The sequence below is a fragment of the Dromiciops gliroides genome, chromosome 3 (assembly GCF_019393635.1).
Source record: "Dromiciops gliroides isolate mDroGli1 chromosome 3, mDroGli1.pri, whole genome shotgun sequence".
NCBI lineage: Eukaryota > Metazoa > Chordata > Mammalia > Microbiotheria > Microbiotheriidae > Dromiciops > Dromiciops gliroides.
The window spans coordinates 23,080,318-23,224,496 of record NC_057863.1 but is presented as its reverse complement, the minus strand read 5'-3'; the positions used below and the strand labels follow the sequence as shown (position 1 = coordinate 23,224,496).

At 37.1% G+C, this 144,179-nt stretch overlaps 1 protein-coding gene across 1 annotated transcript; it reads right to left on the bottom strand.

The window, feature by feature from the left end:
* Positions 1–56,939: 56,939 nt before the first annotated feature.
* Positions 56,940–129,457, bottom strand: LOC122747093 (bax inhibitor 1-like). The gene is made up of 4 exons (XM_043993317.1): positions 129,361–129,457; positions 120,510–120,589; positions 119,882–119,983; positions 56,940–57,695 (listed from the first exon to the last, which is right to left on the bottom strand). The coding sequence occupies exons 1-4, from the start codon at positions 129,455–129,457 to the stop codon at positions 56,940–56,942; spliced, it is 1,035 nt and encodes a 344-aa protein (XP_043849252.1).
* Positions 129,458–144,179: the final 14,722 nt, after the last annotated feature.

Below are 144,179 nucleotides of genomic sequence, written 5' to 3'. Positions count from 1 at the left end.
AAAACTCTTCGATGAAAGATGAAATTCTCAATGGTAATTATAGCAACAGTGGGGCAAAAAGGCAAAATTATTAACGCAATTTTATTGTTCAGTTTTTTCAGAGGTGTCCAACTTTTCATGACCCCATTTGGTTTTCTTGGCAAATGTAGTAGACTGGTTTACCATTTCCTTCTCCAGCTCATTTTACAGATAATGAACTAGGGCAAATAGGGATAAGTGACTTGCCTGGGGTCACAAAGCTAATAAGTGTTTGAAGACAGATTTGAACTCAAGAAGAACCATCTTTCTGACTCCAGGCCAAGTACTCTATCCACTTCGCCACTTAACTGGCCCATAATGAATGGGGCATAATGAAAACTAATACATATAGTGAAGATTTATTTTAAAATCCCTCTGCTATTTCATCTAGGTTTATATTATATCTGCTTTGTAACATTTAATTATCCTTCTTTCTGATTTTGTGGACTTATTGGCATATTGATAGCCAAAATATCTCTTTTCAGGTTTGTGTTGGGAAGTGTTAAGATAATGCATAGTGTTTACGGTTTGGTTTTATCTACCATTGAAATTCTTGTGTGTGTGTGTGTGTGTGTGTGTGTGTGTGTGTGTGTGAGAGAGAGAGAGAGAGAGAGAGAGAGAGAGAGAGAGAGAGAGAGAGAGAGAGAGAGAGAGAGATATTTAAGAAAAAATAAGCAAGGAATGATGCACCCATGCTTTGTTTGCAGGCGTATTTCACTTACAGGTTGAGTGCTGAGAAAAATGTGTTTGCAATTGTCAGTCTTGTTATCCATGAAGTACAAGCTGAAGGGCTCTTTGGGGGAGTGAAGTGAACAGATGGCAATGCTTTGATTGCACGAGGGAGGAAATGGGCTAATTTCAAAACTTGGGGCTGGTTTTCTCAAAGCTGCTCAGTGCTGTTTGTATTGTTCAGTTCAAGTGCAAAATCGCTACTACACCTACCATATTCTCATGGGTTAGGAACTAAAAGGACACTTACATCATAAAGACTGTATGTGTGTGTATGTGTGTGTGTGTGTGTGTGTGTGTGTGTGTGTGTGTGCGTGCTTCAATTTCCACAGAGGAAATGATTATTTTCCCAGAGAACAGCATGGCATATAGTATAAAGAACAGTGAATTTGGAATGAGAAAAACTCAGGTGGTGTTGAATCTTTGCTTTTGAAGATCGTAAGATTATAAGATCACAGAACTGGAGTTGGAAGGGTCCTCAAAGACTATAATTTTCCACGTGAGAAAATGATATGTATCAGAAGTGGGGTTTGAACCTCAATTCTTTCTCATCAAAGCTAGTGTCCTCTGTACTTTAGACAAAATTTAGAGAAAAATTAAAATTAAAAAAAAAAAAAGATAAAGTCTGCCCTCTAGGAACCTATGATCTAATTGTGAAACACACTGCATAGAAGATGGCTATGGTATACAATAGAATATGCATAAGAGAATTACAAAAGAAGGGCTATGGAAGGTCTAAAATTGAAGGCTGTTGCCGACTGGGAGAAGCAGAACAGACTTGTGTAGACTTAAGTTCTAACCTCTCTGAGCCTCAGGTTCTTCCCTATAATTCAAAGAGAAATAGTCTCCAAATCACTTTTAGTTCCAAATCTTCTGATCTGTAAACCATAAAATCTACAGTGAAAATCAAAAGGTCAGCCAGGAAACAATCCAAAGTCAGTGTTTCTATTTATTTTGAACAGAAGATGCTGTCGCTGCATAATTCTTAATAGATTGTTTATTGGTGTTTTTCCACAATATAGACTGTAAGCTTCTTGAGGGCAGGGATTGTCTTCTGTCTGATTTGTATTTCCAGTTTAACGTAGTGCTTGACACATAACAGAAACTTGATCAATGACTGATTAACATGCAGAGGAAGAAAACAAATGCTCTTTTCTGCCCTCTTTTCCCAAATTTTTTCTTCAATTTGTATTACATTCAATAAAAATAAAAACAAACACCTGTGGGTAGTATTGTGAGAAATGGATTTGGACTCCTATTATCTCTGTACAAATTCTTCTCCATTGCTTACCAGCCATGTAATCCAGTGGTTAGAGCATTGTACACAGAGTCAAAATGACTGAAGTTGATAATTGGACTCAGGCACTTTTATTTGCTGTATATCCCTGGACACTTATTTTTTTACTCCCCCAGTATACTCCTCTTGTAAAGTGAGGCTACTAATAGCACCTCCCTCTTAGGGTTCTTACAAGATTAAAATGAGCTAACTCTTCAATGAAGTGTTTTGTAAAGCTAAAAGAACTATATAAAAGCTAGCTATTCCCAACTTTCTGGCCCTAGCTCTTTTGCTTTATCATCCTAAGCCTTAGCTTCTTCTTTTAGAAAATACATGACTGGAACTGCATTCTCTCTAAGGGTCTTACCTCTTCAAAATATTAGTATCAGAATGATAGAACATTAGTGCTAGAAGCGATAAATTTTAGGCTTAGTTCTTGAATGCCACCATCTTGGAAAAGAATGAAATCTTCATTATTCCTGCCAAGTGGCTGTGCAGTTTCTGCTTGAAGCCCTTCACCCCTTCTTTAGACAGACCATTCCACTTGTGGAATGTCAGGAAGTTGCTCCTCACCTCCAGTAAAAATCTGTCTCTTTACAAGTTTTGCCCCTTCCTCTTGATACTGTCTTTTGCAGTCAGATAAAACAAGTTTAATCCCTGCTCTATAGTATACTTGAAGACAACAATCATGTTACCTCTACAGTTTCTCCTTCCTTGGCTAAATGTCCACTTCAAGTGATCATCATATAACATGAAATTGTCACATTTCTCTGGATACTCTCAGGTTATCATCATTCTTTCCAATATGTGAGACCCAGAATTAGAGAACTCTGCTGAGATAAGACTAGTACAGTGTAGGGGGACTATAAAACTCATTACTAGAAGCTCGGCCTCTCTTAATTGTACTTATATAATATTGACTATGATTATATGTCTATTATATGTATAGTGAGATGAAGGTGTCCTTTTCTAATCCCTCAGAGCATGGACAGGTTCAATTTCATTGGCAGTATAGGAATTTGTGGGGGATTAGATGAACCATGGATGACTATCAAATTAAAATCTCCTAATAGTGAAGAGCTTGAAGAAATGATGTATCAGGAGTTGCTGACGCAGAACTGAGTGTATATTCCAAAGAGAAAGACTTTTCCCTTTGGTACTGTCATTTTACTTTCTAGCCTATGATTTGAGAAGATAGAGGACACTTGCAATTGTACCTATGACACAAAAAAGAGATGACTATCGAATTAGGGGAAGTGAGAGAAATTGGTGGTCATGTAAGTTGAGAAGAATAAACTGTTTTTAAATTAGTTAGTATTGATATTCTCCATGAGCTTGTTATTAATTTATTCAATATTATATACCAGTACAGGATGGATCACACGTATCTCTCATTTTTCATGATCTCAAGCCACATGGTAGAGAAAGTAGGGAGTGAGCTTCAGCATGGCCATCAGTGAAAGCAGGAAAAAAGCCACTAAATATGCATGCTCTCTCCCAGAGAGACATCATGTGGTCTCAAGGAAACCCCAAAGAGTTCAGAAGACCTTCAAGACCTATGCTGTTCTAAAAGAGAGCCAAGAGAGCTCCCGGTATCTTCCCAGTTTTTATCCTCTTCTGATAGTCAGGTTGATCAAAGCTAATTGGTTAGCATCATTCAATTGCATTGGTTGAAATGATTTGAAGATAGTCCAAATTAAAATGAACTCTACAGATTACATCAGGGAAAAGAATGCAAAAAGAACCTCACTCAATCTGCTTAAGGCAAAGTCCATTATCTAGGTGTAGTTTGAGCTCATTTTTCCTTCATTGAGCCAGACAAAAGACTCCATCTCCATTGGGTTTGTCCCAGATCAAGGAGAACTGAACTTTGTGGAGGCCTTGGGAAGGACTAAGAAACTGACCTCTAGGTCCCCCAAGAAATCCATTATTAATAATTTTTTTCTCATATAATACACACACATACATATATAAATATATAGATATATACATACAGATACAGACATAGACATATAGGGATATATATGTGTTTATGCATATACACACATATATTCAATTAATTCAATTTATATTATATTATATATTATATATACATCTATATATAAATTGAATTGTGAAATTGTGAATGAGGAAATTAGAAGATTTGGCAATGGGCTGGATATATAGTAGAGGGAAAATAAAAGATTAAGTATTACACTTGTGATCTTAGGTAACTAGGAGGATGGTGATGTTCTCAATAGTAATAGAGAAGCTGGGAAGAGGATATTATTTGAAGGCAAAAATAATGGGATCTGTTTGGATTTTGTTAAGTCAGAGATTCATAAGGGTCATCTCATTTGAAATGTCTAAAGTGTAAATGGTGATCTAGGACTGTACCTAAGGAGAGATATTAAGGCTGGATGTTTAGATCTGAGAATCATATGTATAAATGTGATCATTGAACATATCAAAGCAGATGAGATCAAAAAGTGAGATACTTTAGGGGGGAAACAAGAAGATTGCCCAGTAAATGTCCTTTGGGAAAACACAGTTAGAAAGTATGAAAGGGATGAAGTACCCCCAGAATAGGTAGTGATGACAGTAGGAAGGAGCTGAGCAATGACACAATGTGTACAGATAAACATGTAACAATAGTTACTTAAGGAAAGTCATATCTTCAGGGACTGTGACCCCTTGTGGGAGAAAGAAGTAGTCACTATGGATTCAAATCAACACAGACTCTGGGAATACCACAGGGCAAACCACCCAGCCAAAAGTTACACCAAGGATGGATTTCATGAGGACTCCATGAAGAGAGAAAAGGAATCCTTCTTCCAGGATTTACAATGTAGGTTCTCCTCTGACATGTTCTTTACATGAGGCACTACACTGAGGCAGCTAAGCTAGGTGGCAAAAAGGCTAGACCATCAGGCCTGATTCAGGAAGTCCTGAGTTTGAATCTAGACTCAGTTGGAAAAATAAAATGTGGAACAAAGATTAGTCAGTTGTACAATTTTCCAAGAATACTGAGTGTATGAAGGAAATTAAATAAGGTAAGGGTGGAAGGTAGCTTAAAGTAAGATAATGGGTAAAGTGTTAGGCTAAAGAGATTACAGTTTATTACAGTTTATTCTCTGGCCAGTGGGAGCCACTAAAATTTACTGCCCTGATATGTGCATACACACATACATATCCATATATATATCAGAAAGTAAAATGGAAATTGAAGGAATCCACCGATCACCTCCTGAAAGAGATCCCAAAATGAAAGCTCCCAGGAAAACTATAGCCAAATTCCAGAGCTCTCAAAAATACTGCAAACAGCAAGAAAGAAACAATTCAAGTACCACAGAGCTATGATCAGCAATACAATTATTCAAGACAACTCTTAAGGACTTATGATAAAAAATTCTTTCCATCCACAGAGAAAGAACTGATGGTGTCTGAACACAGATTGAAGCATTTTTTTTTTACTGTCTTTTTCATGAGGTTTTTTCCTTTGGCTGTTTTCTTTCACAATATGACTAATATGGAAGTGTTTTTGCATGACTACACATATATAACCTATATGAAATTGCTTGCTTTCTCAAAGGGGGGGTGATAGAATTTGGAATTCAACATTTTAAAAGTAAATTTTAAAATTGTTTTTACATGTAATTTGGGAAATATTTTTTAAGCAGCAAGCCCCCCCCCCCCAAAAAAAAGCAACACCAACAATTTAAAAAATATTTCAAATCTGGCATCAGATACTTACTAGCTATGTGATCCTCTGAAAGTCACTTAACCCTGTTTGTTTCTTTTTTTTCATCTCTAAAATGAGTTAAAAAAGTAAATGGCAAACCATTCCTGTATCTTTGGCTAAAAAAAAAATGCCAAATGAGGTCACACAAAGAGTTATATATGTCTAAAAAATACTGAATAACAAGAAGATGGGAGATAAAATGTATGGATGTACATGGTCATTAAAATTTTTCCATTTTAGAAACTACATAGGTCATGCATTTACTCTCACTGTGCATGTGTCTGCACCTGTCAGGGATGCTCTGATAGGGCAACATCTAAGGAGAGTAGTCCCATGCAACTGTTCTTAAAGTCATAACTTAATCTTCTCTATAAAGCCTAATCATCTATTGTAGTATACTAGTCTATAAGTACTATCTATTTTTTATAAATGAGGAGAATCAAGTTTATCAAAATCACAAAATTACACATAATTAACAAAACACTTTTTGTAGTAACAACCATCTGGAGCTATAGCTTTAATTCAATTCAATATAACTCAATTCAATTCAATTCAATTCAACCAAGCAATGACTAGATACATACTATCATCTAAGCACTTTATTAAATGCAAAGGAGAGAGAAAAAAGAAAAAGAAACAGAATGACATAAAGAAATTTATGGTCTTTTTTATTGGAGAGTAGACATAAGTAAATAATCAATCTATCAACGAATATATTTTTTCTTTTCTTTTTTTTTTTTTGGTGATGCTATTGGGGTTAAGTGACTTACCCAGGGTCACACAGCTAGTATGTGTTAAGTGTCTGAGGTCGAATTTCTCCAGGGCCGGTGCTCTATCTACTTCAACACCTAGCTGCCCCTATCAACAAATATTTATAAAGTGACCACAGTATGCCAGTCATCAATGTTGGGATACATATACAAAGAATAGAACAATCCCTTTTCACAAAGAGTTTTCATTCTAGTGGAAGGATGATAAGGACATTTATAATAAAATACTGAATAAAGGTAAAAAGAATAAAACACAAATAAATACTAATTAGATAAATGCAAGTTAGTTTGAGTGGGAAGGCATAAGAAGTTTAGGCAACCAATAAAAGCTTACTCTAGATGGTAGTGTGGAAAGAAGAGAATTTTTCTGTGAGGAAGAAGTAAGGTAAAGGGGATTTCAAACATTATGGACATCCAGTGAAAAAACAGAAAGGAAGATAGAATGGCATGTGTGGAGATCAGAAAGAAGGCTGGTTTGGCTGGATCACAAACAGCAAAAAGAGGAGTAATAATTAGGAAGCTACATTAAGGTCAGGTTATGTGAGGCTTTCAACGCTAAACAAGTTATAATCTTGTATTTGATTCTAGAGTTAATAGGAGAATACTGGATTTTATTGTGCAAGAGAGTGGCTTGGTCCCATCTGTATGCTGAAGTGCAGGGAGATTGAAAGAAGATCAATTTGAGGAAGGGGGGGCTTCTGCAATAATCTAAGCAAGAGTTAATGAGGTAAGAGCTATGTGAGTGGAGAGAAAGTTCAGATTAGTGAGATGCAATGGAGGTAGAAATGGAAAGAGCTGATGATGGATTCTATATGTGTTTTAAGGGGAAGTGAGCAGTTCAGGGCAATGCCAATGCAATGGAACTGTGAAACTGGAAGAATGAATGGTAGAGTTTGGAAGAGGAATAGGTATATGAAGGAAAGACAGTGACTTCTGTTTAGTTGCACTGACTCAAATATATCCCCAGGACATTTTTTTCAAAATGTGGTAGAGGAAATTAGTGATGTGAGATTGAAATTAAGGGAAGATATTAGGACTAGATCTAAAGATCTGGAAATCATTTGTATAAAGATGATAGCTAACCCTATGAGAGCTGATGATGTCACTGAGAGAGAGAATAGATGGTGCAGTGCATAGAGTGTTGGTCCTTGAATCAGGAAGACCTGAGTTCAGATCCTACTTCAGACATTTTACTAGCTATGTGACCTTGGGCAAGCCATTTAACCTCTGTTATCTCAGTTTCCTTATCTTAAAACGAAAACAATAATAGCACTGCTCTTCCAGGCTTGTGACTCAAATGAGATATTTGTAAAATGCTTAGCAGATTTCCTGGCACCAAATAAGTACTATATAAATGTTAGCTATTAAAGTGGTACCTTGGTACTTATTGTTACTTGGTTCCAGAAGGCACAACAAGTGGCAAAAATGAGTACTGGATTAATTTTTCCCATGAGGAGTAATGTAAATTGAAATAATCCCTTTCTAAACTCCAAAAATTTCAAAAATTTATTTGGCAATTTAATGTGGTTTATTTCTATTTTTTTATAACAAAAGTCACTTTTTTACAATTAATTGTTTCATTTCCCTAGCCCCCAATTCCTTCTCTCCATTCTGTCACCCGCCCCACACACACACCCTCCTACACCCCCAGGCACAACAACTACTCATCATGAGATATGCAGGGGCATCTTAAACCATGTTTAAGTACAAACATCCATTTCCTTCAGGGACATGGGGAAGGGGGTCAGTTATGTATAGAGGAGAGGCTGCTTCTGTGTTGTCTGTAATAATGAGCTCCCAGTAGCTGAGGATGTTTTGCGAGTGGAACAACATGAAGTACCCCACCAACAAACCCAGCCTGGTGCTCCCTTTCTTGGGAGGGCTGAGGCCAAGCACAAAGAGAAGCAAAGAAGCCTTCTTCCTGAAGGCTCCAGCAGCTGTGAAGAGGGTTTCAGAAAGTTTCATGGTGTCTGTCCTCCACTGTTGCTAGACCACTTGTTTTCTGACTCTTTCCCATCCCGCCCCCCGACCCTGACCAACTTCCATGCGTTACTGAAGGTGGTTGGTAGGGAATCAGGACTCCAGGACAGCATGGGGGCCCTGCCACCCTCTGCTCCTAATGCCAGCTCACCAGTCTGATTCTCATTTGGATTCTGCCAGCCCTGTTTCCTCTTGGATTTAATCTTAATGATTTCAATTGGGTTCCTCTTTCAAGCCAATGTTTTGTTCCCTCTTACACACTAAAAGACACTACCAGAAATCCCAGAAATCCCACACTCCTCAGAGAACAGAAGGGCCACACCAGAGCATTCCAGGAATGGATGAGGGAGTTTTTAACCATGGCATTTAACAACTCAGAGAAAAGTCCTGGTCTGGAAAGGCACAGAATAAACTCAATTTTCCCATAGTGATTCAATGACCATCTAAAGTGAAAAGGGTCTGCTCAGGAGCAAATTCGAAGCTAAAAAGGAAAAGAGAAGATGACTTTATTCCTGGGATTTGGTGTTATGATCATGAATTTTCCCTGTTGTGGAAAAATGAAAAAAAATCACAAGAAAGTACATGGAGGGGGCAGCTAGGTGGCGCAGTGGATAGAGCACCGGCCCCGGAGTCAGGAATACCTGAGTTCAAATCCGGCCTCAGACACTTAACACTTGCTAGCTGTGTGACCCTGGGCAAGTCACTTGACCCCAATTGCCTCACTAAAAAAAAAAAAAAAAAAAAAAAAAAGCACATGGAGAAATATGTCACCTGTCAGTCTCTGTTTCATCAGAAGAGATGGGATATGGGATGCAGGGTCGTGTCTTGCCTCATACAGTTTTTTTTTTAATGTATGAGGTATTTTATTTTTTCCATTACATGTAAAGATAGTTTTCAACTTTTGTTTATACATGCTTTACAATTTCAGATTTTTCTCCCTCCCTCCCCTCCCTCCCCCCTCCCCTAGACAGCAGGTAATCTGATATAGGTTATATCTATATATCTCTATACATATACATATATATATATATATATATATATATACACACACACACACATATATATATATATATATATATATACACATAATAACATTAATCCTATTTCTGCATTAATCCTGTTACAAGAGAAAGAATCAGAGCAGTGATGCAAAACCTCAAAATAGAAAAAAAAAAACAACAGCACCCAAAACAAAAGAAATAATATGGTTCAATCAGCATCTATACTCCACAGTTCTTTCTTTCTTTTTTTTTTTTCTTGGATTTGGAGATCATCTTCTATCATGAGTTCCCTGGAACTCTTCTGTACCACTGCATTGGTGAGAAGAATATAGTCCATCACAGTAGGTCAACACTCAATGTTGATGATACTGTGTACAATGTTCTTCTGGTTCTGCTCATCTCACTCATCATCAGCCCACGCAAGACCCTGCAGGTTTCTCTGAACTCCTCCTGCTCATCGTTTCTTACAGCACAATAGTATTCCATTGTATTCATATACCACAACTTGTCCAGCCATTCCCCAATTGATGGGCACCCCCTCAACTTCCAATTCCTTGCTACCACGTAAAGAGCAGCTATAAATATTTTTGTACATGTGGGTCCCTTTCCCCCTTCCATGATTTCTTTGGGTAAAAGACCTAAAAGTGGGATTGCTGGGTCAAAGGGTATGCACAGCTTTATCGCCCTTTGGGCATAATTCCAAATTGCTCTCCAGAATGGTTGGATCAGCTCACAGCTCCACCAACAATGGATTACTGTTCCAATTTTCCCACAGCCTCTCCAACATTAATTATCTTCCTTTTTTGTCATTTTAGCCAATCTGATAGGTGTCAGGTGGTACCTCAGAGTTGTTTTAATTTGCATCTCTCTAATCATTAGAGATTTAGAGCATTTTTTCATATGGGAATAGATAGCTTTGGTTTCTTCATCAGAAAACTGCCTGTTCATATCCTTTGACCATTTCTCAATTGGGGAATGACTTGGATTCTTATAAATTTGATTTAATTCCCTATATATTTTAGAGATGAGGCCTTTATCAGAAGCACTGGCCTCAAAAATTGTTTCCCAGCTTTCTGCCTCCCTTCCAATTTTGGATGCATTGCTTCTGTTTGTACAAAAATTTTTAAATTTAATTTAATCAAAATCATCCATTTTGCATTTTATAATATACTCTATCTCTTGTTTGGTCAAAAACTGTTTTCCTTTCCAAAGATCTGATAGGTACACTATTCCTTTCTCTCCTAATTTACCTATGGTTTCACCTCTTATGTCTAAATCATGTATCCATTTTCACCTTATTTTAGTATAAGGTGTAAGATGTTGGTCTATGCCTAATTTCTGCCATACTATCTTCCAGTTTTCCCAGCAGTTTTTGTCAAATACTGAGTTCCCATCCCAGAAGCTGGAGTCTTTGGGTTTATCAAACACTACATTACTAGTGTCATTTACTACTGCATTTCCTGAGCCTAGCCTATTCCATTGATCTACCACTCTATTTTTTAGCCAGTACCAGATAGTTTTGATGACTGCCGCTTTATAGTAAAGCTCCAGGTTTGGTACCGCTAACCCACCTTCCTGTGAATTTTTTAAAATTATTTCCCTGGATATTCTTGATTTTTTGTTTTTCCAGATGAATTTTGTTATTATTTTTTCTAGCTGTATAAAATAATTTTTAGGTAGTCTGATTGGTATGGCACTGAATAAGTAAATTAATTTAGGCAGTATTGTCATTTTTACTATATTAGCTCTGCCTATCCATGAGCAATTGATATCTTTCCAATTATGTAGATCTGATTTGATTTGTGTGAAGAGTGTTTGGTAGTTGTGTTCATAGAGTTCCTGGGTTTGTCTTGGCAAGTAGACTCCCAAGTATTTTATATTATCTACTGTTACTTTAAATGGAATTTCTCTTTCTATCTCTTGCTGCTGGACTTTGTTGGTCATGTATAGAAATGCTGATGATTTATGTGGATTTATTTTATATCCTGCTACTTTGCTAAAGTTGTTAATTGTTTTAAGTAATTTTTGAGTTGATTCACGAGGATTCCTTAAGTATACTATCATATCATCTGCAAAGAGTGATAGTTTTGTTTCCTCCTTGCCTATTCTAATTCCTATAATTCCTTTCTCTTCTCTGATGGCTAAAGCTAACATTTCTAGGACAATATTAAATAATAGGAGTGATAATGGACATCCCTGTTTCACCCCTGATCTTATTGGGAAGGCCTCTAATTTATCTCCATTGCATATAATACTTGCTGATGGCTTTAGGTAGATACTGTTTATTATTCTAAGGAAAGCTCCCCCTATTCCTAAACTCTCTAGTGTTTTTATTAGGAATGGGTGCTGTACTTTGTCAAAAGCTTTCTCTGCATCTATTGAGATAATCATATGATTTTGGTTGGTTTTCTTATTGATGTGGTTGATTATGTTAATAGTTTTCCTAATGTTGAATCAGCCCTGCATTCCTGGTATAAATCCCACCTGGTCATAGTGTATTATCCTGGTGATCACTTGCTGTAATCTCCTTGCTAATATCTTATTTAAGATTTTAGCATCAATATTCATTAGGGAAATTGGTCTATAATTTTCTTTCTCTGTTTTTGCTTTGCCTGGTTTTGGTATCACCACCATATTTGTGTCATAAAACGAATTTGGTAGAACTCCTTCTTCCCCTATTTTTCCAAATAATTTGTATAATATTGGAATTAATTGTTCTTTAAATGTTTGGTAAAATTCCCCCGTAAACCCATCTGGCCCTGGGGATTTTTTCTTAGGGAGTTCATTAATAGCTTGTTCAATTTCTTTTTCTAATATGGGTTTATTTAAGGATTTTATTTCCTCTTCATTTAACCTGGGCAGTTTGTATCTTTGTAAATATTCATCCATTTCATTTAGATTGTCAAATTTATTGGCATACAGTTGGGCAAAATATTTCCTAATTATTGCTTTAATTTCCACTTCATTGGTGGTAACATCACCCTTTTCATTTTTGATACTGGTAATTTGGTTTTCTTCTTTCTTTTTTTTAAATCAAATTAACCAATATTTTATCTATTTTATTGTTTTTTTCATAAAACCAGCTCTTGGTTTTATTGATTAATTCTATAGTTTTTTTGCTTTCAATCTTATTAATTTCTCCTTTAATTTTCAGGATCTCTAATTTAGTGTCTAATTAGGGATTTCTAATTTGTTCTTTTTCTAGCTTTTTAAGTTGCATGCCCAATTCATTAATCTCCTCTTTCTCTTTCTTATTCATGTAAGCATTTAGAGCTATAAATTTTCCCCTAAGCACTGCTTTGGCTGCATCCCATAGATTTTGGTATGTTGTCTCATTATTGTCATTCTCTTGGATAAAGTTATTGATTGTTTCTATGATTTCTTGTTTGGCCCATTCATTCTTTAGAATGAAATTATTTAGTTTCCAATTGATTTTCATTCTACTTTTCCCTGGCTCTTTCTTACATGTAATTTTTATTGCATCATGATCTGAGAAGGATGCATTTACTATTTCTGCCTTTCTACATTTGACTATGATGTTTTTGTGCCCTAATACATGGTCAATTTTTGAAAATGTGCCATGTACTGCTGAGAAAAAGGTATATTCCTTTCTATCCCCATTCAATTTTCTCCAGACATCTATCATGTCTAACTTTTCTAGTAATCTATTCACCTCTTTCACTTCTTTCTTATTTATTTTTTGGCTAGATTTATCTAATTCTGAGAGGGGGGGATTCAGATCCCCCACTAGTATAGTATTACTGTCTAATTCCTCTTGTAACTCATTTAACTTCTCCTCTAAGAACTTGGATGCTATACCACTTGGCGCATACATATTTAATATTGATATTACTTCATTATCTATAGTACCTTTAAGTAAGATGTAATTTCCTTCCTTATCTCTTTTAACGAGATCTATTTTTGCCTGCACTTTGTCTGAGATAAGGATTGCTACCCCTGCCTTTTTTACTTTAGCTGAGGCATAATATATTCTGCTCCAGCCTTTTACCTTTACTCTGTGTGTATCTCTCTGCTTCAAATGTGTTTCTTGTAAACAGCATATTGTAGGGTTCTGGTTTTTAATCCACTCTGCAATTCGCTTTCGTTTTACAGCAGAGTTCATCCCATTCACATTCACAGTTATTATTACTGACTGTCTATTCCCCTCCATTCTATTTACCCCCTTTGTACTTTTCCCCCCTTCTTTCACCCTATTCCTCCTCACCGACGTTTTACTTCTTACCCCTGCCTCCCCCGATCTGCCCTCCTTTTTTATCACCCCCCCTCTTTTCTTTACCCTTTTCTCCCTTGCTTTTGTCCTCCCTTCTATCAGTCCCCCCCTTTCCCTTCCCCTTTTGTTTCCCTAAAGAATGAGTTAAGTTTCTTTATCCCAATGAACGTATATGTTATTCCCTCTTTGAGTCAAATCTAATGAAAATAGGGTTGAAACCATGTTCCCCCCTCCTTTCTTTCCCTCTATTGTAATAGGTTTTTTCCCACCTCTTCATATGATATAATTCATCCCATTCCACCTCCCCTTTCCTCTCCTCCCCATAGACTCCCTTTTTATCCCCTTAATTCTTTTGTATCATCACATCAAAGACAATTTATATTTATACCCTCTATATAAAGTCCTTCTCTCTGCCCAAATACATTTACAATTCTTAAGAATTATGAGTATTATCTTCCTGTGTAGGGATATAAACAGTTTAACCTATTAGGGTAACTTTTTTTTTTCCCTCTGTTTACCTTTTTAAACTTCTCTTGAGTCTTGTATGTTGAGATCAAATTTTCTATTCAGTTCTGGTCTTTTCACCAGGAAAGATTGAAAGTCCCCAATGTCATTAAATGTCCATCTTTTCCCCTGAAAGAAAATGCACATTTTTGCTGGGTAATAGATTCTCGGCTGCAATCCAATCTCCTTTGCCTTCCGGAATATCATATTCCAAGCCTTGCGGTCCTTTAATGTTGAAGCTGCCAGGTCCTGCGCAATCCTGACTGTGGCTCCATGATATTTAAATTTCTTCTTTCTGGCTGCTTGGAGTATTTTCTCCTTCACCTGATAATTCTGGAATTTGGCTACAATATTCCTTGGAGTTTTCCTTTTGGGGTCTCTTTCAGGAGGTGATCGGTGGATTCTTTCAATGATGATTTTATCCTCTGATTCTATGATATCAGGGCAGTTCTCCTTAATAATTTCCTGGAATATGGTGTCTAGATTCTTTTTCTGGTCATGGCTTTCAGGCAGTCCAATGATTCTCAAATTGTCTCTCCTCGATCTGTTTTCCAGATCAGTTAGTTGTCTTTCCGATGAGGTATTTCACATTTTCTTCTATTTTTTCATTTTTTTTATTCTGCTTGACTGATTCTTGGTGTCTCATGGATTCCTTATCTTCCAACTGTCCCACTTTAATTTTTAAGGCATTGTTTTCTTCAGTGAGATTATGCAGCTTTTTTTCCATTTGGCCAAATGAATTTTTTAAGGCTTTGTTTTCTTCAGCTTCCTTTTCCAAGCTGCTGATTCTTTTTTCATAGTTTTCTTGTTTTGCTTTCATTTCTCTCCCCATTTTTTCTTCTACCTCTTGCAATTGATTTTTAAAATCCTTTTTGAGCTCTTCCAGGAAGGCTTTTTGTTCTTGAGACCAATTCACCTTCCCTTGTGAGGCTTCAGATGTAGACAATTTGAGGCTATTGTCCTCATCTGAGTTTGTGTTGGCTTCTTCCTTATTGATACAGAAGCTCTCAATGGAGAGGGCTCTTTTTTGCTTCTTACTCATTATTGCAGCTTATTTATTTATTCTTTAAGTTGAGGTCTGCTCTGGGGGCACCAGGGTCCCTGTTTTGGGCTTCTTGTGCAGGTGTATAGGTGCTGTGTGACCGGGCTTTTACTCTGAGGCCTTTATGGTGTGTGGAGATCCCCCTCCCTGCACTTCCTGTCTGATTGTGCTTGGCCAGCCAGGCGCCAGACCCCGGCGTCTGATCCCGCCGTTCGTGGCCCTCTCGGCCGGTGCAGGTAGGTTTTTCCACTGTCCTTCTTGGCCAACAGATTTTTGAGCCAGGTTCCGGGAGCCTCAGTTGCTTGGCTATGGCCCGCAGCTCCTGCTGACTTGCCCCGACCCCCTCGGCGCTGGGTTGCTGCCCTGCGCTGGGCCTCCCTTTTGCCTGAGTCAGACCGACCTTTTCCTGAAGTCTTCTAAATTATCTCTGGTTGGAGGACTGTGTCTCTCTGTCTCTTTGCAGGTTCTGTAGTTTCAGAATCCGTCCAGAGGCTTGATTTAATGTTCGTTTTGAGGGAACAGAAGGAGAGCTCAGGCAGCTTGCTGCTTCCTCTCTGCCATCTTGGCTCTGCCCCCCCCCCCCATACAGTTTTTAACAAGTGAAAGTAGTGCCAAGCAAACATCAAGTACTGAAGGATTGTTTTTTTCTCCTGTGTCAAATACCGAATTTGGCAAGTTTCAAAGCTGACAAGTAGAGGGCCTAGGACTGTCTTAGAGAGCTCTTATAAACTGAGAGCATATTCTAAATGAAAAAATCAGCAAAGGAGACTGGGAATGAGATTTTAGCTAGTAGGAGGTGTATCAAGATGGCAGGATCAAAAAGTCCAGAAATGAAAAAAATGTAGAAAATAACAAGGTCAACAGGGCCAACTGAAACAGATTAGAACTTAGAAAAGACCTTCAAATTGGGCAATTAAGAGATTGTGGATGACTTTGGGGAGAGTGGTTTTCATGGATCAATGAGATTTGAGATGGCAGACTATGGGTTTCCAGGTAGGTAGGGAAGTGAGTGAAGTCAGGAAGAGGAAATGATGAACTAGAAGAATAGGGAAGGTTTTCAGGATAAGACAAAGAACAGACTGCATTGGGCATGAGAATGGCAGGAGTTAAAGACAAAGGAAGTTGAGAATAGATTGGGAAGAGGGAAGATATGAATTGTAAATCATATAGAAGGAATGATTCTAATGTTATGGTAAAATTCAAAGTGCAACCCATCTTCCCCATTCTTTGAACTTCTATTAGTGATGATTTTAATGATTTTAGTCAAAAGCTCTCCAGCAGAATATAATAGGGGCTGAAATTTTAGATATGAATAAAATGCATTTACAGATAAACCCAACCATCAACTTATAATTTTTCACATTGTATGACCCTTTCTTCTGTTCATGTAGATATTGACATTTCACTGCACTGGGCATCTATCTGTGGAAACAACAGACAAAGCACATCTGCTAAAGCCTACATATTTTATTTTTGATGCCTCTGATTATCTGGATATGAGTCATTTTCACTGTAAGTTGATCTTTACTATGTCAAATCCTTAGCATCTCAGATGATATAAAGACTGCCTATTCCCAAAGCACTGTGTGCTGCTGCCCATCAATCTGCCATCTGTATTGTTTCTGTAGCTCTGATTTAAAGCTTCCTCCTCCTTTATTCCAACTCTACTCTTTAGATATTAGAAATGGATGTGTGTACATATGGAGTTGGGAGGGGGCACTTTCATTTTATGGGGACTGCTTTTATAATCATATCACTGGAGCCCTGGGAAGGCTTCTTTTCAACATCACAGTTTGTTTTGTTTGAATTAAGTTGTTGCTTCTGCTGTTTTTCTCTTCCCACACATGACCTCAGGCATTCTTTCTTTTTATGGGAGTAATAGTTTAAAGAATTACAAAGGGATTCTGCCCATTTCAATGGGCCTGTTTTATGTTTCTGTACACTATTATCTTATTGCCTGGTTTGGTAAGATTTAAGTTATTTTTGCTGCCAAATCCTGGAGGTTTTCAGGACTTTTGGAGTTGAGCAGGGTTTCCATCAGTTACCTTTAATGTTTAACTATAGGCAAATTCACATGAAACCTGAGGAGTAGGCCCACTGCCTGAGCACAAAGATGATTGAACCATTGTGAGTGAACAGCTCAGTTTAGCCAAACCACTGTTGATGATCCAAAAACCCCTATCTGTTTTCTTCTGTCACCACTGTCTCTGTATCTGCCTCTGTTTCCCCCTTCCTGTCTGTCTGTCTGTCTCTGTATTCCTTCCTTCTCTCTATCTCTTTCTCTCACTATCCCTCATTCTCCTGCCCTCTCCTCTCTATTCACACTCCTCCATCTCCCTTTCTTCAGTACTCAAAAGAGGCACTTTAATTCACTTGAAATGATTGAGCTGGTTTTATTTGCAGATGAAACTTTGATAAGGTAGCTTTATATGATATAGGGCTAGAAAGGAGCAGGTAGCATCTACTCTAAGCCAGCACATTTACAAAATCAGAAAACTGAAGCAGAGACCACCAGGAGAGAGGGAAAGAGGGGAGAGAGAGGGAGGGAAGAGAGGGAAACAGAGGAGAGAGGGAGAGAGGGAGGAAGGGAGGGAGAGAGGGGAGAGAAGGAGAGAGAGGGAAGAAGGGAGGGAGGGATAGAGACAGACAGAGACAGAGAGACAGAGACAGAGATGAGAGACGGTGACACAGAGAGAAAAGACAGTCAGAGATGAGGGGGTGAAGCGGGGTGGGGGGGCAGGAGCAGGAGGGAAAAGGAACCAGAGAGGGAGGGAGAGAGACTTGATTTACCCAAGATCACATATTTGCTAAATAACCCAAACTCAGGCTCTCCATCCAGAACTCTCCTCCCTGCCCCCTTCTTCAGTTCTCAGAGCTACTCTCATTAAACTTACTCAGACCTATAGTGATAAAATTGTGGGATCAATGGATCATAGGTCCAGAGGTGGAAGGGAATTTAAAAGTCATCTAGCTCATCTTCCTCAATTTATACATAAAGAAAACTGAGGTCAAGGATGTATAATAACTTACACAAGATCACACAGGCAGCAAATGTCTCAAACAGGATTCAAACTCAGGTCCTCTCACTGCAAATCCAACACTCATCCAATTGTACCCCTTTTCTCAGAGGTATTTGTTATTTGAAGATCACAGTAGCCCCACATACAATTTTACTGCATTGGCTATCATTTCCCTTTCCTGTACTGTTTTCTTAAGTTTTGCCTTTTAATGATGTTAATACCCCACATAGTGCCAAGCAGATGACTACATTTCTGAGTCATTACATTTATAACTGGAGAGGGTCTAAGGGTAGGAAGAATAGAGACACATTCAGAGTGTTATAAATTAGATTCAGAGAGACCTTTCAAAAGTCATCAGTAATTGTGTTTGACTCTCTCATTAATTGTGTGTTATTCTAACTTGTATCAAAATTACATTATCTTGCCATTATGCTTTTTTATGTATTAGCAAGACTGGGAGAAATAGATATGTGTTTGTAGGTGATCAGCTAGGAATTTGAAAGGAGATTTTATGTACATACACACACACATACATATATATATATACACACATACACATATATACATATACATATATACACACGTATATGCATATATACACACATATATACATATATACACATGTATATGCATATACACACATATATACATATATATATATAATTGGTGCCCAACACATTGATTTTGTTCATATTTTGTTGTTGTATCTTGAAGTTCACTCTCCCTAACTCACTAAGTATTTAAGTAGAAGAGCTAGCTACTCTAGGCCTACTCTCACTATTTGTCAGCATAGAAACCTTGACCTTTTCTCTGACCTGGGCTCATTTGCTGCTTTTTAGGCAGCCTCTCTCCTGTCCCCAAAGCCAAGGACTCATCACAATCACTGTGTAATTCAAACACCCAGTTGTCTGCAGCTCAAAACTCCTGAGCTCATGCAATCCTCTGGCCTCAACTTCACCAGTGAGCAGGGATTGCAGGTGTACACCACCACCCTTGGTACCTAACACATTGAAATGTTAGCTTTCAGAAGGAAAGTATGTTTCCTTTGGAAAAAAAACCATGTACTTATTATTTCTCTTTACATGCTCAGAATCCAGCTAGTGACTACTATATAATAGTGCCTAATAGATAAATGTTGGATTGGATTGTTAAATTAACACAGCTCATTGAACACTATAGAAGCTATGAAATTGTTTTTAGAATGTTGAATGCAGTATCCAAAGCTTTTAACAAAAGCAAATAGCTTCAATATCCTGTGAAGTTGGGTCCTTACCGGAACCTCTAGTAAGAAGAAACACTAAATAGTTTGTTTTCTCTTTTTGAATTGGCTTTGTTAGAGATTGTGATGAATTAATCATCTGACTAACTGATCATTGAACATGTATTAAGGATCTACTCTCTGCTATTAATTTGGTAGGAACACAAACATAAAAATCTAATTCTTTACCTTCCTAGCAAAGGAGAGGGGCAGCTAGGTGAAGCAGTGGATAGAGCAATGGTCTTGGAATAAGGAAAACTCATCTTCCTGAGTTCAAATCTGGCCTCAGACACTTGCTTGCTGTGAGACTCTGGGCAAGTCCCTTAACCCTGTTTGCCTCAATTTCCTCATCTGTTCAATGAGCTGGAAAAGGAAATGTCATACTATTCCAGTAGCTTTAATAAAATTCCAAATGGGGTCATAAAGAGTTGATTATAACTGAACAACAGCAATGGATAACTGTCCCCTTTTCTAAGATGAATAAAGGGTAATCAGTCAACTAATATTTATTTAGCACATACTATATGCCAATCATTGTCTTAAGTATTTGGGACACAAAGGCAAAAAAACATTCCATTTCCTAAAGGAGTTCACATTAAAATGGAGGGGTCAATATAAAACAAGTATGTATCAATAAAATAACTTACATATAGGATAAATCAGTGATGGTCTTAGAGGGAAGGCATAAGATTAACAACAGGCTTCTTAACGAAGAGACTTTAGTTGAGACCTGAAGACAAGGAAGCAGGGATTAGGAGGGTCAGTGTTCTAAGTATGATGAGTGAGGATGGGGACAGCCAATGAAATGGCTCAGTCAGGAGATGGAATGTGATGGATAGGGTTAGGATCTCGAGCTATGATTTCTTGGTTATAGGGAATTCCTTGATGAGGAAACTTTTTCTATCAAGGCAGGTCAGTACTTTTTCTAGAAATTATTTATTTAGTGAGTTGCTTAGAGCACTGAGTGGCTAAATAATGTAAGTGACTTGACCAGGGTCACACAGCTAGTAATGATCTGAAACAGAATTTAAACTCATATCTTGGTGATCCCATCTGACATATAGCTCCTTTTTTGTAAAAAAAAAAAAGAGTCCATATTATTTAAGGTCTTCTATTCTTCTATTCTTTCATTAGATATTGCATTTTATTAAAGGTAAGTATGGTAATATACTAAAATATTTTTCAGAGATGTATTTAAATATCTGCAATTAATTCATGAAAATAAAACAATGGGCTTCTTAAATGATAAATAGCACTGAAATAGTAATGGAGCTAAAGGATGTTCAGGGAGTACTAGCACCTGTGGTGTGAGGGCTTGACAAGTCCTTTTTAGGGCTGCTCATCTAACTTTGGTATCCACCTGTCGCCCAACTCTCACCTGTGGTTCCAGGAAGCTGTAGCATGAAGGGTGACCACACCCAACAAAACTGTCTCAACAGATGGGCTAAACTAGGGTGAGTATAACAGACAGGTCTCAAAACTCTTACTGGATTAGTGTCTACCCCAAACATCTGAAGACTTCCATTGGTGGAATGGGTGGGTGAGAACAATTTGTTCCAGTAGCAATGAAGGGGGCTGATGCAGGCTCTGCAGATCACTTAGAGCTTGATCAGACATCAAAGATGCCAAGGTCATCTACTGCATCCAAAGTCATTGCCAGTCATTCTGACTTTTGTTTTGCCACTAGATTTTGATGACTCTAGAAGAGAGAATGACAGTGATGACTGTGCAACTCTGCCTCACTTAAATCCAATTCACCAGCAAGTAAAAACACCACCTTTGACATCACTGATCATCTTTAAAAACAAAGGACAAACAACAGGTTTGGAATTAGAGAACTTGGGTTCAAATCCTGGCTCTATACTTATCAAATTTACACTTATCAGAATGATCATGTATGTATATTTCACTTAACATCTATTAACCTCAGTACCCTCACTGTAAAAGAAGGGAATTGAATTCCATGATTTTTAAGATTCCTTCCAGATCAAAGCTAAATTTAAAAGGAGAGCCACAAGGATTATGCAGTTGGATCATTTTTTGGAGAAGTAAATTGAAGACCAGTGAGATGAATGCAATACCTTAGCCAACTAATTCCATAGCATGACCTTGGAAACCTATTAAAGTATTAATATGCTCTCTCTGACACTCTTTTGGACATTGGCACCATTATTCAATTGGAATAATTTATGACAGTGACCTACAACACTTGAAGACATCAAGCACAACCAAAATCCCATTTTGGAGCAGCTTATTTACCTGGTCTAGGCCAAGGAGAAAGATTAGAATTCAGATTATAAGGTCTGCCCTTTAAACCTTAGTAATACACATACCATGAAGATATAGTTATAAAGGAATTGTAAAAGAGTCAGGTGGTGATGTCTGAACAAGATTCATTCATTCATTCATTTCTTCATCTCTGAACAAAGATGATTAGGGAAAAAGGAAAATAACTTATACATTCTAAAATACTTACAAGTCTCTTTGTTGTAGCAAGGAATTGGAAATTGCAGGGATGCCCATCAATTGGGGAACAGGTGAACAAACTGTGCTATATGATCCTGAGGGAATACTACTATGCAAGAAAAAGGATGAGCTCATTGAATTTAGAAAACCATGGAGAGATTTGCACAAAATAATAACGAGTGAATAAATTGAACCAAGAGAATGTTGTATACAGCAACAGCAATATTATTTGAAGAACAACTTTGGGAGAATAAGTCATTTTGACTAGTAAAATACATGAATTAATTACAAAGAACATATGAAGAAAGATGTTATCTGCATTCAGAGAAAAAAAAACTGGTAAATATGTGTATGTGTAAAATGATTTTACACACATACACATACACATATATGTGTGCCTAAAGGTAGCCACCTCAGGGCATGGGAGAAGAAAAAAAGGAAATTTACATGATAAATTTATTATGTATGTTAAAAGAATAGCAAATAGCACTTAATAGATTTACAGGTTCATGTGCAATCATCTTTTTTCTAAAAATTCTACTATGTCATAAAAATGCTTGTTTTATTACATAAATTAAACTTAAAATATATATATTTAAAAGAGATAGGAGGTGATCTCTGAAAAAAGATTTTGTTTTGTCTTTCCTTATTTTCAAGAAGCTAGATTCCTTCTTCTGTAATATATCACATTGAACAGATGGTCTCCAAATTTAAATCTGATCCTGGATAATACTAGAATAATCCTGAAACTACAAAATGAAGAATTAAAACCAGTACTAAACCTTTTAAAAATGATTCAGTCATGATCATCACCAATAGCATCTCTGTCTGATGCTTTCTTTCTGATAGGAAGAATTTAGTGGATAAAGATTAATCTAGTTTAATAACTGAAAAATATTTCCCATTGTTTTGGGCCATACCAACCAACTTTATACATTGGATGTGCAATCTATATGGAACAGGGGATTCCTAGCATTTCAATTTTAAAGAAAACAAGCTCTTCCCCTTTTTTCATTGTTTTCTCCCTGGAGAATGAATACTAGCAGATGTTCTATCTTTGACTTGCCAGGAAAATTAGCACTCTACCAGCAGATACAAATAGAGTTGAGACATCTTCTAGTCATTGTCAAAATCAATCTCAGCATGGCAGTGAGCTGCAAGAAGGCAACAACTATTTTAATGTGAGTATCTTGTCAGTACCATGTTTAACTTAATTTGGGGCCATGGGTTCCGGCCTACAAATTGTAGTAGCCCAGAAATCAATACAAATGAAAAGATACTGAATCATGACCAAGACATTTTCTCAAGTTCAGTGTCAGCGATATTGCACTAGGTCCATTTCACGCATTTGACAAATTTCAGAGGTTGCTAAGTTTTATAGGGTGATGGCCATAGGCAATCTAAGTAGTGTTTCCCATCAAAAACTAGTCTCAACAATCCTGCTAGTGTCTGATATCACCACTGAGGCTAAGGAATTGCTTGACGCTTTATTTTGACACATGGCTTGACATGTAACCTCATTGATGATGTTCCTTCCTGTAATTCCATTCACACATATTCATGTATATGCCTTCAATCAACTTTCTAGGAGGTACCACACAGTAGCCTGGGGCCTTTATATAGCCCTCATGACACTGAGTGAATATGAATAGAAACATATGGGCTGTCCCATAATCTTCATTCTTGTGACATGATTAGCCTTTGTTCTTTTCCTAAGCTGAATTCTCTTTCATAACATCCTTTATTCCACTTTTTTGGTGTAATTCTTGATCACCAGAGATACTTCAGCCTCCTCACACCTGCCATACATTTCTGCCTACTGCCTTATCGTGTCCTTCAACCTGAATCCTTGAGGAACTGTTGTATTCAATGACTCATAGTGATAAACACACAAGACAATGAGTGTTAGAAAACGAAATAGATTTTTATTTCAGGAAGAAGATTGGGGTCATTTAAAGAACATTATAGTTTCTGGAAGGAATCGAATTTTCTCTCTTCTCTTTATGTTCAATTCTTGGCCCAGCTTCTTCATTTTTTCCCCCAAGACATATATACTGATGGAAAAGATCTATAGATTTCCAAACAAGTATATATCATACGTTGGAAATAGGTGTTTGTTATGTAGTTTCATTTAGTTTTTTTCCTGCATGGATAGGCCCAACTCTTTGAGTGATTATGCATCTCATCAAAGAAGTTTATCTTTCAGAGAGGCCTACTAACTCTACTCAGCATTCTAAGGACTATAGCAACAGTCTTTAGCTGTCCCTCACGTCATTCCATTAAATCCCAAATGTTCAATATCCACATTGCCTTTCTCCAATTCAAGGAGCATTTCATTCTCCTTGACAATATAGAGAGTTATTGTTTATTACTCAAGCCCATTTACCTCCACTTAGGCAGCAGAATATACTAAGTAGAGAGCTAGATCGAAAGTCAGGAAGACATGGAAGGAAATCTCTCTGCTTTTCTATTCTAGAATCTGAATCTTATGATTTTCTAGGAAGGCCAAATAACTAAGAATTAACTAGTACTCATTTGGTCATGGAAGACTATCCAACCCTTGCCTTTACAGATAATAGAACCTCAGGCCCAGAGAGGTTAAATAATTTGTCCAAGGTTACAAAAACTCATAACACATAGCTCCAGAATTAATAACCCTCATTACCATTCTGTGGTGCAATAGATAATGTGATATTTCCTTATACTTTATAACTGATATAGTTTCCCAAATAAATATTCACATTTATTAATTCATTTATTATTGAACCCCTATTATGTACATGGTACTGTACTAGACCAGAGATAGGAGATGATAGATTGATAGATAGATCGATGAATCAATTAAATTACCCTGGCTCATAGATCTTATATTCTAGTTATGAAATGAAACATAAAGTGCAATGTAATTCGAGTTATATTGTTAAAGTGAAGTAAAAAATAAAGTGAAGTCAGAGAAAAAGAAACAAAAAAAGAAATTTATGGGAAATATAAAACTGCATTGTACGGAAGAAGCCTAACTAAAGCATTTTGTCATTCTGTTAAACTTTTCTTATTGTGGAACCCCAAGTAAACTTTGAAAATAAGATATCCTTCTCAGGAAAATTTCTCAATTTTTAAAACGAGTATAGAGTGTTCATCAACTTAAAAAGTGTTATATATGGCAGAAATGTCATTAAACAAAGGATCAATTAAAATGGTTCTTCATACTTCCCAACATTCTCTAAAAGATAGTAAAACTATGAATGCACAATCCCCTTCAGGAATATTCCATACTAAAATGACAGTCCACTGAAAACAGGAACCATACTTAGCTCATTAGTATATTTCTTCCTTAATTGGAATTCATGCTCCAATTTTCCACTAGAGCCATTTATTTTCCTTTTATACTGATTTAGAAAATGGGAGAGCATGAACTCCATATGTTGATGACACACATAAAAGACATATTTTGCCTTCATAATCTCTTTCCATATACTCAAATCATGTAGCAACCGTTCCTACGAGACAGTCATAATGTGCCATGCCCAATACAATCTTGGCTTTAGGGTGCCTTCAGGATGACTATGTTCTATGAACTTCTGTCTTAATATTTCATCTCCTATTGTGTCAAATAAAAATAATTCAAAGGAAAAGCTTTTTAATCTTCCCTCTGCAAATTTTGACATTACTATGAATAGAGAATTAAGCATCCTATCTTGAGATTATGAATGAAAATGCAATTTACATTTTATGTATTGTTTTGTTTTGTTTTTTTTCAGGGCAATGAGGGTTAAGCGATTTGTCCAGGGTCAGGCAGCTAGTAAGCTAGTGTCCAGTGTTTGAGGCCGGATTTGAATTCAGGTTCTCCTGAATCCAGTTCTGGTGCTTTAGCCACTGTACTACCTAGCTGCCCCCTAAAATGAAATTCAAATTATAAACTTTTACTCTGTAACTATTCTATGAAATGGAAGAATTGAGAAAACAAGTTATTTATCAGTAATCTAAATTATTTAACAAATAATCAAATAATGTTATCCCCTTCAGCCCTTAAAAGGAGCTATCAGGAGATGATAAATGGATTAGTTCAGTTAATGTATTCACGAATGTCACAGAAAACCTCTTAGTAGTCCGTGATCAACAATAATAAATTAGTAAAACATCGACCTTTGTTCCTATCTACATTGAATTATATTGAAAACAAGGTATACAATAACACAACAGCAGTTTTTTTTAAATTCTAAAAATGTCAATTTCAGCAAAGAGATATTTATTATAGTTTCATAAAAACAAAGAAAAATTTTATGAAAAGCTTGAATTTCTTCCACTGGGCATATCTTATTTTTCTTAGTCTTGTAGCCAGTATCAATGGGAACATTGTTTAAAAAGCAAATACTGAAATGACTACTTGGAATCAAACCATTCTATGTAATCACAAACATGCATCTATTATTTAATGTGATTTCCACAATTAAATATTTTAAGAGTAATTATTGAGCCATTGGCCTAATTGGAAGTGATCCAATATTGCCAGTTTATTATTTCAGACCCTTTTATTCTATTAATTCTCCATGTTGCAGTTAAATAAAATCAGTTAAAGTGGAAAATGAACTGAGTATTGGGGTAGAGTAAGGAGAAGGAGGTGGGAAATATAGAAAAGGTTATCCTTCCATCTTTAAGAATAAATAGGCCAGTTTATATACATTGATCATTCATAACTAATACAAATGAAATTTTAAAAATTTATTCAAATGTATTAGTTTTCTCAATCATATATAATATAAATGTTTGCAAGTATTAGACTATGGTATGATCAATAATGTTTTTGATGGTTAATTAATAATAATATTCAATAATAATATAATAATCTCTAATTTGACAAAGTATAATCAAGAAAATCAAGAAAAAATATTTTATCATATAATTATCTTTTCTTCTTAAAATTTTAATTCAAGTTTGCTTTTTCTTTTCTTCTGATATTTCATGAGTTTCAGGATGTATTATATGGAGCATAAACGATAAAGACACTGAAAATTAATTATGTTATGAAAATAATTTAAAAGGTCAGGATACCACTGGAGATTATGACTTTTTATTTGATTGAGGATATGTGGACTGATCAAATTTGGGTATAATTTCTTCTCTCAATTGAAAAAAAATTTCTGTTTCAGCTCCAGTGTAAAACATGATACCAAAAGCCATCAAATTATAATTTCATTCATATTTAATTTTAGAGTGTCAAAGTAAATGTATTTTTAGTAAGATTTAGTTTTTATCTTTTTTCTCTCATGATTCTTAAGTACAAGACACACTTTTGTCCTTATGGCTTTAAAATGTGTCGATTTAACTCAACACATATTTCGTAAGTGTTTACTATGAACAAAGCAATATCGATGTGATTACAGATCAATTTTTATTATAAGAAAGATGACTTTGAATTGCAATGAAAGTGCTGGCCATGTAACTTGACATCATGTAATTGACAAATACAATGGTTATTTAGAAGATAATGTACCTCTTACTTCTGTGCTTACGTGGATCTATAATATTGCCAAGATTGATTCTCTTTCCAGAGGTATAGGTAGCAAATAATTTATGAATTCTTATTCTGCACAATTCTTGTTCCTATTCTCTGATAAATTTGTCATAGATGATCAACCTTCTGAAGGAGATAGGTGGCACAGAGCCTAGAGTACTAGACCTGAAATCAGAAAGATGAGTTTAAATCCAGCAAGGAGGAAGCAAAACTATCACTCTTTGAAGATGATATGATAGTATACTCAGAGAAACTCAAGAATTACTAAAAAACCAATTTAAATAATTAACTATTTAGCAAAGTTGCACAATATAAAATAAACCATTTAAACCATCAATATTTGTATATATTGCCAACAAACCCAGCAAGGAGAGGTAGAAAGAGAAATTCCATTTCTCATAACTACAGACTATATGAGATACTTAGGAGTCTAGCTGTGTACTGTTGCAGAATTATATCCCAAAGAAATAGAATAAAAGGAGCGGGTTCTTTATCTAAAAATGATGTATAGCAGCTCTTTTGTGTGTTGCAAAGAATGGAAATTGAGGATTTCCACCATTTGGGAATGGCTGAACAAGTGTTGGTAATTGATTGTGAAAGAATGCTGTTGTGCTATAAGAAATGACAAGCAAGATGCTTTCAGAAGAACCTAGGAAGAACTTAGATGAACTGATGCAATATGAAGTGAACAGAAACAGGAAAACATTGTACAAAAGTAAAGCAATATTTTAAGGATGATCAACTATGAAAGATTTAACGACTCTGATTAATATTAATTAATAAAAATCTGATTACTACTCTGATCCATGACTATTCCAAAGGAGCAATGATCAAAGAATTCTATCCACCTCCAAAGACAGGACTAATGAACTCTGAGCACAGACTAAATGATTTTTTTTTATTTTATTTTTGTCTTTTTTGTCACAACATGGCAAATATGAAAATATATTTTGTATGATGTCATATATGTAATGGATATTACATTGCTTCATTTCTCAGTGAGTGGGGAGCAAAAGAAAAGGAAGAGAATTTCAAAGCAAAAAAAATGTTATCTTTTTTAAGATGTTCTTTAACACCATTTCCAAGTAACATGCACCTTTCCATCATCCCTGGATCATATTAAAACCTAATTCTTCCATGACTCAATTATTCATTTGTCAGACAAATAACATCACTGAGACAACATTTATATTATGTAAGAAAAAGTTCTTAATTACATTAATTCATTTAATAGAGTGGTATAGCCCTTTAAATCTTGAATTAAGTACTTCTAAAGTTATCATTTAAATGAGGCACAGTGGAAAGAATGGTTTATAACTAGAGAAATTGGGTCCTCATTTGGTCTCTACCACATACTGAAAGTATGACCTTGGGCCAGGTTCTAATATCCATAGGCCTCAGTTTGGGCATCCAAAAACATGAAGAGGTTGGACTGAATGATGTCAAAATCCCTTCCAACAACAAATCTATAATCTTATGATAAGAAAAATAAATTAAAATCATTTAACTATAAATGATCTAACAGAGACTTAGTGTTCAAAAAGTACATCCCCTTCCTTAGCTGCCTTTGTATTTTCATACTAAAGTAAAAAATAAGAAGTAATAAAATAAAAAGCAAATGAGGTTCTACAGTAGGTGAAGCTGGTAAGCATTGTCCCAAAGCATCTCTAACTCTATATACTTTTTTTTTTCCCTTGAAAACCTCTTCAGGTCCTGACTATCTATTACTATTATGCTGACGCTGTAAATGAGTCAGCTTTATTAGATTAGATTGTCTAGCCAGTAATGATTCAGTTTCATGCAAATCCTCTAGAAAGATTTGCTATGTATTTATTCTTGATGAAGTAAAAGCACTGAGGGGCCTCCAGGCCATTATGAGACCTTTATTCTTCCTGTTGATTAAAGTATGCAGCACCTTTTTTCTGTGCTGAGGGAAATAACATTGGCTGTTTTTAGGAAACTAGAGACACTTAAGAAAGAAGTGCACTTAATTGAAATTCATTTCCTATGGTCAGATGTTTCAGGCACTGATCTCATAGTGGGGGACACTAGAAATATGTCAATTTCCCAGGTTAGATTATAGGAAAACAGAACGTCTTGAGAGTCAACATAGCCTTAACCCGGTGATATTTGGATATGAAGTGGATAAGAGTCAACAATAAATACACCAGATTTTCCCCCAAAGCTAAGTGAGCCAATTCTTTTTTAATATTTATTTAGGATGTAAACAATATAAGCTGATTGTTTCTAATTCATTTCACCTCAACTCCTTCTGCTAGGTTATAAAATAAAAATGGGATTCTGTCCTTCTCAGACAATCCTTAAGAAGCTGGAAAACACCATGCTCAGTAAACTCTATGAAAAAAAACAACACACAACATGACTTTATACACCTTGTAGATTGTATTTATTCATTTATTTAGGTCTCACAGGCTGACTACTTCCAAAACAATTTGAGGCAGCTTACAAAATTAAACATTATGTAAAAACAGAATATCTAGAGAGAAAGGAGAACAGATACCATATCCTAAAATCACAGAGGAAGACATTATGGTTTTTAGAGCTGGGAGAGAAACATTAGAGATCACCTATACAAGCTCCTCATTTCACGGATGAAGGAAATACAGACTAGAATTACACAACTTGGCCAAGGTCACATAGGTGTTAGGGATAAGAGTCAGCTTTCAATATAAGTCCTTTCACTCCAATCTCTGCACTCTCCATTACACCTCACTACATCTGAGGGCTTTTACGAGGCTCCCGAAATTCCATATTTTGGATCTGGCAACAGTTCGTGAAATGGAAAGATAGCTAGACATCAGGGCCACGGCTATCCATTATTACTTGATGCCATCAGCTGAATCATTGCAACAATGAGCTTTAAAACAAGTTGTGGTGGGGACAGCTAGGTGGTGCAGTGGATAGAACACCAGCCCTGAAGTAAGGACCTGAGTTCAAATCTGGCCTCAGAAACTTAACATTTACTAGCTGTGTGACCCTGGGCAAGTCACTTAACCCCCAATTGACCTCCCCAAAAAACAAACACAAAAAACAAAAACAAGTTGTGGTGGCAAGGACAACAATATGGTGCTTTACACTGAATGAAATGCATCAGCTTTGAGATATAGGGGAAATGACCTGAGAAGACAACCTCAGATCAATCTCATAGTGAGGGAGTCTCTTCCATTGCCCATGCTGAGAGAGACCCTAGGCCTTTGGGAAACTGCTGCTCATGGTACTTGCCCATATAGGTCCCTAGCATCTTAAGGAAGCTTTTGTCAACTGCTCAGTTGGGCATAATTCCTGAGGATATTCTTCAATATGATGCAATAATGGGCTATTCTAGTTGTTCATAGGAGATCACATGCCTTCCACTGTGCCCTTGAGGAGCAAGGAATGAAGGGATCCAATTTCTCATTCTATTGTGGAAGTGTAAAAGTGATATTCCTATTCTCATCCAAGTAAAGGCCAAACAACTTCTCCCTGTAAAAGACAGCATGGGTACTTATCAGTTACCATTTTGCTTTGTAAGACAACAAAATTATACTATAATTCAAACATCATTCAAAAAACACATTTAAGGTATTAGATATATTTAAATATACTAACATTAAATAATGTATTAATGACTAAATACTTTTAAACATAATTCAGAAGGTTAAAATACCCAAATTAAAAAAAAAATAATCAATATGATCTTTTTCTCCAATGCAGATATTGTGCCTCTGATCGAATTCAGGCAATAATTTCTTACTACAATTGAGATCATTTATATTTTTATTGTGATAGACAAGCACATTATGTCTTGACCTTGAACAGCAAATGGATTATTCTTAAAATATTCTTCCAAATTATACTTCCATCCATTATCTCATTTCAGAGTGTCAATGGAAACCAATAATCAGTTTGAATTGCTTGCTTAAATAAGACATAAATTTCTATAGCATGAATTGAATCAATCAGAGCTAACAGTTTTTCTTTGTTATAATAGATGACTAATTATGAGATCTATGCAAAAAGGGTTTAGATTTCCTCTTTGGTCTTATAGGATTGGACTCATAGCAATAGGGTGAATCTATGAACTAACAAATTTATTTGATGTAACAGAGGAGCTATCCAAAAGTAAAATGTCTTGCTTTGAAGGTTGTAGTTATAGTAATAGTAGTAGTAGTGGTTGTATGTATGTATGTATACCTGTATGTATGCATATATATTGCACTTAATATGTGCCAGGCACTGTGCTCAGTGCTTTATAATTATCTTATTTGATCTTCACAACAATACTGGGAATAGGTGCAATTACTATCCCCATTTCACAGATAAGGAAACAGGCACAGATCAGTTAAGTGACTTGCCCTGGCTCACACAGCTGTTAAGTGTCTGATGCCAGATTCAAAAGCATGTCCTCCTTATATAAACCAGGCACAGTATTCTATTCACTGTGCCATTTAACTGTCCTTTTCTGAAAGGTCTTTGACCAAGATTGACCACTTGTCACGAAAATTGAAGAAAGGAAATCTGAATGGAGATTTCAGACTAGATGGCTTTTGAGTTCCATTTTAACCTTGGGCATCTGGAACTCACTCATGCTTGTGAAATTCAAAAGAGGCTAAAAATGGCAGGAGGGGAAAGTCACTTTTGGAAGGATTATGAGGAGAGGTATGCTAATTCACTGCGGATGGAACTGTGATTTGTCTAACAATTCTAGAAAACTAGTACAAAATGAAATGAGAAAATGTAACCAAATATTTTTTATGCAATTCTACAGTGGATCCTCCTCCACAGAGTAACCATAGTGATTCAGATATTTTCCCAAGATGAAAAGTAACATGTTTAGTAACGGCTACTGGTCTTGTTCTTAAAAGAGTTCTGGAAGAGAGACATTGAAAAGATAAAGGGAAGGAAGCAAGTTCAGTTTTTCAACATATATGTCTTCCATCTTGGCCATGTATGGGAAGATGATGGCGTCTAGTACTACTCTTCTCTCCTCCTCCCTACCAACTCTTTCATTCAGAGAAATAATGAATGAAATGGTAAATTAATTATTTGTTGTTGTTCAGTCATTTTTAGTTGTGGCTGACTCTTCATGACCTGATTTGGGGTTTTCTTGGTGGGGATACTGGAATGGTATGTTGTTTCCTTCTCCAGCTCACTTTATACATGAGAAAACTGAGGCAGAGTTAAGTGACTTGCCCAGGGTCATACAGTTAATATGTGTCTGAGGCTGGATTGGAACTCAGGAAGACAAGTCTTTCTGACTCCAGGTTCAGAATCCACTGTGCCACCAGCTGCCCCTAAAAGTAAATTACTTAGGACTTACTATGTACTATGTCCTTGGCTTATAAGTACAAACAAAGAAAATCTCTTTTTAGTGGCCATGGCAATGGAAGTGATAATAGGAAAAGCAAGGTAGCAGCCAAAGTGGTTCTCAGACTGATGGTGACTAGATTGGCACACTGAGGAATATTCCAGTTAATGTTTAACAAATGACTCTTGAGAAAGAAATGAAATTATTTGTGCGATGTATACATTTAAAAATGTAATCTGCTTTATAATTTTCTCCATTATTTTCTTAAATCTAAACAATTATCAATAACAAAGGAAGGAAGGAGGGAAGGAAGGAAGGAAGGAAAGAAGGTAGGAAGGAAGAAAGGGAGGGAGGGAAAAAGGAAAGAAAGAATTTGTAGTGTTTGCCAATTTTTGATGTGTAATTCTCACACTGAAAATTGAACATTCAGCTCTTTGCAGCCTCTAAGAGCCTGGCTCCAGCACACTCCTGACCCCATCTGGGAACACTGCATGACTTTTGTTTTGATCATAGTTCATGGTTATAGAAATGGGACAGGATAGAGTGTGAGAAGGATATTGGTGCTACAGCAAGGCAACTGGTGAAGAAATGATGGCTAGAGATATACCCGTGGCTATTGGGAACTGAAGGTGTAGATTTTCCTGAAATGGTTTTCTGGGAGAGGGAGTCACCACTCAGAATGACAAGCATACATCTCTACAGAGGCAAGGTGGCCAGTAAGGAGGAAGAGATGCCCAGGGAGGACAACGTGGCTGGATAGTCACTATCAGGAGTAGTTGATGGCCACTGAGGAGTAGAGAATGCCTGGAGTCAGGACAGTGAAGTGCTAAGGTACTGAACAAGAGTAGTTTGGTGAGACTGGTCCCTCAAAGTTATTCTCCCTCCCTAGCGCCTCCAAGCAGAGAGTGAAAAAGCCATTCCATCTCTGAACTCCATGAATTTTATTAGCTCTCCCTCATATCTGGGATGTTCTCCCTTGTCATCTCTGACTACTGACTTCCCTAGATTCCTTTAGTTTCAATCTACAATCTGACAGGAAGCCTTTCTTGCATCCCCCTGAATCTGTGGTCTTCCCTTTGAGATTGCCCTTAATTTGTGCTGTGTATAACTTGTTTGTATATAGTTGTGTACATGTTGTCCCTCCTAATAGATTGTCAACTCTTTGCAAACAGAGACTGTCTTCTGCCCTTCTTTATATACTGATCATAAAGCATATTGCCTGTAAAAAGTAAAGTAGGGACGTAAGAAATGCATGATGACTGACTGGAAGGTTCTTCCTACACTTACAATCAGACAATTGACAAAGATTATAGTATTTCTAATGCACTATGTTGGCCAACACTTCCTGCTTCCTCATATCTTCTGTCTCTCCCATGAGAAAAAACACTTCTATGCATGACAATTCCAGGAGTAGCTGCTCCAAAGTAGCCTCTCAGCTGTGGCTGTAGCTGCTTCTGGAACTCAGACCACAGACAGTAAGGGGGTCGAGCCGTTGGCCAGCAGGAGATTCCAGGGCTCTCTCCTGGTGCTGAGGCGGGACTTTGCCCATGTTTGGAACCAGGAAGTTGTCTTGAATAGCAGCAGCCCAGGTGAGGGAGGGGCACAGGCAAGGGCTGAGCTTGCAACCATAGTGAAACAGGAATCTGTTCCCAGGTTAAGGAGTAAGCAGGCCTGTGATTACTTACAGATCAGAGCACAGGCTAGGGAAGTACAGAACATGCCTCTCCTTAAATCATACCACATGGGATCCCCTGAAGCTTGGGACAGTGTGGCCTGGAATCAGTGCCCCATTTTAAGAAGGAGTTAAAGTCAAGAAATAGCCCAGGAAAATGAACAAACAGAAAAAAAAAATGTGTACCTTAGAAAGGTTCTTTGGGGACAAGGAAGATCAAAATACTCCCTCAAAAGAAGATAACAAAGTAAAAGCTCTTACATCCAAAGCTTTCAAGAAAGCACTTAAAAAGGACTTTGAAGATAAGGTAAGAGAGGTATAGGAAAAAATGGAAAGAGAGATGGGAGAGATGCAGGAAAGTCCTGAAAAAAGTCAATAGCTTGAAAAACCAAATGGAAAAGGAGATCCAAAAGCTCCCTGAAGAAAATAATTGCTAAAGAATTAGGATTGATCAAATGGAAGCTAATGATTTTATGAGAAATCAAGACACAATAAAGCAAATCCAAATTAATGAAATAATAGAGGTCAATGTGAAATATCTCCCTGGTAAAACAGCTGACCTGGAAAATAGATCCAGGTGAGATAGTTTGAGAAACTTATAGATAGAAGAAGAAAAGGAAATAGTTTGCAAATAGTATTTTAAATTTGATATTTATTGTGTATGCAGGTTGTTGGGCAGTGGAAAGGATAGAGGCATCCAGCAATTAGTGTGAAGTTGGAGTGTGGGGAGGAGATCAAAAGTGATTTCTCATCCAGGAGAACACCTGTCTAGGGTCAGCCCATAACAATTTTCTCAGGCAGCCCAAAGTGATAAGCAGAAGAAATAGAGCAAAGAGAAAGATGATTCCTTTCCAGGCTATACTTATGACTCTCAATTTTCTCTGTCATATAATAGAAACCTCTTCCTCTGGAAGCTCTGATCTCCCATAGATCATCACACAAATCTCATTCCATACTTCCACAGTCTAATTCCTCATTTCCTGCACCCTTAAACTTTCTGCTCCAAAGTTTCAGCCAAATATCATTTAGCCAATTCACTGTGACCTCTGTAATTCCTGTTCCATAGGCAACAAACTTACCTTCATCTTATTTTTTTTTTCCTTTCTCACTCCTTCTACCTACCAGCTCTTACTGAAACCTGGATTCCCGCAGATGACAACGTTCCTGGCTATCCTTTCCGGTACTGGCTGCACCTTCACTAATTCTCCTCATCTGTCAACTGTCCTCCTTTCCTGAATTCCTGAATCCTTAGCCCCATCCTCATATTGCCATTTATGCCAGGTCAAACCTCAGTCTTGAATGATACCCCCCATTCATAACCTTTACTCCTAAACACATGCTGCTGAATGAAGGTGGAGAAAAATTACTTAACTGTTCTTACTAGGTTCTATACAAATTTATATTCCACAACCTCAGTTGGTTGCTGATAATCTCTCATAGTAGAGCTCCCTTATCAACTCATCCCAATCTCTCCAGTTGCTCTTCTAAACCTTTTTATCGCTCCTCAAAACTGCCATGATTCCCCATCATTCTATTTTCTCAGATGAGAATTTTGCCAGATGTTTTACAGAAAAAAGTGATGTCATTAGCCATGAAGTTCCTCTCCCCACCCCATCCCCTATCACTGAGATAACTTCTGTCTCATGTGATGAAATAGCTTTGTCCCTTACCAAAACTAACCCTTCTACTTTTTCAAGTGATTCAGTTCCATCTCACCTCCTCCAACAGATTGTCCCATCATCTCCATGCTGTCATTTATCTTCAATCTTTCCCTCTCTACTGCATCTTTTTCTTCTGCTTACAGACCTATCCATGTGTCTCCCATTCTGAAAACAACTTTCTCTTGATCCTTCTACTTTCTCTGTTATTCCATTATCTCCTCTGTTCTTTGCAGTTAAATTCCTCAATAAGGCCATCTACAATAGATGCTTCCACTTCTCCTTTTATTCTCTTCTTAAACTCTTTTAATCCAGCTCCTGACCTTAACATTCCATCAAAACTGTTCAGTGCAAAGTGTATTCCTAATGATGACTTTCTCTATTGAAAAATCCAATAGCACACAAGAATTTAATTACCATATCTATTCTGATGATTCTCAAGTCTACCTATTCTGCCCCAAACTCTCTGCTGACCTCCAATCACTCATCTCCAAATGCTTTCAGACATCTTATCCTGGATGCCCAGACAAGTAACCTGCAAATTTCTACCTGTGTGACCTCAGACAAATTTAACTTTTCTTGGCCTTGGGTAATAGTCAATAGGAATTTATTGGATACCTACTGTATACTTTCGGAAGAAATGATGCCTAATGTCTCTTCATACTACCCCAATGATACCCCATGTATCAATTGATTTTAAAAGAAACCTGAGAAATCATCAAGTCTGCATTTTATTGTTGAGGCCAGGATTGTTTCGATAAATTTCTGAGCATCACACAGTGAGCCAGTTAATCAATAAATGTACATTTATTAATTGGTTACTATGTGCCTGACACCATGATAAGTTCTAGGGATTCAATGAAAGGCAAAAAGCAGTCCCTTCTCACAAAGAGCTGATATTCTATAGGGTGAGACAACATATAATTGATTAAATACAACCAAACCATACAAGATAAATTGGAGACAATCAACAGAAGAAAGTCACGTGAATTAATGGGAACTGAGAAAAATTTCCTGCAGAAGGTAGGATTTTCACTGGGAACTGAAAGAATCCAGGAAGCCTGGATATGAAGATTCAGAGGGAGAGTAATCTAGACATGGGAACAGCCAGTGAAAAAGTGTAGCATCAAAACCTGGGACCCTAATGTACTATTAATGGAGTTGTGTACCAATCCAACCATTCTGGAGAGCAATTTAGAACTATGCCCAAAAGGCAATCAAAGTATGCATATCTTTTTATACAGCAAAATCAATACTAGGTCTATATCCCAAAGAAATAATAAAAAAAAGGGAAAAGAACTCACACGTACAAAAATATTTATAGCAGTTTTTTTTTGTAGTGGCAAAGAATTGGAAATTGAGGGGATGTCCTTCTATTTGGGAACGGCTGATCAAGTTGTGATATATGAATGTAACAGAATACTATCGTGCTTTAAGAAATGATGAGCAGGCAGATTTCAGAAAAACCTGGAAAGTCTTACATGAATTGATACTGAGTAGAGTGAGCAGAACCAGGAGGACATTGTACACAATAGCAGTAATGCTGTGTGATGATCAACTGTTATAGACTTAGCTCTTTTCAGTAATACAATGATCTAAGACAATTCCAAAACACTCATGATGGAAAATGGTATCCACATCCAGAGAAAGAACTGATGGAGTCTGGATGCAGATCAAAGCATACTATTTACATTTTTTGATTTTGTTCTTTATCTTCTTTCACATCATGACTAATGTGAAAATATATTTCACATTATTGCACATGTATAATCTATATCAATTGCTTGCCAATTTGGGGAATAGGGAGGGGAGGGAAGAAGGGAGAAAATTTTAGAACTCAAAATCGTTCAAATCTGAATATTGGAAGTTGTCTTCTTATAAAATTGGGAATCAATTAACTATTTAAAATAAATAGATACATAGATAAATAAATGGATGAATGAATGAATAAATGAATAAATAATTAAAGAGGCCAAATGCATGAAAGAAATGTGAGAAAATAATGGGTTTTAGAATGCCCAAAGGCATTAATTAATTAATAATTAATTAATTAATGCTCAAGGGGATTGATTTGTATTGATTGGATTGACTGACTCTGCTAATTAACTCACTTAAAGTTAATTCACCTAAAACCACATCTGCCTGGCTCTCAAGAGGGTGTGTTCTAAGAGGCTGTGGACTCTGACCTCCACAAGAGACCACCCTGAAGTCTAGTGAACCAGTGGATTTGGGTGATGCTAGCCAATTAGCTTAAGTAGTGTATATGGACCACCTCTCATCCGGACTCATAGGGGGCTGCTACTGGCAGTTTGTCTTGAACAGGCTCATGGAGGAGAACTTGAGAAAGAACCAAGACAGACTGGAACTCTAGGCTACATAGGCCTTTTCTTAACTTTCTGACCCAGGTGTTCTCTTTTTACTAATAGCTGACATACTTTAATAAATGCTTAATGCCCAAAACTTGTGCTAAAGCTCCTAATTTATAAGTAAATCCTAGCTAATTTTCCCTACACTTGGGACAGGAATAAGGTGACCACACATATAATTTTACTCATCACAGAAAGAAAGGAAGAAAGAAAGAAGGAAGGAAGGAAGGAAGGAAGGAAGGAAGGAAGGAAGGAAGGAAGGAAGGAAGGAAGGAAGGAAGGAAGGAAGGAAGGAAGGAAGGAAGGAAGGAAAAGAAAATGCCCAAAATCAGGAGATGGAATGTCTTGTTTGAGGAATTGTAAGGAAGGCATTTTTCCTGGATTGTAGAGTATGTAGAGGGTGGAGAGTAAACTGTAAAAAGAGTAAAAAGGTAGGGAGGTCAGATGATGCAACACGTCTACCACAGAGGATTTTTTATTTGATCCATTAGTGGATAAGGAGCCTCTTACCTAGTGAGTGCCTAAAGTGGGATTGGACCCCACATGTTCTTGGTTCCAAGTCCAAATATCTACCCACTATCCCTTGCTGCCATGAGATGGAGAGATGTACAAGTATGACTGTGATGGTACAATTGCCCCCAGAACCAGCTTGCTCCTCATGTGAGATACTTTGAAATGTCTTTAGAACAGTGAATTTATTGATTTAGATATGTCCCTTGTCATCACATGCAATTTTTTCCCTTGTTTTCCCACATATTCCCCAAAGGCTCTAGCCCACATGGCCAAGACATTGCTATGACGTTCTTGACACTAGGAATATAGCAGTAGAGCAAACAGGAAAAGCCATCCATGGGTCATCCTTTGTTCTGGCTTCATGAATGTGGCACCTGCCTACCCAGTAACACATCTCTCTCATGATGTCCTTCCTGCTTCTTCTGCTGAACAATATCTTTTGGTCATATGTTGTAGTTTATTCATGACCAATTTGTACTTCTCCATCACTCTTCAAGTTGTTCATCTCAACAATCCAGTCCTGAAATGCATATAGAAGAAAGAAGATTAAATTGTTGACAGAATGAGTTCAGCAGACAGATTGGTATGTGAATTCTGGAAGAAAAAAGAAAGCATGACAGAGCAATAAAGAATTATATCAATAATTTATTATAAATTTTGTTATGGTGATTTGTCAGTAAGTGCACCAGAATCTAGGTCCATCTGATGCTGGCACTACCCAGCAGCATCCACACTGTACCCCCAAAGTTTTTTTTGCCATAATGCTTCCCAAGTTTGACCCTAATGAGATAAAAGTGTGAAGCACAATGAGGTTGGAATTGGTGTAACATTTGTCTCCCAGATTGGTAGATTTCATCTTGAAGGCAACTGGTGACTAGATATAGCTAATAGTGACAGAAAAAGTACAGACAAGCTCACATCAAAGTTGTGACTTCTGCTCTGACTTTAATCATTCAAGCCCTAAAATATCCTCCCCAGCATATAAAGAAGGAGAAAAATATTAAACTCGGTTGGAACTATTATCCTTAAAGAGATTATCACCATGTTCTGACAGAGGAGAAAGTGATCCCTTGCAAGAAGCCTCTCTGGAGCTGTTAAGGAGCTAATTGGGTCACCCCAGACTTTGGACCACAACAAGGAGAGCAGACATCTCCTGTATGTCATTGATGAGGTCACAATGCTATTGGGAAATGCTCAGCTAGTTAAAAGACACAAGGAAGAAAACTAAAATTTATGCATTTTACAACAGACAGAAATTCTCCATTTATTGGACCAGTAATAGTGTGTGTGTGAGAAGATAGCAGGTACTATGGAAAATACAATCCATTTCTCCTCTCCCAGAATGCACATATTTTGCAGCACATGTGGAGGGGTAGGGGTGAAGGGGAAAGAGAAGTTAAGGAATTTTAGGCAGTGGGACTGCAAACTGAGGGGAGATTGGACAAGATCCAGGCAAAAGCAGATATTTCATTTTTATAAATTGAGAGCAAAGAGTCTGCCCCCTAGTCTTAAAAACTCTAAGTATAGACAAGAACATCAGTAACCTATTGGTACATACTTTCTCAGGCCAAGATGGCTAAAATAATGACATAGCACCTGGGAAATGGAGAACAAAAAACTGGAAGGAAAGAAGACTTTGCATAGATAAAATCATGAATGTGCGATTGGGTGACTGAACTGTACATTGGCACTGTTGCCCACAGTTGTGTATTATGCTTTCTTGAAAAATAGGTAGGGTGCTTCAAAACATTATCATAAAATAACTTAATCAAATGTCTTGATAGTCTAGAAAATTAAATGGTTTTTGCGTGTAGGCTTGTAGACAATAAGGAGTTTTGTAAATATATTTCTCAAAGCCACTTTCTATTAAGGAGTTCTCAGATTTTACTTATAGCTATACTTTATCATTTGCTATTTAATTAATAAATTTTTATATTGAATTTTATTGTACCATATATCTTATGGCCCCTTAATTTCAGCAGCCTCAGTTGTCTCTTAAGGTAGTGATTGTTATTCTTGTGTCACCAAGATGTAACTTTTTTTTTTTTTTTAATTAGGACGTTTTTTAAGCCTATCTGCTAGGTAGGCTGACCCATGCTGAAGATATATAGATGTTATCTCTCTTGCCTTAGTGATGTTTTTTGTTTGTTTTTTGCTTCCAGTCATATAGAAAATATGACCAGTAAACATAGGCTTAGAGTTTGGAAAATAATAGCTATTATTTATGCAGCACTTTAAGGTTTGCAAAATGCTTTATTCATGTTATCTCATTTTATTCTCACAACCACTCTGTGAGGCAGGGAATATTGTTTTCCGCATTTTCCAGAAGAGGAAATTGAGACAGAGTTTAAATGACTTATGTATGGTCATATGCCTCATAAGTCTCTGACTCCAGGTCTAGATAACTAAATATTGCACTACTTAGTGGTCTTGGTTTAGAAGTAGAAGGGTCTTCAGATTCTGTTAAGGCTAAACCTCTCATTTTACAGATGAGGCTACTGAGCCTCAGAGAGATTGATTGACTTGCCAAAGTTCATGATCTGGTATTTAAGGCAAGATTTTAACCCAGATCTTCTGACTCCAAGTCCTCTATGCTTTGTTGTTTCTCAATCATAAAATTAAAGAGGGGAAGCCATGTAAATTACTCAGAAATACCATACTAATATCAATGTCTTATTCAAGGAGAAGTTAAACAATACCAGAAGAAGTATTTCCATTACTTTTGGTTTAGAAAGACATAGCTTTCATGTTGAAAAAATTGCTTTCTCCAGAGGACATAGACTAAGCAATAGATAGATGATAGCTAGATAGATAGAAAGTTAGATAGATAGGCAGATAGACATACACACACACACATATATACTCAAAATTAAAAAAAACAATCTGTGTTATTGAATGGATGAATAAGTGAAATATCAATTCTTTTTTCTTCATAAAATATTCAATATTTATTAAAAATTATAAGACGAAGTAATGGTTATTTTCACATTTAAATAGAGACTGAGTCTTATAAGTAGAAACATTTAATTAATGCTGTCAAAGCTATATTTATTTCAGTTTAAGGAATAAGCTATAAATGTTGTGATTTAAGTGGGACAGTTGGAAGTAGGTGTTTCAGCACCACAAACATGTCCATTTTATGAATTATGAAATGCTTGTATTTGTAATAAATTGCTACATACAATTTGTACCTGGCATACTCAGTGTGAAAATGTGTTAACCACATATTAATGCTCTAATCCAGTAATCTGCTATCATAATTGCAGCAGAAAGCTTTTGTTTTGTTTTTCATTCTTATTTATTTATAATTTTATTTTCCCAAATTATATGTAAAAACAAATTTTAACATCAATTTTAAAACTTTGTGTTCCAAATTCTCTTCTTCCCTCCCTACCCCTCTTAAGAACTCAAGCAATTCAATATTAGTTATACATGTGTGAGTCATGCAAAACATTTCCACATTAGTCAGTTTATAAGAGAAAACAGACAAAAAAAAAACTTTAGAAAAAGGAGCTAACAAAAAAGTGCTTCTATCTGTATTCAGTTCTTTTTCTGTAGTGGATTGCATATTTCATAAATTCTTCAGAGTTGTCTTAGATCATTATACTGCTGAAAATAACTAAGTGCTCAACAGATCATCTTACAATACTGCTGTTATTTTGTATACAAGTACATTTCACTTTGCTTCAGCTCATGTAAGTCTTTACAGGTTTTTCTACTAGCATCCTGTTCATCATTTTTTTAATAGTAAGTTACAAGAAATATAAATTCTTAGCATGTGCCAAGCACTATCCAAAGTGATTGGAATACAAGTTCAAAAACAAAGGCAGTCCTTGCTCTCAAAGTGGTACATAGTATTGGACACAGTAATAAGGTTTATAGCGTAGTGTGATTAGTGTGCAGTATTTTGGTTTGTAATGTTACAGGGAGGAATGAAGATTATTCATTGCTGAGAAGAATGGCATTCCATTCTTGTAGCTATGGCAGCATTAATTTGAAGATGTTTCTACAAAGGAACACAGTTGGCCAAGGAGTGTACAGAAGGAATAAGCCTGGTAGCATGCTTGATACATGTAGGGAAGATGGCTGGAGCATGAAGTGATGCAGAGATGGAGCCAGATTAAATAGAACAAGCCCCTTATAGCACTCAGCAGTAAGTACAGTCAAGGCATCAGGGCAACAGTTCCAGAGTTAAATGTGTTAAATCATCCAGGGTATAGTCTCTTAACTGAGTGATGTAGGGGCTGGCAAGGAGACACCTGGAGAGTAATAGTGAAGCATGGCTGGAGTTAGCCTAATTGCAATGGGTAGGAACAGGATTTAGTGATGGCTGCACTCTCAACTAAAGCAGATCTCAACTCCAAACCTTTAGTAGAGAGCCTTTGAAAATGTATTTGCATTACTTTGCAAATAACCTCATCCAGGAAGCTAGATGATAAAGAGGAATATGCATTAGACCTGGATCCAGAAAGAACTAAGTATAAAATCCGCATGTGACACTTTCTAGCTCTGTGACCTTGATCACACCATTTAGTGGCTGTCTGCCTCAGTTTCCTCATGTATAAAATAGCATTAATAAAAGCACCCACCTCCTGAGTTTTGGGGAGGAAAAAAATTAGATGATATTTGTGAAGTCCTTTGCAAACTTTAAAGTGCTTTACACTTTATAGGCATAATAGTAATAATAACAACAGTAACAACAACAACAACAACAACAACAATAATAATAATAGCTAGGCTGGTCCTAAAACAAAAGTCAGACTGCTTACCCCTGAGTTTGTACTTGAAGCCTGACAAAGTTCCTCCTTCATCAGCAAGGCCACCAAAACCTCTGTCTCTTCAAAGACTACAATGAGAGAGCAGATGAAGAATTTACTAAAATAATTCAGATTGTAAAGATATTTTATATGAACACGAAAAATGTGAACATATAAAGTTAATTCAACATTCACATGATGAACAAAAGGCAATTATAGTTAAATTCTATTAATACAAAAAAACCCTTTCATTTTGATAAAAATCATTTTGGTTTAATTTTGAAATTATAGATGAAATAAATGCTATTTAATTTGTCCAACATGAATGATAGATCCTTTCCATTTTAAGACATTAGAAAATCGCCAATGATTAACTAAATTTGTGCCATCAGTGCTTAGAGATTCTAATATTTAAATACTAGTTCAAAGAGAAATTCACCAAAAATCTATTTTAATATAGCTGAAATTTGATAAGCCCAAAGACAGCTCCCTGATTACTAACAGGATTAAGTGATATCAACTTGTTGAATTATCCCACCAGTTCATTCCACTTGGGAGAAATGGAATTTAGTTTCCAGCTATAAAAAGTATCTGCTTCAAGTATTTGGTCTGGACAGATGCAAAAGCATGTTACAGGCTATTAAATATTTCCTTTTCCAAGAACTGTATCCCTTTCAATTGGTAAATCAGCATGACGTGGCATTAATTCAGCTGGATTGTCATCACCTTTGAATTCAATATTCCAGAATGCATCATGGGCAGAAGAAAGACAAATCTTTTCTTTTCCTTTTATTTTCTTTTGCAATCAGTGATTTGATTGCAGAATGAAAAGTCATGGCATATGGTTTCTTTTTTTTAATGTAGGTTCTTTTCTTTAATTAGTTAATGTCAGGTGGAAAATGGAAATCTTACGTATATCAGATTTAGACAAAAAAAAAATCATGGGTACTAAATAAAGTAAGCCATATTTAAATTCATCAAAAATCCAGATGCTTTACACACCCTTAGCCTATGGAATGAGATCCTGAAGGATTTGAAAAAGCAACATTAATGCAAATATAATACCATGGGCAGGTAAATAGCAATACCCCCCTCCATTCATATAAAACTTTTAAGGTTTACAGAATACTCAAAACACCCCATAAGATGTTAGTAGAACAGCCAGTGTTATTTCCATTTTACAGATGAGAAGACTGAGACTTTGAGTTTAAGTGACTTGCATAGGGTCATTCAGCTAACAAGTACTTGAGATGGGAGAAAACTCCCAGTGTTCTTACTCCGAGGCTAGCATTGTCCACTTTATCATTCTACAAAGACAGACAAAGGAGATGTGGGTCAACACAGAAATAAGAAATAATTCAGTCTCTTCTTATCCATTTCATGAAATATTCAGGACTATATTGTTATTCCTGGAAAATATGGTACTTCTCTGTATAAGCAAATGTAAAATTTAATCAAACTCTGTGATCCTTTTTAAACATCATCATTATCAATATTTTTAGTGGTGCCCATTAAATATGATGGGGATTCAGCTCAGAACATTTCAGACAAAGGAATGCTAGGATGTTACAGTTATTAATTCCGGTTAGACGTTATGTAGTGAAAAGCATATTTCCACAAAATATTTGTGACTGCTATTCATCTAAGAATGATATTTTCCACTTCTCAGATAATTTTGGTGAAAATCAGCTTTTGAAGGAAAGAAATAGAAGAATCTGCAACAAGTAAATAGCAACCAGATACTCTAATATTACATGTAAGTGACATAAATGGCTTTATAGACTTATGTAAGTGAACAAAGTTAGTTGACAGATAACAGTCTCCTTTTATTATCACCCCAAGTAAATACAAGTGGGTTTACTTTTCACATATATTCATACATCTGGAATTTTTCCTTTTTCACATTAAGGATGCAGGTTATAGGTCATTGTCCTTAGGAACTAATGTCTGTACCTCCAGCCTAAGTTTGCACTTACATAATTAACTCTGTGCTTGTTTCTCCCAAATAATGTGGAAGCATGTATGGTGAGTGCCATCTAAATTTCGGACCCAGAGAAAAATTGTGAATTCCTTAGCCCACCCTCTGATGCTGCCTCTACCTTCCTGGAAGAGCTATTGAGAGATCGAAAGGAGGTCATGCCTTTTGAGGATTTTCCACCTTGAATCCTATAGATAATACAGGGTTAAAAAGTGGTTGTTTAAATTAAATGGGGGTAGATACACACTCAGTCAAGTATAATGAGAAAGGTACTAACTCAGGGGACAAAATGGCATGTTTGACTTTAATAGGTAGCATGCAACAGCATGTGGCAGAAATGCTTGGTAGGAATGGGAAATGACACCTTATTCAGGTTATTTGCCAATATTAACTGTAAATGGTTGCACATTAAATGATGGGACCACAGGTGGAGGCTACTGAACTTTCATAGAGAATGAGTTTTGGTATTTTCTCAAGTTTATTACTTCAAGTTGTTTACTGAGAATAACTATAGCAAAAGGAGAAAATAATAGTAATTATTTTCAAATAAATGACAAAAGAGTTTCACATCGAATCATATTATTGTCAGGAGATTAACAGAAGCCTCCACCTTACAAACAGATAGTAATTATACCAACAACATCATTTCTGGTGTTTGAGCAGTAACTAAGATTTGTGTATTCAACTCTGCATGTCAGATCTCAGAACTTTTATGATATAAATAGCATCAAAATTTAAAAGTATGAATGTACACGATTTGATTTTGAATATAAAGTAGAAAGATAAAAATAACCTTATCCCCAAACTGAGTCTGTCATCACAATATGTTCATTACTCACTCATATTAAGAAAAGATTCAGTACATTGTACTACATTACCAAAATATACCATTTATACACTTTTCATGTTTATCCGTTTTTGTCATTAAAATATTTATGAAAGGATTGCAAAAGCTTGAGACCAAGATAAGAGAAAATAGATAACATTTCAAAGGAAACCATGTTGTGGTCAAATCTGGGTTTTCAAAAATGTTCAGTGCACGGGGAGGAGGGTTAGCTTTGGATTCATGTGACATGGATTCAAATGAGTCCTCTGACACATCAACTGTCACTTCCATAAGATCATTTAACATCACTCAGTCTCACATTTAAACATCAGGGGCAAAGAACTAAATACCTTCTATGCTCCCTTCCCAGAAATAAAACTGTGATCTCATAAAAAAAAAAAAAAAAGCATTTCACTTACAAGGTCAATTACATTTCACTTACAATGGTCAATTACATTATTTTTCAGAAACATGGTATTTAAAATAATCTAAAGTATATTTCATAAGAAAAATAGATCTTCATCTTTGTTATAAAGGAAAGTCCCTAGGACTCTGTCTTGACAATTTAAAAACAATTAGAATATTTTAAAAATGCTAGTTCAGGAAAAATACTTACCACATTATCATATTAGCAAATTTCTTACCACAAACCAATGACGGGACTTCTAACTTCATCCATTGAATAAACATTTTTTTAATAGACACGTAGCCTTTAGGCACACTAACACTGGCTATATAACCAGGTTTTTTCTTAGTCAGATTTACATTCCCAATTGGACTCCATGTCATACCTGCTGTCCTCTATGTCATACCTGTTGTCCTCCACAGTATCGGATTTAGCATTCCAGCCCAAAGTCCAAACAAATGTAAATACCACTACTGTTTCCAATTCTGTTTCCTACCCAAGACTTTCATATCCATTGTTCTCTCCTCTTAGCAACTTAGTTCATCATTGATGATTTCTATAGATAGACAAGTACTTTAAAAATCAAAGGAGAATCCATTCGCAAAGCACACAGTGATTTTTGAGAAGGACTTGGGGAAAATGGGAGTACAGGTACAAAATTATTGGTCAATGAGAAAAAAAAGATGCAAAATGTGAGCAAAATAATAGTTGGAATATGTTCATACAGCTATGTTATTTTAGTCAGAAGGACTATCTGGTCCTCTGATATCTTCTTTGAGATGATATAGACAGCACTCAAGATTTTGACATCTTTTCCAGCTCTAAGATTCCTAGATTATATCCATGTACATATACACTTGTACATAGGTAACTATATATTTGTGTCTATATATTGGCTTTGGACTCAGGAAAACCTGATTTTAAATCTTATAGATACTAACCAGCTATGGAAACCCTGGGCAATTAAATTTACATCCTACCCTATTTCCTCATCTGGGAAATGGGGATAACATCACCTACATTATAAGGTTTTTGTGAGGATCAAATGAAGTAAGATATGCATATGCCCTGTTCTCCTCTCTGATAGTACCACATTCTACTTCAAGTCCTCATCACCTCTTGCCTGGATTATTGCAACTGTCTGCTGAAGGATCTCCCTGTCTTGAGTCTCTCCTTACTCCAGTCCATTCTCTTATTCAGCCATTAAGTGATTTTTTTAAGTGCATGTCTGATCTGTCACCCAATGAACTCCAATAGTTCCCTATCACCTCCAGGATCAAATACCAAATGCTCTGTTCTGGCATCGAAAGTGCTTTATAAACTACCCTCTTCTAACTTCCCAGTCTTCTTATACATTGCTTCCTCCAAAATGTCCAATCCAAGGACACCGATGTCCTGGCTGTTCCATAACTAAACATTCCATCTGTGGCTCTGGGTATTTTCTCTGGCTGCCTCCTTCTATTCCTGGAAGAGTCTTTTCCCTATACTACACATACTGACCTCCTTAGCTTCCTTTAAGTTCCAAATAAAAGCTCTTCGGGGCAGCTAGGTGGTGCAGCGGATAGAGCACCGGCCCTGGATTCAGGAGGACCTGAGTTCAAATCCGGCCTCAGACACTTAACACTTACTAGCTATGTGACCCTGGGCAAGTCACTTAACCCCAATTGCCTCACTTAAAAAACAAAACAAAACAAAACAAAAAAACAAATAAAAGCTCTTCTTTTACTGGAAGCCTACGTCAAACCCTCAATTCCAGTGCCTTGCCTTTATTACTATTTCCTACATAACCTGTATATAATTTGCTTTGTATATATTTATTTACATGTTGTCTCACCTATTAAAAGGTAAACAGCTTGAGGGCAGAGACTGTTTTGTTGTCTCTCTTTTGTATCCCAGAATCCAGCATGGTGTCAGATACATAGCAGGTTCTTAATACATGTTCACTGACTGATTAAAGGCCTTTCATGTCTTAAAGGACTAATTAGTACATATATAAAATTTTAAGTTTCTATCAGTTTCTCCATTTGAGTGTATTTTTTCCTGAATCATGTTGAAGGCATTCTAAGACAGTTTTGATAGACAATGAAAGGGAAAATCTGGAATGAGGAGAACAGTTCATGAAATCTAATCTTGGCTACTCTGTAAGGTTAGGTCACTTAAGCAGCCTGGTCCTCAGTTTACTCATTGGTAAAATGAGGATGAATGAATAAATGACTTCTAAGGTCCCTTGAAACTCTAAAGGAATGATCTTATGCACCTTTGATCCTATATATAGAATACTGTCTCCCCTTACCAAGCTTTCTCCAATGGGAATTACCAGTCCCTTGAAAAAGACAAACACAGTGCTAGTTATCTGGATGTGTGGTAAGTGCTAATTCAGGAACTGGGGATATTCTGTCAGCATGTGCTCCTTTTTTTTTTTTTTATTAACACACTGAAACAGCCAAGTGTTAGCTGCAATGAATTGTACCTTTGATGTGAAGGGTCATTACAAATGCACTTGTGGTGGAAAAGTCATTTCCTTTTTAATTAGTGCAATAATAAGGAAGAGGTAAAGGAACACTTTTATTTGAATATTCTTTCTCATTTCAGGTGCACAAAATCCTGTCTGTCACTGATATTTCCTTTCGAATTAGGAGCATGTAACTCAGTTCAACAATCTTGTCATTTCCATTTCTCACATTTGATTTTTGTTTATTTAGTTTTTATTAATCTCGCTGCTGTCTCATCTCAGTTAATGGTTTATAGCAGAGCTCAGTCCCAGAAAGTTAAGTCTCATGAAACAATTTCAGAAAATAAAAATAAAAACAGCTACCACAAGACCTCAAGCTTTACTGAAATTGCAGTGGGTTGAGTAACAACAAATAGGCAATGGTCAAATAACCAAGTAAGCCATGGAAGTCACTGATTTGACACATTGTCTCATCACTCTCTTTTCTCTTCTCTTGTCTTCTCTTCACTCATCTTCCCTCATTTTCTCTCTCTCCTCTGTCTTCTATCTGTCTCTGTCTCTCTGTGTGTCTGTCTTTATCTTTGTGTCTGTCTCTCTGTCTCTCCTCTCTCTGTCTCTGTCTGTCTCTGTCTTTGTCTCTCTCTGTCTCTCTCTCCTCTGTATCTCTCTCTCTGTGTCTCTGTCTCTCTCTGTCTCTCTCTGTGTCTCTGTCTCTCTCTCTCTCTCCCATTCATTCCCCAGAGAGACCAAAAAAAAAATTCCCTATGACACAACTTTTCCCACAAAAGCCCTACTGAGAAAGCTTCATTGTAAATTCAATAGGCCAAGCATGGCTCAGGCCACTATGTTAATTAAGGTTTGAAATTTAAATAAAATTAAATATTTTCAGTTATCAAAAAGTTGTACTTTTCTAGACCAAGGAGATTTTCAGAGCCAGGAGAGGATATTTGACAAGGACACAGCATCTATTCAGTCAGCCATAGCTTTCTGCTTCTTTGTTGCTCCTGCTAGTCTGCAGGTCAGAAACCTAATGGATGAGAATCTGAATCTTCATGGCTTAGATTTTTTTTATAACTGGGTGAATAGGAAATTCAATCAACTCCCTGAGCTTTAATGCTCTAAACCAACTCTATCACAATGATGTTCTCAATAGTGTTTTAAAGGGGAAAAGATGTTGCCTAGTCTGCATGGGGTCAGGTTTTAGGATATTGCTATTACCACAAATTCCTTTTTGTGTAGGATAAAATGAAAACCCCATACACTCAGCACTTAAGGGGTTTCAAAACCTCCAACCTATCTTTGCAAACATAGCTCGTACCACAATCCTTCACTAACTGTATGTCCAAGCCAAACAGGACTATTGACTGTGTCCTGAACTCAGTACCTCATCTCACATTTTCATATGCTTTCCAACATGTTAAGGATGCATTGCTTCTTCATGTCCAGTTGCCAGAATCATTCACTTGCAAACATTCACTTTGGGCAACATTGGCAGGTAAGTGGACCATTGCATAGAGCACTGGGCCTGAAGTTAGGAGGACTTGAATTCAAATGTCAACTTGGACACTTACTAGCTATCTTACCCTGGGCAAGTCACTCAACCCCAATTTCCTTAAAATATTTGAGGGCATGTCCAGTTGTCCTGATGTATATTTTGCCACTAGACCCAAATAACTTTGGAGGAGAGAGTGAGGTTGATGACCCTGCAGCCCTCCCTCAATTAAATCCAATTTACTACAGGTCATGACATTACCCCAATGCCATGGTCTTATTCAAGAATGAAGCACAGGATACCCTTTGACCCAGCAATACTTCGGGGGCTTTTGCCCAAAGAAATCATGGAAAGGGGAAACGGACCCACATGTACAAAAATATTTATAGCTGCTCTTTATGTGGTGGCAAGGAATTGGAAGTTATGGGGATGCCCATCAATTGGGGAATGGCTGGACAAGTTGTGGTATATGAATACAATGGAATACTATTGTGCTGTAAGAAACAATGAGCAGGAGGAGTTCAGAGAAACCTGCAGGGTCTTGCGTGGGCTGATGATGAGTGAGATGAGCAGAACCAGAAGAACATTGTACACAGTATCATCAACATTGAGTGTTGATCTACTGTGATGGACTATATTCTTCTCACCAATGCAATAGTACAGAAGAGTTCCAGGGAACTCATGATAGAAGAGGATCTCCAAATCCAAGAAAAAAAAAGAACTGTGGAGTATAGATGCTGAATGAACCATACTATTTCTTTTGTTATTGGTGCTGATGTTTTTCTATTTTGAGGCTTTTCGTCATTGCTCTGATTTTTCTCTTATAACATGACTAATGCAGAAATATGTTTAATGTTATTATGTGTATATATAACCTATATCAGATTACCTGTTGTCTAGGGGACAGGGGAGGGAGGGGAGGGAGGGAGAAAAATCTGAAATTGGAAAGCTTGTATAAACAAAAGTTGAGAACTATCTTTACATGTAACAGGAAAAATAATAAAATACTTTATTAATTTAAAAAAAAACTGTTCTGCTTTCTATAAATAAAATTGCAAATCCAAAAAAAAGAGAGACTGTGGTGAATACTGTTTCTACTTTTTTGTTTTTTTTTCTTTTTTGAGATTTTTCCCTAGTGTTCTGGTTCTTCTTTCACAACATGACTAATGCAGACATATGTTTAATGTAATTGTAAAATGTAACCTATATCAGATTGCTTTCTGTCTTGGGGAGGAGGGAGGGAAGGGAGAAAAATTTGGGAACTCAAAATCTTATGAAAACAAATGTTTAAAACTATCTTTACATGTAACTGGAAAAGAAAATAATTTTATTATTAAGGAAAAAAAAAAAGAATGAAGCACGGGGGGGGGGGGCAGCTAGGTGGTACAGTGGATTAAGCACCAGCCCTGGATTCAGGAAGACTTGAGCTCAAATCCGGCCTCAGACATTTGACACTTACTAGCTGTGTGACTCTGGGCAAGTCACTTAACCCTCAATGCTCCCCCCCCCAAAAAAAAAGCAACAGAGCCTTGATAAGAATGAAGCACAGGGGGCAGCTAGGTAGTTCAGTGGATAAAGTACCAGCTATGGATTCAGGAGGACCTGAGTTCAAATCTGGCCTCAGACATTTTGACACTAGTTGAATGACCCTGGGCAAGTCACTTAACCCTCATTGCCCTGTCCCCTCCCCCCCAAAAAAAAAAGAAAAGAAAAGAAAAAAGAAAAGAAAAGAAAAGAAAAGAAAAGAAAAGAAAAGAAAAGAAAAGAAAAGAAAAGAAAAGAAAAGAAAAGAAAGAAGAATAATCAGCAACAATTCAACAACACTTGCAAATTAAGATTTTATCTATTTCTTCTGTTATTTCTAAATTAAGTCAACTTTTGTCTTTAAAACTTCCATAGATTTATAGATATTGCATAGATGGAGGGTAATGGGATGTAACCATAGCTGGAAGAAGTACAAGTCCTCCTTGCAGAGATTCTTGTACTAGAACATGTTAGTTGTTGTCCTCCAGGTAGATTTTGTTTTCTTTTCCCATCACTTTTAGCTCTTCAGAAGAAATCTCCTAGCTCCCAGGCAAAGAGCCTGAGAGGCGGAGTCTGGCTCTAGGAAACATAACCCAATCAAATGCTCAGCAGGAAGGGAGAAGCAGCAAATACAGGGAAAGCTGCTTCAGGGGCTCAGCAGGGAGGGGGGAAACTTCCGAAGTAGGCCATGTACCCTGGGACCAGAGCTGGCAGATGAATAAGGGGCAAGCAATTTATGAGGTACAGAGTCATTCTGGGAGCTGAGTAACTGGCAAAGAGAGGGATTGGGGAGGAGACACAGAGCCCATCAGCCAGTCAACAAGTATTTCTTAAGTTCCACTAGGCATCAAGACCTCTGCTCATAAAAAAAGCAGGCAAAAATGTTACCTACCCTCAAGGAGGTCACATTCGAATGAGAGAAAACATGAAAATAAACAAAGCATATATGTTATTGGTCAGTCATGTCCAGTGTTGTCCAACTCTTCATGACCCCTTTTGGAGGTTTTCTTGGAAAAGGACTAGTTTTGCCATTTCCTCCTCTAGCTCATTTTTACAAGCAAGGAACTGAAGTAAATAGGGTGAAGTGACTTACCCAGGGTCACACAGTTTGTAAGTGTCTGAGTTCAAATTTGAACTCAGGTCTTCCTGACTCCAGGTCTGGCACTCTATACACCATAACACCTAGATGTATTACGTGAATATATGGATGTATCCAGTATGTCCATTTCAGTCACAACAAGGCTTTGCTTTCAGAAATGTTCTGTTCTGAGGCTCCATCCACAATTCTGCAGCTTAAAAGTCCCTTGGCCCAAGAGCCTTTATGCACATCATGCATAAATATTTTCACATTTAGACTATGCATATATACATAAGCATACATATGAATTAATATATGTATACATACACATCTATACATGTATATAAGTATATAATACACATACATGGGCTATTGTATATAGACATGTCTATGTGAATTGCATTATGTGTGTGAATATTTGCATGAATGCATCATACACAATTGTGCATGAATTTGCACAAGAATGTATGCTGTGTTATTTGCATATGTGCATTCAGACCATATGTATATTGTATATATGTGTTTTACATGGGTGAATGCTTATGAATGTATATACACATGTGCATGCATGTATATGTATTTTATATAGACTATGTGTACATAATGAATATGATATTCATATACACATAAGCATACATGTATGCATAGAATATATACATGTGTATGTAAATAAAGTCAGTCCCCAACTTTTGAGGTGAGTAAAATTCCTAGAAAATGGGCCCAAACCACCAAAAACTATAATTTTTCTTTCTTTCTTTCTTTCTTTCCTTCTTTCTTTCTTCCTTTCTTTCTTTCTTTCTTTCTTTCTTTCTTTCTTTCTTTCTTTCTTTCTTTCTTTCTTTCTTTCTTTTTTTTTTGTGAGGCAATTGGGGTTAAGTGAATTGCCCAGGGTGACACAGCTAGTAATTGTTAAGTGCCTGAGGCCGGATTTGAACTCAGGTCCTCCTGAATCCAGGGCTGGTTCTCTATCCACTGCACCACCTATCTGCCCCTATAATTTTTCACTAGAAACTGCTGAAAATGCCCTTTTCTGTATACAAATATGCACTTTTCCTAACATAGTATGAAAAAACTCACAAAAGCAATACACAAAATAAAATTAGTACCATGCAAAAACATTTTCCCTATTAGTTCCCTAAAATATTTTGAGCTTTTACGCTAACATCTCTCTCTCTCCCTCCCTCCCTTTCTCCCTCTTACACACATATATGTGTGTATGTAATCCCATATAATAATCTATCACACATGCATGTCATTTCAGACATATTCACTTTTCATGACACATGAAATCCACAGTACCATATATGCTCTGCAGCAAAGAAAGTTCTTAAGACAAACATTTTTTAATCTGAATCTTATCTTCAACTCTGTCAGATGGTGCTGAGAGGGCATTGCACTGCATACTATACTGCTGTGAACCTCTCTACCTTGGCTGCTCTCTGAAAACAAAGGGAGAGGCTGCTGGAACTTTAGTACCCACTGTCAGTAGGCACCAAATCTTGGAGGTCTTGGCAGCACCTCAGATACTTTGTCCTTCAGGGCTGGTGGATGGAGTTGGAGATTATGCAGGATTAAATAATCCATCGGCAACGTCTGCTTTGTGAGCTGTTTGAGATCCTTAGGGGTCTCCCACCACAAGCCTAAAGACATTTTGGAACAAAGTATATCAAACACCTTTATTTTTCTCATTAAATCACATCACTGACTTTGCATGCTTGGGTTTGCAAGCTCAAAGGCCTTGCATTAAACTTTGGGAGCATAATTGCAACACAAATCTTGAATTTTCAAAGCAAGCAATGAAAATATGCAGTGAATGCATCTCTTTACCAAGGTAGGTCAAACAAGACCAGTTAAGTGCCTAGTAGGATCCCAGCCTGTCCACATCCTGGACATATCACACCTCTCAATTTTTTACTAGCATATAGTGAATTTTTTTTTATAGCTAATTTTTTACTACACATAGCTACCTATGTGTGGTTGCCAACCCACCGGAAAGTGAAAATGAGATCACTAATAAAATCACACAAATGCTGGAAGTTGGAAAGTTAAATGCTTGAATGTCAAGGACTAACTCGTGTGTGTGTGTGTGTGTGTGTGTGTGTGTGTGTGTGTGTGTGTGTAAGCAATACCTCTGTAGTAAATGGTATGTGATATTCAGCAGAGGGAAGATTAGATGGGAGTGTTTGTCTGAGAGAGGAGGTGAGAATTGCAGTGTAGTCTTGAGGGAAGCCCTGAGATCGAGGGAAGAGGGAGAGAATGACAGGCCTGGAGAAGAACTAGTGCAAGGGTGCCCAGTTGGGAGATGGAGTGCCAAGGATGAGGATCAGAGGGGAGGCTGGTGTTAGTGGATCAAATGGGTCATCATGACCTTCAAGCATGTCCTTTCCCTTTTCTACCTTTGTCTTGTTTGACTTGTCTTCTCTACCCATTGCCTCTTTACTAGGGAAAGACAACTGAGAGGTAACCTGAGCAAAAAACAAATGAACCTGGCGATTCATTCCAAACCCAACACACACACACACACACACACACACACACACACACACACTCATCCTCCTCCCCAGTGCCCAGACAGCTGTAAAGTGTCGTCCTCCTATTGACTGCTAAAGCCATCACTTTCAGCCTAGCCTCAACCCCAAAGCCTGAGGAAAAGCGTGAAAAAAAATCTGAGGAAGGTCAAACATTATTGGGTAATAATAGATGCCTGGAGACAGCCCTTTGGAAAAGATAGGTCAAAAACCAAGGCATGAGGCACTATCTTCTTGTCTTCCTTCTGGTCCCTTGGAACATTTAAAGGACCCTCCCTTATCTCTACTTCTCTGAACCAGTCATGCGCAGAGGGATCACTTCCCAGACTTCTGCAGGTTCTGGTCCTATCTGGTACTGTGCTACTTCCTTGCTGATCAGAAGGAGGTGTACTGGGAGGAGGCCTCCTGAAAGGACACCACTTTTCACCCCTTAGGGAAATAGTTCATCATCTCCACCCCAATGCTTATCTTCTTTCTCCCAACCTTCATGCTTATCCCCTTGACAGATCCACTGGGGAAAAGTTTCTCTGTCCAACCCTACTTAGGACTCTCGCCTGATGGAGGAAAGAATAGAGAATAGGGAAAAGAGTGGGAAAAGGGGGTAAATGGAACCTCATGAATCATGAAGCTAGAATTTTAGAAGATCTGATAATCAGTTTTCTAATTTAAAACAAAAACAAAGACTCACAACAGAAAACTTAGAAAGGGTCAAAGTTTTTGTTTTGTTTTGTTTTGTTTTGTTTCTTACCAATGCCTTTCTTTTTCAATGATGTGTCTCTTGTGGTGTGTGTCAAGAGGAAATTGGGGGTTGTAGGAAGAAAGACAATGAGAAAAATGCTAGACAGTCATCATTTTATTTCTTTCTCAGCTTGCCCTTTTCATTCATTTCAATGATCACCATGAATCTCCTGAAGAGGGTGACAAAATCCAGGAAGAGGTCCATGCAATGGCTGATGTAATCTTCATCTTTTTTCTCTGCCTTTTCAATGATGAGTTGTGTATCGAAAATCACCAGTCCACACAGGAATGCCAGCCCGATGTACACGTTTGCTTGAGAGAGCCACGTGGATATAAAGAAGAGGTTCCCCAGGTAAGAGATGAGTATCAGGCTCAGGGCTGACATCAAGATGCCACCAAGGTAGAGGCAGCTAATGCATTGGCCATAGAATGAGTTCAGGGTGAAAGAGCTGAAGGTCATTGTTGTGCCCAGAAAGGAAGAGGGGACAATGTTGGAGTCAATGGCGATGCATGAGTCCAGTTCAGGCCCCAAGCCAACCCCTATGAGGAAAGCAAATCCGGCCAGCAGAAGCAGTCTCTTCGGCTCAGTGTCATTTCTGTGGGGTGTGATAAGCAGCCAAAAGAGCAATCCAAATGAACTCACAGTTGAGAGGAATCCAGCCTGAAAGAAATGGGCAACCACATTCATGTGGGCTCCTGTGGCTGCCACAAGCATACAGAGGCCCAGGCTAGCATAGACCTTCTTCAGGTGCTTCTGGGTAAAGGGAGTGAGGTGGGTAATCCTCCAAAGGGCTGCCAAGTTGGTCTTCCAATAAAACATACTTAAGGTTTCCAAGAGTACGGAATTTCCCAGGTCTTCACCATCTTGCCTCTAGTCTTCTGGATTTCAAATTGCCTGGAACTTGGATGTGGTGGGTGTCACAGGTGAGTGTGACATCACTCGCCCCACCCCTGGGACCTGGCAAATGGTTGAAGCTTCAGTTTCATGCCCATTAGATGCAAGGTAGGTGTCATAAACACATGAAACATGCAAGTCAGGGACTTCATACTCTCCCAGTTACCCCCCAGCTCCCAAGACACTCTACAGTTACCTAGGGAGCAGCATCTGGGAGATGGGCAATAGATGAAGATGAAGGTAGTGATAATAACTATTATATATCATATTGGCCTAGAACTTTAAGGATTATAAAATCCAGCATCTATATTATCTCACCATCTACAGCTTAGGGTAGAAGCTACAGATAGAAGAAGAGATAGAAATACACTCTGACATTGCTTGTGTTTTCCTATCTTGTATCATTTCTAGTAGGTTTGAAATAAATTATGTTCAATCACTCAATCAACTATATTGAATCTTTACTGCTTGTTAGGCACTGTACTAAGGGCTGGGGATGCAAAGATAGATCAAAATACCTCTGGCCTAAGAAGCATATGGTTGTAATAGGAGAGAAAACAGGCATGTAAAAAAGTACATATATAATAGATGCTGCCAAAGCAGATGGAAGGTAAAACATTAGCAGCTAGGGAGACCAGGAAAGCCTTCCTTTAGAAGGTGGCTCTTGAGCTGAGGCTCAGGAGAAACCAGGGATTCTACAAGGCAGAAGGGAGGAGGAAGAACACACCAGGAGTTCAGGATGAGAAACTACAGGGGAAATAACCCAGCACAACACAAGCAAAGAACGAGAAAATTCATTTTGTGGGACAATGAGGGTTAAGTGACTTGCCCAGGGTCACACTACAGCTAGTAAGTGTCAAGTGTCTGAGGTCAGATTTGAACTGAGGTCTTCTTGAATCTAGGGCCGGTGCTTTATCCACTGCGCCACCTAGCTGCCCCTAGAGAACTCATTTCTCCAGAGAGACCTGGGCAGAAGGGACCTTAGCACTTCCAGGCTTTACCTTCCTTGGCCTTCTTTCCTTTCCACAGTCCCCTACATGGCTTATGCCCTTGTAGACTTTCTGAAACTACCCAACATTCTCTGGTAATTCTTACCATTCTGAAGGAGATAGGAAAACATTGTGTCTTTCATGGCCAGAAATTCTATCTCACCTCACCTCTCCCTTTTAGAATCTCATCTCTTTCAAAGATCAGTCCAGACCATGATGTCTTCTCTGATCTCGCCCAACTGCTAGTGCCCTTTACACTAAATTTTACATTTTGTGTCTTGGGGTGGGGTTGTATACATATTTTATCCCCAGATAGAATTTAACTTCCTTGACAGGCAACTGTTTGACTTTTGCTTTGTCACCCTAACACCTGACATCGTGGTACCCTGTACATAGGAAATAAAGACTTTTTGAAGGAATAAATCACATTTCAATAGCTCCACCTCACACTCCCACCTTTTGGTATTTAACTCAGTTTAGATATGGAGATATGTAACCTACTGTATCCTGATGAGAATGGTTGTGCGCCAACACTTTGATCATGGCAGGGACAAAAATCTATTATCTTCAAAGCTTTTCCAAGTGGAGTGCTCCCTATTAGATTGTGATGGTGAGGATTGTCTTTTCTCCTTTTTGTTTGCCCGTTTCTTAGCACAATGCCTGACGCAACAGTATGTGCTCACTCAACGCTAGTTGAATGACTGACTGTATACCCAGTGATTAACACAGACTTTTGAACATGCTAGTTTCTTATTAAAAATTGATGAATTAAATTGAGAAAAGACTCTGAGAGGACATTGACATAAGAAGAGCTGTAAATTTTCATCCTGTCTCTGTCCTTAGTTTGAAAGCCTAGAGATTTCTAAAAATTTCCTTCCTGGGTAACATAGAGGACACACTCTCTTAGTTGAGCTGAGTTACCTGGCTTCTCTGCAAGAGCTCTTTCACTCCATGTGCCATTATATATTCTCCTATGTATATTTCTTCCGATTCCTATTTACTGATGCATTGAAATAAATAGTTTTCTCTGCTATTTGTATGTTCATTGTAGAAATTTTATTTGGTGAGAAAGTTATCAAGCATTAAAAAATCTTAGGGTCTTCCTTTTCCATTAAGAAATAGCTGAGGAGTTTAGTTTGAACCTAAAAATTGTATCCCTTAAACTACGGGAGCAGATAATTCTAGCAAAGTAGCCCCTTTCTCTGAGAAGAGTACAGTGGCTGCCAATCTCAACTAACTCCTAATTTAACCCTCTATTCCATGTTGCTTCCCTATAGGTAGATCAGAATTCCTTTGTATGACCCAAAAAGGCAGAGTTAGACCCATTAGGTAGAAGTTGCAGAGAACAAAATTTGGCTTAATTATAGTTATATGAAAATGATAGGGGCTACTTTGTGAGGTAATGAATGACCTCCCATTTTTACAAGAGTTGGATAATTGCTCAAAGCTTCCCTTTGACTCTATCATTTCACTTAGGTTAATTCAGTGTTTTCAAAAAAGCAGCTCTTTCCATGTAAGGTAAGAAGACTTATTTTTTCAGTTAAATTAAGTTAGATCCTGAGCTTTTTGTGACTATATTAAAAAGTGGACAGGGAATCCCCTCCCTTACACATTAGAGACATTTCATTAATGATAAAGTGATGTTAGGTCATATATGGGTGATATACAATGATTCTTAGTGGTTTATTTTTTTAATTTAATTTTGGCAATAGTCTTAAGAGGTAAAACAGAAGAAAGAGAGAGACAGGCAGAGACAAAGTCAGAAAATCAGAACAAGGGAACTGAGAGAAGAAATAAGAGAAGACAGTACAGAAGAGGAGAGGGGAGGGGAGAAAAGGGGAGAGGAGAATAGGAGGGGAGGGGAGAGTAAGACAAAAGGAGGTAAAGGGACATATAACTTGTTTGACTATAGACAGTATTTGCATGTTTGTCCTAAGATTTCACATCATGAAAGACAATGGACTTTCATTGTAATTAATGTTTTCTTTTTTGATATTGTTATTTGTTTTTGTTATTCTTTTTGTTGTTTCCCCCCCAAAAAAACCATCCTTCAAAATATTTTCTGTGACAGCCATTGGCCCTACTTTAACATGTAGTGCTTTCAACTCAAGGGCAATGGAATTTTCCAGACTCCCAGATTGTATATTACCTTTGCCACTTAAAGATAATGAGTTACTGAAATTTAAGAATCTTTATTGCCAGAAAATAATTGCTTAGCAGATTTTGTGTGGGAGAATATTGCAAAGTACTGTACATAGCAGTATTGTTTTCCCAGATTTGGACTACTAATTCTGAGGATTATACTTCACTTTCATTGCCATCGAAGTTCATCAGTCACTTGGGATAGCTCTTTTCCTTTGGCAAAAATTTAAATGAGAATTAAACAAAGAGAAATGTACCATTTGCCCTGGGAAAATGTGGTTACCTTGAGTGACAGGTGCATTTTTTCACCAATGGCAGGAAATTTTCTAGATCTGGTATTACCAAAATTAAATCCTAATTATTATTCATGCTTCTAGTCTTTTCTTGTTTGCACAATAAAAAAAGTTTCTCAAAAAGAAAGAAGATATTTCAATGTCAAAGAATACCTACCTAAGAGCAGAGAGAAAATTAAGCTCTTGCATGATTTTATTCTTCACCTAACCAATTTTATACTCACAGAATATTCATTAATTTGTATATGCAAAATAGTAAACTTAGAGTTCAGTGGTCTTAAGGGAGGGATCTTTTTCTTCTAAGAAGATAAGCATAAGACCTGAGTTCAAATTTTCCCTCAAATACTTAGTAGTTATAGGAACCTATGCAAGTTACTTAAACTCTGTCTCAGTTTCTTCCTCCCTAAAATGTAGATTATAATATTACCTGTCTCCCAGATTTATTGTGATGAACAAATTGAAATATAATTGCATAGCGTCTTACAGATAGTAAAAGCCATATATATGTTAGCTTTTATTAGCATTAGCCCACTGTCAAATTAGCTTTTGGGGCTGTGAAGCTGATCTACATTTGGATGAAAGTCTACTAAAACACACCAGTTTTTAAAACAAACCACATGTTAACATTTCCTCTATTTTGTACCTTTGTAGTTGAGTTTTTTAACCCTAGTATAATAATTTACATTCATCCTTTTAAAAAATTTCATCTTTACGGCTTCTTTCCAAAGGGAAAAGTCTCTTTAGATTTTGACTCTTCTATTTCATGTACTTTGGATCTCTCCGAGTTTTGTGTCATTTAAAAATTTGACGAATTTAACATCTATGTCTTATTCCACAGCATTGCTAAAAATAGTTCTTCAATGAGCTTACAAACTAGTCTTTTTTCACATTTATAATTTTATTTTAAAATAGCATTTTTACCCCATGGTACATTGTATCAGTTTTGACAAGAAACCAGTCACCGCCACCCACATTATATCACCCTTTTGGTGCTGTCTTGGATGATGCACTTACTCAACTGGGCAAGATAAAATTTACACATATATTCTTTTTTTTGTTTCTTTGTTTTTGTTTTTTTAGTGAGGCAATTGGGGTTAAGTGACTTGCCCAGGGTCACACAGCTAGTAAGTGTTAAGTGTCTGAGGCCGGATTTGAACTCAGGTCCTCCTGACTCCAGGGCCGGTGCTCTATCCACTGCGCCACCTAACTGCCCCTCCACATATATTCTTGCTACAATAATCACAAATTATTCAATCTAATTTAAAAAACAAAATGAACCCAGTTCATTTTAAAGTCCAGCACAGTTTTCCATTAAGTCTGGCATAAGGTTGGGATTTTTTTCTTGCCATGATTACTAAAAAAAAAAAAAAAATGCCCAGAAGAACATGATAAAGTGAAAAGTAAATCCCGGAAAACCTGCAATGGACACCAATGAATCTTTCACCAGTTTCTCAGACCTTTTAGTTATCATAATGAAACTGATTGACTTAATAAAACATCCACAGTTGGTCGAAGGATGTGTTTTATATCAAGGAAACCACAAATTATGGCATCAAAAAAAGTCAGGAGACACTTCTGGTTTCTGGCTTCAAACGAAACAAAATCAAGTAGTCTGGTGCCAGGGCCTGCATGGACAGAGTAATTTTCCATTTCTCTTAATCCAGACCCCGCCCTTCCCCCTATGACCAACATTAAAGTAAAGCATTATGTGTGTATTTAGATAACAGATATACGTGTGTCTGGCCACAAACTAGTTTTTTTATTGAAATCATTGCTGGAAATATTAGAGATATTTTTTCAGACCTCAGAGATTCCTGAGATACGCCAATAGATACCTCCTCAAAATGGACTTTGAATGGTTAATAGCTACTCCTCGAATCGGGACATTCAACCAGTTCTTAAGCCATCTAACTATAGTGCCACCCAGCCTATATCTCTCATCTTTCCATAAGAATATTATGAAATATTTTACCAAATCCTTTGTTAAAATCTTGGTCAGGGGCAGCTAGGTGGCGCAGTGGATAGAGTACCGGCCCTGGATTCAGGAGGACCTGAGTTCAAATATGACCTCAGACACTTGACACTTACTAGCTGTGTGACCCTGGGCAAGTCACTTAACCCCAATTGCCCCACAAAGAAAACAAACAAAAAAAAAAGAATACCATATAAAATCCTGGTCAGCTATGGCTACAAACCTCCCTTGATTTACCTTAAGAATGAGTTTATAATACAGTGACAATCTCTGTGGTAGTTTGACTGATGTTCTACTTCCTATATTCTTTGATCTTATTCTAAAACTAGGTAAATAACTAAAAAACTATTCCAAGATTCTTAGGTGGTGCGAAAAAAATCAGAATTTACTCAGCTTAATGTTACACAAAGGGAATTAAGGGTACCCTTTACCTACAGTGGACCAAGAAAGCAAGAGATTGTTAGGTCCTTTAAACATTTTGTTCAAATTCATTACTTTCTTTAGGTTTTATATTGCAGTGATTTTGAAGACTGACCATTCCCCCCAACCTCACCAACTCCCCACTCCAACTTTAGTAACTTAATTAAATTTGCTCTAATATGGAAGCTTCTTAGAGATTGATTGTCATCCTCCTTTTTTTTTCTTTTTTTACACTAGTAAACCTATTTTCTGATGTTTTTCATGTCCTGCAGAGTTGAATTAAGTACAATGATCCATTTGAAGTCAATGGAACTAGAAGCTAGACAGGAAATGGGCAGTATATTCAAAGGAAGGTATGGAGATAACAACTAGGAATTCATTCTCTATGATAAATAATCTTTGTTTTGATTCATTCTATGTTTTTGGAGAAGAGCCAACTTGGCAGAGTGGAAAGACAGCAATCCACTGGAGCTAGGAGGTCCCTGATATACGCTGGTTGTGTTCCACTGTGCAAGTCATTTAACCCCTTAGTTGACTTTTAAACTCTAGAAAAATGGGAATTGTAAAATTACGGACCTATATGGTAGAGGAATTGCCTCATATAGGCCAATTCTCTTTCTCAGTTAAATCATAGGTACAGTCTTAATTCTTTCCTTGTATTTCACTTTGAGGGCTGTTGTATTTTACTTTGAGAGCTGCTTCCAAAAGCAGGCTTCAACATGTGTCAGCTGTTTGGTCTCTCTCCATGGCAATCAAAATATTACTATTGCATGAATACAATGTAGTCATTTTTTTTTCTAATTTGACTTTGGATCACAGTCATTCAACAACGTAGATGCCACATAAATTCTGTATGACTCAAGTCCATTCTTCTAGGGATAACTGGAAAAATAAGTGCAAATTCAAATGATGAGAGATTAGAAGAACCTGCAAAATCACTCCTAAGAATTAAAAGATTGAGATATCAGAGTGAATAAATACTTTTATGGCTAAGAAATTAGATTGGAATAATATTTCAGGTGAAGACTGCTTAGAACTACTTCTAGTAATTAATCTGTGCCTGAAACATCATGTGACTAGCAGTCAAACAAACAAATAAGTAGATAGATGAATGAATAAATAAGCAAGCAAATAAATGAACAAATGAATGAATAAATATTTGCTGGACTAAACTGATCAGAAAGATGAAAGTATGGCCTTTATCATATTCATTGATTGCTTACCATGTCAAGCTGGTGTAATGGCATTGTCACTGTACGTATATGTATGTATGTATGTATGTATGTATGTATGTATGTATGTATGTATGTATGTATGTATTCAGAGGTCTGGGATTCAGGTCCTGGCCCTCTTCCTCCCCAGTTCCTTACTCAGCTTGATACTTGACCTCTCTGGGGTCTTACTTATAAAATAAGGATATTAGCCTTCATTATTTCCAAGACCCTTGGTGTCACGACAGATAGGACACATTCCTTGGCACTTTCAGAAGTAAAGATGAAGGACAAATCAGAAAAAAAAACACCTAAAATATAACAAACAATAATTTCAATGCAGTTTAAAATCAATTCTAGGGACATGCTTAGTCTTATAAATTTTTAAGATATTCAGCCAAAGTTCATATAATTCTAATAAAAATATCCACATTGAACCAGTTTTATAAAACTTTATAATATATAACCAACACTCGTCCATATGGTGTTTTGCTTATACCTCAGTGGTGGAATAGAATGAAACAACATAAATGATTTCATAATTTTAGTTTACCATACGCTTTTCTACACAGGTTGATGAATGTGAAGTACCCAGAAAAACGTGTCTCTTTTCCTTATATACAGAAACAGAGACAGGGACAGAGAGAGAGACAAAGACAAAGAGAGAGAGTGACAGACAGACAGACAGACAGACACGCGAGCGCACGCACACACACACACACACACACACACACACACACACACACACATGCTGATCCTCCTCAGGTACAGTGACTTCAACTTGGTACATCACTTAATTAAGCCCAATCTTATCCACAGCACACCTATTTAGTGAATGTTTTTGTATGGTATGGTGTGAAAAGAAGTATATTGTGTTGTATAGAGAGGCAACCACAGAGTTAAGAGCATCTGGGTTCACTTTCTGCCCATGACATAATTCCTTCATACCTCAGACAAATCTCTGAGACTGTGCATTGCAGGATTGATCTAAATTACTAAATGAAGTTACCTTCATCGAACTTCCCTATAGCAATGATATCATAGGACCAGCTTGTCTCCTACCCATCTTATCCCTGAATATGGTATACTTTAGAATAGTGCATAGAGTTCCTGCCTTGTAGTCAGAAGCCCACAGCTTATGGCCCATTTCCACCCTTTAAGAGTTAAATGATCTTGGGGAAATCACTTAACTATTTAACTTCAATTTTCCCCATCTGTCAAAAGGTAATAATAAAATGCCTCTTCTCTTCTTAACAGGGATGTTCTAAGGAGAAAATCAGATAATGTATGTAGAAGCACTGAGTCTAACATGATACCGATTTGGAGAGTAATATTTTCATGCTAAAATAGAACAAGATCATTCATTTATTTGGAGTTTACCCAGCTATTCCATTTGAAAAAGAGAAAAGAGGCCTGAGGGGAGGTGAACCCTCTAACTAGTCGAAATGGATTTTTCAGGACAAGGTGTGGAAGTTCATGTATTTTATTCTTAAGGAAGTGAATCAGATCTTTACTAAGGGCTTATTTTATCTTCTTTACTCTGTTTCTGCCAAAGTAAACACTCGATAAAGGTGTTTTCATTCATTGATTTTAGACAGGTTTCTAATGAGATTGATTACCTAATTTCCAATAATTTAAAACTGATGATTTTATCACTGCAAACAATATTAAAGAAGAGGCATTAACATCTGCTTTAACACTTTACCCTAAGGATAATGGGACTTTTCCATCTCACTTGCAACTGAAACCTTCCATATACGTTGTCTTCCTCATTAAAATATGAACCCTTTGAAAAGAGGGACTATCTTATTTTTTTTTCTATTTGCACCATAAGCTTAGCACTATCCGTTAGACTGTAAATATTTTTAAAATGTTTATTCATTCATTTATTGCCCTTCCCACAGTAGATTTAGAATTAGAAAATAAAATTAAAAATAAGGCAATTGGACACAATGACACTAGGCAGAAGTGCTAGCTAGGAGTCTAACAAACCAAAGACAGAATAACTATGAAATAAAGACATTAAAAACTCAGAATGAGTAGTTGTCTGGGCCAATTAGTAGAAAGACAAATTGTAGCCACTGAGGGGAGTGCAATCAGTTTCCTTAACTGTCTATGAAGAGGTTGGACTCTATGACCTCTGAAGGCCCATCCAACTTTAGATCCTATGCTCATTTTTATAACTATTAATAACAAAGACAAACTTAATATTTTGATTTGTAGTTTCTATTTCATAAAACAGGAAAATTCATAACACATTTTTTAATTGTCAACTTAATTATCATCAGCTGACAACAATTTTAAGATACAAACAATAAGGCTGAGGAATTTATGACAGATTGTACTATTGCATAATTTTGTTTTTAAAGGAAATATATGTATATATAAACATATATCAATATGAGTATATGTGAATAGGTGTATATATGTGAGTATGCAATTTTAAAAAGTTGGAACAAGTTTGCTTTATTGATGTTCCCTTCTATACTTCCCTTCTATACTTTTTTCATTCTGCAAATATGTTAATTGTGTTAAATATGTAATAAAAATCATATGCAATATATTTAAATAATATGTAATACATGTAAATAATATGGAAAATATGTAATAATAAATATGTAAATTCTATTAAAATGTGTTCTTGTTGTTTTTCTGTGTATAGCACTACCCATGAACCACCTCTTCCCCAGAAAAGAGTAGAAGCCTTCCCATTTAACAAATATAAATAGTTACAATAAAACAAACCCACATTAGCTGCAGCTGAGAACACTCCTCTTTCTTAAACCCAAGTAATTATCTTGCTGCCAAGAGAGAGAAGGTTGGTTTTATCTTTGGGATGTTATGATTTGGCTCTTGTTTGGTCAGAGTTCTGTCCACTTTCAGTTCTTCCCCCTCACATTATTATGGTCATTGCATGCATTTTTCTTTTAGTTTGTTTTGTTTCACTTTATATTACTTCATTTCAGTATTTCCATATTTCTCTGAAGTGATCATATTCATAATTTTTATTGTGGTATAAACTCACATTGCATTTACATATAGAAATTAATTTATATTCACTGACTGAGGGACACCTATTTTGTTTCCAGTTGTTTGCTACAAAAAATAATAATAACAATGGTTATATTCCTGTACATATAGGTCCTTTCTCTATATTTTTTCAAACATTCTGGTAGATGCACATTGAAAGGCATTTGAATAGTATATATAGTTTAGTTACTAGAGGGGGAAAGGTTCTAAATTACTTTTCATAATTATTGTACCAACCAAGAATCCTACCCAAAGCACACTATTATACTTGTCCTGTCCCACAAAAACTGATTTTCTATCTATCTATCTATCTATCTATCTATCTATCTATCTATCTATCTATCTATCTATCTATCTATCTATCCATATCTATATCCATATCTATATATATCTATCCATATATATATATATATATATATATATATATATATATATATATAATCTTACACCATTTTAGAGGCATGAGGCAATACCTTGGAATTATCATGAGTTCCATTTATCTAATTTATTAGTAAAAGGCAGGTGGGTGGCACAATAGATAAAGTGACTGGCCTGCAGTCAGGAAGACTCATCTTCCTGAGTTCAAATCTGGCCTCGGACACATTTTAGCTATGTGGCCCTGGGCAAATCACTTAATCCTGTTTGCCTCAGTTTTTTCATCTTTAAAATGATTTGGAAAAGGAAATGGCCAACCACTCCAGTATCTTTGCCAAGAAAATTCCAAATGTGGTCACAAAGTATCAGATGTGACTGAAGAACAAAAATTATAGTCACTTTTATCATTTTCATCCTTACTTAATAAGGAATCTCTCAAACACATATTTGCATTTAATATTTTACATATCATGAATACCAAAGCCAAATAATTGTTTTATTTCTGATTCTAGAATGCAATTGCTAATATTCGGAAGCTTTTCAATTCCACATAGAGGGATTTTCCATTTTCTTTTTTTTTTAATGCCCTTCATTATTCTGTTTGGTTATGAGTCATTTCCCTAGTTATAGTTGTGCAAAGTCCATCATCTTTTTGTCTTCTAATTTGCTTATGATACGACCTTTAGTATTTACATCTTGTATTTATTTGGAGTTCAATGTGTTGTGATATGGGAATATCATCTAAACATAACTGTTTTCATATCACTTTTCAGTTTTATCAACATTTATTGTAAAATGAGAATCCTTACTGCAGCATTATGTGTCCTTGAGTTTATTTCATAAGCTGATATGTTCACTTGTTTATGTTCCATCAATTTTTAAAAATTTCTGTCTTTTAACATGTGCCAAACTGTACTGATGATTGCTGCTTTAAAGTTACTTTGAAATTTGATACTAATATTTCCCCATCATTCTTAATTTTTCCATCATTTCTTTGAAAAGGTATGTTCCAAAACCAAACCAAAACCAAACAAACAAAAAAAGGGGGGGCAGCTAGATGGCGCAGTGGTTTAAAAGCACCCGCCCTGGATTCAGGAGTACCTGAGTTCAAATATGGCTTCAGACGCTTGACACTTACTAGCTGTGTGACCCTGGGCAAGTCACTTAACCCCCATTGCCTGCAAAACAAACAAACAAACAAACAACAACAACAACAAAAAAGAAAATGTATGTTCCATCAAATTATTTTACTAATATGTTGTTTGAATAAATACATAGCCCTTTATTAGTTTGATTAAAATGATATTATATCTGTAATTTAATTTATATAGTGCTGTCATTTTTACTTTATATGTTGGACCAACCATGGACAATTAATATCTCCCTAATTATTTGAATATTTCATTATTTCCACAACAAATTACTTTGTAGTTGTATTTATACATCTTGTAGAAAGAGATACAATTTATATATTCTCAGAGTATTCTAATGCAATTTATTTTTCTCTCTGAACTAGCTATATACAGAAGCAATATATGGAAGGATTAATGATTTTGGTAAATTCACTCTATATCCTGTTAATTCCTTGATTTTTTAATTAGTTTTTTTCATTAAATCTAAAAGATATTCAAAGTAGACCATCATATACATATCATCTGCAAATAGTGATAATATTTTTTTCTTTTTTGCCTATATTTATTGTCTCTCTTTATTTTTCTTTTCTTATTCTTACAAGATATATTTCTACAACAATGTTGCATACTAGTGCAAAAATAGGCCTTGCTTTGCACCTGATCATATTGTAAAGGTTATTACTGTTTTTCCTCTACAAATAATGCAAGTTCTTGGTTTTCAATTGATGGTATTTACCATTAAAAGGAAAAGTAAAGTCATTTTACTTCTTTCAAGTGTTTTAAAGATAAATGAGTGATGTATTTATTTATTTCTTCACTTATTGCTATAAATTCATGATTTTTAATTATTTTTATTAATGGTCTTTAAAAATATTAGCTACTAATGTTATAATAAATATACATTCCTAGCATAAATCCAATGGACTTATAATTAATTTTGTTTTGAATATGTTGCTATCAAACCTTTCCTTATATAATATTCTAACATCAATATTCTCAGGAGATATTGAACTAAACTTTTCTTTCTCTGTTTTATCTCATCCCAGGTTAGATATTAAGATTATATTCATTTCATAAGAAGAAATTTGGTAGGATCTGTCGTTTGTCTATTTTATAGGGGTAGCTAGGTAGCACAATTGATAGAGTTCTGATGCCTGGAGGCAAGAAGATATGAGTTCAAATTTCACTGTAAATACTTCCTCACTCTGTGACCCTGGATAAGTCACTTAATATCTGTTTGTCCCTTTCTTCATCTGCAAAATGGAGAAAATAATATTATATACTTCCCATAGTCCTTTTAAGTAATAAATAAGTAAATAATCATAAAGCATTTAACACATTGCCTGCCACGTAATAAGCACTATATGTGTTCATTATTATAAATATTTTATGAGGCAACTAGGTGGCGCACTGCATAAAGCACTGGCCCTGGATTCAGGAGAATCTGAATTCAAATGTGACCTCAGACACTTGACACTTACTAGCTGTGTGACCCTGGAAAAGTCACTTAACCCTCATCCCCCCCCCCAAAAAAAAAAGTATGGTTATCACATTTATAAATAGTTTACTAATGGTTGTTAGAATTCTCCTGTAAATTCATCTGCACTTTAGAACCCTGGGCCCCTCCCCCTACTACCTTCACGTAATTTTTTTTGTGACATTCAATTTTCTTTCCTAATATTGCACTGTTAAAAGTTTTATTTCTTGAGTTTTAATGACAGCATATTTCTGTAAATATCGATTTGTTTCTCTTAAGTTATCTATTTTGTAAATATATAATTTTCAAAATAATTTCTAATAATTTCCTTTATTTCCTTTCCAACTCAGCCCCATATCCTTTATCAAATAAGTAGCCTTGAAATCTAGAGTTGCCCTTGTTGAAACAAGGTTTTTTCATCATACTTAAATGGATAGGGAAGGTTGGTGGTGGTGTTGTTTTTCCTTTGATTATTTTATTTGGCATTCCTCTTAAGTGCTGATATATGTTCCTGATGGTAACTATATGTATCTAGAAACTTTTCCATTTTCCATCTCAACCAGCAATCTTACATGATAGAATTTAATGAATTTCTCAAAAACATTTAATGTGTATGTATGCAGAGACATATATAAGTAGAGCATATATATATATATATATATATATATATAAACTTAGAAATTTTATTTAATATGGACAATCTAATGTTCTATTTGTAGATAAAGGCCTATGAGTTTTAGAAAAGGAAAAGTTCATGATCTTTATGAATAGCCTGAAAAATTATGAACATGTGTATGTCTCTGCACTTCAAAAGATCTCTGGTACATTAAAAATGATGCTCAATTTAGAGTCAGATGGACTATGTCCAAAACCCAGCCCTGTCATTGTGTGACTAGAGGAAAGGCATTTCTCATTTCTGGTCCTAAGGTTCCTCATCCCTAAATACGAAGGTATTGGACTCATTGACTACTAGAGTATCTTCCCATTCTAAAGCTACGAGCTTGTGATCCCAGATCTCATAGATTTGGGTATTCCTTCTACTGGTTCCTGCCGGTGCTAGCCCCAATCCATCTGTGCTTTACCATTCTGTGACCATCCATCTCCTCTTCCTCACTATTAATCATGAGAAACATTACAGGTGTTAGAATTTAGACAATCAAAAATAGCAATTCTGACCTTCATTTCTGTTACAGGGAAGAAGAGCTGGAACTTTGTGATGTAATATTAACACTTTGGGATCAGAGATCCAACTTTGGCCTTTCACTTTCCTCTAACCTGTCAAGTTCACCTAGTTGGAGAGGATGTTTCAAGTCAAGTTATATTAAAACTTAGATTCCACTATAAAAGTAGTTCTGAATTATTGTATTTGCCAGGGTATATTAAGGGTACTATTATTATTTTGTTGTTGTTATAATTATTATGAATTGTTGTTGTTCAATAGTTTTCCATCCTGTCTGACTCTTAGTGACCCCACGGGGTTTTCTTGACAAAGATATTGAAGTAGTTTGCCATTTTCTTCTCCAGGTTATATTACAGAAAAGGAAACAAAGGGAAATAAGGTTAATGACTTGCCTAGGGTCACACAGCAAGTACGTTTCTGAGGCTGAATTTGAATTCAGGAAAATGGCATTCTATGTGATGGAGGAGGCTAAAAAGGGTTACCAAATACCTGAGTTCTAATTAATAACAACTAAAAGGGATTATAGATAATTAGGATAAACCCTCCCCTGTCCCTACTTAAGGAGGAGATTAGGATAATGAAGAGAACCTACTATAAATATAACCATCTTTCTTCCCCCTAGGAGAGATACCTTTACTTTTCCCCTAAGGTATTCTCCCTTTGGCCTCACAATGTTTTAATTAAACATAGGAAACTGAGTCACTGAGCCTTGTAATTCCTTAGGATGCCTCACAACCTCACGATTAAGTCCATCACAGCTATAGCTACGACTTCATGTCTACTGTGCCACCCTGTTATTAACAGCAGTAGCTAACCTTTGTATAGGACTTCAATGTTTACCAAAAACATAAATATTTTCTCCTCATTACAACCTTGGGAGTTAGATTCTATCATTATCCTCATTTTACAGATGAGGAAACTGAGGTAAGCTGAGGTTAAAGGACATTCCCAGGGACAAAGTAAGTGAGCTTAGATATAAACTCAGGTCTTCCTGACTTGAGCTCCAGAACTCTATCTACTACATCACCTAATGAAAGTTTCTTTATTCAGTCAACATGTCTGTGACACCCTAAAAAATGAGATGGAAACAGAAAAATCCCAGAGAACCAGGAATTCATTTTTTTTTAATGTCTTTCATTAAACAGCATTTGAAAAAGTGGGAGGGAGGTGGGGAAGTGCAAAAAATTTGATATGAAAGGGAGTAAGAAAAAAAATATATATATATATACACACACACAAACACCCCCCATATATATATATATATATATATATATATATATATATATATATGTTTGTGTCTGTGTCTGTGTCTGTGTATACCCTTAGAGGCAAGTTTTCCAGCTCTTTCTGTCTCATAGATTTTCTCTGAAGACATTCTGTTATAAATCAAGGAACTAAATTCCATAATTTTCTCTCTAGCAGAGACACAGATTCAGATTGCTGTCTAGAGAGATTACTTATTGTTGTTCATAAAAAGTACTTATTTGTACAAAAGGAGGCTACTAAATCAGGGACAAAGTATTCCCTTCAAGAGGAAAAACAGTAACTAGAAACTGAATCAATCTAAATATTTCACTTTTTCTTAAAACCTATAGTCAATTAATTAAATTACATCATTAACAAAACCATTGAATCACCTTCCTTGGATGAATTTCTCACACACCTTAACCCCTCAAAAATGGTCTCTTATTCAAAAACTACCAAATAAAAATGAATGAATGAACAAAGAAGCAAAAAAATTTAAAAAAAATTAATTAAGTAAATGAATGAATGAATGAATAGATAAGCAAAGAAATGAATAAATGAACAAATAAATAAGTAAAGGCATGAGCAAATAAACAGATAAATAAATAAACTAATTATTAGATAAATAAATTCATAAATTAATGAATAAGTAAATAAACAAAGAAATAAATGCATGCATGCATGGATAAATAAATAAGTGAATAAATGAATGAGCCTGTTTTGGGGCCTATTCACCTCTGAATGAATATCTGTGTATATAGATATAGGTGTAGATGTAGATATGTGTGTATATATATATATATATATATACATACATATATAATGAATATATACACATATATAATGAATATATACAATATACATATACACTTCTGAATGGTTACATATAACAAATTGTCAATATATTTATTATGTATACAAGAAATGAATTTATTAAAACCATATTTATAGACATTTATATGTGATCAGTATTTATTAGTACATCATCATTATACATTATAAAGAATATAATCATTCAGGGCTGGGGGTGTGCATGTGAGTGTGTAGATACACATTTGAAAGCCAGTGTGGCATATTGATCAGAGATCTAGCCCTTGAAGGAGGCAAAATGAGCTGTATTTAAGTCCTGACTGACACAAACTGATTTAAAGTGACCCTACTTGCAACTCGCTTCTTCTTCTTCTTCTTCTTCTTCTTCTTCTTCTTCTTCTTCTTCTTCTTCTTCTTCTTCTTCTTCTTCTTCTTCTTCTTCTTCTTCTTCTTCGTCTTCTTCTTCTTCTTCTTCGTCTTCTTCTTCTTCTTCTTCTTCTTCTTCTTCTTCTTCTTCTTCTTCTTCTTCTTCTTCTTCTTCTTCTTTTGCAGGGCAATGAGGAATTAGTGACTTGCCCAGAGTCACACACTAGTAACTGTCAAGTGTTCGAGGATGGATTTGAACTCAGGTCTTCCTGAATCCAAGCCAGTGCTTTATCCACTGTGCCACCTAGTTTCCCTCCCTACTTGCAACTCTTAACATCTCAGAGCTTGAAGAAACCCTCTCCCACAGCACAAGCTGGAGATATTGCTCTAGACCACACTGGTAGAGTAAGCTGCCTCACCCTCTACCAGTGAAATGGCATACTTGGTATTTATCCCTCTAATGAACTTTATAGATCGCCTAGACTGATGCCCTCATGTTACAGATGAGAAAAATGAGTCTTAGAGATTGAAAATTATTTGCTGAATGAAGGTTCAGCAGGGAATTAATGTTAGAACATGTCTTCCGGATCCTTTGACCTCTCCATGTTCCATTCTTTCTCAAGAGGTTAGATAGATATATGCACAATATAGTCCTCAAGAATCAGATGATTAAATCTTTCTTGTTCAGAGAGCTAGAACAATTTCTGGCTTGTTCCCCAACAAGTTTCAACCTCTGGTAACTTTTTTTTTTTTAAAACAACTTGCTTTTGCCACTGGATAGAGGCTTCAATTCACCATATTCCTCCTGTTAATGTCCGCAATTATTCCTTTGCAACTTTTCTTTAAAATTTTTAACTGGATTTTACTAATTGGTCTTTCTATTATTTATTTATGTGGAAGGTAAATTGACTGTCGGTCCTCGTCACTCTTCAGCTGGGCAAATCCTTATCTTTTTCTACTGGAATATGGAATTTACAAACTTTTCAACAAAAACAGTAACGAACAACCAAACAAACCAAAAGCAAGTCAGAGAAGAATTTAGAAAATGTTACTGCTTAATGCGAACATCAACTCCCTTTAATCCTAAGGACTGCAATGGTGGAACTAGATGTTTCTGGTTAAACAGACTGGCCCAGTTGGTTATTCAGTAACTTGAATATTGACTTTTCCAGGCAGAACTGATTCCCAACAGTTTGGCTGCAGTTGTTTCTAAGGAGCAATTCCAACTTCCTCTCTCCTTTTTCCTTTCCAAGCATGAAAGTAATAGCCTCTTATGAGAGGGTTCACCTCTTTTCAATGCCAGGTACTGCTGAAGGGCAATAGCTGTCACTGAATCTCTAAGTGAGTGAAGTAAATTCCCTTGTAAAAACCAATAATCCCTTAGCTCTGGCCTTCTATCAGCTGAGTAGGTCTAAAAGCCACAGTACTTTTAAGCCCTTCTTTACCTCCTCCATTCTCAATTGAATTTTAAATTCTCTTCCTCAGTCTCTTGTATAGCTAACTCTTCATTTTTTTCATTTCTTTCCTTTCCTTTCCTTTCCTTTCCTTTTCTTTTCTTTTCTTTTCTTTTTTTTTTTTTGCAGGGCAATGAGAGTTAAGTGACTTGTACAGGGTCACACAGCTAGTAAGTATGAAGCAAATGGCTTCATACTTACTAGTCACTTAACTCTCAGTGACGTATCTTTGATTTAAAAAAACAATCAGGGGGCAGCTAGGTGGCGCAGTAGATGGATCACTGGCCCTGGATTCAGGAGGACCTGAGTTCAAATCCGGCCTCAGAAACTTAACACTTACTAGCTGTGTGACCCTAGGCAAGTCACTTAACCCCAATTGCCTCACTAAAAAAAAAAAAAAAAATTAAAAATAAATAAATAAATAAATAAACCAATCAGAAACTCACTAGATTCCCCCCTAATTTAAGTCTTTTTTAAAATATCTTATATCAGTTACTGAGTGTTTGCCTGATTAATCTTTTTGTTTGTTTGTTTTATCTTTTTTAGTCATAAAACAGTTACATACAAATAAATTAAGACATATTCCCTTATAAGTCTCAAGTTTGTAACACTGTCCTGCATCAGCTTCGGTGTCCTTGAAACTATTTTACGTTGATTTTAGTCCAGTTAAAATAAATGAATATTCTTACTACAGGTCCTTAGGAGGCTCAAACTGTTTACACACAAGTGAGGTATTATTCTACATTGTATATTAAGTGATTTATGTTTTTATATTTATACTATAGCTCATTTTCATGTTTCTTCATACATATATTAGAATTTCTTATCTATAAAGCCACAATATCTTATACCCTTTACCCATTGTTATAAATCTTTTGTCTTTTGAATAAACATATATTTTAAGTCCTCCATCCCTACAAACAACAACCAAAATGGGGTCAGAAAGATTTGGAAAGAACTAAAAAAAAAAACCTGAACAAAACCTGAATACTTAAGCTTATTCTGAAATCAGCACCAAACTGATATAAAGCTCTAATTCATGGATTTTGTTTTCTCCTAACTCTAGTTTTATCTCCTCCTTTCTCCCTCCTCTTCAGATGGCCATTAGTCCATTATTTTTCCTCCTTACCAAAAAACCAGTTTTCAGGAAGTAGTTGTAAGTCTGCTACATCTTACAATGAGTCTTACATTAATTACCACAATTGCACTGAAAAGAACAGAAGGCAGTTCGTAATGGAATATAAAGAGAACAGATTTAAAGAAAAAAAAAAAAACTTGTGATAAATTTAAAGCACACTTTAAAAGATTAGATAACAGACATTCAAATATTGCTAAATAATAATTGACTTTCTAGAAACTTACAAAACATTTTAATATTTGATCTTTATTATTAACATTTGCTCTATCTATCATAAGTCTAAACCACCCATGGAACAATAAATCTGTTAAGGGCTAAAATTCTAGCTAGTCTGTCTAAAATATTTAATGAGTGGTCGCCAATAAATTATAAGCTTTAGCAAGAGTTAGACTTTTAAGCATTTATTAAGGAGAATAAGAATTTGGTAAAGAGAGAGAGAAAGGTCTAGATTCCTATCTATTAAAGGGAGAGCGCATTTCTAGCTCCCTTCTCCGCCAGAGTCCAGAGGAAAGAGAGCCCCAGAGTCAGCGCCAGTCTCTTCCTTCCTCCTCCCACTAGTCTGCGTCACTTCCTCCTGCCAAGAACTCTTCTACAGTAAGTATCCAGCAGGTGGCGTCATTCCAATCGTTACAAATCAAGCCGTGATTTGTAATGTTTGCCAATTTGGGGAGTGTAAATGCTCACACTGAAAATTTAACTAGCAAATTTCATGAAGTCAGTTCAAGCTTACACTTAACTAGATGGAGAACAGCTTTGTTTATTTATAAATCTGGCCCTGCTCAAAATATTCACTTGTATGTGTCACTAGCCATTATATTCCTTAATACCCTATCTATATCATATATACAAATTTCTAGATTTCACAATTGTTGAAACAGCAAATTCTCTGTTAGAGTTCAAAATCAGTCATTTTGCCAAATGGAGATTGAACTATTTCTTTTTAAGTATGAAAAGCAAAATATTTGAAGCATTATTATGTCTTCATGTACTCTAAAAGTACTTGCCTATACAAATGAGGGAAAAATTCTAGGCTTCTTTGTCCTTATCTCCAAAAGAATTAGCTGAGCCAAGCAGAATGTTCTGACATATTGCAGAGAAATATAGAATTTAAGAAGTTCTATTCTAAAGTCTGGGAATCCAAATATACCATTCTTCCTTTCAATGATTAATGGCATCAATTGAATTTTATTCAAAGTCTCAGTCAAGGACATAAAAATAATGTTATCCAAAAAACTCTTTTTACACATATGATGTACATGTAAATTCAGTCACAAAATAATTCTGTTGTGTGACAAAACAATGAATATCTATAAAGGATGTTTGTGTTAAAATGCAGTTCTAACAATGGTTTGTGGTTATATGAAATTTTATTAAGTCTTTTTAATATATATGTGAAAATTCTGAAAACATCAATATCGTTGAGGAATATTATGAATCAGTAAAAGCTGGGTTCAATTTCACCTGGGATACTTACTAGCTATATGACCAGATTGGAATCACAGAGAGTCACAGTTTTCTTGTCTTTAATGTAGAGATAACAATCCCCATAGGGCTTCACTGAAAGGACTGTGGCAAAGACCAAACATGATAAGGTGAGTAAAGTGTAACATACAGTGTGAAGCAATCATTTGCATTTTATTTAACCATGAGAGACCATTTATTTAAAATCCAGGCCATAAACTTAATTGGTGTAGGTTATGCCTTATGAGGAAACTCTCCACTCATGCCTAGAAATAGGCTTTAGGAAAGGGACTTAATGTCACAAAGCAAGGGTCAGAGTCAAAACCTGGATTTGGGTCCTCCTGACTCGAAGGCTGATGGCTCAATTGAATATCCTGCTCTCCCTATTCTAAATATGTTTTATTTAGAATGGTTTGAGGGGCAGCTAGGTGGCACAGTGGATAGAGCACTGGCCCTGGAGTCAGGAGTACCTGAGTTCAAATCCGGCCTCAGACACTTAATACTTACTAGCTGTGTGACCCTGGGCAAGTCACTTAACCCCAATTGCCTCACTGAAAAAAAAAAAAAAGAAAGAAAGATAGAATGGTTTGTAGCTCTGTGATAGGAAGCCACCTTTAACAAATATATGGCCAACCTTATAACCAAGAAGACTTAGGTCCAAGGCATGCTTATGACCTGTGTCCATGCACAAGTCAAGTAACCACTTAGTGTTTCAAACACTTCAGAGACTGTAGTTAAAGATAGTCAACCTTATATATGTGTGTGTATATATAAATATATATATATATATGTGTGTATACATATATACACATACATACACACATACATACATACACATGGATGGAATATGACATCACATAGTTATAAATATAAACATGCATGCTTATGTCCATGGATATGTGTATATGTGTACATATGTGTGTAAATATCAATGTATACACACACTATGTTCTGTATATAGTAGTTGTTGAGTCACTTCAATTGTGTCTGACTCTGGCAGCAAAGTGACACAGTGGATAGAGTACTGGGCCTAGATTCAGGAAAACTCATCTTCCTTGGTTCAAATCTGACCCCAGGCACTTATTAGCTGTGTGACCCTGGGCAAGTCACTTAATCCTCTTTGCCTCAGTTTCCTCACCTGTAAAATGATCTGGAGAAGGAAATGGCAAACCACTCCAGTGTCTTTGCCAAGAAAACCCCAAATGGGGTTACAAAGAGTTGGACATGACTGAAATGACTGAACAATAAAGAATAATGGCACTGTTATCGTAAGATGAGGGTTCAAATACTAGCCTCTGACTTTTTGCTTTTGTGACCCTGGATAATTTACTCAACCTGCCTCAGTTTCCTCACCTATAAAATTACATAATCTTCTGGATATTTTTTCAATGATCCTATCTTCTTACTTAATTTAGCAAGTTTTTAATACTTTATTCTTTTCCATCATAACTAATTGTGTCTTAAAAATGATGAGAATGTCAGTGCAAAGGATTAAAATCAAAAAAAGGGGGGCGGCTAGGTGGTGCAGTGGATAGAGCACCGGCCCTGGATTCAGGAGTACCTGAGTTCAAATCCGGCCTCAGACACTTGACACTTACCAGCTTTGTGACCCTGGGCAAGTCACTTAACCCCCATTGCCCTGCAAAAAAAAAAAAAAAATCAAAATCAAAAAAAGAAAGTGAAATCAATAGCACAGTAAAAGAATTGCCATCATAATAGTAGGAGCTTCCTTTTCCTGGTAGATCATTAGTAGAGAGCATGTCTGCATTGTGTTTTCCACCTTTACAGACAGTAATCATGGGTGGCATTGGATGCAGAGCTGGTTGGGAGGCAGGGGTTACAAATGAAAAATGGCCCTGGGTGGTATTTTTGTCACATTGGCTTTTTGTTTGTTTGTTTGTTTGGTTTGGTTTTTTTGTTTTTTTGTTTTGTTTTTTTGTTTTTTTGCTTACAGCTGCCCCATTTGAATTGCATCATATTATATTTAACCTCCATGAAAGACAGCTCAAAGGAGCAGCTCGGTGCCTCATGCAGATTTGTTGACACAGAAAATGTAATTAGTGTCAAAGCTGTATAAATGAACACAGGCTGCAGATACATTTCACATTCCATTACAGTGTTTAAATACAGTGCAAGGAAGTTGGAACTTAGGAGGGTGCCTATAAATTGAACCCTTTGAATAAAGCATGTGCAGAAAACAGTGATGGGGTTTATCCATTAAGGAAAACCATGCTTTTGGAGAGACGAAGGTATCAGTTCTGGGTGAGATGAGAAGCAAGTTCCTGCCCTTAATTTTCAGAGGGATCACGGAATCTTAGAGATGAAGCTACAAGGACATCAGAGGCAAACCAGCCCAAATGCCTCATTTAACAATTGAGGAAACTGAAGTCCAAGATCACACAACTAGCAAGAGTGAGAATAAGGACATAATGGTGGAAGGCTAGACTCTGAGTCATCTGGGCATAGAGTGTGGTTTGAAGACCTGTAAGAGGGCTGCTGCCTGCACACATTGCAACCACTTCATCACCTCCCTTATAATCCCAGTCCTGATGTCAACACCCATGGGAACAAATTATGTCCTGCTTATTGTTAAATTCAGCAGTCTTTCCTGTTGTTGACCTTACCCTAGTGCTTGAAACTTTTGACCACTAGATAGCCTTCTTATGTTTTTGTGACAATGAACTTGACTGGTTCTCTTCCAACCTGTTTAGAAAGTATTTTTGGACTCTATTCCAGGATCATCACCAATGTTATGTCTCCTGCGTGTAGACTTGGAATAGTTACTCTCATTGTTCATCGACAGTTTCTCTTTTTGTGATCTCATCCATTTCCGTAGATAGAATTATTTATTATATTCTAAATCTACAAAGCAGCCAACATCTCTCCCTCAAACTCCAATCCTATATTTTTACCAGCTTGCTGGACATTTCCATCTCAATATCATACAGGCATTAAAACTAAAGGTGTCCAACATAGAGCTCATCATCTCCCCCCTAAACGTTCTCCTCTACCTAACTTTCCCATTTCTTTTTAGAGAGCCAACATTTTTCCAGAACCCAGGTTCACAAATATAGTTGTTCTCACTCTCCCCACCCAACACACACACACACACATACACTCACACACTCACATACACACACGCATACACACACACTCATATACACATACACATGCTCACTTACTATATCTAATTAATTAACATTAATTGGTTTCATTTTCAGGCTAAAGCTTGTGTCTCTTCCCTTCTCTCTATTCCCCAGCCACCTACCTGGTTTAAACCCCCATGGTATAATCAAGATTTCTTTCTCTGGAATGAGAGCACCTGGTCTCAAATCCTACCTACATTAAATGGTATGAATGTAAACTTGCGGCGTCATTTAATTTCTCTGTGTCCCAGTTGTCTCAACTGTTAAATAAGTAGATTGAACTAAATCACAGGTACCTTTCAGCTATAACCACAAATCCCTTACCTCTCACATGAATTATTGAAATAGCTGCCTGATTACTTTCCAGACTTTCAGTGTTTCTTGTGGTGCCGTGAAAAGAGACCTGGGTTTGAGCTCCACTTCTGTCACTTGTGACCCAAGCAAGTTATTTAAAGTCTCTAAGCCTCGATTACCACATCTGTAAAGAAGGGATCTTGGGACTCAATAAATAACATCTAGCATCCCTTCCCTTTCTACAGTTCAATCCTCCTTCCATCCAATTATCAAATTGATAATCCTAAACCACAGATAAGAAGTGGCTATCTTACTCATTTGCTCAAGAAGGCTCAGTAATTCCCCCTGGCTCTAAGATAACGTACAAGCAGGGCAGCTAGGTGGCGCAGTGGATAGAGCACCGGCCCTGGAGTCAGGGATACCTGAGTTCAAATCCCGCCTCAGACACTTAACACTTACTAGTTGTGTGACCCTGGGCAAGTCACTTAACCCCAATTGCCTCACTAAAAAACAAAGCAAAACAAAACAAAAAAAGATAACATACAAGCTCTTCTCTTCAGCATTTAAATTCTTTCATGATCTATCTCCAGTCTAACTCTACAAGCTAATTACATCTCTCCCCTAACCCCACCACTTAATGTATGTCCCCATCAAACTACCTGACATGTTTTTCAAATACACCGTTCCAACATTGAATAAACCATCTATTTCTGGAACACCATGCCTCCTGTCCTCGGATTCATAAAACCCCTTCCTAAGATCCAAGCTCAGCTTTTCATGCTCCATATCCTGATCAGGATGTATTTATTTTGTTTCTACCCTATATCTGCTTACTTGTGAATATGCTATATCTTCACCCAGAATGTAAACTCATCTAGAACATGGCCTATCTCACCTTTGTACTTATATCCCCAAAGTGCACAGTGCCCAAGGCATGGGAGGTGCTTGAGAAATATTTGCCATTGATCAATTACTGCATGCAGAACCTTTCCATCATAATACTGTGTTCCCCTTCTCCCCCTTATTAAAAGATTCAGTTTTTCTCATTCTTTACCAAGTCATGTACAACTTCCTTAGTCTGGGGCAAAATTTGTCCCAGGACTACCATCCATACTATATCATATATATTTGATATTTCCTTCACTATCCACTGATAGAGCCATATGCCCTACAGTTAACTTCTTAAATGTTTCATCTGCTGAGTTCTTAAGCCTTCTTTTAGGTGCCCAAGCTGTCACCTCTCCTGCATATCTCAGTGTGGTGAAAACCTTCCCTTCTCCCCATTTTCTTTTTTCTCTCTTACAGCCCCTAAGACCATCCAAGTTGTGATTCAGATAACACCACCTGCATGTAGTCTCTCCTGATTCATCCCAATGATGAAGAATTTCTTATTCACATCTAAATAATTGTATATTTCCCATAGTAGAATGAGAGCCTATTGAGGACAGTATGTTATTTTTCTCATTTTTCTATCTTCAGCACCTAGTACAGTTCCTAAAATACACTAGACATTTTATATATATATATATATTTTTTTAACTGAATTATATGTAAGTTCCAACTCGGGTACCACTTCCTCTATGAAGTCAACATTGGTCATCTGTGATTGAAATGATCTTAACACCATAGTCATCTAGCTCTACAGTTGGAAGAGATATTAAATGAAATCTGCCTCCTCTCATCTATCCCAGCATGACCTTGGTAGTTTTCCATTGCACTTAGAATATTCTAATTCATATTACAGTTATTGGTCTACAAGTCTGACTTCTGTTACTATATTGAAAGTTCTTTGAGAACAGTGAGGAAGGGTTATTACCTAGACCCTGTTCGTTGCTACTTCTGCCCCCCCAAAATTGATCTGGGGTCTCATCCCATGGCAGTTGGTTTCCCACTATTGATGTAGTTTGCAACCTAATAAGGATATCTTCTGTCGGTATGTGTTTCTTGTATAGGAACACATTTAAATATATCCTGTCTATGGATCTAATGTCCTGAAAGCTTTTCATTATTAGGTATAGATGATATAGATAGATAGATAGAGATATATGTATACATATAGATATACATTTAGTTTACTTTAGATTAGATTAGATTTGTAGATTAGATGAGTTTATTAAATTAGTTGACATGTTGATGCAGTCAAGAGTATGGACTATTCTGCTGTCCCTCTTATAACATTAACTATACATTTCTTCCCTGGGTATAGATCACTTTGATATTATTTTTAAAATTTTTGTGATGATATGTATATTGTCATTGGTAACTATTGGAAACTTATAAGTGCCAAATAAATCTAGAGTAAATTGTTGAATAGGAAGGAGCACAGCACATTTCAGAAACTGACATATTTTGTGCAAGAATAGAGAAATAAAGAAAAAAAAAGAAAAAAAAGTATTTGGAAAACACAGGCTGTTAGAGGACACTGAAGGTGAATCCAAACAGTAACCAGAGAAAGAGTGGAGAGAGAAGCCAAATTGAATCTTCAAAAGAAAACGAAACAACCATCCACATTTATCCAATCATATTTCTTGTCTTGCTGTGGTTGCTCTCCATGAAATTCAAATACCAGTGATAACTTTACTTGGCAAATAGAATATTTTTCATTTCCATCCATCATTCTTTCCTGTAGTTAACATCATTAACAGAAAGACCGGGAAGTGACAGTTTAAGCTGAATTGAGGGAAAAAATGAATGAGAAATAACGAGAAGAAAGAAGATAATTGAGCTAAGTGACTGGAACCTAACCACTTTTCCTTTGGGAATATGAAATAGAGAGAGACAGACAGAGACAGATAGAGACTAAGAGACATCAGATGGAAGGAGACAGGGAGGAGAGGAGAAACAGAGATAGACAGAGACAAAGAGAAAGAATCACAAAGACAAAGATAGATCAACATGGAGAAAGACAGAGACACATATATACATTGGGAGGAGGTGGGCAGACAGAGAGAGAGAGAGAGAGAGAGAGAGAGAGAGAGAGAGAGAGAGAGAGAGAGAGAGAGAGAGAGAGAAGTGGGGGAGGAGAGGAGGGGAGAGAAAGAGAGAACAAGGAAAAGGAGAAGGAGGAGGAGGAGGATGCATGCAACATTTCAGATATGCCACCACTAATGGATCTCTAATTGTATTTATAGTCTCAAGATAGTGTTTTCAAGTTTATATGCTAGATCCATGGAGTAGCCTCATAAATATTCACTTTACGAGCATCTTTTATTCTGGACAACAAGCTCATTCTTTTGTGAATTTGCTTATTTATATTTATACTGACAACAGGAAATGCGAACACTCAAAGAACATATTTGGTCCAATAAAGAACTAGGACCAATCTGCAGTTTTTTCAAAGATGAACCAGCAATACCAATATGGAACTGGGACCACATTAGCATGGATTGTCAGGTGGATTCCCAGCATGCTAAACTAAAATATATTAGAAAGAGAGACAGACACAGACAGAAAAACAGACAGACAGATATATGGAGACACGGAGACACAGAGAGACACAGGGAGATAGAAACAGAGATAGACTAAATATGCATATATATAATATGTATTGACATTTTCCAAATGATGAAATTAAGGTTAGCCTATAGTCACACAGCTGATTAGTATAAGAGCCTGTAGTCCAACTTAATACTTCCTGACTCTGGGTCTGGAAATTTATCTGTTATATCACACAGACTCTTGACCTTTGGGTAACCTCTGAGACTGGTTTGGATTCTGGATATATAATGTTTTCAATCATTAACGAAATCTGGAAGTGGCCAACCTAGGATGCTTGAAAATTTATTCTCCTTCTCAATTTCATCTAGAAGCTAGAAGGCTGGCCATTCCTCATTTTTATAGTGAGAAATTCATTTCCTCCAGTGTCATTTTGGGTTTATTGTATGAAGCTTGACTAGTTATACTTAGACTATTAAGAGTACAGGATTTTTGAATATAGATATTGTTTTTCATCCTTGTTTGCTCAAAGAAAATCACAGGCAGCTTGTTCTGTGTTTGATCCAGCCTTTTAAAGTTCATCTTAAAATTCCACTTAAAACTTCTACTGTGTACAAAGGAGGAGGAGTAGAATTCTCAATCACTGTCCCAATCAGCCACATAGGGAATGTTTCTGTCTTTATCTGTATCTGTTTATCTCTGTCTGTATTTCTGTCCTTCTGTCTCTGTCTCCCTGTCAATCAGTCAGTCAGTCAGTCAGTTGGTCTGTCTCTCTGTCTCCATCTCTGTCTCCGTTTCTGTTTCCATCTCTCTCTCCCTCTCTCTCTCTCTCTCTCTCTCTCTCTCTCTCTCTCTCTCTCTCTCTCTCTCTCTCTCAGACACACACACACACACACACACACACACACACACACACAGTTTATTCATTTATGCTAAATCTCCCAGGTAATTCTAGACGTTGACTCCAAAAGATATGGTTTCAGGCAAAAAACCCAAAATGATATCTCCCATGACCCCTACTGTGATTTTCTTTGTCATCAGAGTGTGTTTTTTTTAAATTAAGTTTAATGCACACCCCCCTTTTTTACTGGCTTCCTATAGCAACATTTTCATGGTGTAGTGAAAAAAAAACAACACTGACCCTTAGAAATGTGCGATATACATAGAGTACTGCACGTTGAGTCAGGAAGAACTATCTTCAATACTGACTCTGAAAGTAGCAGTGTGACCTTAGATAAATCATTTACGCCTATTAAGCCTCAGTTTCTTGATCTGCAAAATAGGCATACAACTTCTCAGGAATTTCTTCACAAGATTGCTCTGAGGCTTAAGTGAAATAATGTATGTCAATCACTAGGTTAATTTGCAAAGGCTCTGATAATTTGATAGTTCTGGTGACTCAGGAAAATCCCTTACCTTCCTGGATTCTTGCCATCTTACTTTGTAAAGGAAGCATTTGGATTAGATGACCTCCAGAGTTTGTTCCCATTTTAAATCTGTGATTTTATTTTCTTCTTTTTCTGTATTCCTTAGGTTATCTTGCTATCTCCTCTGGAGCAGCCTTCTTTGAATAACCCCCTTTAGGACCCTGGCTGAATTTCAAGTTGCATTATCAACCTTCTGGCCTCAATTTAGGCACCATTATTTTGGGGAGGGCAATTCAAAGCTGATTCAACAATCTGAATTAATTCTAATCTCTCCTTAAAGGGATTTGGAATTTTCTACCATCAAAATTCTCTTGACTACAATTGAGAACTCACACAGAATGGCTGATAGATCCAAGAACCTCAGGGCTTTATGAAGAATATTGTTTTCAAAGAATATTAATGACATAAAAAGTGTGGTATTATTAGAGATTATTAGGCTCTCTAAGTGAGCAGAGGCTATCCAACTCATTACTATAGATTTCATCTACAACATACAGGAAAATAGAGAAGAAATGCAAATGAAGAAGAGCACGAAAGGGAAAAGTATATTATCAATGGAATATCTGTGGGAGAGTATAAACAAGTATTTTATAGAATGAGATATAGATGGATTGCACACTCCAGTGAAAGAGAAGATAAACATTTGGATAAAATAATGTGTCTCATTTGGAATTAGATAGATAGATAGAAGATGGTTGCACACATATATACATATATCTGTGAAATATGGGCACAGTACTTATATGTATATATATATATATATATATATATATGTGTATGTGTGTGTATATGTACATATGCATATGTGTAGTATTTTATAAATTTAAAGTTCTATATGAGATATTGTTGCTTTTGTTAATTTAGTATAAGTAATTGTAGAACCTCCTAATAATGTTTTTAAGGGAAAATAAAGAACAAAAATTGAAATAAATAAAACAAAATGGAAAAAATATAACAACTTCTGCTGGGTTCCAGCTTGGTGATTTCATGGGTAAAGTGTTGGATTTAGCATCAGGAAAGCCAACATGATGATCCTACATCAGACATTTGCTAGCTATGTGACCTTGACCAAGATACAACCTCTGTATGCCTTAGCTTCTTTATCTGTACAATAATACCACATACCTCACAGGTTTGTTCTAAGGACAAATTTAAATAACGTATATAAAATGTTTTGAAACTTTTAATGGCTCAGTATTATAAAATGGTTTCACTAACTTCTCTTGAGCCTCTTACTCATTTGGGGGCTTTCCCTTTTTATATTTTCCATTGAAACTTTTCACAAAGGAGGAGTAAAAGAGATTCTTGTGTAACTACTTCAATCAAGCTACTATAGAACTAGAGATAGACAAGAGAAAAGCATTCAAAAATATTGAAGGAAGCTGGCTGACTGCCTGATGAAGGCAGATTAAACAAAGATTAGTGATCCTTTGTCTAGAAAAAGCTAAGGCGGAGAAGGGACAAACTAAATTACTGTTTATCAAAGAAGTTTCTCCTTGCACAATCAAGGCCAAGAACTTACATGAATGGGGAGGGAGGGGGCCATGGCATGTTTGTAACTCACAGAGTGGGTTGTCTCTCCACTGTATATCATATTTCTATAGTTTGCATAAAATGAATTTGAGTATGGATATTAAAGTAGCACAACAGGGAGTGTGCTTTGAAACATATGAAATGAAATTAAGCTAAACACAAGGATATACAAGAAAATCACTTGTATGAAAGCATCCTCTAATAGGTGGTAGTGGATGGAAATATGGAATTCATAAAGTGTTTGGTCAAATTCCTAAATGACACAATTGGGTATGATGAATAGGAAAACCTGGGAAACATGTAACCTTTCTGACTAAGAAAGAAGACTTTCCAGACATATTTTCTGAACCATTTTGTGAAGTGAAAGTGTTAGACTGTATCAGAGATAGCTAACCTACTGTTCAAAACTCTGGAAGGGATAAATGAATAGGTTTTAAGTAGTCTCTGAACTTGGATGAGAATTTTTTTTTTAAATACATAATTATTTTCATTAATTGTTATCTCAAATTTAGCATTCCCCTCAATTATTTAAGAGCATTATTCTGAGACAAGGTCCGTAGGGTTTTCTAGCTTACTATGGAGGCAGTGTTGGGGAATGGGTACAGTGTGTGTGTGTGTGTGTGTGTGTGACAAAAAAATGGTTAAGAACCTCTGGACCAGATGGACTAGGAGTCTAGGAGTTTCCTCTCAATGCAGTGTCTAAAATCATATAATACTATGCCTTACTGATATCTAAAATTTCTTTCAGCTCTAACAAATTAATATGCTAAATTTATGTATTGCTAAGTGACTACTGGGCAGGATGTACCACAAGTCTTATTGAGCATTCATTCATTCATCCATTCAATAAATATTTATTAAGTGCCTACTATGTGCCAAGAACAACACTTCCCTGACTTCAGTTATCTAGGAATTTATGCTTCTAAATATCATGGCCCATGGAAATGCAAATGTAAAATGGTGAGCAAATAGAAAAGATCAATATATACTCTGTGTGAAATGAAGCAGACAGTGCCAAAATGTGTTCAATTTGAGGACACTATTGTGAGAAAATAATTATTAATAATGGATTTCTTGGGGGACACTGGGACACAGTCTTAATCAGCTTTCTCTTCACCTCTACTTGCCCTTTTGGGGCCAGCCCAAGTGCCCATGGGTGGATAAATAGAAATGGAGGTAGAATATAAACCACACCTATTTGAAAGCACCTTTGCCCTGGGGGGGGGGGGGGGAGTGTCTGACTTTGCACTAGGCCCTGATGTCAGCATGGTACAACTCATTTTAATATTAACCACCCTCAAGAATTGAATGATGCTAGTCAATTAGCTTTGATCAGTGTGTAAGAGCCACCTCTATGGGAAAAGGAAAAGAGACAGAGATCCTGAGGTGAACACCATTATGGGACACAGACTAGGTGAGGAAGGCTGTCTGGTAGCTGTTGCTCTAGGTACTGTAGAGTTTCTGAACTCTGTTTGGGGCCATGTGCTCTCTCTTAGAGATAATATGTTGCTGGATTTTTTTTGGCTTGTGTTAAATGTGGTCAACGCTCTCTCTCTCTTGTGCCTGGGACCTACCTGATTTGGCAAAATGTGCTGGGAGGGGCAGCTAGGTGGCGCAGTGGTAAAGCACCGGCCCTGGAGTCAGGAATACCTGAGTTCAAATCCGGCCTCAGACACTTAACACTTACTAGCTGTTTGACCCTGGGCAAGTCACTTAACCCCAATTGCCTTACTAAAAAAAAAAAAAAATAGGTAGAGAAAGCAACTTTCAGGGGCGGCTAGGTGGTGCAGTGGATAAAGCACTGGCCCTGGATTCAGAAGTTCCTGAGTTCTAATCCGGCCTCAGACACTTGGACACTTACTAGCTGTGTGATCTTGGGCAAGTCACTTAACCCCCATTGCCCTACAAAAGTACAAAACAAAACAAAACAAAAAACAAAAAAAACCCAAACAAACCCCAAAAAAACATGGAAAAAGGTCTTTTGTGGTGGCCAGGTGGCGCAGTGGATAAAGCACTGGCCCTGGATTCAGGAGTACCTGAGTTCAAGTCTGGCCTCAGACACTTAACACTTACTAGCTGTGTGACCCTGGGCAAGTCACTTAACCCCAATTGCCTCACTAAAAAAAAAATAATAATAAAAATAAAAATGTGCTGGGTATGTAACTAGTGGGGAAGTTAGTCATACACACAGTCAATACTTTAGTAATATGTGATCTTAATTAATAATAAATGCTTACTACCTAAACTGGTGTAATAACCTTTAATTTACAAGTAGCAATATATTAGAAAAACCCCAGCCAAGTTCCCCATAATTTAGAACAGAAACAGGCTAGTCCTACAACATTTTAAAGGACACAATATTGGGGCAGCTAGGTGGCACAGTGGATAGAGCACCAGCCCTGGAGTCAGGAGTACCTGAGTTCAAATCCAGCCTCAGACACTTAACACTTACTAGCTGTGTGACCCTGGGCAAGTCACTTAACCCCAATTGCCTCACTAAAAAAAAAAAAAAAATTTAAAAAAACAATAAAAAAAAGGACACAATATCAATCTAGGCAAAGGACCATATCATTGCATCAGGTACCTGAAAAAGGAATTTCTTTTAAAAGTTATCCAACTGTAATTCATTTTTTGTCTACATGAAAACTAAAGGAGGGACAATGAATTAGCAAAAACATTGAAATAATTGTGAATAAAGTGTCCTTGTTGCTTTGGAGGTTCTGATCTACAAGCAGGGTCAAGGATTTATTGAGGGACTGGGCATACTGTATGTAGCCTTATCTCACACTGTGTATTATATTTCTAGCCCACCACTGTGGAATGAGTCCTGATCTATCTCCTTGGATTACATGTATTTTATGTCCACTGCACATCAGAGAAGGAAAAACCCTCAGAGGTCCATGGGACCAAAGGTTTAGATCCAGGAGAGACTTTTGAAGCCATTAAGTCCGACTCCCTTAATTTCTAGATAAGGAAACTGAGTCTGAGAACATGTTAAGTGGCTTGTCCAGTGACACATTTCTAGCAATAATCTGAGGCAATATTTGAACACATCTGACTCAAAATCCAATGTTCTGTTTGCCACACTGAGCTTCCTCAATTAGTCCAAATAAGACCTGCCCCCAAATTCACTTTGCTGCATTGTGACTGAATGGCCATCTAATAAGCAACAGACAACTTCCAATGAAAGGAAACCCACCAACATCCAAGGCAGTAATTCTACTTTTGGCCCTTTCTAATTTTGAAGAAATTTTTTTTATTTTGTTTTTTTTTTCCCTTATAACAAACATCAGTCTGCCTCTTTGTGACTTCTATCCTTTGATCTAAATGACAGGCACTTAGTTACATTCATTAAAAAGTTTGCAAAAGGATGAAGAGCCAAGGAGGGACACAGAGGAAAAAATGATTAAAAGAGAGCTAACAGAGTGAAATATTTCTTAAACCGAGAGAGAAAAAATAATTTACAGCAGGAGGCAATCAATGTTCAACAACATTCAAAGATGCCATCGATTAGTAGAGAACTTACTTTGTGCTAAGGATTGTGTTGGATAGTGGAGTTTGAAGCCCACCCTTGATATTTATTGACTCTGTGACCATGGACAATTAACTTAAAGTTCCGGTGTTCTGGCAGCTCTCATACTAGAAGAAAGTTAGAAAACTTGGGAAAAATTTTCCCTGATAAAAGTCTTTTTTCTCAAATATATAGAGAACTAAGTCAAATTTATAAAAATAGGAGCCATTCCCCTAATGACAAATGGTCAAAGGATATGAACAAGCTGTTGTCAGGTGTAGGGACCAATTTTTAATTGGGGAGTGCTAGCTAAGCGGCTCGCCGCAATATTGGGGCAAGGAAGGAGACCAGCAGCCTCCATCAAAACAGAACAGAATTTATTTTAAAAAGAACAAACTTAAAAACACACACACACACAAACAGGATCAGCAGGATCAAGGGAAAGGAAATAAAATAGGGAAAGGGAAATTATACAACCTTAAAAATACCACTGCCCAGGAATCAGCTGAGAATACACAGCAGAGCTCCTGTAGCCTTCCAGCTTCCAGCCAGAATGCCGGGGAGGGGGGGGGAACCTCCCTTCTCCCAGCACCCCCACATAGTCCCCAGCCAATTAGCCGGCCGCTCTGACAGTCACATGACTGCCCTCACTAGGCTTCCAATCATTATGATTTTTCCAGGCCCATGTAGGCATGGGCGAGTGGTGATGACGTGAGGTACCAGCACCATGGCAACGGCTACAACCAGTGGGTGGAGCACCATGCGGTTTGCCGAGCCCCAGGCCAGTGCATGGGAGGTTTTTCTTTCAAATTCTAGCCAAAAGATGGGGTCATAAAAACCTCAAATAACAATTAATTCTTTACATAGGAAAAAAAGAATCCAAGAAACAAATAGTCATATAAAAATGCAAAAGCAAAACTGTTCTGACATTTCACATCTATCAGATTGGCTCAGAAAATAGAGAAGGAAAATGACAAATGCTAAAGGGGATGTAGGGAAACAGGTACACTAATGCATTGTTAGTGGAGCTGGAAACTTGTCCAATTATTCTAGAGAACAATCAGCAACTATGTCTAAAAAGCTACTACCCTGTATATACCCTTTGACCTAGTAATACCACTGCCAGGTCTATACCTCAAGAAAATCAAAGAAAAAGGTAAAGGATACATGTGTACAAAAAATATTTGGAGTATTGTTTTTTTGTAGTGGCAAAGAATTGGAAACTGAAAAATTGCCCACAAACCAGGGAATGGCTGCACAGGTGAAAGGATATGAATGTAGTTGTATACCATTGTGCTATAAGAAATGACAAAGGGGATGGTTTCAGAAAACCTCAGAAAACTTCTGTTAATTGATGCAAAGTAAAGCAAACAGAACCAGGAGAACATTTTACCCAGTTACAGCAATGTGGTAAGAAGAATAAATTGTGAAAGATTTAGATACTTTGATCAATACAATGATCCACTTTAATTGCAAAGGACTCTTGAAAAATGCTATTCATCTCTGAGAGAACTAATGAACTCTGAGTACAGATTAAAGCATATTTCTATCTCTTTATTTTTCTTATATTCTTTATAATTTACTTATAATTTATAACATATTCTTTATAATTTACTTATAATTTCATTCTATAAATCTAATCCCCCAAAATATAGATAATAGATCAGTTTCTGATACAATTCTCTTTCTGGAATTTCTTTGTATATAAAACTTATTTAAGTTTACAATTTTTTAAAAATGTTCAAAGGCAGAAAATAGTATCTGATTTTTTTTATTGGGTCTCAATAATGATCTCTTTCTATGAGAGAAGAGCCTCTGTAATAGTGACCATTTAACCCATCGAAAGGGCATATGATACAAAATAATAGTTCCACAATGTCACTGCAGCATGTCCAATTACATGGTACCATTCTGGATGGGAAGATCTCACTAAAGTTACTTCATCACAGCATCACAGTACAGAATGTCACTTTGGGAATGAACAAAGGTACTGGCAACCTGACCTTTGTTGGAATGATAGTTACTTGAACTATCTGGCAAGGGACAAAAGTTTGAAATGGAAAAACAATGCTGTCTACTTACAGCCTAAACTCTGGGGGAGGAACAAAATGGAATAAAATGAAATGTCAATGCCATGAGCCTAAGCAGTTTAACCAGTTTAGCTTATCGCTGTAGATATAAGCAATTTACTCCTTAAACCATCAGTACATTATACTATAGACCTCTGAGAACCAAAACATTTTAGCAGATCTTTACATTGCTAGAGCAGGTAGCCTTAGCTTGAGCAGGTATGGAATAAACAGCCTTGATCTGGTGAGGACAATCATTCACAAAATGTAGCTCATAGGCCCTTAAAAAACATGAAGATGGGGCAGCTAGGTGGTACAGTGGATAGAGCACTGGCCCTGGATTCAGGAGTACCTGAGTTCAAATCCGGCCTCAGACCTTTGACACTTAGTGGAGGTGTGACCCCAGGCAAGTCGCTTAACCCCAATTGCCTAACCAAAAAAACAAACAAACAAAAACCATGAAGATTCTGATTTTCAAGCATTTTTCTGGATTTTCTTTTTGTCTGTTTTTGTCCAAGGTTCCACGTGGCTATTACATTTAATCAATTTGGCACATTTTGGCCTTTGCCTCCACTAATACAAACAGACCATGTAAGTGTCACTAATCCCATAGGAAATTCATATAATTAAGACATAAAACAATGTGAATAATAAAAGAGAATCCTACCTTTCATACAAAAAGAAATAATCACAACCCTCTTAAATGGAGTTGAGGGGGAAGCTATCTGATTTTTACCCCACCCCTAAAGGGATACCCCTGGCACAATGGGAGAACTCATGGAGCCAGTGGTGAAGGTTAGAGTTCAAAGCCCTCTGATCATTGGAGCTGTGTCCTACTCAAGCAGTGAAATCTGTAGACTGTTGCACTCTCCAAGCAGGATAAAGATTTAGGAAATCTCTCAGCTCAAATCGGAGGCTTTATTGATTCCATTCCAATAATGAATGATCTGCGAGGATACTCTTCCCTCCTTCAACCCTGTTTATAGCCTAAAGCAGTTTCCGTTCTTCCTCACTCCATTCCAACCCTCAGCTCTAGCAAATCTACCCTTTAAACTTGGCACTCTTCAGAAACTATCCACTAATCAATGTCTTTTAGCAAGGCCAACACTTTGGAATAAGATGCATGGCCTTTGGTGAAATAATGTCTCATTTTTCCCCCATTGAGCAACGGTCTCTCAACTGTGAATAACAGAAAAACTGAGGTACCATTATGAATTTTTCTCCTTACTCATCATCATTACCATCATGACATAATTAATAATGATAACGATGATCATATATAATCATCATCATGGGTATATATCTATACCCATTGTGAGGGCCAAAATTTGATATACAGAGTATTATTTGGGTGACTCGCCTTAATATTGAGGTCCTGGAAATATGAGGGACTTTTTAGGTTCACTCTCCCCTCTGAACTGCCCTTTTTCTCCCAGGCCAATAAGAAAGGAGCCTCTAAGCTTTAGTTCACAAAAGGATCAGATTTTATTACTTGGGAATTAATTAAACAACAAAGGTGAAACTAAAAAAAGCAAAGATAAGGAAATAGGAAAATTGAAATACAGATAAATACTCTTAACTCTAAACTTAACCTATTTAATTCTCAGACCTTTTCCAATTAAGCTAGTTCAAAGGAGTTTAGGGTTTTCCGTAATTAACTCACCAAACCAAGACAGTCTACAGTTGCTTGCACCACCAAAACAGCAGTCACCTGAGACAGAGCGTACACGTGCCACCACTGCAAAGGGAGAAGAAGAAGAGCCCACAAGACTGCTAGCATTCTGGAAGAAGCCTAGAGTTCCAGAAGAACCCTCTTCCTCCCTTCAGGGAGTGTTCAATCTTTCCTCCCCCAAAAGGGGAGGTCCTTCAAAAGTTGCCTATGGAGAGATCTCCTTCTGACCTCAGTAGCATATGTAACCACAGAGTGGACTAGGTGTGGCCCCTCCCAAATGAGTCAGCTGAAAACTGCAATATTAATCTTTACCATAAATAATTTTTACCACACTATCTATGCGTATATATCTATACCTATATACCTATCTATACCTATCTATATCAATACCTATATACCTATCTATACCTATCTATATCAATACCTATCTATCCATATATATATGTGTGTGTATGTGTATATATATGTGTGTATATATATATATGTATGTATATATATGTGTGTGTGTGTGTGTATATATATGTATATATATGTATATATATATATATATATCACTTTAAGGTTTACAAATTGCTTCACATATATTATCTCACATGATCCTAACCCTAACACTGTGTGATAAGTGCAACTACTAACCCCATTTTACAGATGAGGAAATTGGGATTGAGAGAGAAGTTTGGTGCTATGCATATAGTCTTACAGATAGCATCCGAGGCAGGATATGAATGTGAGCCTTCTTATTCCAAGTCCAGTATTCTATCCACTATGTCTCATACCTGTATCAGCATAGGAATATATAGTGGATGAAACCATGGCTAGGGGACAGACAGGCTCTTGGAGTGATTCTCTACAAAAGACAACTTCTTCCCAATCAATGAAAAACTCTTTCTGACCAGGTTGTAGCATTCAGTTTGCATATTTGACATTGTAGATTTCACTCTGTGAGTTGTCAGTTCAGCATTTGATTTTATACTCATGTGTGGACATTTGTGGACACACACCATAAATACACAGACAGGAGCAGAGGTGCATGGCTCTGGAGTTGGAAGGAACACCACATGTCCCCTAGTCCAACCTCCTTATTTTAGAGATAAGGAACCTGGATGAACAAATGAAACTTAATTTACCCATAGGTACTTAAGTAATGAATCCAGGGTTCTCACCTAGTTAATCTGATTTCAAGCTCAGGATTCTACCCGATGCTCTCAATTACTTCAATCACTTCGTTGCATAGTGATAGAAGATGATCAATATAGGACACTAATTATACAACATAGATGATGGAATATGAGGGCGGGCCAGAAGGGACCTTAAGGACAATTTAGTACAAATCCAACCTTGAAAAGATATTTTCTTTTAAAAGAGAAACCCAGAAATGAGACGTAAATTGTCGAAGGTCACAGAGGTGGCTAGTGGAAGAATTAGGATGTGGACTTAGAGTTCTTAACAGATTTCATGAAAATGTCACATTCCTCGTCACCAAATACCATAGTACCATGAAATCTATTTATCATTCACTGAAACTTGAAGATTAAATGAAATACTCTAATCTTTAAAACTAAAATCGTTACCGATGCAAGCCAGTTTACCAAATAGAACATTCCTGAAAATTTGATTCATACATATTTAGATTTATATATACTATTGATCTGTAAAATTTTAGAGATACATGTATATACATATATTTGTGTATATATATATATATATATATATATATATATATATATATATATGTGTGTGTGTGTGTGTCTAAGGTATATCTGTATGTATGTTCTTTTTTTTACTTTGTCCCTTTCCTATAAGTTCAGGTGCCAACTAGCCTCTCTGTCAAATAATTAATGATCACATGCAAAATTTTATCAGTAAATTTGGGACCTGCCTCCAAATCTGCCAATTTCCTGTTTCAAAGTCTAGCTCCTTTGAAAGTTTGCTACTTTCTAGAAATAAACAGCATTTACACTGTCAAGAAAGACACGGGAATTATGGAATTTCAATGTACATATCTAAAGAATAAAACAATGTAACCCTTCTGCTTTTTTTTTTTCTTCATTGATAATGATCTTGGTTGAGGAGTCAGGCCTGTTATTTCTTCTGTGTAAGAAACATTTAATGTGGAAATTGCCCTTCACAATGAGAGAGTGGAACTTGTATTTTATTTGTCATTTTAGAAAACTGTCTGGGTCACTGAGAAGTTGAATGACTTACTTGGGATGCCAAAGTCAGTATATGTTAGAGAAAGGATCTGCAATTCTTCATAACTCCAAGGCTGGCCCTTGGTCTTTCAAATGTATGAGAATAGAATTACAACTGATTTTTTTCCCATGGGAACCCCAGATTAGAGTTGAAAATTATGTAGTTAAGGTAGCATATTACATTATTCTTTTGATAAGAAAATTGTAGACTAGAGAGAGACTAAGTGGCCCAAAGTGACACATTGGTAGTTTATAGCAGAGTGGATTTTCCGAAACCACATCCAGTTTGAGTTCTACTATGTATTCTACACTCTGATTTTCCATAATCCTTTTAAGATACAACTTCTTACTTTAATCCTTACTTTAATTAGACACTTGTGAGCTCAATGATTTGAAGGTCCCAATAAAAGTCTCAGAAAAAAATGTATCAAATGGACTTTTACAAGGCCAATGTGACATAAGATAAATAACTCTTGTTTATAAAAGTAATTTTCTACTCCCTATTACACCTTTATTTATAGACAGCCAATTTGGCAACAAACAGTATCGTCTGCTTTCCAGATGTGTTCAAACTAATAAAATAGAAGCTTTCTTGTCATTCTTGTCATTTTAAATGTTTAAATTAAACAACAACAACAACAAAAACCCTTTCCTCAAATAAATCACCATCTAATAACATCTTTACAAGTGATTATCACATATTTTACAATCTTCAAGAGACAACTACCTTCTATTTATTTCTCCTTTCATAAAGCATCTTTTTATTATTCTAACTTGAAACAACTACTCATGGAACTTTGGGGAAATGAAGCACTTCGATGAAAATAACTATACTGCCAGAAATAAATTATGAAATAAAATTTGGTAGAGAAATTTTTCTGGTAGCTGCCACACAGCTGAGGCTGTGTGGTCTAATGGATAAAGAGGCAAACTTGGAGTCAATAAGACAGATTCAACATGCCAGACAACTCAAAGACCATAAGTCAAAAAAAAAAAAAAAAAAAAGGCAAACAAACCAAAAATGCCTATTGGCATTGGGAGCAAGAGTTTACTCACGAGAGTTCTCATTACCTGTTAAATTATATATCCTTTGGAAAATTCACGGGCTGGTCAAAATGGAGAGAAAGCATTGACCTAGAGTCAGTAGACATGGGGATGAATCCCTCCTCAAAATGCCTCCTTGGTTTGCACTAATGGGCAGGTCACTTAACTCCCTAGAGACTTAGTTTCTTCCTCTACAAAACTGGGATGATAATAGTACTCTCTCACAGGCTATTGTGAGAAAAGAACTTTGCCATTCTCAAGTTATTATATAAAATGGAAAATATTATTATAAATAATAACCAAAATCAGTCCATAGGATAGAGGTATGTATGATTTTAAGAACTTAGTATGCTACAGAAATTTTGCCATTTTAATTTTGAATTTTAAATACTTTAGTTTAATTCCCTAGATTTCTCCCATTTTGGGGAGGGTGGGGTGGAGAGTATTACTGTTATAGTTAGTACCTCTAGCACTATATTTAATAGAACTGGTGATACTGAGAATCCTTGCTTTATAATTGATCTTTTTGAAAAAGTCTCATGCATCTTCATTTCATATAATATTTGTTCTTGGATTAAGAAAGATATTTGTTACATTAAGGAAAGGCTCATCTATTCCAATGCTAAAATTCTAAAGTTGTTATTGTTATTGTTTTTATTCCTTAATGGAAATGGAATTAATTTTGTCAAATATTAGTTTAATATTTGTTGAACGTATGTTTATATTTATTAAATTATTAATGTTCATTTTTATGGGAGAAATATTTCCTTTAGGGGCTCATGTGGTAGTTAACTGCTGCTGAAATATATCTACAACAACGCAGAAATCAGAGAGGTAAAAACTTATTATGTTTAAGCACAGGCTCAAATTTAAGATTAACAAAGGCAATAATAATAGCAATAACCTGAACCAAGATTTATATCCTTATGATTCATCTTAAAGACAAAATAATGTCAAAGCAAGAGAGAAGTAATTATTTTACAATCAAGTACATTCCTCTTAAGTCATAAATTAAAGAGATTCATAATCCCATGCTCTCTTTAATGTCATAAAAGTTGAAAAAATTTAGTTAAACAGAGTCATAATCTCATAATCCATAAGGAAACAAAATTAGGAGATAGATACTATAGGTAAACTAAGGCAGGTTGCAGATTAAACTACATTTAGAGGTTTCAAAATAAGCTGATGGAAAGAGAAAGTTTTTTGTTTGTTTGTAGAACCATGAGTCAATGTCTCTTGTAAATATTCAGTCCAGTGTTTTGTTGGAGGAAAAAAGCTTTGTTTTCTTCTTGAGGAAAAACAAATATGCTCGTTTCGTTGGTGTCCCAGCATAATTTCTGTTACTCCCTATTGAAAATTCCCTTTCTCAACCATTTTTTCTGCATTTAGATTGTGAGAAAATAATGGGATTTGCCAACACCCAAAAGCCCCACCTGGAGATTGATTGAATTAAGTGGAAGTGATTGACTTCACTGATTAACCTACTTAAAGTTGACTTGATTGCAGCCACACCTGCCTGGCCCTCAAGAGGACTGTTCTCACAAGCTGTAGACTCAGAATCCCCCCCCCCCTACACACACACACACACACACACACACACACACAGCAACTCCTAACAACTAGCTTAAGACCACCTTCAAGTCATGTCAATCAATGGACTTGAATACTACCAGCCAATTAGCTTGGAGCAGAGTGTGGGGGCCAGGCTCTTTTCTGGAACAGTAGGGAGCTTCTTCTCTCACAGGCATAGGAATTTTCTCTTTGTGGCTGGAACTCCAAGGTGGTGGCAGGAGATTTGGGAGAAGAACTGGGACAGGTTGAACTCTTATCTCTCCTTTAGGATAGATAGGCTTTTTCTTGGTTTTCTGACCCAGGTGTCCTCTTTTTTCACTAATAAATGCTTAATGCCAAAACTTGGTGCTAATGCTTCTAATTTATAAGTAAACCCTTGCTAGTTTCCCTACACTGGGGATAGGAATAAGGAGACCACACATTTAGTTTTACTGTCACAAAGTGAATTCTCTACTTTAAATAAATGTCAATATGTTCATTTTAATTTATACTAATTGGTGCACCATTTGCATTACTGTAGCACTTTCTATTTGTGATTTTAATCTGAAAACATGAAACGTATTTTTAATTAATTTAATCAATATTTTTAATAGCATTCATTATTGAAATGACAAAAGTAATTAGACTACATACTTCCATGTCACTAATGAAGTGAATTAATAGACCATATAATTTAAATTGTGATTCTAAACATGGAGAATGTCACAATTTATGGAAAACTCCAGTAATTTTAATTTAATATACATATAATCTTGTCAGCTATGTTTGACCTACATTCTGTCTTGTTAATTATTTCTTTCTTTGAATATTCTTTATACTTTCCTAAAGATAGAATGAAAACTTGATTAGCATCAGTTATAAATATAGTATTTGGATGGTGTCTGGAGTGAACTTTTATATTCTATCTTACTTCTTCAGTAAAAATTTGGAATATTGAAGGATTCCATGTATATAAAATTGTTCCATAGCCCCAGTGACACATGCTGAGAACCCAAATCCTATCCCTTCATTAGCACTTTTTCTAAAGGAGCCTGAGGCCCACTTTACAGATCTTTACTTGTTTTTAGTCATTACAGTTGTATCTGACTCTTTGGACACTATTTGGGCTTCTCTTGACAATGATACTGGAGTGGTTTGCCATTTCCTTCTCCAGTTCATTTTACAGATGAGGAAACTAAAGAAACCAGGGTTAAATGACTTGCCTTGGGTAATACAATTACTAAAGGTCTGAGATCTAGATTTAAATTCATGACGATGAGATTTCCTATTGCCAGGCCTGGTGCTATACTGTTCCATCTACCTGCCCCAAAGATCTTTTTATTCACAGTTAAATCTCTCCATCAGTCCTATGGGGTCATGGTGGATGGACACCTGTAGACTTCAGAATTCAACAGAATGCTAGATTACAAAGTAGCTGGAAGGTGGGCTTTAGGATAAGGTTCATGCTATATGACACATTGAGGTATTGTTGTAGCTATCTGACAAGTACAAGCATAGGTAGACATGCTATGGGTAGGAAAACTTCCTGAAGACTCTACACTCTGGCTTCGGAAATGCTCCACACTATAGATCTCAAATTTTTAATAGTTAAAAACTTTGTTGGCTTGAATTGAATTAATGCTTATGCAGGCAAAAGTGGAAGAAAATTGTATAATAACCATTCTCAAACTTAAAAAGAGTGGATAAAAATTCCATGGTAATGAAATTATCACTTTTTAAGCAATACATATCTTCTTTCAGGGTTCCATAATATGTTTATTAAATTAAATTATCCCAGGAGACACAAATGTAGTGAAGCAAGCCCCTAGCAAGGCGTTGTTAACATACATTTAAGTCCCACATCCATCATGAACTATTTAACCATTAATAATTAAATTAACTTCTCTAGTTTCATCTTCTATAAAATTAAGTTGTATGTGATGGTTTGAGCAGATCATTTCCGAAGTTCCTGGCCACTATAACTTCTGATATTTTTGTTCTAAAAAGCAAATTTTCACCGGAAGGATGTATTTGGAGGTAAATCTCCATTGTCTGAGAAAACCTCAGCTGCTAAATTATCAGAGAGCAGCCCAGACACATTTAGGAATGGCTGTCTAAAGCACCTATAAGATCAATATGATAGTTCTGGATCCTGTCATTGAGTCCTTAGAAAGTTATTAAGGGAAATATTTCATGTTTCATCCATTGTCAAGCCTTAAATATGAAGCCAAGATGGCAGAAGGGTAGAAGACAGTGTAGTGAGATCCTATTCACAAACATCTTAAAAGAATCAACAGAATGTACCAGACTCAATCTTGATGAGGAAATAATAATGGTAAGGCATTTTTCTAGTCTGGATTGTCAGAGAAAGACAGATAGGGAGGTATGTGGACACATGGGCTAGGTTGAGCCAAGAGCACATTACTTACTTGAGTAGCACTCCAGTGCCTTTGGGGAGTCAGACTACCAGGTCAAGAGGAAGTCCCAGATCCATTCTGGGGCACTTCCAGAGCCATAAAGGGCACTAGATGCGGCCCGATGACAAATGACAAGCAACAAATTGGTCTCCCACCACCCAGTTGCAACTTGCAGATCCATGGTGGAGTGAGAAGAGTATATGTATACCTGGGTGGTGTTCAGCGTAGGGAGGATTTGAACTGTGTACCAAGAAAGGAGCAAGTTCAGAAGCATGAACAGCAGGGGTGGGGCTCAGAGAAGGGTCCCATTTTCCACATCTACCCCAGTTTCCAAAGAAATAACTTACCACAGTCTACTCTCACAAACACCCAAAAGCAGATCAAGAAATTGCAGACTTCGGAGCACAGGGCAGCAATCACACACTCTGCTCCAGATCAGACCATTCTCCAAGCACTGGAATCTTGGAGGTCCTCAATTTGTTTCTGAGATTCTGGACTAATGCATGACTCAATATTTTAAGAAAATTGCAACAGAACTACCTCAGACCTTGCTGAACTCCGAATATTTTGACCAATGAGGATTCCAGAGGACTAATGATAAAATATACTACCTAACTCCTGATAGAAAAGCAAAGAACTTAAAATGCAGAATGGGACTTTTTTTTTTGGACATAATGTGGACATTTGTTTTGATTGACTATACATGTATGTAATGAGTTTCACCTTCCTTCTGTTCCCAATGAGGGGTGGGGGTGGGTGTGTCTATTCTGGAAGATCACAACAAAATACAAACACGTATTGTTTTTTATTCCTGAATATGGTAAGCCTGTGAATATGCTCTATAACTTCATTTAAAGTTTTTGAAGGCAACACAGTTTTTGTTTTTATAAAATCAAAAACATTTTTTGAAATCTGGTTTTGGACCATTCTGAAGTGCATGATGAAAGAAAACAAAAAATTTATAATTACATGTTTTCTTCAGCAACTTTTATTAAAAAAAAAAACCACTATCAATAACTGAAAAACAAAAACTAGTTCTTACGTAGTCAAATCAATTAAGCAATATTCTTTGTTTATACAGTCCTAATTTCATTAATGTTAATTAGAAGTAATTATGCCTGATTTATGAAGGACTTAATTAGAAAATTTGTCTACTAGTGTAGCCATGATGTCTAACATCCAATATGCAATGCAAAAGAATCACATAAGTATAGAGAATTAGTAAAAATGTTTGAGAGAATTTTCATCTTCTCGCATGAATCACAATATTTTTGTTATACACTCTAAAATTTAAATCCTTTTCTATTAACTTGATTTCAAATATGGGCTTTAAAAAAAAGCAAAGATTTTGCTTGGGACTTCTCCCGATCTCCCTTATTCTTCCCCCCATGTAAAGAGCTTATAATGGTAGTAGTTGGAAATCAAAGACAAACATGTGAGTTCCAAATATACCCAAATGCTTTTGTCCTATGTGAACCTCAGGATAGCTTTTTCTTTCTTTTTTAGTGAGGCAGTTGGGGTTAAGTGACTTGCCCAGTGTCACACAGCTAGCAACTGTTAAGTGTCTGAAGCCCGATTTGAACTCAGGTACTCCTGACTCCAGGGCCAGTGCTCTATCCACTGCACCACCTAGCTGCCCAGGATGGCTTTTTCTAATGCTCATGAACACTGCCATTGGACTTCCCCATTGTCTTCAGTTAATATTGATTGGCGAGCCAGATAGAATAAGGGCGTTTATATAGGTAATAGAGTAAGAACAGTTGGTTTACAGCATTCTTCTTTCTCTGCCCCTCAAAAGAGGCTGGGATGTATTCACCTTTAAGTCTCCCTGTATCTAGCTAGAATGGCCTGACTTTGTCCTGCCACCACTGTCACCCCTGTTGCCCAGAGCCAACACATCTGGGTGAGCTGTAAATGACTTGTGGTTGATGTCTTTAACATTCTAATTCTTTGAAAATTACATGAATTTCTTGAAGAATACCATCATAGGCTTTCTGTGTTTTGCAGTTGGCTCCATTTTCTGTTTTGGTTTTATCTGTTTCTGGAATGTCTCTCTTCATCTCCAGACCATAAAGATTTCACTCAAGCCTCTATATTTACCTCCTCCCCACTGGAAACTTGGACTCCGATGAACCACCCTAGGCTTTGATAGGTGGACTTTCACCTCATGGGTTTGCTTTTATTCTATCCACATTGTTCAGCATAGTGATTTTCATATAAGTGCTTAATACCTGCTGTGTGTGTGTGTGTGTGTGTGTGTGTGTGTGTGTGAGAGAGAGAGAGAGAGAGAGAGAGAGAGAGAGAGAGAGAGAGAGAGAGAGCTTCAAAGGGAAAACAAATCTGAATCCTAATGAAATGTGGGAGCACTGGTTTAGAGGCAGAGTTTTCTCAGTTCTTGGCTCTTTTGCTCTGAATTAACACCCTCCTTTTCACTCCCATTTCCTAGAGGTTGCCTTAACCTGAGAAAGGAGAATCCTGTGACCCTTAGTCCCCCTCTCCCAAACCAAAAGGATTGTGGACAGCTGTATCCTCTACCACCACTAGAGGGTGATGGGAAAGGGAATCGTGCATGTAGATACAACCACAGATCATAAGACAAGCTTCATGAAAGCTACAGAAGGAGTAAGGCTAACTATGAGAGCCTCAAATCTGGACTCCATGTCCAGAGGGGTGAGGGGACTCATACATGAGGAACATCAGCTTAGATGCTGTGTAGTCGTCTATCCTTCTTTTCCCCAACCCCCTCTGCCTCATACTGCAGATGCAAAAGATTGTGATTCCTCCCTTTCCCCCAAATTTCCATTATCTTCCCCTTCTCCTAAAATGGTTTGACTATTTCCTGAAACTTATCTCCATTTCCTAAAGAGTTGATATTTTTGTATTCACTCTCTCCCTTAGGGGTCAATGTCATTAGCTATTGAATTGTGAATGTGTGTGTATTCTTGCTCAAGTGCATTAGAAAAGGTCTGTAAGGGAGCAGGTGGAAGAAGTTAGAAATCTATACCTGTGCTATTTTCCAGAATGACTTCTTGCGTACAATGAAGAGTTTTTAAAAAAGAAAATTGGGGGCAGCTCGGTGGCACAGTGGATAAAAGCACCAGCTCTGGATTCAGGAGGACTTGCATTCAAATCTGGCCTCAGACCTTTGACACTAGCTGTGTGACCTTGGGCAAGTCACTTAACACTCATTGCCCTGAAAAAAAAAGAAAAGAAAATCATTGGTTCACTTTTTCACAACACTTTCTTCCTAGGACAGAAGGAAGACATATTCTGGGATCCTTTACTAGGTCAGGGATTCTTAACCTTGGACAGGAATCCCCAAGGGGCCAGTGGTTCAGTTCATGAATAGATTTCAGGGATCCATGAAATTGGATGGGGGAGGGGGAATCATGCTCTCTAACCCTTCACTTGTATTTTCTTCCATTTTAATTTTAAAAGATATATTATTCTAAGAAGAGGTCAATGGGTTTAACCAGAATATCAAAAGAATCCATAAGACATGTGATTGATATTATTGTTATTGTTTATCATTATTATTAATTATCACCTGATCTGATGCTTTAAATAAAAGTAGCTTGGGGAGGAGAGTTGGGAGTGTGGGGGATAATTTTAGACAAAGGGCCTTTATTATTTTCCTTCTCATGATTTTTCAAGGTAGATTTTAAAGGAAAATCACTCTCTTGGATGGGAAGGACTGGGAGAGGAACTGAAAACTTCTGTATAACAGAAGATGGGGGACCATGTAAGAGGAGTGACCTTGCTACTCATAACAGTATAGCCCCATATAACTATACAACTGATAGAAACGTAAAAAAAAATAAAATAAAACAAAAAAGGAAGGGACAAATAGGCAGCCGCACGTGCACACAAATGCAGAGACAAAGTCGGGAAAGACAGATACTGAGGGACAGAGAGAGATGGTGACAGAGATGTAAAAAGAAATAGACAGTGAGAGACAGAGACAGAGATAGAGAAAGAGAGAGAGAGGGAAAAACAAACAGAGCCAGAGATAGAAATAAAGAGAGAGAGGAAAAGAAGAATGGAAATATAAAGAACTAAAGAAAACTGAAGGATAGACAAGGCTAATGCTGTTGTTCAGTCATATCTGATTCTTCATGACCCCATTTGGGGTTTTCTTGGCAAAGATGCAGGAGTGGTTTGTCATTTCCTTCTCCAGGTCACTTTTTACAGAGGAGGAAACTGAGGCAAAGAAGGTTAAGTCCAGTTTTGAACTCAGGAAGATATATTTTATGTCCATATATATCCATATCACTCTATGCATTGTGCCACCTAGCTGCCCCTCACCTCTTAATCTTTCTTCCTAAATCCTATCTGCCTATCAGTGTCTCTGATTATGGCCCCATAGTCATGATGGTTTCACATTACTTCATATGATCATTACCTGGTTAGGGTATGAAAGTGGAGAGCTAATTATCTGAGCAATTATATGTCCATGCCTTTATGGACTGGATTTTCATTGAAAACCAAATGTAGGAAAACCCAGAGATTCCAACTGAAGGTAGGAGATTAAAGGCTGACTGAAGCTTCTCTTTTACTTAAAGTCCCACTAACTAGGAGTGTAACTCAGCATCTGCAAAATTACTGTATTTGACCAAGTGACCTCTAAGACCACTAGTAGCTCTTAGTCTATGATCCTATGTTTTCTGTACTTCCATATATATATAGCTTCTCCTTATGGAGTACAAGCTCTTTGAAGGCAGCCACAATTTCATTCCTATTGTTGTATCCCTAGCATCTAACACAGAGACTAGCAGAGTATGATATACTCTAAAAAGCCAGTTGATTAACATGACCATGATGATGATGATAAAGATAATACTAATAATTCCACAGGACCATAAATATTTAAAATTGAAAAGGTCCTTGGAAATGATTTATCACATCCCCATCAATTTTCAGATGGTGAAGTGGTTTGATGACTCTAAGTCTGAAATTTGACCCCATATCCAGTGACTATTGCCATGATACTATTTGCAGTGAAAGAAATGATGGTAGTATTATATTAATAACTTATAATTTCTTATTCATCCTTTCTTCTCTTTATTTTTGTTAAAACCCATCTCCTTTAAAAGTCAGTCAGCCTCTGAAGGGCATGGTTGAGTGATGAGATTAATCCTAGTCTTTAAGGTACATGCTCATTAACTTTGGACTTGACCCCAACCAACTGGGAGACCTCATTTCCCTTCAGAGAAGGAGGAACCCCTTGTATTGGATAGCCTCCATCAGAGTTTAGAGTAAGTCTGCTCCTGAAGGAGAAAACTAGCTAGAGAGTTATGGGTGTCTCCGGCTTCTGCTGGCCATATTCCTGGAGGCTGCTGAGTTTAATGATCAAGCCATGGTCTCAGCAGGAGGAGCTGAAGAATTTTAGCTCACCTCCTAATTAAATGTTCACCAATCAGGGTGGAATTTCACTTGCCATGGGACTTCCCTTTCAGAAGGGATTTAAGACTTTCAAGATCTCTATTGGAGTCCTTGGTTACTGAGAGAAAGCACTGACCATCAATTTATTGATTGTCAGCTAACTTAATTAATAAAGTGATTATTTGGTACCCCCAAACTCTGTTTCTCTGGGTTTCATTCATCTCAGCCTCATTATGGGGAGAATGTCATGATTCTCTTATACTGGATTTGTTCCTGTTACATGTAAGTTAAAGACAAGGAACCATTACCTAGGACTTAGAAATGCTATGTTGTGAAGTGCCCTAGCTAAGGGAAAAAGGCCCTGAACATAGAGTTCTGGGATATGGGTTCACCTCTAAGCTTTCCTCCGTCCTCCCAGCATGACATTGGGAAACTCCTTTTACTTCTCGAAGCCCCAGCTCTCTCCTTTCCAACATAAAAGGGTCAGACCAAATTATGCCTAGCATTACTTCCAGCTTTGAGTATATGATGATCCTATGAATAATGCCTCAGAAATGGTTATTAGTCATATAAAAACAAACAAAAAACTGGGGTTGGGAGGGAAGTGGAGGCTTCAAGAACCCAAAAGGGAGTATTTTCTTACATAAATTTTAAAAGTGATTTCAGCTCTGGATACCCTTGTTAATTTGCAGAGTAGTATAAACAGGAGGAGGTAAATGAGCACAGATTACCAAAGTTATGACACAACTTATGGTACCAAAGACCAAAAGATGCACCAGACAATCAGTCAGTCAAAAACATTTATTAAATACCTATGGTGTTGAAAGCTGCATGCTTCTCAAAGGGGAGGAAAAAAAGAAAAGAAAACACACTTCTGACATTGAAGGGTTTGTATATTATCAGGTTTGTATATTATCAGTGACTAGAAGCCACTGTTAAATTTTCAGTGTGAGTATTTACACCTCAGAAATCAATAAGCATTATAAATCAGGGCTTTATTTTTTGTTGATTCCCTAGATTTAAGAAAGTGATGGAGCTTGTTTTAATAATGAGAATTACACTTAAATGTTTATGCATACATCCAAAGTGTTCATTATGGTGATTGAACTTTATAATGTTTCCGACATACTCTTTTCTTTTTGCCCAGGGAGCCAGTTGTTAAACATTAACCAGCATACTGTCTACATAGAAAGATGTGATGCAAAGAATAATAGTTGTGATACATAATATGTATTTTTAAAAGTTAAGGGGGTGGCTAGGTGGCACAGTGGATAAAGCACTGGCCCTGGATTCAGGAGGACCTGAGTTCAAATCTGGCCTCAGACACTTGACACTTACTAGCTGTGTGACCCTGGGCAAGTCACATAATTCTGATTACCTTCAAAAAAACAAAAACCAACCAAAGAGCAACAACAACCACAAAACAGAAATAAAACAGCAAGCTCTGTCTGCTTTCCAGTAGAAGGTCACCATGAAGATTGACTCAGCTGTCCATGCTCAAAACCTTCTTAGCACTCTCATTTGCTTCTCCTCTCTGATTGGTGGGCAGAAGAGTAAAGCAATACATTTCTTTGCAAATTTTCCTGGAGGTCTCAGAGGTTTCAGAGATCTCTAGTGGTCTGTTCATTTCCTAATCATTCACTCCTCTGCTTGGTTTCAACTTCATCAACATAATAACCCTGTATGAGGTACTCTTTTCCCCTAACTTTCTTTTGTGTATTGTTTTCTCCCAATCAATTGTAAGCTCCTTGAGGGTAAGAACTGTCTTTCTTTTATTTATTGGTATCCCCAGTGCTTAGCTCAGTGCCTAGTGCATAGAAGACACAATAAATATTTATTTTATTAAATTGGTGTGGGTTCAAGGAAGGCTTAGTGGAAGTGGTCTTCCAAAGATGAATAGGAGAGGGAACCACTCACGAATATTGAGAGTCCAGAAACAGGATGACAAGATTCTTCTTCAATAGTGCTTGAAACTTTTTTTTTTTTTGGCACTAGGGAGGGAGTGGCAGGGGGTGAGGTGTTTTGTTCTGTGACAGATCTCTTACTTTGTAAGTTATGTCGAAGTATATTTTTAGCAAGTGAGAAGAATTAGCTTCTGCTAATATGAACTTCCCCCTGCAAATCAGAATCACAATAAAGAGAAAGGAGATAATTCATCCTATTTCCTTCTCATCTTTTATTATCTGTGATCTATTCAAGGACTTGACCAGTGTCACTGAGATCTGAGGACCCTCCATTCCCCTGATGTCAGAGGCTCTCATTAGATCCTTTTGCATCCAATTTCCCCCCTGCTGACTCTTGGGTTGTTGATGAGAAGCCATTAGTAACTCATTGCCCCCAGGCCCTGGCACAGTGGAGACCAAGCTGTACTGAAGCAATCTAGTGCCCCACAGTGAGCTGTACCCACTGGGCACCATAGCAGCCAACAGGACTCCATGACCTGGCAGTTTCTAATGGCATCATTGCCACCGTGCCTGTCATTGCTCCATGGATACTAATCTTCCCCTTGAGTCAATTTGGTTTTGTAGCTCATCTCACCTCCCACAGAAAAGAGAAAGGCAACAACAGCAAGACAACCCTTGGTCAAATCAATTATCGAAACTTTGGAATAATTTAGACTGAGGGCAGAGCAGCTTCCTCCCTTGACAGAGTTTTTCTTAACAGGAAAAAAAAAACAAACGAAACACACAACTATGAGCTGTTAAGATGTAATTCACAACAATTTCTATACTAATTCATTCTGACAAGGGGCTGATTCAAAAATAAATGGATACAATAAAAGCAATATTAATAGGATACTTACATATTTAGGTGCTGTAGGCAAGTCCAAGGAGACATTCTGGTTTAAGAATCTGCATGATTTTGTTTGAAGGATGCAAATAGGTATAAGATTGCTAGGAATTGAAACTCCCTCTTTATCATGCACTCTATCACGCAGCAAGCTGGCGAAAGATGGACCATAGGTGAGGATTGCTGCTAAGGTTATGAAACAGAGGATTAATTTCATAATGAAATACAGGGGATACATTTTAAATAATTACTGAGTGTCATAAGAATAAACGATTTAGAACTAGAGGTTACCCAGTAGGTCACTGAGTCTCCAAACCCATTTTGCAGATGAGGTTCAGGGAAAAGAAGTGAGTCCTCCAGTGTAACATAAAGAATGAGCAAACCTAAGATTCAAAGCCATCTACTTTATTCTACCTGTGCTGCCACAAAATGCTTACGTTAATCTCTTACTTTTATATTAGTCATGAGTAAATAATTTGAAACGGGATATGGGTTTGCAAGTTGAGGATCCAACCTTGGGACTGAGAGCACTAGAAATATACTTGATGAGGAAATAGCAGTTTTTTTTAGATCGAATATCATTATTCAACTTGCTTTGAGTGAAAGGGAAAAACTTGAATGATCAACAATATTATGATTTCTATTGAGTTCATCCATTTATAAACTGTCAAAAAAGATAAGCTTCATAATGCTTTCAACTTTTATTAAACAGGAGGGTAACAGATCTCGAAAGCTTAATTGAGATCTCAACCTGATTTATACCAAACCATTTGATGTGGTACTCATGTAAATCGATCCTTTTCTTTGAGGGGAAAAATGATGATGAACCTACTTTAATATCTATTTATCTTGCCACTCTGTAGAAAAATGAATCAAAAGAAAGTGAGGCACTGAATATGACTAACAGCGTAACCAATATTTGACATCTTTTTTCTACCATTTTTATTCACAGGGGATAAGAATATTGCATCATTAGTCCTTTGGAAACAAGATTGGTCATTACATTAATCAGAATTCTGATGCTCAAAACTTCTCTGAATCATCCTATTGTTCTGATGGAAAAAAATCATATTCTGCTATATTCACTTGCCACAACTGGTTTAGCCATTCCCATAAATCAGTGGGTAACCAGCCCCTTCCCTGTGGTTTCTTTTGTTGGTGTTGGTTTTGCTAAAAAGAAAAAAAACATTGTAATGACTATTTTGGTATAAATGGGGCCTTTCTTTGTGGTATTAAAATATCAATCAGGGGCAGTTAGGTGGGGCAGTAGATAGAGCACTGGACCTGGATTTAGAAGGACCTGAGTTCAAAACGGGCCTCAGACATTTGACACTTACTAGCTGTGTGACCCTGGGCAAGTCAATTAACCCTCATAGCACCCCCTAAAATGTCAATCAGTCAACAGTTTATCAACAAACATTTATTAAGTTATTATATGCCAAGTTTTGGGGTACAGACAAAAAAAAAGATGAACAAGCCCTCCAATCAAGGAGCTAACATGCTAACATATGCTTATAAAGATATATACAAAATAGAGACTGTTTCAAAGTAAAGAAAAAAATACCTTAATAACAGTACTTGTGTGATTGTTGCCTGCTAAAAGTGAAAAGTTTGAGGATAGATTTTAATGGAAATCTATAGTAATACTCCATTGATCATCTCCCCAACTCGAAGCAATCGCTGTTGTTATAGAAGAACATGTTTTGATTGGTTCAAACAATCAGACCACAATGGGAATAGAACTTGTTTATCTCCTTAAATCAATTAGAGTCATTGTGTGAAAAGATTAGGTTATGCCTTAAGAAAACTATATAAAAGCCTTTTTTCAGAACGAGGTGGAGAGGTTCTGAGGGTCTGGATTCAGGAGGCTACACAAGCATGGGATCTGAGCACGCTTCTGAGAAGCCAGGGAAGGCCTGAGCTCTGGCAGATAAGGGAAATATTGAGCATCATCAGAGGTTCACCTCTTTCAAAGCAGATGAGAGATTGAAGGAAATCTCCTGAAAAGGTTTGCTCTCTCCCTGACATCTTCCCCCAGTGGCTGTCTATCCATAAACAACATAATATCGTTTTCTGTATTATTATCTAAAAGTTTCCAATAAATGGAATTTTGACTCAACTACAGGGAATTCGTGGGTTTACCAGAAACAAATATAAATGTAAAGTTAGGCAGAGAGCCCAATCTTTGCCTGGTTGTTAGAAATTCCCTTAACTGGAGGCTTAGAACAATTCTAACTGAACTAAAAACATTTTCTGTAAAATAAACTCCTTAAAAATGAATAGGAGGAAATCATGTGGTTCTTAGGGGTCATTATATTTTTGGCTAAGCTTAAAATAAACTTAATTATTGTGAGAGGGAGCTGGGCGGCACAGTAGATAGAATATTGGACCTGAAATCAGGAAAACATGAGTTCAAATCCAGTCTCAGACACTAGCTGTGGCATCCTGGGCAAGTCACTTAACTTCTGTCTCTATATGACTCAATTTCCTCTCCTATAAAAATGTCAGGGGGGCAGGGAGGGGAACTTACTTATAGCACTTACATCTTAGGATTATTGTAAGCATAAAATTATATAATATTTGTAATATAATAAAGTGCTTTGCAAGCCTTAAACTTTACTAGTTATTATTTTATCATTATAAAACAATATTGGCTTTGGGGAAGAAAGAATTGACTTTCCTTTCCTGAACAAGCCTTCATTATGATGGCCAAGTATGACTCTAACCTGTCCCTCTTGCTAAGTTGCCCTTGCTAGGAGGATCACAGAGAATTTCAAAGGTGCCTTTCCTGGGTACCTGTTAACCCCTTGTTTGCCTGCTTTTTGACACCACCCAAAAATACTGCTGCTAAGAATGTTAAGCTTTCCCATATTGTAAACTCCACTTTGCCTCTGATTCATGGACTCTCCTGGGGCTTCCCAGGGCATCTTGTATCCTCTAATAGAAACTTAATATTTTGAATTACTGACCTTAGCCTCCCAAATGATGTTTGATTTTTTAAAATAGCTGGCAGGAGGAAATTCCATGAAACAACAACAGCAATTGTTAATGTCTTTCCAATACATCACCTTCTCAATTTCATTACAGCTGAATTTCAGGCTTTGGGACCCCAAAGTCAGTTTCAAACAACCAAAGAGGAGTAAGGAATTACAAAAAGAAAGGAAAAAAATTTGAGGCTTTTAGCTTCATGAGATTTTTGTCTCCTGGGTTTTCTTATTTTTCTGACACTGACAAAAATTTCACTCAATGGAGAGGGCCCCCAATGACTGGGAGGTGCATCTGATTTGCTTCTTTTGGGACACTGTTCATCCACATGACAGCTCCTGAAGAACAGCCTGGCTTTTGAGATGTTTCAAAATTGTTATGATAACATATTCAATTTTCCTTTGTTTGTAGTAACTAAATTGATAGGAAAAAGAAACATTTTCTGCGCAGATATTTTCCTTCAAACCCGTGTCTGTGAAACTCCCCAGATTAATAGATCAGTTGCTGTACGGTGAGCTGGAAGCAGTCTGAGGAAGGCATCAGTGAGGATGATTAAATTAAAAACTGAGTGCTGCCCTCTCCATCCACCCCACTTCTCACACACATACACATACACACCTGGGTGGTAACAAGGAGTGGCTGTTTACATCTTCCACTGAAAAATAAAAACAAGCACAAACATACTTCACTGGAGCAAATGCATTTCATTACAGCCACAGTGAGCAGAACATAGAGCCCTGTTGAACAGGCATCAACACATGGCATTCAACAGGTAGATCACTTCACTCCAAGTTACACCAAAGGACTCCCCATCTGCCTTGGCCTGACCAAGCAGAGCTAAAGTTATTATAACAACGAATCACACTGCTAAAGCACATCACGGTTTTTATGTGCTTTCTTACCAACAAGCCCTGTCTGCAAGGTAGGTGACCTTAAGCCTTATTATCTCTATTTTTCAGAAGAGGGAACTGAAGTTGAGAGAAGGGAAGGAACTTTTTAACACTCATATAATCAATCAATAGATGAGTCTTGCTAGCTGTCCCCTATGCCTGGAACCTCTACCTCCTCCTCCTTGAATACTAACCTCCATGGCTTCGCCTAAATCCTAGCTAAAATTCCACCTTCTTCTGGAAGCCTTCCCCCATCCTCCTTAATTCCTATGCCTTCTCTCTTTTAATTATTTCCTATGTGCTCTCTCTCTCTCTCTCTGTGTATAGATGTATATGTGTATGTGTATATCTGTATATCTATCTATCTATCTATCTATCTATCTATCTGTCTGTCTATTATTGTATATTGTCTACAACATTATATTGTGAGCTCCTTGAGAGCAGGGACTATCTTTTGCCTTTTTTTGTATCCCCAGTGCTTAGCACAGTTCCTAATACATAGTAGGTACTTCACAAATGTTTATTGATTGTTTGAGCATCTATTAAACACCTATTATATGCTAGACATCATACTTAATAAATTTTGGGATTGCAAAAACAAAAGTGAATCAGTCTCTGCCATTGAGAATTTAATAATCAAGCCCAGAGAGATATTAATGCATATAGGTTTACACACTGCAGATACAATGTGATTTGATGGAGGAGGTAGTACTACCTGGGGCACTGACAAAACTTTCAAAGATGGCGCTACTTGAGAGAAGCCTTGGAAGAAAAAGTTTTCAGAGCAAATGCCAGTCACCCTAGGGGTTACATGAGTGTATACTGGTCCGATATGAAGCTGAGTGGCAGCTAGGTGGCATAGTAGATCGTGAGGGACTCAGAGTCAGGAAGACCTGAGTATTAATTCTGTCCCAGACACTTGCTAGTCCTGTAATCCTGGGCAAGTAATTCAATTTCACTTAATCTCAGCTTTCTCATCTGCAAAATGGGGATGATAATACAAGAATCCATGCTTTCCAAGCATGAAATGAGCTTCTTTGAAAAGTGGAGAAAATATCTCCTAGGATATTTTCAACTGGAGGCTGGAAAACCACTTTAAACCCCCCTTTTTTGTGAATGCCTTTCAAACTTTCAAATTCTATGATTCTATGATTTACATTCTCTTCTCTCTGGCCTCCTCAAATACATATACATACATACATATATGCATATATATATATATATATACACATACACATATATATATATGTATATATCTATGTAGGCAGAATAATAAGGTTTAGGAAGTGCTTTAGAAATATTTTCTCATTTGATCATAACAACACCCCAGAAGGCAGGTATTATTTTTATCCAAATTTTACCGATGAAGAAACTGAGTCAGAAAAAAGGTAAGTGACTTGCCCAGGGTCACACAGCTAGTAAATGTCTCACACCACATTTGAACTGATGTCTTTCTGACTTTAGATCCAGGGTTCTATTCGCTGCTCCATCTAGCTGTTCCCTGTGTTACAGAAAACATGCATTTGTGGAATGAATGAATAAAAGAATTGTCAAGTTATTGTGTAGGAAGCAAATCAAATCAGGTGACATATAATAGAAGAGGGAAAATTCCTGGAACAAGTCTGATGTTTTTGAAAGGTTGAGAATCTCATCTCTATTCTTAGCATCCCACTAAAATATCTCCTTGAGGATAGCTGAAGATGGAAACATTAGAAAATGTTGTTTGGTAGAAAGGTAACTCCTTGAAAACAATAGGTTTCTCATTTTCAAAGAAAAATAAATATGATGGAGATGACTGCTAACCACCACGTTTTCATATGAAACATATTAAATATTTTCCAATTAGATGTAAAAATGTTTAATTTTGAGTTCCAAATTCTCTCTTTCCCTCTTGTCCCTCCTCCTGCCTTGAGAAGCCTTGCAAGCAATTTGATATCTGTTACACATGTGAACATAAACATTTTCCATATTAACCATGGCAATGTGAATTAGAGTCAGTGGGTTTTCCCCTCATAGGAGGTCCTTGAGTAATGACTCAATGATCACTTGACAGATATGTTTTAGAGAGAGACTATTCCATTTCAGGTATGATTTAGTCTAGATAACCTCTGAGGGCTTTTAAACACAGAATTTCTAAGATTCTTTGAATCGCTTTTATATACAACAAATCACAGACTGGACCCTTTCCCATATATCTAGAAGTGCTATGGAACATAAGCCCTTGGGTATGGAGAATAAATGGTTTTCTTTCCTGCTTACACCCTCATGGTCCCAGCTTCTGTTTTCTTTGCTTTCACTCCTTGAGAGAGTAACAGAAGATGATCCTACCCCATGTATATTTACAGTCAATAAGTACACATGGAAGAGTTTCAGAATACCTTCACTAGTCCCCCCCCCCAATCCCTTTCTTCTAACCTAGTGACCCCTATAGTCTCTAAGATAGAGTTACATTAGATAACGGTCAAGCACCAACACCAAAAGCGCTACTAAATAATGGCCATGGCATTGTATCCCCCAAGGGGAATGAAGAGAAAATATATGATAAATATAGTTTCTTTCTTTAAAAATCCTCAGCTTTGGGGGCAGCTAGGTGGTGCAGTGGATAAAGCACCAGCTCTGGATTCAGGAGGACCTGAGTTCAAATCCATGCTCAGACACATGACACTAGCTGTGTGACCCTGGGCAAGTCACCTAACCCCCATTCCCTCGCCAAAAAAAAAAAAAAAATCATTATCTTTGCTGGTATAGTCTATCTAGTCCTCATCGTGTTTATGCTCCATCAGAGTAGTGAGAGGGACAGTAATGTACTCTATGCTTTTATAGATGGGGCAATCAAGGCCAAGCATGATGAGGGGGCTGATCAAACAATACTCCGTTCCTAAAGCTTATGACTCACAAGTCCTGAATCACCATCATTTGTGTGATGCTACTGCTGTCACTGGAGTTAAATGGTTTCCAATATACTCACCTCAGTCTTACTGCTCCATCCATTCCTTTTCACCACTTAAGTAATGCTAAATATCACGTACAATATCCCTGATTCGTGACAACCAAAGGGATGCCTAGACAATAAAGCAGGAAGGAACTAGGGAGAACAGTGTAAGGGAGGTTACTTGCTTGTGAGGGGTGGATGACTCATACTGCAAAGGATCATAGCTGCTCTTTTATCAGTTTCTTCTGCCTATTGATTCATTGTGACAACTTAGGTCAACAGATTCAATTATATCTAATCTAATCCGATCCAACAAGCTAAGTATCTATAATTTGAAAATTGAAAGGCAGGTGGATAGGGGGAATAGGGCCTTGGTTGTTAAAACCTGGGTTCAAGGGCAGCCTTTAATGAATACAAATTTTCTGGGTGACATTTGCAAAACGATTTAACCTAATAATTTCCCCAGGGAAATTACTAGGACTGTAATTAATCAACCAGTGAACACTTAGTAAGTGTATACTATAAAGATGGCCAAAGTAAAGATAGGGATCTGTGGCTCTCCCAAATTCTCTTCCTTCTCTCCAAATTTTCAGAATACTCCTCTTTCCTGATTTTCCTTCTACCTCTCAGACCATTTCTTCTGTATAGTCTTTGCTAGATTTTCTCCAGATCACATTCTCTAACCAAAGGTCTTATGTCCCAGTATCTTGTCCTGATATTTCTTCTCTTCTCCCTCTATATTACTTCCCTCAGTCTTATCATCAACTCCCACACATTTAATTATAATGTCTATGGTGATGAATCTCAAATCTACATTTCCTTTACACATCTCTCTGCTAACCTCCAATCTCACATTTGCAACAACCTTTCGGACATCTCAAAGTGCGTGTCCAATAGATATCTTAAACTCAATATGTCCAAACTTAGTTCAATCTCTTTCCCTCTAAATCCTTTCCTCCTATTACCTTTCTTTTCCTATTCTAGTAGAAGGCACCACCAACCTCCCAGTTCCTCAGAATAGCAACCCAGAAATCATCCTGGATTCCTTACTTTCTCTCACCTGTCTTCACCCTAGCAGCTGCTAAGGCTGCTGATTTTTATCTTTGCAACATCTCTAAAATATACCCCCCTTCTTTCCTCTGATACCTCATCACCTCATTTCTGGATTATTGCAATAACCTTCTGGTGGCGCTGCTTGCGTCAAGTCTCTTTCCAATCCAACATCTTCTCTATTTAGCCACCAAAGTGATTTTCCTAAAGTGCAACTCCCACCGATGGCTCCAAGAAGTTTGAGAATGTGAAGCAGCCGTACCCTGGTAAACATTCACCCTGAAAATTTAACAATTTGCTTGCCTATTGGAACCCAGTTGAAACTGGATCCAGTGCACCACCAGATATAGTCAAAACATCTACAGCCTTGCCATTTCCAAAATAATCCATAATTTGATGGTGAAGCAAATTCACAGAATTCACTGAAAGGTATTACAAGTTCCTGTTGTGGTTATTATGATTTGACTTTTAACAAAATTATTCAATAGATCAAAACACCCCCCTCAAGGCTTTCCTCCAACACAGTTTCTCCCTTGCATATGTTGAAATCATATGAAATTACTTGAAAGATGCAACAGTAGAGATAACTTTGTTTGCTAGGCCTTTGATCACTAATAGAAAGGGAGGCAAAAAGGATATACACTCTTCAAAGACATCGGACACTGACATAATTCAGCAAAAGTGATTTTTCTAAAGAAAAATCTGCCTGTGGCATTCCCTAACCCACTCCAGTGACTCCTTATTATATCTGGAATCAAACATAAATTCATCCATTTTGCATTTGCATCCCTTCATAACTTGACACCTTCCTACCATTCCAAGCTTCTATCATTTAAATCTCCTCTATGCTCTCCACAATCCAGCCACACTCTGCTCTCTGCTGTTTGCCACACCTGCCATTCCAACCCCAGACTCCTTACTTTTTCACTGATTGTTCTCCATTTCTGGGCTGCTCACTCTCCTCTTCCCCAACTCCCAATTTCCTTAAAGTCTCAGCTTAAATTACACCTTCTTCAAAATGTCTTGTCCTTTCCCCTTTCCCCCACTGATGGTACATTCTTTTCTGAGATGACCTTGCATCTACATTGAATATACCTTGAATGTACCTGGTTATTTATATGAGGTCCCTGCCTGTACAATGCTTACCTTTTCTGTTGGTTCTTGGAGCTGATTAATCCCTGAAGAATTCATGTTGTGTATTACCCAAAGGGTAGGAGAGATGCATACTACAGGCATGTAAATGATAACCTATGATATCAACAAAGAATTATGAAGCATAAGATCCATAAAGGATATCATCTGAGACCATAAAAAGAAATAGCCTGGTCAGAAAGGAAGGAGTGACACCCAAATGATGGAGAGCTCATGAATGTTCCACTGGCATCCAAGGAGAGGAGATGTGGAAAAACACTACCTCTAGCCTCAGTATATGAGGTGGCTCCACTGTGGATCATGTATAGGAGGATGTGGACAAATGTCCCACTGACTAGAAGGCATGGATTGGATGTCATCCATCCAGCTGGAGGTCATTACAATGTTGATGAGCCCACTAAGATGTCAAAGTATCTAAATTTGTGCCAAACTCTATTTCAGTTTTTCCAGTTCTTCTCTCCTAGAGATACTTTTAAAATGCAGAAAAATCTCCCATTTTGTCTGGAATTTCTCATCTCTAGTCTTCTTTTTATAGTCACAATGTCTCCTGAATCTACACCCCTGCCTCATTCTAAGGGACCCCACAACTACAAACATAGTGTCTTAGTCCATAAGTGCCTACCTGCCTGTGAGGTGGAAAATTAATATATTCTGCTGTGGTGTCCCACATTTCCCTATAAAACACTTGAACTTCTCTAAAGCCTAGGGTGAAGATGAAACCAAGAGTCCTAGTTTCAGATTCAGACTACCAAGTGCTGGAAGTAGCTTTTACAAGACCATAGTAAACTCCCTTCTTCTTCCATGGTTGCATGAACCTCACGTAGGAGGCTCCCTTGGAAGGTGTCAGCCCTGAACTAGTTGGGGAGGTTAATGGGCTACCCTAGTTTAGAAAGTTTTTTTTCCTGACCCAGGTGATGTGGTGGGCTCATTGGACTTTCCTCATTTTGGAGGTGTCAGATGTTGCCCCAGCTTTGGGAATAGATGTGGCCCCATTCTCCAGTGCTTGTTGATCCTGCTTCCTCCAAAATCCTTTAGGTATCTGTGGTTAAACCAAAAAACTTGTCCATAAATGTCACAACATTTTGTGTTTCAGATTTTACTAGCTTGTCTAATTCTTCCATAAAGTTCCTTTAACTACTGAAATCGACTTCACCTAAGGCCTTTCCTGAGTTGTTTGTGTCCTCTGCTAGTTCTAAAAGGAGGCTACAAGGTGTGAATGAGCAACTAGGTGGTTCAGTGGCTAAAGCTCTGGGTTTGGGGTCAGGAAGAGCTGAGTTCACATCTGGTCTCAGACACTTACTAGATGTATGACCCTAGGCAAGTCATTTAACCCATTTGCCTCAGTTCTTCATCTGTAAAATGAACTTGAGAAGGAAATGGAAAACCACTGCCATGTCTCTGCCAAGAAAACCCCAAATAGGGTTAGTCATATACTACTGAAATAACTAAAAAACAACACCAAAAACAACAAACGTGCTGGAGTACTTCTGTCTTGCCTAGCAGACTCTTGCTGATCTACTTTCTATTGTTTAATCACTAACAAGGAGGTTCAATAATTACTGCTTGATAATACATTGCAAGATCTGGCAGTATTAGGTCCTGTTCATTCCAAATATTTTTCATGATTTCAGTTATTATTTACCTAGTTCTATAAAGTAAACTTTAGATTGTTTAACTCATAATGTACTAACCATTTAAATTAAGTGGTATAGTACTGTCATTTTTATTAATATAGCTCCCCAATTCTTAAACTTTTAATACAACTTACCATACTCTACATGGATTCAACACTTTTTTATTGGTCCTCAAAACATATCTAACATTTTTTAATGAGGCAATGGGGTTAAGTGACTTGCCTAGGGTCACACAACTAGTAAGTGTTAATTGTCTGAGGCTGGATTTGAACTCAGGTCCTCCTGAATCTAGGGCCAGTGCTTTATACACTGTGCCACCTAACTGCCGCACATGTAACATTTTTAATGTGTTATCATATGCAACTTACTTTGCAAACTTTAAAGTGCTTATTTCATCATCATCATCATCTTCTCCTTCTTCTTCTCCTTCTCCTTCTTTCCCTCCCCACAAGGAGGGATTTTCTGTGGAAAGCCTCTTTGGGATCTACATCACCTCATCAAGGCTACTATGTTTGCACAGCAAAAACATCCATGACTTCATATTGCCACTAGGACAAAGTACAAATTATCTTGTATTCATATAGACTGTGGATAATATAGACTATGGATTTCCTCTATCCTTCACAAACCTTTATAGTGTGGGATTCTTTCCTATATTTCCAGCTCTACTCCTTGAGTGTTAGAAAGGGGCTGGCGAAGAGAACTTCTGCTTCTGGTGCTCTCATCTCATGTACTTTCTACTCCTTGTGCCTCTCACAGACTGGAAGAGTCATCTTATTCTTTTAAGAGTATTTTATTTTTTCCAATTACATGTAAAGTTTTCATCATTCATTTGAGTTCCAAAATATTCTCCCTCCTTTCCTCCCTTCCCATCTTCCCAAGGTAGTGACGAATCTGATGTAGGTTATACATGTGCAATTGAGTTAAACATATTTTGTAAAATAAGAAACAGAACAAAAGGGAAAAAACATGAAAGAAAAAATAAGTGAAATGTGTATTCTTTGATCTGCATTCAGACTCCATATTGCTTCTCTGGATGTGGATAATATTTTCCATCAAGGCTCTTTTTTTTGTGAGGCAATTGGGGTTAAGTGACTTGACTAGGGTTACACAGCTAGTAAGTGTTAAGTGTCTGAGGCCGAATTTGAACTCAGGTCCTCCTGACTCCAGGGCCGGTGCTCTATCCACTGTGCCACCTAGCTGCCCCCATCAAGGCTCTTTTAAAAATTTGTGTGTATGACTCAAGTTGGCCTCCCAGCTAAATGGGAATGCTTTTCTCTCTGTGTTACATAACTTATTAAGCCACTCGAATCCCAAACTCTATCACACATAAAAATATAATATGGGGTTCACATAGTTGGGACTTGTAATGGTAATTTACTTATTGTGGCTCATTTGCCTTTCAAGCTGAGAACTGTGAAATTCCAAAGATAACTCAATCCTAGGTTTCAATGGTTCACCATGACAAGAGGTCCAGGCAAATTGTAGCATTAAAATCATTTAATTAGGACAAAGTTGGAGGTAAAACCAATTTGGACAATGGCAACCACACTCCCGAATAAGGAAAGAGATCTTCCACTCGAAGGTTTCTCCTGAAATCCTTTGGGACTGTAGCTTCCCTAAACTTCTATTAACCTTCCTTTTCTTGGTTATCTTTACTTATCTTATATGTATTGTCACATATAGCTGCTTGCTACAGGTTGTCTCCACCATTAGACAGTGAGTTCCTTAAGAGCAGGAATTTTTGATTTGTTTTGTTTTGTTTTATTCTGCCTTTCTTGCATCCTCAGTGCTTAGCACCCTGTCTGGTGCTTAGTAGATGCTTAATAAATGCTAGCTGTTTGGCTGACTGAGGCTCTCTTCCTCTGGGTTACAATGGGATGAGGTAGAGGCAGCTTATACTTTTCTTCTTCCTGTAGCTGAATGTAAGGTCCCTGAGGTCAAATACTATTTCTTTTCTTGTCTTTGTATCATCAGTGTCTAACCCAGCACATTATTTAATAAGTGCTTACTAAATTGAATTGTATTAAATATCATTTCTCCTATAAGGAATGGAAAATAGAGGGCAGATGCCACATATAATGTGGAGAAGGAGTCCACAGGATATTAATGATTTTATATAGCTAACAGAGTGGTAGAGAGAGAGGTACAGGAGAAAGCTAAGGGAGGAGTCAGGTCTCAAAGAGATTCAGCCTGCGAAGGTGGCAGTAACAGCAGCAGAAATGAGGAAGACATTAGTAGGAGCACATTTGTTGGGGTAAAATGAAAAGTGTGTTTTTAGACATGCTGAGCTGGAGCTAACAGGGACACGTTGGATTGGAGATGCCCTGCTGGCCTCACCATAGGTAAGATAAAATAAAATATACATTTATAAAATACACACAGAGAACCATATGAGCTCATGCTGGAAAGGCATAAACACTCTATTTTAAATGCTTGAAGTTGGCATCACTACCTTCATGATCTATTTCATACTTCTCAACAATTTGAGCTGATGAACAACTATGATACTTAAAACAATGCTGGATTTGGCATAAAGAATATGAGTTTATATTCTAGTTCCTATCACATACTCCAACGTGATCTTGGGCAGGTCACATGCCATCTCTTGGCTTCAATTTCTGCATCTACAAATGAAGGGGTGAGATTAGATGACCTCTACCATCTGTTGAGCCCTATATGCATAACCTTATTGTCTTATAACAGCAATTAAAAATGAAGTGCCAAGTCCATGATGATGAAGCTAACTTTCAATTGTCTGGTATTAATATTTTATCTTCTCTGGGCTTTTATTCCTGAATTCAGATCAGGCTTCTTTGGGAATGACCTTGTGTTTGTGTTGTTAATGGGCTTGGGAAAAGGCAAGAACTTATCAAAATATATTTTAGGATGACTGACTGAATATTTTAGAGTAAGAAAGAAAAAGGTTCAGTCCTAATAATTTTCCATATTCAGTCATTCTATTACTATAGGGAATTCATAAGCTGTGTGGCAGCACACCAAATTCATTTATTTGAATAGTATTTACAATCAGTAGTAGTCAACATAGTTGAATCAATGGTCCATACCTATAGTATCATTCACCAAGAGATAAAGCCTGAATGACTTGGACAACATGCTGTGTTGTCCAGTTAGACATAAGCCTTTCTACACTTGTAACTTTCTTCTCTCTTTGGTCATTCTAATTTTGCCATGTATTGGAATAGGACTGAGAGCATTGAGAAACACTTAGAAAAAAATGATAGCCATACTCGGTAACAGGCAGATGCTGGCTTTGAAGAGAGCATGGACTTAATGGAAAAGAGTTTGCCAGAACCTACTCTTTAGGAATAATGGGATTGCAGTATCAGTAGTGAAAGTAGCAACAATGAGAGTAGCTCTGTCTATGTAACAGGAATAATAACAGTAGTAGTAGCAGATGGTGGTGGTGCTGGTGCTTCTGGAAGTGATGGCGATGGGGTACTGGTAACTAAATCAGTTAAGGACTGTCTAGCAAATATATAAGAAAGTACACTTACATTATAGTTTTGGCTTCCATCAAGCTAGCTCTATGACTTTTCTCAAAATGCTTCAGCTCTCTGGACCTCAGTTTCCCATTCTTTCAAATAGGAATAACAATTCTTTGCCAATATCAAAAGGTTGTTATAGCATTACATGGAATAATGAAAATCAAATTTTTTAAAGAGAAGAAAATGCTACAGAAATGCATTTGGTTCGTGTAAGTTGAGAAGGTTTTTAACTGCCTACTATATGACTTTGCATAACTCTAGCTTTACAGATTATATTTTTAATGTGACCATTTCTATTTAGAATCTTTATCCATTTTGAGCTTATTGTGCAATATCATGTGAAATGCAATTCTGAAACTAATTCCTATTAAACTGTTTTCCTGTTTTATCAACAATCCTTGGTGAATAAGGAATTTTTCTCACACTGGTTTGTGTTCTTAGAATGATTTAAAATTAAGTTAGTATATTCAATTTTGTTGGATCTTGATTTTCTATTCTATTCCACTAATCTCTCTACCTCTCTGTCTCTCTCTTTCTCATATTTCTCTGTCTCTCTTTATCTTTCTCTGTCTCTTTGTCTCTCTATGTGCCTGTCTGTCTCTAGTTTGTCTTTCTGTATCCCAATACAAAATAATAATGACTAATTTTTAATGTGTGTATATATATTGGGCCAAAAGTCATGAAGGGTCTTTGTTGTTCATTTTTTATTTTTGTTTCTTTTTGTGGGGCAGTGAGGGTTAAGTCACTTCCCCAGGGTCACACAGTTAGTGTCAAGTGTCTGAATCCGAATTTGAACTCAGGTCCTCCTGAATCTGGGGCTGGTGCTTCATCCACTGCACCACCTAGCTGCCCACTGATGTTTTAAAAAGTTTTTGAAAATTAGTTTTTTTCCTTTACTTCTTATACATATATATTCAGGTATATGTATATTTCATACATATATTGTATATAAAGCAATTGTATTATAAATTAAAACAAAAACAAAAAGCAAATAAACTATTAAATATTGAAACCCCTTCATGACTTTGTGACTTGTGGCCCACTATAGTTAGAAATCCAGTAGCCCCAGACCCCTTCTTTCTTATTTTTTTTTTCATTTATTTCCTTTTGATTTATAACTAAATGTTTCATCATGACAGACATACATTTTCCTAAAAGACTACTTCATGGAGAACTCACAGAAGGCAAGTGCTCACGTGGTGATCAGAAAAAAAAGATACAAGGATACTCTCCAAATCTCTCTTAAGAACTCTGTAACTGATTGCATGACATAGGAGACACTGGCACAGGACTGACAGCATGGCATGCCCTCATCAGGGAAGGTGCTGTGCTCTATGAGCAGAGCAGAATTGAAAAAGCTCAAAAGAAATGCAAGATGCACAAATTTAGAGAATCAAACTCAAATGTTCACATGGTTATTTGTGCCTGACCTTTGGTGGAGCATTCCTCAGAGTATTGGTCTGATCAACCATACTTGGACACACTTTAACTTTACCCTAACATGGTGGTATCATGTGGGTCATCTTCGATAAGTACTGTAAATTATGAGATATAAATATGTTTATATATGTGTGTGTATATGTATGTCCATCTGTATAATGTTTTCTTTCAAGATTGTTATTGTTCAGTTGTTGTTTTTCAGCCATATCTGACTCTTTGTGACTCCATTTGGGTTTTCCTAGCAAAGACATTGGAGTGGTTTGCCATTTCCTTCTCCATTTCATTTTATAGATGAGGAAATTGAGGCAAACAGGAATAAGTGGCTTGCCCAGGGTCACACAGCTAGTAAGTGCCTGGAAGATGAGTCTTCCTGACTCCAGTTCCAGGTCCAGTCCTGGCCACCTAGGCCATTTACTCAAGGTACTAAATTAATATTTAATATTGATATTTGTCCATTGTTTTTTCTTCTGTGTTATTTATACCTGGTATATATATATATATCAAGATTTTGTTTATTTAATAGATGATATTTCATAGAGTCCCTCCTATAAGAAGGCATTGCTGATTAATCTAAGTTATTTCTAAGTGGCTAAAGCACCAGTCCTGGATTCAGGAGGACTTGAGTTCAAATCCAGCTTCAGAAACTTGACACTTACTAGCTGTGTGACCTTGGGCAAGTCACTTAACCCTCATTGCCCTGCCCCCCCATAAAACTAAGTTATTTCTCACACTTTATATCATATTGCATTGACTTAAGGTCCTCAAGGGCAGTAAAAGTATTTTTGGTTTGCTTTGGTTTGGTTTGTTTTGTTTTGATGTCATTTTTTAATCCCCAATACTCACTGAACTGGATTTAATTAAAGTGGAAGGATTTTTATCTTGAGAAATGATTATCTTTTCTTGCTGGATTTATAGGTGATGTTATATGATATCAAAGGGAAATATGACAAACACACAGGATAGTACTGGGAATAAAGTTCAAGACAAGTAGTCAAGAAGACCTCCATTTATATCATCCTTGTTTCCACCTTCTGATATGAGCAAGTCACCATCCCTCAGTGCCCTGGACAAAGTTGCAAGACTAAAAGGTGTAGGTTGTAAACAATTTACATTGGTGGAGGGAGTTTCCACACTGGAATCTTGTTTCATCAATGAAATGATTCCTATCAGTCGCAATTATTTTTTTGTTTTTTGTGTTTTTTTTTTAATAAGGCAAAAAGGGTTAATTGACTTTGCCCAGGGTCACACAGCTAGTGTCCATTGTCTGAGGCCACATTTGAACTCAAGTCTTACTGAATCCAGGACCGGTCTTTTATCCACTGTGCCACCTAGCTGACCCCACAAATATTTCTTATCATCATCCTGTAAATACTGTATGTTGAGTTACAATGCAAACAACTGAGCATAGAGCTACTAGGTAGAGACTAAAGCATCACGTAAAAATATTCCATCCTTATGTAATGATTGGAATGATTCCACCTACTGGAGACTTGCTGTGGGAAAGCTCCACCATGAGGAAAATGCCTCAGAGGCATTGTGGCTTTTCCTTGGCGTCAGGAAATGACGTTTGCTCATGGGGGCTGTCTATCAAGGCTGCCAGCCAATCAACTTGAGGAGTCTCCTATGGTCTGGGAGGACACAGGAAGGAGGAAAGGGAGCCTGTGCGGAGAGCTCTGGGGCTTTTTGGTTTCCTGACTTGATGGTGGTGGCGGCAGAGGACTTCTCAGGAAATTTGAGGAAAGATAGGAATGCCAGGCTGTTGGAATTCTGTTCTCAATCTTTTTCTTTCTATTTTCCAATAAACCCTTAAAAACCTAAACTCGTTTTATCAGTGATTTTAGTCAGTTTCCCCCAAAACTGGGGGAACAGATTAGAATCCACATGTAGAATCTTAAACTACACATTTAGCCCTGCCCAACATCCCCATTACCTCATATTTTCCACTTCATTATTTTTTTGCACTTAGGCCCTCTTAGTCTATGATCTCAGAAACCAAATTCCTTCTCACCCTCTCCATTTACTACATAGAGTACTTTCTTTTTCTAAACTTTAGTTCTTTTAACAGAGGAAAAAAATAAAGCATGAGGCTTTAAATATATATATGTGTGTGTATGTGTGTGTGTGTGTGTGTGTGCACGTGTGTGTATTTTTAAACACCATTAACAGGTTATTCTTTTTTATTAAAGGAATAATTGGGGGGAAAAAACCTCTTAGTGTCCTTTGAAGATGTATGCTTGATTTGGCAAGTATTGCCACAATCATACATTTGAGACAGGACATGTTTGAAAGACGCATCAAATTGGATTCAAACCAGGTCACCCAGAGCAAGCAGCATGAGAAACATTCCGTGCCAAGCGACACCCAAGTGAATACTGAGCAATGCTGAAAGATCCTCATAAAGGGCTGATCTTACACAAACATATGGATGGGCTATAAAACCTATGCAGTGTTTTCTTCACTTCTGCTTTCTCTAGTTTTATGGATATCAGTTGTCTTCCACTCCCAGCATAGTAAAGCACACGCCCAACCTGTATTTTACAGATACAGATTATTAAATAGCCTATAACTCCCTGAATTTTCAGCTAAATAGCATTTAAATGAAAAGAGTCAGTGCATCTAATGTGTCTTCATATTGTCAAGGGTCCTCCCTCAACTCGGGTCATTTATAGGTTCAATTTCCCTGAAGTCAATGTCCTATTTTTGTGCCTGAAATTCTGTTAGCATCCTTTTTTTATAAAACATAAAATTGAAAAATTAGGTCTGTTATATAATATGCAATTAATAGCTACGGGAAAGTGGTTGGTTATTTGTCCTCTTCTGAAGGGGCCATTCTAATGAGAATTCCTGCTGGTCCTTTTGGGAGTACTCAAGGTTGGGTTTTGGTGGATACCTGTGTACACAATGACCTGGCTTCCTAAGTCGTTAAGTTTACATAGATTGGGTGCAATCATGGAAGCATCTCCTGTTATTACATCACACTGTATCATTTTGTCCCCATTCAGACTTCCCTCAATGACCCTAAAATGGATAGAAACTCACAGGTATATTTTAAAAGGGTACTATTCCCTAAGGGTGGCTAGGTATTACAGTGGATAGAGTGCCCAGCCAGAGTCAGGAAGACTCATCTTCCTGAGTATAAATCTGACCTCAGACATTTTCTAACTCTGTGTCCCTGGACAAGTCTGTTGGCCTCAATTTCCTTATCAGTAAAATGAGCTGGAGAAGGATATATCAAATAATTACAGCATCTTTGCCAAGAAAATCCCAAATGGGGTCACAAAGAGTTGTGTACAATTGGATAACAAGAACAAACTATTTCCTATGCAAGCACTAAGATAGTAATGCAAAAGGCATATATCACTGCCTATATTTCTCCTCACAGAGAGAATGAATGCAGAAGCCATTCTCATTGTGTAGTGAGTCCTACCTCTCCCCAAGGACTTAAAAGTTTTCATATCCAAATTTCATAGATTCCTCTCCACTCCAACACAAATTGACACAGGGTTACTAGAGAAGCAAACCTTTGTGGGTCCCACCAATGATCCAAGGAACTATGCAAACCTGTGTCCTTTCAATACTACCTGGACTTCTGGTCAGAAAGAAATATGGGGTTGCTAGAGAGGCAAACCCCTTCTAAATTAAACCAATCAAAACCACACCTCTGTGTAATTCACCCTAGCAGCAAAACACAAAGTCCATATTCCTGCTCCTATGTATTGTGGCTTGGTCTCTTCTCTTTCATCTTTTAGTCAACATGCATTATCCTCTTCTTACCAAAAGGCAGCTTCTTTCTATGAATTGTCACCTCTTTTTAGAAGACTAGATTCCAGAGTTATCCAGAAAGTCAACAGTGTCCACTAAATCCCACCTCTCTCTCTATCCCAAAGGCTGGTAAAGAGGGTCAATCTTCCCTGCTTGGTGTGCTCATAATTAACTGAAACATACAACTGTGACTGAAATACACATGCGACTGAGACAAGATATTACTACTTTTACTTTGGCAAAGCTGCCGTTAGCAGTTTCATTTCCCCCTGAAAAACAGGAGAGGCTTAGGTTCATTGCAATTTTTTAACCTGGGATCAATTTTCTTAGTGTCTTCCTCCAAGAACATGTCTCCTTCTCCCCCCAAAAGTCACCCTTTTATGGGTTCAATAAAAGGAGTAAGTTGAGTCAACTAAATCTACCTGCATCACTTAGATTTGTTGGGTATGACTGATTGACACCAACAGACTATTTCCTTAGATCAGGTTGTCTTTAAAAAAGTGTAAATGAGTCGACAAGTAGGACATTGAGGTGATATCCCTAATCTCTTCATTCTTCTCACCTGGTCACTAACTACCATGAAAGAAAGGAGAGTCACCTTTAGCTTACCCCATTTTGACTGCTTCTCTCCAAAAGCTATTTTTACAAAAGAGCATCCCAAATAGAGAACAGCAAATAAGCACATTGATTCAAACAAATAGCAAACAGAAATCAGAGAAGTTATACAGATTAGAATATACCAGAAAATACACAAAAGAAAGGAGTTCTCACCTGTGAGAGAAATACCTTGCATCTCTCAAGAGAGGGAACTCTTTAATATTCAGGGTAAATTTTATTTCCCTAAGTATCTAGGGGATGAAGATGGAAACAGGGACATGTTCAGGAGCTAATTTCCCCTACATGTCCACACGTTAAATCTAGAATTCCATTCTCTCATCATCTTAGAAAATCAATACTTTGCCTTCAATGCATATGGATTGTGAGGAGAATCTTAGTTATTGCATGGTTTGTTCTTTGATAATGATAATATTTATTATAGCCCAGACTCTGGTGGAAGGGCGAGGAAAGGGTGGAGAGATGGAAGTCAGAAGTGCAAAGGAAACATTTTGACATTCTTTACTGTTTTGACCACTGTCAGCATTAATAGGGATTTAATGAATACTACTGTCCCTAACAGCTAGTGAACTGTTAGTTCTTGTTCTTTTGTTCTTTTATTGGCACAGTTAATAACATCATTTGCTTTTCTTAATGACATTCCCTATAAGTGAACTTGACAGCTAGTTCCATTTTGAAATTACTCCAGTATCTACCAGACAGATAGCCGATGACATTTTCTAGAGTCCATAACCCTTGGGGACCAACTTTTAACTCAATCCACTTTTTAAAAAATCTGAAAGAAAACAAATTATCATCTAGTTGTTTTTGAATGACTGTTATGAATCAGTCAACATTATCAAATGATATTCCTACTTCTCTTTCACATATGTGTAACGATGGCATGAGAACAAAAACCAAAATATTGATTTATCCTTTTTTCTAGTTACATGAGCTTCTAATGTCGATAAAATCAAGATAAATTGAGACTTCTTAATAATTCTGCTTCAGTAAAGTAAAATGCAATAAAAATTGTAATAAGTAGCCATAGATATAGATGCAGATGTAGGTATTGATACAGACATTGATGAGTGGATGATAGATGTATAATTACATATGGATATTAATAGTTATATTACCAAAGTACCTTGTAATTATGTAGAGCTTCAAAGTTTTCAAAAGGCTCCACAAATATTATCTCATTTTATCTTCACAACCACCTTGGGAGGTAAGTGCCATTATTATCCCAACATTCCATATGAAGAAACTGCAACAGGCAGAAGTCGAATGAATTGCCCAGGGTTACACAGCCAGGGTTGGCAGGAAGCTGGGTGGTATAGTGGATAGTGCAATAGGCTTGAAATTGGGAAGACTGGTCTTCCAGACACTTACTGGAGGTGAAAATCACTTAATCCTGTTTGCTTCAGTTCTTCATATGTAAAATGGACCTGAGAAGGAAATAGTCACTCTAACATCTTTGCCAAGAAAACCCCAAATGGGGTCACTAAGAGTGGGACACAACTGAAAAATGACTAAGCAATAACAAAAACACAGATAATAAGTATATGCGGTTAGATTTGAGCTAAGTTCTTTTTTAAAATATTTGATTTTTTTCAGTTACATGTAAAACAATTTAATGCATTTTAAATGAATTTTAAATCCTTTTCCTCCCTTCTATCTTATTGAGAAGGCAAACAAATTAATAAATGTTATAGATACACAGTCATGCAAAATGTTTCCATATTTGTCATGTTGTAAAAGAAAGAACAGACCAAAAATTTTTTAAAAAGAAGAAAAATAATGTTTAAAAATTAGTATGCTTCAATCTTCATTCAGACTCCACCAGTTCTTTTTCTGGAGGTAAATAAATGTGTTTACTTGCTATTCTCTATTTGTGATGGCCCAATGATTCTTATTTTTTTTTCCATTTTCCAGGTCAGTTATTTTTCCTATGAGATATTTTACATTGTATTCTATTTTTCAGTCCCTTTAGTCTGTTTTAATATTTTTGTTCCTCATGAAGTCATTGACTTCTATTTGGTCTAGTCTAATGTTTCAAAGAATTCGTTGCTTGAACAATGGTTTTGTACCTTTTGTTCCCAGTTGTTCCATTGCTCTCATTCCTTTTCCTTTTTCCCCCTCAAATACTCCCATTCCATTTATTAAAATTTTTTAACTCTAAAACAAAAAGAAATAAACAAAAACCCTTTTACTTAATCTCTTCCAGGAATTATAGTTGAGTTTGTATCCAGGTTGTGCTTTTCTCTGGGTCATTGCTTATAGATATTTTGGAATCATTTTCTTTTGGTTTTGTGTCTTGAGCTTCCTTGACATCAAGAAGGGTGAGATTTTTTTTCTCACCCTTTAAGCCTAGCTCCTGACGTTGTTAGTCTGTATGTTACAGCAAGGTTCTACCAGGTACTTCTGGAGGGAAGGTCTGAATTTGTCTTGTTTCTTTCTTGGGGTATTGTTTGGTTATTTCAGGATCTCAGAGATATATAGATTGGGGAACTGCATGCTTTCTATGCTCCCAAAGTAGTCTGATCCATGGGAAAAAAAATCATTGCTGATCCCCTGGTCAGAGCTCTACAAGTTCCTGAGTTAGGTCTGCACAAGCACAGAGTTCTAGACTATGACCTTATCAGTTGCCTAGCAAGCTCTGTTGGTTCAAGGTGCCAGAACTGTAGGGTGTGGGTTTATAGCCTTGGTTATGGTTCTGTGGTTTGACTAGACTCTAGGAGCAAGACACTGCTCTGAGTTTGAGATCAACACTATACCAGTCATGCTGCTGGCTTCTGAACTTCCTACTTGGTACAATTCTCAGGGCTTCTCTATGTTGGAAAGGAAAACTTACAACCTTCCAGCAGACAGGCAGTCAATAAACATTTATCAAAGCACTACTTATGGAGTACTGTGCTAAGGGGCATAAAAGGGGGCAAACGATATTCTTTGCCCTCAAGAAAGTCTCAATTGGGGCAGCTAGGTGGCATAGTGCATAGAGCACCAGCCCTGGAGTCGGGAGGACCTGAGTTCAAATCCAGCCTCAGACACTTGACACTTACTAGCTGTGTGATCCTGGGCAAGTCACTTAACCTTCATTGCCCCACAAAAAAACAAAACTAAAAAAAGAAAGTCTCAATTACCATGATCTGTGCAGGTCCCTTCTCTCTCCTCTCTAGATCTATGACCCAAGATGGGATAGTAGGCATCAAATCTGTTAGTTGGCCCTTGGCCCCTTTCTTTGTTGGTGCTCAGCCTCTCTCTGGGCTCTAGAGTGCTCTGTGTAATTTTATACCCATTGTCTTTCTCCCCATGTCAGCCTGCCCTGGACAGAAGACTTACTCTGGTTCCCTAGATTTCTGTATCAAAATTTGGTGTGGTGTCTTCTCTAGATCTGTTTGGAAGACGACGAAAGATGAGCTCGACACTATTGCATCCTTCTCCTGTGCAAACTGTAAGTATCCAGGGGGTGAGAATTTTGTTTGCAAAGGAGAAAGAAATAATTCTAGATTCTGGGATGGTGAAGCCCAGGCCTTTAGTACATGGGTCACTGAAGTTGTTGCTTTTGAATAAACAGATCACAGCATAAAGACACTGGGATCCTGAGGGAGGGAGAGAAAGAAATCTACCTAAGGCTATTTAAAAGGAGGAAAAGATAAAGAAATGGAGTCAGAAGGTTGTCTTTGTCAAAGGCACAATTTTTCTATTTTAGAACTTTCTAAACACCCTGGTAGCAACAACTTTTGATTTGCCTCTGAAGATGACTTCCCATCACTATTTTTTTTTATCTTGTGGGTTACAGGACACCCTTACTTTAATACTTCAAGGATCCATGATTCCCTCACTTTGGATCGTTTTGTTCCCCAGGAATGGAGATTGCAACAATATTATAGCTTATGAGACACTTTTCAAGATTTGATACCACTAAAAGATTCAGCATCCCCTAGCCAACTGGACAATGAGCCAAACTTAGTGAAGCTTATGCACAGATGGCAAACATATGGGTTTGCTGCTCCTTCTATAGACCCAGGACATTATTATTATGCATATTCCCTCTGTCTGGGCAAAGGCATTTCTATTCTGAGGAACCATCTCTGCTGGCGGAGACTTCATGAACTGGAATTCAGTTCTACTCCATGATAAGACATGAAAGAAGACTTCAGTGCCTCAAGCATGTACAAGCTGATGGAATAACTGCCTGAATAATCTAGGATTTTTTTAAGATTGGCAAATTAAAAAGATTCAGCTACTTTGCAAACCTTAAAGTGCTATATGGGACAGCAAGGTGGGGCTCTGGATAAAGTGGCAGCCCTGGAGTCAAGGAGACCTGGTGTTAAATCTTGCTTAAGAATCTTATTAGCAGGGGTCAGCTAGGTAGTGCAGTGGATTAAAGCACTGGCCTTGGATTCAGGAGGACGTGAGTTCAAATCCAGCCTCAGACATTTGACACTTAACTAGCTGTGTGACCCTGGGCAAGTCACTTAACCCTCATTGCCCTGAAAAAAAAAAAAGAATCTTATTAGCTGGTGTTAGGGTATATAATTGTATACCCTGTTTGCCTCTGTTTCTTTACATGTAAATGAGCTGGAGAAGGAAATGGCAAATTACTTCAGTATCTGTTCCAAGAAAACCCCAAATAGGGTCATGAAGAGTTGCACATGACTGAAATAACTGAACAACAGTAGGCAACACAATTTTTAAGCCATCAACTTTCAAGATATCTCAAAAGATGTTGTGAGCCAAAGCCATGGGAAACTTTACAACTACACCAGAATACACATATACATACACATACACATATGTATACCCATAAACATATACATATATAGTACATAAACACATGCCCATGCATATATGCATATGCACATACATATCTGCATTACATGTCATATATACACATGCCTATATTATATACGTGTATATATAAACATATAAGACTATGTAGTTATATTTCTATTAAATAAATTGCATCTTAAAGTAGACTTTTCATATGTTCAAATAATTGAAGTGATATCAAAAACCACTGACTCATGCTTTAATTTCTCATCTATTTAAAATCTTTATGATTATCTCTACTCAAACTGTTGTCTGCTGGCAATTAAATAGCATGATTAGAAATGTATTCAAATTCATGATTGTGCAGCCACTTAAATTTCCAGTGGAAATTCCATTTATTTTCAGCCTTTGGAAGAGTGAAAAATACAAAAGGAATATTCTGTCTAAAAATACCAAGGAACTCTTATTCTGAAGGCAACCTACTTGAGGGTGATTATTTCCAACCCAAGAATGCTACATATACCTAAGGAAGATTCATGTTAAGCCCAATTCATTCTCTACTTCCCAGTGAAGTTATTCATCGGAGCCACTATGGCAGTAATGAAAATTGCAAACTATCAAGAGAAGGGCTAAAAGAATGCATGATACAAAGTCAAATAAACTATTTTTTTCTTGGGAAGAGCCTGTGTATTTTTTGGGTAAACTATTTAAATATCTTTATCTATTTATCCCTTTCTCTATATCTATCTGACATCTATCATCTATCTCTATGGTTATATCTACATAGCTATATAATGCTATGATGTGTGGAGGGTGTTGTAACAGTCTGTGAGAAGTGAAGTGCATCAGAGTGATGGACTTGTCAGGAAGACTTGGGTTCAAATTCAGCCTCTGACAGTTATTTCGAACCAATCACTTCTCCACTATATGCCACAGGAAGCTCCCTGGGATTTCTAGGTTGCCATCAACCTTGGGCAGGGGAGTTCCTACTCTACCATTTGCCCTGGGGATAAAGAGAACACCAATCTTTACAATAGTGGCATACACATATACAAAAATGTGTTAGTTACTAAAAAAGTGACTGAAGGACTAGGTTCATGTCAATGGATATGGGCCTGTGCACCCTTGCACAAAAGTAACTTAATTATTAACTCAGTTTCTCAGGAAGTCTAAAATCCTGCCTCAGATATTTACTAGCTATGTGCCATGGGCAAGTCACTTAACCTCTGTCTGCCTCAGTTTTCTCAACTGTCAAAAGGATAACAATAGCACTTATCTCACAGGCTTGTTGTGAGAATTATATGGGTTAATATCTGTAAAGCACTCAACATTATGTCTGACACATAGTAGGTACTTAATATAGTCTTATTTCTTTCCTTATCATATGAGACTGTCTATATCCCCCCCCCCTCAGTGTTCTTGAAATTTCCCTGAGGAACCACAGGTGAAAACTTCCATTCTGGGGTACCCCCCTTAGTTGATAATAAGACCCTAGTTCCATTAAACCAATTGACATCATATTAATTTGCAAAGAGGCACTGTCTTCAAAATTAGAAGAAGAGAAATAGAATGCCCTCCCAACACCTGAGGGATGCACCCCATTATTCTACTTTTGTCACAGGGGAGAACTTGCCTAGACAAGATCATTTCCACATAACATTTGTCTCACCAAATCTACCTCCAAATAAGATATTGCTACTAACTGAGACTTTGTCTCATCTATCACTGTCCTATGTCTTGAAAGTCATTCCTTGAGCCTCAAGTCTCCAAATTAAAGCATCTGGCTGCAAATACAGGTAGGGACTTAACTTCTAAAACCACAGGTTGCTCTCTCTTGAAACCTTTCAAAACTCACAATGTGGTGGCCTCTGATTTATTTCATCTCAAAAGAAAGAAAAAACCACCAAGGCAAAGAATTGAGGTCGTTTTTTTTTTCATGGACCACATGTTAGCCTTGGATAGGGAGGTCCCAAGTACTCCCCCCCTTACACCATTGTCTATCTTTCTAAAGACCACCAGGAAGAAAGAAGTCTGCTAGAACAGGGATCCTTAAACTTTTTCGTCTCATGACCCCTTTCTGCCTGAGAAATGTTTACATGACTCAGTTATATAGGTATATAAAATAGGCATACATAATCATATACTATTGCCAAATTTTTCACAATCCCCACATTCAGTTATGTGACTCCATATGGGGTTGTGACCCACTGTTTAAGAAGCTTTGTGATAGAAGAGAAAGGGTTCTTGTGGATTAATACCTTAAAATATCCCTAGACCAGTTGTATTGTTTATCAACAAGGCTTCTGTTTATCACTTGACCAGTAGACTGGAACCTATTCCTTATAATTCTGAACCTGAACCACTTGAGCCACTTTGCACATGCTCAAAAGGAATGGACTCATTGGTCATTCCTTGATTAAACCAGGTTCATAAGGGAAGGCCCAGGGTAGAATGTGCCTGGTGAAGTAAGCCTTACGGGTGCCTAGGGATTCTAAGGTACAAAGATGAATAGGAAATTAATTCCAGGCATACACAACAGACATGGGTATAGGGCACGGTAATCTCCTGCAATGGGAATAGCAAGTCAGCCAGTTTTGTGGTATGTAGAGTGGATCATAAATTGTAATGAAAAATGAGGCAGGAAAATAGGTGAGGATCCTGTATTTTATTCTGGAGTGAATAGGGAGCTGTTGGATGTTCTGGAGTGCTTCAATCTGAACTGTGCATAAAGGGAAGGGAGGAAACCCTGGGAGAGGTAGTGAATTAATGGGATTTTGAAGGAAGATAAGGATCCCACCTTGGTAAACTTGGAGCATATTTGAACACTTCTACTTTTAATTTTCCTCATCTACTGAATGCCCAGGTCACCTCTAACTTCTTTCCTTTTCTTTTTTTTTTTTTCTTTCTTTCTTTTTTTTTTTTTTTAGGGCAATGAGGGTTAAGTGACTTGCCCAGGGTCACACAGCTAGTACGTGTTAAGTGCCTGAGCCCAGATTTGAACTCAGGTCCTCCTGAATCCAGGGCCGGTGCTCTATCCGCTGCGCCACCTAGCTGCCCCACTTCTTTCCTTTTCTAAATTCTTTGATCAAAGAAGAGTCAATTGTTGTATATCCGTGGGCAACCAAGTTGAGATGAATGTTAATCACATATAAAATCATGAAAAACAACATTCCCAACCCCTACATTCTTATGAGATGTCTTTGGTGAAGTGGAAAGAATATTAAGCTGTAGCCGCGTCCACATGTAATAAAGAAATAATAATAAAGAAAGAGAAAAGTGGATTTTAGCCAACATTCTGAGGTTGTACTAGATTTAGTGTGTCAACAAATTAGTTCCAGGGCTTTGACATGGGATATAAATTCATCTCATATTGAGACTGCAGGGACTCTGTGCTGTGGGCTACAAGCTACTGTAAGAAGCTTTTAGGATTATTTGGACATTTTGAAATTTGTTCTTACCTTCCTATGGAGTTTTAGTGAAATAGTCTGAGTGAGACTGATTGAAGGCAATACTCATGGTGCTTTCTAGTTTCATTTTGAAGTTTTGAAGTTTCAGGGCCAGAGAGAGTTGCTTCCTGGTATTTGTCAATTACAACATGAAAACCTTTGAGTCTGAGATGGTTATAAATTTTCCATCAGTAGCCATGGGAGGAAGGGATTATAAACACAGCCATGGCCAAAGATTTCAGTGAGTGGGGCTGGAAGAAGCTTTTAGAATTATGCTCTCTAGTTGTTGTATTCCAGTACAGTGAACCAGAAGCCACTGGGATTGAAATGGGATTATTTGGTTGTCCATCTGACAATTTCTAAGCATTCCCTCCTCATTCATCCAGCGTGCATTAATCTCCTCTTCTTTGATGGGTGCTGGGATACAAAGGGAGAACAATTAAAGCAATCCGTATCCTATCCTCAATGAACTTATATTCTACTGAGGGAAAATAAAATGTAGCCAGACAAATAGCAAAATACATATGAGGAATAAGGAGAGAGGGATCCCCAAAGAGGCCTAGTGTGGAATAGTGTAGAAAGCACTCACCCTCGATTCAAGGGACCAGGTTATAAATCTTGACTCTAAGAACTTTAAACTTTGTCACATTAATTAAACCACATGACCTTTTGTAAAAAAAACTTTGTGTTCCAAATTCTTTTCCTCCATCCCTCTGGACTCCCTTCCAAGAACTCAAGCAATTCAATATAAGTAATACATGATCGATCATGCAAAACATTTCCACATTATCCAGGTTATGAAAGAAAACAGACAAAAACAAAACTTCAGATAAAGGAACTAACAAAAAAAGTTATGCTTCAATCTGTATTCAGATACCATCAGTTCTCTCTCTGTAGATGGATTGCATTTTTCATAAGTCCTTCAGAGTTGTCTTGGATCACTGCATTGCTAAAAATAACCAAATCACTCACAGCAGATCATCTTACAATATTGTTGTTATTTTGTATACAGTACATTTCACTTTGCATCAGCTCATGTAGATCATTCCAGGTTTTCTGATAGTATTCTGCTCATTATATTTTTTAATAGTAAACTATATTTATGTAGTACTTTAAAGAGAGATTTCTTTGCAATAAATCCACGAGGTTGATTATTGCAACGGTAATAGAAAACATTGATATAGTACCTTATACCTGACAAAGAATTTTCTTCAAAATAGCACAGCAAAGTAAGTATCATATGTTTTCTTATCATCATCCTCAATCAATCTTCCTCATCATAAATCATCATTTTCATTAACTAATCATCATCACCCAGTCCTCATCAATCAATCTTCATCTTCGTGCAATCATCAATGCATTATCATCATCATCATACATTACTCTTGCATCTGCTTTAAATTTTTTTGCACAATTAATATTGTTAACTGTTTCCCTCCATCCTATTACCGCCCCATAATATTTACTCTATTTCCGATTTTTTCACCCTATCTCTCCTCAAAGTTGTTTTGCTTGGCTTCCTTCTCCCCCACTCAGCACTCCCTTCTTTCACCCCTCCCTGCTTATCCCCTTCCCCTCCTACTTTCCTGCAGAATTAGATAGATTACTCCACCCAATCGAGTGTGTATGTTGTTCCCTCCCTGAGCCACCTCTGATGAGAGTAAGGTCTTTGAGCCAATTCAGATGAGAGTAATGCTCATTCACTGCCCCACTCCTCCCTCAACTCTCCTCCCACTCCATAAGCCCTTTCTTGCTTATTTCATGTGAGATTTCACCCCATTGTACCTCTCCCCTTGCCCCTCCCCCAGTGCAATCCTCTTCCCCCTTAATTTTACCCTAAAGATGGCATCATGGGACAGCTAGGTGACACAGTGGACAAAGGACTCACCCTGGACCCAGGAGGACCTGAGCCAAAATCCGACCTCAGACACAAGAAACCATGTGATTTTTACAGCCTCAGTTTTCTCATCTGTAAAATGAGTGGGTTGAACTAGATGGCCTCTGAGGTCCCTTTTGCTTTTGGTCTGTGATTTTATGAAATAGAGTAGGGACAGGGCAGGAATCTGGAAAGGGCTTTTATGTTATTTTTTTGTTTGTTTGTTTGTTTTTGCAGGGCAATGAGGGTAAGTGACTTGCCCAGGGTCACACAGCTAGTTAAGTGTCAAGTGTCTGAGGCCGGATTTGAACTCAGGTCCTCCTGAATCCAGGGCCAGTGCTTTATCCACTGCACCACCTAGCTGTCCCTTGGAAAGGGCTTTTAGAAGAGGCAGCCTTTGAGCTGAACCTGGAGGGAAGGTGGGCTTTCTAAGAGTCAAAGGTAGTATGTGAATATGTCCCAGGAATGGAGGATAGTTTATCCAGAGGTGTGATAGCAGCGTGGGGACAATGAAGCAGACTGGATTGGCTGGGACTTAGGGTATGTGAAGGAGAATGAAGCTGAAATGGTCTGTGGGTGCCAGACTGTTGAGATGTTGAAAAGTCAGAGGAGTGTGTATTGCAGAAGCTCCCAACATGGGGTCTGTGAACTTTATTATTTTTTAAAATATTCTGATAATCATTTCAATATAATTGGTTTCCTTTGGAATTTTGTATATTTTGTTTTAAGCATTTAAAAACAGTATTCTGAGAAGGGATCCCTAGGCTTTGCTAAATTTGCATAGGTCCATAACACACAAAGACACACAGATATTCTTTCTCTCTCTGTCTCTGTCTCTCTGTCTCTCTCCCTCTGTCTCTCTCTCTCTGTCTCTCTGTCTCTCTCTCTCTCTGTCTCTCTGTCTCTCTCTCTCTCACACACACACACACACACACACACACACACACACACACACACACACACAGGTTAAGAACCTTAAGAACTTTTAGAAGTTAAAGGGAGCCATGAAATTCTTATCCAAAAGTTCTGAAGGTGATATTTCAGGAAATGATTCCTAATGAATTCTCCAAAGTATTCTTATGCAGGAACACTCTAAACATGGACTGAACCACTCCCCTCCACCCACCTGAAGCTCCAACACAAGAGAAAATGAGATTCTGCCCACCTGGCTGCAGCAACATCGAATGACAGAGCAAAGCTAACAGTGAGGGGGTCATGCAAAAGCCTTAGGGAAAAAAACCTGACTCAAATAAACAAAAGAAAATGTTTTTCAAAGCACCAATTGGAACAGCAAAGATAATTTTTTTTTTCTTAGAAGGGGAATGTCAAAAGAAGTTTTAATATTATATATTAGAAATCAAAGGAAATTTATCTAAGAGCCACTATCTGGGTAGATTAGGCTGAGTGTTGGAGCAGTTAGGTGGTGCAGCAGATAGATCACTGGCCCTGGAGTCAGGAGGATCTCAGTTCACATCCAGCCTCAGACATTTAACACTTATTGGCTGCGTGACCCTGGGCAAGTTACTTAACCCCAATTGCCTCATCGAAAAGAAAAAAAAAGAAAAAAGATTAGGCTGAGTGTCAAATGCCCCAAACTGCTGCCAGGTTTGAAATTCCACAAGTCTTCTCTGGTCTTCTTCAGGACAAAATGAGGACTCCAGGGGTCTTATATACATATACCACACCAGGAGCAGAGCTGCCTCCTCTGGAGGAGTACAGGTCAGGCACCAGTTGTGCATACTGACCATGAGTTATATAAGGAAAGAACTGTTAAATGGGAAATCCACATACAATGTTATACAGGACTAGCAAAATAACAGAGGAATATCATGAGCTTCTGGTAAGGGGACAGAATCACAGAGGCATTAGAATGATAAAACATTACTATAAATAAATGTATGCCCATTGGAACCATGATAAGGAATAACAGAGCGTCAATGGCTTCGTGTGAGAACACACACACACAATCACACACACACACCACTTTAACGAATATCATAGCAGCAGTAAAGTTGCTTTGACAGATAACTAATGGTCACAAACAGATTTAGAGAAGAGATGCATAAATAAAATTTTAAAAAGCAAATATACTTAATAAAGTAAAGAAAAAGCGATATTGTGGAAAATAAAAGGGGTGTTTATCATTTTATTATGAGTTTATAAATCCATAGATATAAAAAAGCAAAGGAAAAGGAAAGGGGAGAATAAATAGTCCCAAAGTAATAGTCTTTATCGAGAAGAGGAGAGGGAGGGTGGACGGTTGAAACTTTTACAAATTTATAGAGGTGAAAGAAATGCAGGGATCTATATTTATTATGTTTGTTTCATGGTGTGTGTGTGTGTGTGTGTGTGTGTGTATGAGACAATTGTTTCCCAGATTCTCCGTCTAGACTAGATAGTATTGCTCCAGAGACAGTGGACTGAAGTAGAAGTCATATCAGAATTGACCAGTTTGTGAAGTCCCTTTGAACCAACCTTTGGAGGCTTCTAGAAAGAGGTCATAGGAAAGATAGATTTAAGCTCTCTTATGCCAGGCAGGAGGAGTGGTCAAGGGCCCCACTGAGTGATATCTAATTCTAAGATGGAGATTATCTTTCCTCTCTTCTTCTTCTTCGTTTTTTTTTTGTGTGTGTGAGGCAATTGGGGTTAAGTGACTTGCCCAAGGTCACACAGCTAGTAAGTGTCAAGTGTCTGAGGCTGGATTTGAACTCAGGTCCTCCTGAATCCAGGGACAGTGCTTTATTCACTGCACCACCTAGCTGCCCCTTCCTCTCTTCTTGATTCTGGTAGGGTGTAGTAACAGACAGTGACACTTAAAACTGATGAGAAGTTCACTATTGGCCCACTCCACTTTTTACTCTGTTAGAGGAGGAAAAAATAGGATGAGAAGCAGAAATCTGATCTCTGCTCTGCCAACAGCCACCCTGCAACCCAAGGGGAGGGTGTTTATTTCTTCCATTTTCCTTCTGACTGGGTCCACCCATTTCACAGCCACATATACATTATACATATTCTACATATGTATACATAGCTAATTATACATTAAAAAATCCCTGTCTAGTGTTATTAATGTTGGCAAAATGTAGAGGTTTGGACGTCTTTGGAGGAATCAAAGGCACACCTCTGCATCAACAAAGCTGCGGTGCAAGTTGTGTATACACACACACATGTATGTATACATATATACACACGTATATGTGAGTGTATGGTATATACATACATATGTGTATTATGTATGTGTGTATATGTATGTGC

Bases quoted from the DNA above. Each gene is read 5' to 3' on its own strand.
- LOC122747093 (XM_043993317.1), bottom strand. From the start codon at position 129,457: ATGATACAGTGTGATGTAATAACAGGAGATGCTTCCATGATTGCACCC. The intron at 120,590-129,360 runs GTATCCACCAAA...TCTTCACCCTAG, and splicing joins CCAGGTCATTGTGTACACAG to GCTTTAGAGAAGTTCAAGTG. The intron at 57,696-119,881 runs GTAAGCATTGTA...CCAGAAGACTAG, and splicing joins TCCAAGAACCAACAGAAAAG to AGGCAAGATGGTGAAGACCT.